Consider the following 144,179-nt stretch of genomic DNA (forward strand, 5'->3'; position numbering starts at 1 on the left):
TGGACGTTAACACCTTGACAGGAGTGCCTTCTGATGAGAAGGGTTGAAGAAAATTGGCATGCAAGTTCACTGCAGTTATCTAAAGAAATGGAAACCCAAACTGGGGTGACTATTTCCCGTGACACAATACGGCGTATGCTGCAGAGGAATGGCATGCATGGATGCCGTCAACAAAAGAAGCCTCTCCTAAAGCCCAGGCACAAAAAAGCCCGCCTAGAGTTTGCCAGGGCCCTTGCTGACAAAGATGAAGACTACTGGGACTCTATACTCTGGAGTGATGAGACCAAGATAAATGTTTTTGGAACTGATGGCTTCAAAACTGTATGGCGTCGCAAAGGTAAGGAATACAAAGAAAAATGCATGGTGCCTACAGTGAAACATGTTGGTGGCAGTGTCCTTATGTGGGGCTGCATGAGTGATGCTGGTGTCGGGGAGCTGCATTTCATTGATGGCATCATGAATTCACAGATGTATTGCTCTATACTGAAAGAGAAGATGCTACCATCACGCCATACTCTTGGTCATTGTGCACTTTTCCAACATGACTAAACACACATCTAAGGCCACTGTTGGATTTCTGAAGAAGAACAGGGTGAAAGTGATTCAGTGGCCAAGTATGTCTCCTGATCTGAACCCAATCGAACACCTATGGGGAATTCTGAAGAGACAAGTTAAGCATCACTCCATCCAGCATCCAGTCACTAAAAGGGGTCATTGTTGAAGAATGGAAAAAGATTGATGTTGCAAAATGTCACCAAGTTGTTCATTCCATGCCTAGAAGTCTTGGTGCTGTCATTAAAAATCATGGAGGCCATACAAAGTACTAGATGTAGGAGTCTTTGTTGTGGGGTGTACTCATATTTTTGCACCACCCTAATTTGAATAAAACTGAAAAGATGTGTAATCTAAGTTATATTATTAACCTTACTTTCACGTTATAAGCTACAGATGTTATATTAAACTTTGTCTTGTCAACATTTTGAAATTGTGTTCATTGAGATATTGTTTAAAATGTTACTTTTCAAAGAGGGTGTACTCATTTACACTGAGCACTGTGTGTGTGTGTGTGTACATGTATACTAGTGCATCTCAAAATTAGAGTACCATGAAAAAGTTCCCTTTTTTCATAATTTAATTCAAAAAGGTAAACTTTCATATATTCTATATTCATTACATGTAAAGTGAAATATTTAAAGCCTTTTTTGTTTTAATTTTGATGATTATGGCTTATAGCTCATGAAAATCAGAAATCCAGTATCTCAAATTATTAGAATATTCCCTAAGATCAATCAAAAAAAGGATTTACAAGACAGAAATGTCCAACTTCTGAAAAGTATACTCATTTATACACTCAATACTTGGTTGGGGCTCCTTTACCATGAATTACTGTATCAATGCGGTGTGGCATGGAGGTGATCAGTCTGTGGCACTGCTGAGGTGTTATTGAAACCCAGGTTGCTTTGATAGTGGCCTTCAGCATATCTGTATTTTTGGGTCGGGTGTTTCTCATCTTCCTCTTGACAATACCCCATAGATTCTCTATGGGGTTCAGGTCAGGCAAGTTGGCTGGCCAATCAAACACAGTAATATCATGGTCAGCAAACCATTTGGTAGTAGTTTTGGTACTGTGGGTAGGTGCTAAGTCCTGCTGGAAAAGGAAATCAGCATCTCCAAAAAGCTCGTCAGCAGATCTAAAATCTCCTGGTAGATGGCTGTGTTGACTTTGGACTTGATAAAATACAGTGGACCAACACCAGCAGATGACATGGCACCCCAAATCATCACAGACTGTGGAAGCTTCACACTGGGCTTCAAACACCTTGGATTCTGTGCCTCTCCACTCTTCCTCCAGACTCTAGAACCGTGATTTCCAAATTAAATGCAAAATGTACTTTCATCTGAAAAGAGGACTTTGGACCACTGAGCAACAGTCCATTTCTTTCTCTCCTTAGCCCAGATAAGACACTTCTGACATTGTCTCTGGCTCAGGAGTAGCTTGATATTAGGAATGCGAAAGTTATATCCCCTTTCTTGAAGATGTCTGTTCGTGATGGGTCTTGATACACTGACACCAGCCTCAGTCCACTCCTTGTGAAGCTCTACCAAGTTCTTGAATCAACTTTTCTTGACAATCCTCTCAAGACTGCAGCCATCCCTGTTGCTTGTGCACCTTTTCCAGCCACCCTTTTCAGCAATGACCTTTTGTGGCTTACCCTCCTTGTGGAGGGCATCAGTGATCATCTTCTGGACAATAGTCAAGTCAGCAGTCTTCCCCATGATTGTGGTTGTGTGTACTGAACTAGAGATACAATGTGTTCATACTGTTTTACTCAAACTCAAAATGAAATATTCTAATATTTTGAGATGGGGTTTTTTTATGTTTTTGTACTGTATGCCATACTGATTAAAATTAAAATAGAAAAATGCTTGAAACATTTTAGTTTATGTGTAATGAGTCTATAATATATAACATTTTCACTTTCTTAAATAACTGATGGAAAATATTTAACTTTTTGATTACGATTGACCGGTCATAAACCGATCTGGTCATAAGTCGGTCTATGTTAAATGAATGTAAGTATATTGTGATGTGTAATGATATTTTAATCATCTTAAAGTCTTATTTTATCAACATTTTCTTATTTCATTACCTTGGCTTATTATTTGGTTTAAGTCAAACACTGCATACAGTACAATTCATTTAATAATGTGCAAAACAAAAAATACAAAATACAGGTGTGAAAAATAGAAAACATTTTAGTTTGAAACATACCAAAATACAAATGTAAAACATAGCAAAATACAAAACTTGGTGACCGCTGGCATCATTGGTGCTTGGCTGTGGGTCGTCTACGTCATCATCAGCTGTTGCAGCGCTCGGGCTGGCAGGAGGATTTGCTCGTTTCATAAACCAGGAGCTGGGGTGGAAACTATGACGGAGTGCGCGAGGGAGCGTGAGAGAGACTGGAGTGTGCCTGGAGCTGGGGCAGAAACTGTTGTACGCGGCGAGAGGCGCTGCCGGGAGCTGGGACGGAAACTGTTTTATGATCAGCTGGGAAACACTTGCCAGTCATAACCAGATGGTCGTAAAGTCAATCGGTCGTAAGTTGCATAGGTCGTAAGTCGACGACTACCTGTATACACACACACACACACATATATACACACACATACACGTGTGTGTGATATATGCACACACACATACATTTTATATATCTCATCTCATTATCTCTAGCCGCTTTATCCTACAGGTCCCAGGCAAGCTGGAGCCTATCCCAGCTGACTACAAGCGAAAGGCGGGGTACACCCTGGACAAGTCGCCAGGTCATCACAGGGCTGACACATAGACACAGACAACCATTCACACTCACATTCACACCTACGGTCAATTTAGAGTCACCAGTTAACCTAACCTGCATGTCTTTGGACTGTGGGGGAAACCGGAGCACCCGGAGGAAACCCACGCGGACACGGGGAGAACATGCAAACTCTGCACAGAAAGGCCCTCGCCGGCCACGGGGCTCGAACCCGGACCTTCTTGTTGTGAGGCGACACCGCTAACCACTACACTATATATATATATATATATATATATATATATATATATATATATATATATAATATTTTAATTACATTGGATGAACCAAATGCATTGCTTGGGTGTGTTAGCATACATGCTAATTTTCAACACTTGTCCATGGGAGGCTTTAAAAGAAAATAATAACAATAAGAACATAATAGTAAAAGAAAAAGTGACAATAGAATATAAAATATTACAAAGAACAGAAAAAAGCAGTGTATTCAGAATTAAATACATATGTAAAGGCGGCACGGTGGTGTAGTGGTTAGCACTGTCGCCTCACAGCAAGAAGGTCTGGGTTCGAGCCCTGTGGCCGGCGAGGGCCTTTCTGTGTGGAGTTTGCATGTTCTCCCCGTGTCCATGTGTGTTTCCTCCGGGTGCTCCGGTTTCCCCCACAGTCCAAAGACATGCAGGTTAGGTTAACTGGTGACTCTAAATTGACTGTAGGTGTGAATGTGAGTGTGAATGGTTGTCTGTGTCTATGTGTCAGCCCTGTGATGACCTGACGACTTGTCCAGGGTGTACCCTGCCTTTCGCCTGTAGTCAGCTGGGATAGGCTCCAGCTTGCCTGCGACCCTGTAGAACAGGATAAAGCAGCTATAGATAATGAGATGAGATACATATGTAAACTATTGACCAAAGGCAACATGACCAGACAATAAACCACTGATAGGCTATTCATGTAAACACTGTTGTTTAGATTTTAGCCATTTCTTTATTCCTCCACTGAAAATATTACTGTTGGTCTCTAGTTTTAAATTAATAGGTTAGGAATTCCAAAGTTTTGCCCCCTTAGCGGAGAAAGCGGTCTGACCGAAAGAGGTCTTGTATATTGGGACGAAACAAATGCCACTACTGTGGGCTCGTGTGATCATCCTCTGAGCACTCTGACGCCTAGTGGCTAATTCAGAAAATAGTGGTGACACATGATTGTTGAGACATTTAAAAACCATTTTAATATTACAAAAATTACGAAATTCTCAAAACTTCAAAGGTTATGTTTTCTTATAATATCACAATGATGCCATCTCCTAGGTTTCTAGTCCATGGCTTTTACTGTCTGCTTATAAACTGAACTAAGAGGTTTTAATGTAGTTGAAGATGCTGGTGACCATGACGTGATACAATATGACAAGTGCAAAAAAAATCATTAAGTGCATGGGAGGTCCCTTCGAAAAAAGTGAAAACAGTTCAGATTTGGTTTGACATTCTTGCAAATGTACTTAACCTGACTATCAAATTTTAAGTTCTTATCCAAAATGATGCCGAGATACTTGACTTCATTTACTTCTTCAATTACTTAATTCTTAATCCGTACCTCAAATACATAATTTACAGGCCTGTTGCGTATGGAGAAGCACATAGAAACTGTTTTCTTAACGTTAAGAGTTAAATGAGACAACTCAAGCCATTTAGAAATGTTTTGTAATGCTTGTGTCAGCTGCTCACCTGCCAAGCTCGGTGTCTTGGAGGACACCTGGATGACACAATCATCAGCATACATCTGACAGTTGACATTCGGGCAACAATTTGGTAGGTCATTTATGTACATTGTAAATAAGAGAGGACCGAGTATAGACCCTTGTGGTACCCCCGTACTGGTGACATGCAGATGGGCCTTCACCCCATTGACCCTGATACATTGCTGTCTCCCCACCAGGTAAGATCTAAACCACTGCAGAGCTTCTGATGACAATTTGAATTGCTTTAACTTGTCCAATAGCAGGCCTGGAATTTCATCATTTTAGGGGCAAGGCCACTTGGCCTTTTGTAGTGTCAATTTTTTGAGGGTACGAAGGCCAAAAGCCAGGGCACCAAGGCCATAAAATAAAACAATGATTTTAAGTTCACATCTATAATGAATTTAATTTAAGGACTAATGACTCTTCTGAGGAAGATTGGAGTCTCCGTCGAAACTATCAAGCAGGTAAAGAAACATCTACACTATTATGTCTGAAGATAAGAACACATCTAAACTTTTCAATCCATCACTCACTTCAAAAATTGTAAAACTTATTAAACCTATATCCTCCCATAATTTTTGTTCGATTGACACCGAATGGGCAAGAGCATCTTCAGACTGTACTACTACGCAGATTTTTGATTGATCAAAATTGAGCCTGGAGTACATCAAAATGTTTGACTGTAAATGGAACATATACTAGCATGCAGGCTACTGAGTAACCCATAAGAGCCGAGACCGATTTCTCAATCAAGGAAAATTATTGAGGAAATAAAATGAACTAAATAGATGACAAAGAAAACATTTCTGACCTTTTATTTTTTAAAAATAGCACTTTCATGTCTCAATATCTGAAATATTAAATTGCAAATTTGCAGAACACTGCAACACTATTACACTGTTAACCCGAAAGTTCATTCTATGCAAACAGTTTGAGTAAATACCACTTTTAAAGATTAGTTTTATTGCATTACTTAAACAGAATGAGTATATGAAGAGTATATGAGACAGTCATTGGGTGTACTCATTTTTGTAATTTAAACAAACTTAAACTATCATGTTTTACCTCGGGCCACAGTGCTGCCCTGTTGTGATTGGCTCAAAACTCAAGACAAGTCTGTACAGACAACAGCACATATCACTTATCATATTACGGCAGGAACAAGCAGTAGTGACATCCATGACCTTACGCTTAAAACTCGACAAAGGAAAAACTTGACAGCAAGCTAATTAGCATTTGTTACCGGCTACAGTCGGTACTCGGCACGTTAAAAGTGGGTCAATGTTGTAAAGACATAACGTTACTGTACAAGCAATGCTTATTTAACGGTCACAAACTTAAGCCCTATCTGTTGAAATTCCTATCTTACTTGTTCATTAATTTATCACACAGTCTTACCTCAGTCAACTTCTTCCCTCCTTCTGTGAAAATTCAACGTCACGGACACAAGTGGGCGGGGGATGCGTTTTATTAAGTCTCCTGGGTGGCTGGTGATAGTTTGGTGTCATTATAGCACTTCGGAGCGGTTCATGCCCAGCTCGAGTCCGATCCACCACTGATAAGTTGCCCAATAAGAATCCAGAATGTCATCAAAAGACATATTTTTTTCTCAATAGACGCAGGTGATGTTAAAGCCTATTGGCAGTCACGAGGCAGACTACAAAACTGCAGGGCATCAAGGCCATTGTGGCCTTACGGCAGATATTTTTTTCCAAGGGCACAAGGCCAAATTGAGAGGGCACGAGGGCCATGGCCCTTGTGAAATTCTTGCCTTGTCCAGTAGGATACTGTGATTAACAGTGTCAAAGGTCTTTTTTATGTACTTTTAAGGCACTTTATTTTAGGGTACTTTTGCTTACTTGTATTTGTTAATCTATTAACATGTTGCCACAGTTTAAAACTGCTACCACTAGTCTCTTCAATAAGTTTGGAGAAATAATTAGTCTTCGCTTTCAACAGCTCAGACACCACTTTGTTCCTCAAGCCAGTGTAGAGATGATCAGTGTTGATTTTCGTCATTAGAGACCTTTTAAGAGCAAGATCTCGCTTTTTAATTATCTGAAGAATATCACTATTTTACCATGGAAGAGAGTATTTCTTGGGCCTACTCTTCCAGGTTTTGGTGTATTTACTTAGTAGATCACATAGGATAGAGGTAAAGTTGTTTGCACTATGGTTTGGATCTGGCTCTTTAGTTACTTTTTCCCAATTAACTTTCTCTAAGTCACGTTCAAAGTCAGCCATGTTTGACTTGGGAATTCCTGTTAGTAAATCGAATTCTATTTTACTGTGGTGAACAAGGCTTTTTTTTTTCTTACAATCAATATAATATTATGATCTGAAAAGCCAGGAATAAAATTATGTTTGTTATTCTCTTTGGCCTATTTGTAAAAATCAGATCTATAAGGGTTTCACTCTTTCAAGTAATTTGAGTTTATCTATCAATTAGCTGTTTGTATTTAAACTTCTCCACACTTGATTTTAATTTAAACTTGACGCTTTTATCCATCAATTTAACATTAAAATCCCCAAACAATATACATTCACAGCAATTATCAACAACAGACAGAAGATTCTTCAGTTTGTTATAAAAATTTACATCATGAGATGGAGGATTATAAAGCACAATGATATTAAATTTCATATTTGGGGAAAGAATTATTTTCAACCACAAGCATTCCAAATTAACATTCAGTTCAAGCTTGGCACATTTAAAATATTCCTTAAAGATCATAGGCAACGGTTTTCAATTTATGCACATTTGAAACTTTATATGTTAAAAAACCCTTTGCAGTGGTCGAAATACTTTTCTCCAGTGTTCTGCAATATCGCAGAATGTCAATTTTGTTCTGCAATTTGGAAATATTTTCTGCAAATACACAAGTCTCTATACTACACCCTTCTCAACCTAATAATGTCTATATTTACATCATATCGAGCTTTACAACTCATAGCATTACTGTAATTCTTTATTCTCTCACTCTATTTTTAATTTCAGTCTTCACAGATCCTTCTCTGCAGCAAAGTTATCATTCCATGATACCTCCACAGGTTTTTCATCCCCCTCACCCTGACACTACGGGCTACTACAACTTGAAGTATACCAACTAATTCATAAATGTACTAGTTCTCACAACTACACATTATCCTTCCACACAACATACTAATAAAGGTATCATCACAATAAAAAATAGAACATAACTGTTCTTCAAGAAACAAAACATTCATTTTCATGTTACACGTCTGTGGCAGCGGGGGCGTGGTCAAGCGCCGGTCTGTGACAGGAGGGCGGAGACAGGGAAGGTAAGTGGCAGAATCACTACACCTGACGGCAATTAACCTGTGTTTGTGTGTCTTCCCAGTGACCGCGCCCTATTTAAGGAGGGAGAGCGAGAGCAGAGGAGCTCATCCCTGGACGAGACGCTGGTGTGCGTGTCTCAGAGTGTTTGAAATATATATTGTTGTACTGTTGTACAGATATTGTAAACACAGAACTGCTCCCAGTCTGTTTGCCTTGAAAGACATCATGACGACTGTCCCCTGGCGGTGAAAGTGCGCATAAGTGAGATGTCAACAAACCTTTAGAAATTGGGCAAAACAGTATATTTTAACCATTTTATTCAATTTTAGGTGCAAATTAACACTAGGAAGATTGAATTCACTTTTTGGGTCATTCTTCTAGACAATAAAGTTGATATTCTAAGTTTCACCTCCGACCATTGCCTATGACCTTTTAATATAAATTAAAAACACCCCCTTCCCTTCCTTTGGCCCTGTCTCTCTTATAACATGTGTAACCTGGTATATTGATTAAGTCAGTAAGTACATTGCAAGTCAACCAACTCTCAGATATACACAGAAAATCCAAATTAGAATTAATGAGTAAATTCTGTGTCTGGTCTATTTTTGGTAAAATGCTTCTGATGTTTATACAGTTGTGTTCACAATTATTCAACCCCCACTGAAATTAAGTGTTTTGGCCAGTTTGACATTGATTTTGATCATTTCAGTCATCTTATTTACAATTAAATCAAAGAGGCACTTGTAAATTAGACAAATATAACATAACATTTATAATAAAATGGCCACAAATGTATTTTCTGTGCTCACATCATTATCAGTTTTATTCAACCCCCAAGTGACATTCATTCTTAGTACAACATCCTTTTCCAGTTATAACATCTTTCAAGCGTGAAGCATAGCTTGACACAAGTGTCTTGCAGCAACCAACGGGTATCTTAGCCCATTCTTCATGGGCAAAAGCCTCTAGTTCAGTCACATTCTTAGGCTTGCGCGCTGCAACTGCCTTCTTTAGGTCCCACCAGAGGTTCTCAATCGGATTTAAGTCTGGTGACTGCGATGGCCACTCCAGAATGTTCCAGCCCTTCATCTTCAACCATGCTCTAGTGGACTTGGATGTGTGCTTAGGATCATTGTCCTGTTGAAAGGTCCAACGTCTCCCAAGCCGCAGGTTTGTGACAGACTCCATCACATTTTCTTCCAAGATTTCCTGGTACTGAAGAGAATTCATGGTACCCTGCACACGATGAAGCTTCCCTGTACCATTAGAAGCAAAACAACCCCAAAGCATAATTGACCCCCCCGCCATGCTTCACAGTAGGCAAGGTGTCCTTTTCTTCATAGGCCTGGTCCAAACATAGTGCTGGTCCATGGGCCCAAACAGTTCTAATTTAGTTTCATCAGTCCACAGAACACTTTTTCCCAAAACTTTTGTGGCTTGTCCACATGACTTTTGGCATACTGCAGTCGACATTTCTTATTCTTTGGAGTCAGCAAGGGGGTGCGCCTGGGAGTTCTGGCATAGAGGCCGTCATTACGCAGTGTGCGCCTTATTGTCTGTGCTGAAACCTCAATGCCCACATCTAACAGATCTTTTTTCAGTTCCTCACCAGTCACACGGGGATTTTTATCCACCTGGCGCTTCAGGTAGCGCACAGCAGTCGCCGTCAGGATCTTCTTTCTGCCACGACCAGGTAACGTTTCCACTGTGCCCTTTTCCTTGAATTTACAGATGATGCTTCCGATAGTATCTCTTGGAATGTTTAACATTTTGGAAATCTTCTTATATCCATTGCTATTCTTGTGAAGAGAAATAACCTCTTCTCTTGTCTTCTGGGACCATTCTCTTGCCTTCACCATGTTTGTCAACACACCAGTAAATGTCTAGAAGGAGCTGAGTATCACAGTCCTTTTAAATCTGCCTAATTGGTGCTTATTATGCTTGATTGATGCTCGTTGACATCCACAGGTGTTTTCAATACCTGATTGAAAACACTTGAATGAACCTCTGTTCTTAAGAGTGGTAGTCTTAAAGAGGTTGAATAATTGTGTCAATGAAGAAATCACAAAAAGGCCATTTAATACTTTATTACAAAAGCAGTTGATGTCATTTTAGTTGCATTTGGTTCTTTAACAAGTCCTTGTAAGATGTCATTATGAACACAATTACAAATGTACACTGAATTCCCTAAAACCCTTTACAGCATTGGGGGGTTGAATAATTTTGAACACAACTGTATGTCCTCCCAGTATTCTTTTGGGTTCGGTATCGGGGTTCCAAATGACTTTGGCCTAATTGACAGTTTGAAAAAGTCTTAACTGCCTCTGTATTAGCATTGCAAAATTGGCTAAAAACTTTTTGGCTCTCCTGAGATTCCATCTTTGTTGACATTCACCTGCTATCGCAGGTGGATCATCGTAAGAATGACAGCTGGTATACTATGTAGATGAGCTCGAGGTGCAAAACTCACCCCAGTATCAAAGCCAGTGGTCTCTGATTGATCAAACACCACTGCCGCCGAAGTTACTTGTACTGGACAACATAATGCCATGTTCCCTTCCGAGCCCAAAGAATGTAGCTGTAGCCGCTGCACGAGCCCTGAGGGCTCCAAAGCACCTGTGGATTCCTGGTGCCTGCAACTCAGCATGCCATAGCTGCTGGGAATGGCATGCTGAGTTGCAGGCACCAGGAATCCACAGGTGCTTTGGAGCCCTCAGGGCTCGTGCAGCGGCTACAGCTACATTCTTTGGGCTCGGAAGGGAACATGGCATCATATGCACGCCAATGTGTGGCGTTACTGGCGTAATTATGAACTTGTATAAAGTTTCTGAATCATTTTAACCTATAAGTGTTGTGAGAATATTTAATGCCATATCGAGAGCTGTGTACTAGGCATGCTAAATCATTATAGGCCTACTGCCGTGCCACAGCCTCTATCTTCCCCAACAAGCAGCACGGGAGAGCACCTCCTTAGCACACGTTTATTAAGGCGCATTTTTAGTTTGTTTACTGTATGTTATCATACTTTATGACTTTATTTGAAGCCATACTGGAAATGTTGTAAAATAAAGCAAGTAAGAGATAATATTACAAATGCAAGAAGAGCCATTAACCACCGTACCTATTGTTTATTTACAGGGTATTTATTTTTAATTATTTATGATGTATGTAATTGCTCAGTTAAAGTAAATAAAGCATGGTCACCTGTAATATCAAAGAACTTGAACTTGTGAATAATTAAAAAAAGACAGAGAACAATATACTGAGGAGACAGGGTTTCAAAGAGGGCAAGACAGGTAGAGAATATTTGTCAGATAACAGGCCCTGACGAATGCTCTATTACTAATAAGAAACATAGATAAGAAATAAATTAATAAGAAATATATTAATATAGCTTATTTAAGTATGACCAAAATTTTTAAGCCCAACTTTGTGTGCACAGTCCCACCTATGGCCAAGGTTCAGCTTTTTGTGTTTCAATACTGTTCAAACTTAATCATTTTAATGTTTCTTGTAGCACATGCACATTTTGCTTACTGTTTAAGCATTTTATTTGTTCTTTTGCTGTTGATATTTTCCCCCATGCCAATCTTCTGCTGAACCCAGTGGTGGGGAAAGCCCTTAAATGCATAATGAATAGTCAGTGAGGGACAATCTTATTTTTTGCAACAGTTATTAAAAACTTAACATTTAGTTTCAATTCAGAAGGTGTTTAGGCTTAGCTGATGAAATATTTTCAAACATGAACTTGCCTTTAAATCTGAAACACAGGTCTATAGGGCTACAGGAACATTGGCAGTCATCTGTAGTTTTCTAGTGTGGGGGCTTTTAAGCCAAGACTTGGTGCTTTTGTTGGCCACAAGCTGAAGGCCTGGCAAGTCAGGGTGTGTAAGAAAGTAGGTATGGCACAACAGGCCACTCCAAAAATCCACCAGAATGCAGGAACATCTACTAAATCCAAAATCGCAAACACCCCCCCCCCCCCCCCCCCCCCCCCCATTGTCCATCTCCAGCTGGATGACCCACAAACAAAACACCAGAATGCAGGGGGACAAGTGAATATCAAACTGAATACAAAATTCCCACTTACTGCATGGTGTGCGGAAACATTTTGCCGTCGACCCCCCCCCCCCCCCCCAAAAAAAAATCTCACTCCAAGGAATTTCGAAAAGTTGGCAGCCCTGCTTCATCTGTACGTGTGTAACAGGAAACAGTCCTGAACCTCTCATATGAAGTCATTGCAATAGGAAGAAGATAAACCATGAACCCTGATCATGTTACTGACAAATCCAAGCTTAGTTCACCACATCCTTTTTACTCTGTATTTCCCAAACCCCAGAAAGACTCCAGATGAGCTTACACTGTGTACTTCAGGGTACTGCAGCTCACCTGGTTTAATTCCTTTTCTCATTACTGAATCCACATTTCAATGTGACAGTGTTTAGCTTCTTTTTCTCTCCTCTCTTCTCTCTGGAAGTCACTCTGAATGAGATCCAGATGAGCTCTGAAAATAGTCACTCATTATATTGTGACGAGGTTAATGTACTAATTAATTTCCAGATTTTCACACAGCTGCACAGTTTATAGCGGTTGTGTTTCAATTAAATGGTCATGCTTAGCTTAGCATAGTTTAGCGTAGCATAGCCTAACTGTGGGGTTCCACTGTAGTGGTTCATCCTGAAGGAGGATGATGAGGCCTGTGGCTCTGTCACTGTTTTCACAGCGCTGTAGTTCAATCACTGACTAAAACCACATTAAAACAAAGGAAATCTCTCCTCTAACTGTGGTGCTGGGAATAATAAGTGTGTGAGTGGGACCTCTGTAGAATCTTCAGATCGACTTTCAGGAGTATGACTGCCGAGTGGGAAGCACCAATTCTCTGTGCAGGGAAGAGTGGAAGCTCAGCACAGCTGACCTTATTATGCACCTGAGACAGCAATGTGGTGTGACCATGGAAGTGTCTGTCAGTGCCCTGGCCTCCCCTGCCTTATTTGGCATAAATAGAGAGATGGGATGTATTTCTCAGTCAGACTCACCTTTGGTTGTTGCAGCAGAAATTTTTTTTTTCGACACCTTGTCAGAGGCTTTTTGTTGGACCCTCTTTAACAACTGTAAACTGCCTGTGTGCTTCACCTCTTGGAGAACTTTTTGCTCATGGACTACTCAGATTCAAGCCAGACCGATGTATCTCATCTCTCAAACATGCATATTTAACATTGGATATTCCTGTATCTGAAGAGAAAACACCAGGCCCTCTCTAGGCTATAGAATTTTTAGGCATCACCTTAAGCTGGGCATACACTGTGCAATTTTTTCAATCGCGGTATTCAGCTGCTGCTCACACTGTACGAGTGAATCGCCGGGGTAAACAGCACGCAGCTTACGATTCCTGTTCTCACACTATACAATCCGATGCTCGGATGCGATACTCGAATGCGATGCTCAGGATTTCAAACGGGTTTGATTTTCATCCAATCGATCGGGAGGAGGTCGTGAGGTGTTAATCGCTTGTCGTTACCCCATGTATACTACATGATCCAAGACACACGATTGAGCCAAAACTCGGCCCGATCTCCAAAATAGTCGCACGAGTGAAAATCGTGTCAAAATCGGGCCAAAAATCACACAGTGTATGCCCAGCATTAGACATCAACCTGAGGCAAGCTCACTGTCTCTTGAAAACCAAATCACATCAGAGAGGTCATAAAAAGTGCAGGAAGCAGTAGCAATTCCAGAAAGAGAATTGCTTCTATGCTTGAGCATCTTAATTTTACAATGCATGTTACTCCCGAGGGGGATAAATGGAATGGTATCTCATTCTTCTATAATGAGAACCGAATCTCCATTAGCAAATAACACGTAGTGGGAACATAGTGGGAGTCCCAAACAACCCAAAAGGAAGTGTGACAAGCTGGTGTAATCCAAACAGTGTGGAAAACCCCATTTTTCTCTCAGGATAGAGGAGTCAAGGGGATCTGCCAATATCCCTTTGTCAAATCCAGTGTCGAATAAAAGCGAGCCTCACCTAACTGATCGAGCAACGCATCAATGGAAGGCATTGGGTATGCGTTAAATTTAGACACTGCGCTGATTTTTCTATAGTCCACACAGAACTGGAGCGACCCATTGGCCTTGGGTACCAGGACCACTGGGCTGCTCCAGTTGCTGTGTGACTCTTCGATTATGCCCATGCCGAGCATGGCCTTGAGTTCATCCCAAACCACCTTTTTTTGTGTGTTTGGGTAAGCAGTAAGGGTGGCTACACACCACCACCCCCTGGGGTGTTTCAGAGTGGTGTTCTATTAGGTGGGTGCAGCCGAGAAGGGGCAAGAACACATCAGAAAATTCATCCTGCAACTTGGCCACCTCTGTGAGTTGGGGCGGTGATAGGTGGTCTCCACAAGGGACCAGAGTGGTTCAGGTTGTGGTTTTGGTTGTTTTTACCTCCGACCCCAGCTCGGTCGTCTCCAGAACTACTGACACGAATGCCACAGGGACCCCCTCATGCCAACATTTTAATAGGTTGAGGTGGTATACTTGTAGAGCCCTGCCCCGATCCATTCGCCTCACCTCATAGTCAACATTGCCGACTTGCTGTGTGACCTCAAAGGGCCCTTGCCACTTGGCGACTAATTTGGAACTCAACGTGGGCAATAACCCGAGTACTTTGTCTCCCAGAGTGAACTCTCTAAGGCGCATGCCCCTATCGTACAGCCGGGCTTGACATTCTTGTGCCTGGCACAAATTCTCCTGGTTTAAGTGTGTGAGGGTGTGGAGCTTTGTGCGCAGATTGAGAACATACTGAATTTCTTTCTTACGAGGTGAAGGTCCCTCCTCCCAGTTTTCCTGCAGCAAGTTCAAAATGCCAAGTGGCTTTCACCCATATAATACAGTGGTGCTTGAAAGTTTGTGAACCCTTTAGAACTTTCTATATTTCTGCATAAATATGACCGAAAACTTCATCAGATTTTCACACAAGTCCTAAAAGTAGATAAAGAGAACCCAGTTAAACAAATGAGACAAAAATATTATTCTTGGTCATTTATTCATTGAGGAAAATGATCCAATATTACATATCTGTGAGTGGCAAAAGTATGTGAACCTTTGCTTTCAGTATCTGGTGTGACCCCCTTGTGCAGCAATAATTGAAACTAAATGTTTCCGGTAACTGTTGATCAGTCCTGCACACTGGCTTGGAGGAATTTTAGCCCATTCCCCCATACAGAACAGCTTCAACTCTGGGATGTTGGTGGGTTTCCTCACATGAACTGCTCACTTCGGGTCCTTCCACAACATTTTGATTGGATTAAGGTCAGGACTTTGACTTGGTCATTCGAAAACATTAACTTTATTCTTCTTTAACCATTCTTTGGTAGAACGACTTGTGTGCTTAGGGTCGTTGTCTTGCTGCATGACCCACCTTCTCTTGAGATTCAGTTCATGGACAGATGTCCTGACATTTTCCTTTAGAATTCGCTGGTATAATTCAGAATTCATTGTTCCATTAATGATGGCAAGCTGTCCTGGCCCAGATGCAGCAAAACAGGCCCAAACCATGATACTATCACCACCATGTTTCACAGATGGGATAAGGTTCTTATGCTGGAATGCAGTGTTTTCCTTTCTCCAAACATAACGCTTCTCATTTAAACCAAAAAGTTCTATTTTGGTCTCATCTGTCCACAAAACATTTTTCCAATAGCCTTCTGGCTTGTCCACATGATCTTTAGCAAACTGCAGACGAGCAGCAATGTTCTTTTTGGAGAGTGGTGGCTTTCTCCTTGCAACCCTGCCAAGCACACCATTGTTGTTCAGTGTTTTCCTGATGGTGGACTCATGAACATTAACATTAGCCAATGTGAGAGAGGCCTTCAGTTGCTTAGAAGTTGCCCTGGGGTCCTTTGTGACCTCGCCGACTATTACATGCCTTGCTCTTAGAGTGATCTTTGTTGGTCAACCACTCCTGGGGAGGGTAACAACGGTCTTGAATTTCCTCCATTTGTACACAATCTGTCTGACTGTGGATTGGTGGAGTCCAAACTCTTTAGAGATGGTTTTGTAACCTTTTCCAGCCTGATCAGCATCAACAACACTTTTTCTGAGGTCCTCAGAAATCTCCTTTGTTCGTGCAATGATACACTTCCACAAACATGTGTTGTGAAGATCAGACTTTGATAGATCCCTGTTCTTTAAATAAAACAGGGTGCCCACTCACACCTGATTGTCATCCCACTGATTGAAAACACCTGACTCTAATTTCACCTTCAAATTAACTGCTAATCCTAGAGGTTCACATACTTTTGCCACTCACAGATATGTAATATTGGATCATTTTCCTCAATAAATAAATGACCAAGTATAATATATTTTGTCTCATTTGCTTAACTGGGTTCTCTTTATCTACTTTTAGGACTTGTGTGAAAATCTGATGATGTTTTCGGTCATATTTATGCAGAAAAATAGAAAATTCTAAAGGGTTCACAAACTTTCAAGCACCACTGTAATTAAAATGGGGAAAATCATGTGGAGGCTCACAGGACCTCTCATACTGCAAATAACAGTGGCTCGAGCCATCTGTCCCAATTACGTGCGTCTTCACTTACAAACTTTCAAATTAAATTTTTAAGTGTTTGATTAAGCCTCTCTACCAAACCATCCGTTTGTGGGTGATAAACGCTGGTGGAGATGGGTTTAATTCCCAACAACTCATACAGTTTGCGCAGTGTGCATGACATAAATGAACTGCCTTTGTCTTTCAGGATTTCTTTTGGAATCCCAACCCAGGAGATAATATGGAAGAGCGCTTCCACAATACTGCATGCTGAGATATTGCGCAGAGGCACCGCTTCCAGATATTGCGCTGCATAGTCCACCAGAACTAAAATAAAGTGATATCCTTGTACTGACCAAACTAATGGCCTGATGAAATCTATACCAATTCTCTCGAAGGGGGTCTCTATTAGAGGGAGAAGGCGCAAAGGCACTTTTGGAGTGCCCATGGGATTTACTAATTGGCATTTGTGGCACGCCACACACCGCTGTGGATGCAATTGGTCTTAAGTGATCAGTCTCATTAAATCTCATCTCATCTCATTATCTCTAGCCGCTTTATCCTTCTACAGGGTCGCAGGCAAGCTGGAGCCTATCCCAGCTGACTACAGGCGAAAGGCAGGGTACACCCTGGACAAGTCGCCAGGTCATCACAGGGCTGACACATAGACACAGACAACCATTCACCCTCACATTCACACCTATGGTCAATTTAGAGTCACCAGTTAACCTAACCTGCATGTCTTTGGACTGTGGGGGAAACCGGAGCACCCGGAGGAAACCCACACGGACACGGGGAGAACATGCAAACTCCGCACAGAAAGGCCCTCGCTGGCCACGGGGCTCGAACCTGGACCTTCTTGCTGTGAGGCGACAGCGCTAACCACTACACCACTGTGCCACCCTCTCATTAAATCAGTCTCATTAAATCAGTCTCATTAATAATACCATTAATTTTGGTGTTTAATAATAAATTACCAAACAGCTAAATTATGGTATATTCCAAATTATTATGATCACTACTGATGCAGCAATAATGTATTACTTACCGTATTACATAGACACTACAGCCAATAGCACTCATATACACTTGGGTGAAGGCAATTTGGAGTTCTTTGAGATTGTGTGACTTCAAGAATACAGCAGCAAGAAACAGACAAGGCAAGGCAAGTTTATTTATATAGCGCATTTCATACACAGTGGCAGTTCAGTGTGCTTTACAGAGGTAAAAGCAAAACAGTAAACAATAGAAAATAAAATTACATAAAATAAAGGGGGAAGAAGATAGAAAGTTCAGTAAAAACAGCAGAATAAAATGGTATAAAAGTTAAGTAAAGTTTAAGACATGCAAAGACTGTAAAAGTTAAGTAAAGTTTAAAACATGTAAAGATGATATTTATCAATTAGCAGAAAGCATCTGAAAACAGCTTGGTCTTTAATCTAGATTTGAAGCTGCCAACAGCAGGAGCATTTTTGATGTCCTCTGGGAGTTGGTTCCATAGCTGTACTGCATAGTAGCTAAAAGCTGCTTCACCACACTTTGTTTTAACAACAGGTTTTACCAGTAAATTTTGCTGCTGCGATCTGATAGATCTGATTGGGTTAGGCTGCTGCAACATATCAGAAAGGTAATTGGGCCCTGTACCATTTAGAGATTTGTACACCAGCAGCAATGCTTTAAAGTCAATTCTGTAGCTTACTGGAAGCCAGTGAAGGGACCTTAGAATTGGAGTAATGTGCTCTGTTCTTTTTGTTCGTGTGAGAACCCTAGCTGCTGCATTTTGAACCAGCTGAAGTCGTTTTTTTTTTTTAAAGATATTTTTTGGGCTTTTTCACCTTTATTGGATAGGACAGTGTAGAGACAGGAAATGAGCGGGAGAGAGAGATGGGAAGGGATCGGGAAATGACCTCAGGTCGGAATCGAACCCAGGTCCCCGGATTTATGGTATGGCGCCTTATCCACCTGAGCCACGACGCCCCCCAGCTGAAGTCATTTGATGGTCTTTTTTGGCAGGCCTGTGAAAAGGCCATTGCAGTAGTCAACCCTACTGGAGATGAAGGCATGTATAAGTTTTTCCAGATCATTTTTTGACATAAGTCCTCTTAGTTTGGAAATGTTTTTTAGGTGATAAAATGACGATTTAGTGATTGCTTTCATGTGCCTGTCAAAGTTTAGCTCTCTGTCAATGAAAACACCAAGATTTTTAACCATATCTTTTGTTTTAATCCCCTTTGTGTCAGGAATAGTGGTAATCCTGAGTCTTTCATTTTTTTTCCCAAATAGAATTACTTCTGTTTTATCTGTGTTCAGCTGGAGAAAATTTTGTGACATCCAGTTGTTGATTTGGTCGATACACTGGTAGAGACATTCAAGGGGGGCATAATCATTAGGTGATAGAGCAAAATAAATTTGGGTGTCATCTGCATAGCAGTGACACAAAATTGAGTTGTTCTTGATAATTTGTCCAAGTGGGAGCGTATAAAGGTTGAATAGTAATGGTCCAAGGATCGACCCCTGGGGGACACCACAGGTCAAGGACATTGATGTTGAGGTTCAATTTCTCATGGTTACAAAGAAGCTTCTATCTTTTAAGTATGATTTTAACCAATTGATAACTTTACCAGTCAACCCAAACCAGTGTTCAAGTCGATATAGCAGTATGTTGTGATCAACAGTATCAAAAGCTGCACTGAGGTCCAGTAACACCAGGAGCGATGTTTTGCCTGCATCATTATTAAGACGTATGTCATTTATAACTTTAATCAGCGCTGTTTCAGTGCTATGATTGGCACGAAATCCTGACTGAAAGTTATCAAAACAGCTGTTTGATATCAAGAAGGCAGTTAATTGATTGAAGACAATTTTTTCAAGGATTTTCCCGATGAATGGTAGATTTGATATTGGCCTGTAGTTGTTCAATACTGAAACATCTAGATTATTCTTTTTAAGTAGGGGCTTTACAACGGCTTTTTTCAGGGACGCAGGAAAAATGGCAGTCTCTAGGGATGTATTTATGATCTGAAGCACATCTGTAATTATAAGGTGAAGAACAGACTTAAAGTTGGTGGGCAGACTGTCCAATTCAGATGTTGAGGAACTGAGATTTTGTACAGTTTTTTCAAGAGTCTCATAATCAAACAAAATTCTGACATTGTGTTGAAATTGTCTGTCTGTGTCACTGGTGATTGCAGCTTTTCAGTTATTTGCAACTGAGATATATTATGAGCAATATTCTGCTGGGGGCGGCACGGTGGTGTAGTGCTTAGCGCTGTCGCCTCACAGCAAGAAGGTCCTGGGTTCGAGCCCCAGGGCCGGCGAGGGCCTTTCTGTGTGGAGTTTGCATGTTCTCCCCGTGTCCGCATGGGTTTCCTCCGGGTGCTCCGGTTTCCCCCACAGTCCAAAGACATGCAGGTTAGGTTAACTGGTGACTCTAAATTGACCGTAGGTGTGAATGTGAGTGTGAATGGTTGTCTGTGTCTATGTGTCAGCCCTGTGATGACCTGGCGACTTGTCCAGGGTGTACCCTGCCTTTCGCCCGTAGTCAGCTGGGATAGGCTCCAGCTTGCCTGCGACCCTGTAGAAGGATAAAGCGGCTAGAGATAATGAATGAATGAATGAATGAATATTCTGCCGTATTTTATCAATTTTACCTTTGAAGAAGGATGCAAACTCATTGCATTTATTAACTGAGAAGTTCAGGTGCTAATTGTGGTGGGGGATTAGTTAGCTTCTCTACTGTTGAAAATAGCACATGGGCATTGTTCGTATCCCTGTTGATGATGTTGGAGAAGAAACACTGTCTTGCTTTACCAATTTCATAATTATATTTACAAAGCGTCTCTTTATGGATTTGATAATGGATGTGAAGTTTAGATTTGCGCCATTTTCTTTCAGTCTTCCTACATTCTCTCTTTAGCAATTTAACAGCTGGGTATTGCTTCCATGGTGCTTTCTGCTTGTCATTGACTCTTTTGATTTTGAATGGAGCAATATCATCCATAATTTGGGTCATATTTAAATTAAAAATTTCCAGTAAGTCATCTACAGAATCTGACATTTTAGTTGAGATCCGAGAGAGAGCTTGCTCAAAGAGAACACGTGTTGTCGTTTATGACTCTCCTACCCATAGTCGTTGAGCTGTTCTGAATGTGAGAGGACATAGAAACATCAGAGAAAACACAGAAATGATCAGATAAGGCCAGGTCAACAACAGTAGTAGAAACAATAAGACCCTTTGTGATAACGAGGTCAAGGGTATGACCACGAGAGTGGGTCGGCCCCTGTACATGTTGTACTAGGTTGAAGTTGTCAATAAGTGCAAGTAGTTCTCTGGCATAAGTGTTTTCAGGATTATCTACATGCAAGTTAAAATCCCCAGATATAATAAGACAGTCAAACTCTAAGCAATTGACTGACAACATTTCACCAAACTCTTCCAGAAAAACTTTGGCTGAATGTCTCGGAGGCCTGTAAATAGTTAATAACAATATGTTAGGAGAGCATGTAACAAGTGCACATAAGTGTTCAAAGGATATAAAATCACCAAGTGAGGACTGTTTACATTGAAAAGAGGCTTTGAATATATTTGCAATCCCTCCACCTTTCCCATGTCGGGTAGCACTCATGAAATTAAAATTTGGGGGGGCTGCTTCAATAAGGGTGGTAGCAGTCTTTGCTTGATCCAGCCATGTTTCAGTTAGAAGCAAAAAATCAAGATTGTGTTTGCAAATAAGATCATTAATTAAAAATGACTTGTTTGAAAGTGATCTAACATTCAGAAGCGCTAGCTTTACAGAAAGTCTAGAAGTAATATCCGCTTGGGCACTCTGATGTTGTTTTAAAACAGGAAGGAGACTAGACTGGTTTACCCCCTGGGTTAAATATGCTCTATGTTTTCTATTTCTTATCAACACAGGAATAGAGAATGGCATAGGCATACTGGGTCCCAGCTTGTTTTCAAAACTACACCCAATGCAGGGACCCACAGCACATCATACAAGACTCTCTGTATGTTCCATGAGGTTGGGAGGGGGAAGGATTGGAGATGTCATGTATTTTTTGGATGGTGAAAAAGATTGGTAGCCAGCTGAAAGTCCTGGGCAAACACAATTCAGTCTGTTGGTTGATTTTCGATGAACTGGGTACACTGCTTGTCGCGAATGATTTGGGCTGGAAAAAGAAAGTGCAGCCATTGGCAGCAATCTCTGCATACTTTTAGGGAAATCCATGCAGGGGAGAGACGGAGATGGTACAACAAAGTCAGAAGAGCGAGACTGAGATTGGGACTTTGGTGAGGTCTCTGTGAATGTCTCCATGACTGTCTCTGTGGTGACTGTCTCCCTGACAGTCTCTGTGATACTTGCATGGGATTGAGATGTGGATGATGCAGCCTTGGCATGATTGTCTTTGGTCAGGTCCTCAATCTGAATGGGCGATGCAGATATCTGTGGCTGCCCATTGTTAACAACATGTTCTCCATGTGATTGTTGATGTCCTTGGCAGTCTGCCCCAGATGGTTCTTGGCAGTCTGCCCCAGATGGTTCTTGGCAGTCTGCCCCAGATGGCTGTGTGTCCTTGTTGAAGCATCTCTGATGTGCTTGTATGGATGGTTGTTTTGACTTTGCAGAGGTATTGTTGGTATCTGTAACTGGGTCAGTCTGTGATATCTTATCAGCAGTTCTGCTCAATGTTGGCTGAGAAAAGAATGCATGCTGGAGAGAGAGGCTGTAGTGATCAGCTAAAACTTTGTTCCCAATCCGGCTGAGTTCAGTGCTATTTGGCTTGAAGCACAGTTTGGGTACTAGCAGTTGAATACATTCAATATGGTCAGCATCTCATCTCATCTCATTATCTCTAGCCGCTTTATCCTTCTACAGGGTCGCAGGCAAGCTGGAGCCTATCCCAGCTGACTACGGGCGAAAGGCGGGGTACACCCTGGACAAGTCGCCAGGTCATCACAGGGATATATATATATACTATCAGCTGGATAGTACAGTGGTAATGCTCACTGACTACGACGCAGGAGATCGGGGTTCGAATCCCGGTCGGGGCAAAACATCATCCAGTAAGGGTCCTTAGGCAAAACCCCTCATGATATATCAGCCTACCTCAGGAATGAGTGAAAACATAACTGATAGAGTCATACCGGCTCAGACGTCGCCCGGGTCAACAAGGTCTGCGTCAGTTGCTAGGGAACCAGGGCAAACTGATGAGAAATGGGCTACTGGAACAAGACATCGATGGACGAGGACAGAAAATACGGATTTGCTGGAATGCTACTATACAAGCAATCCCAGAGAGAGGGGATACATGCAGAGAATGTGGGACCATTGGATACTTCGAAACCCACAATCAAGGCTAACAAAGAAACAGCTATTAGCCCAGTGTTCCAACATCCATAAGATGTCACAACTATCACAACTAGAGATTAATGAAATACAACAACGATGCTACGGCAAGGGGGAGCCAGGAAGACAGGTCAGCGGGGAGATGTCATCATCCCCACAACCAGAGATTGGGTACCAAGCCCCAACAGCTAACAGCCTCAACACAAGAGCTGCTGACCTGAGAAGGAAGATCGTGACCCAACTGGAAACCTGGAGCCCCCGACGAATACCGAAGCTGAGTTGCCAAGTACCTTCAGAAGATCTACTAGTAGATGTGAATGCTGCTCTGAAGACAATCTCCACAAGAACCATCACTGAGACCAACAAGCTGATACACAGTACAGCAACAGTAATCATGGAGATGCTTGGACACAAGGTGGGCTCGGGACATAACAAAAAACAGTATCCACCATGGAAGAGACGATTAGAGGCCAAGATAAAGGCAGCATGGAGAACTACAGAAAGGGAACATGGTGAATAAAGGGGCACCCAGGAAGTACAACTCACTCTCCATACCAGAGGCACTCGAAACTGCCAAACAGCGACTAACAGCTCTGGCCACCCGGTTGAGGAGATACACCAAGGAAGGAGAGGCCAGGAGAATAAACAAGCTGTTCTCCACTGAACCAGCCAAGGTGTACTCTCAATGGCAGGGGAACAACAACCGGTCAGACCCACCAAGAGCTGAGGTGGAAAAATACTGGAAAGACATATGGGAAAGAAAGGCATCACACAACACCGATGCCCAATGGTTAGTGGACCTAAGAGCTGACCACAGCAACCTCCCAGAACAAGAACCAGTAACCATCTCAATGGCAGACATCCAAGAAAGAGTGTCAAAGATGAAGAGCTGGACAGCACCAGGCCCCGATATGATCCATACGTACTGGCTGAAGAAGCTAACTGCACTCCATGAATGCCTAGCAGCACAGATGAACCAGCTGCTGAGGGATGGAACCCACCCAGAATGGCTAACCCAAGGCAGGACAGTCCTAATCATGAAGGACCCCCAGAAGGGACCCATCCCATCCAACTACCGGCCAATTACCTGTCTCTGCACAACATGGAAGGCCCTGTCAGGCATCATTGCGGCAAAAATGAGTAAGCATGTGGCTCAATACATGAGCGAGGCACAGAAAGGAATTGGCAGTAACACCAGAGGAGCCAAGCACCAGCTACTGGCCGATAGAACAGTCGCCCGAGACTGTAAGAAGAGACAGACCAACCTGTGCACTGCCTGGATTGACTACAAGAAAGCCTACGACTCAATGCCACACACATGGATACTGGAATGTCTGGAACTGTATAAGATCAACAGGAACCTAAGGACCTTCATCCAGAACTCAATGGAAATGTGGAAGACAACCCTAGAGGCCAACTCAAAACCCATTGCCCAAGTCAACATCAAGTGCGGCATATACCAAGGAGATGCGCTATCACCACTGCTGTTCTGCATAGGCCTGAACCCCCTCAGTCAGATCATCACGAAGAGCGGCTACGGGTACCGATTCCGTAGTGGGGCAACAATCAGCCACCTGCTCTACATGGATGACATCAAGCTGTATGCCAGGAATGAGCGAGAAATAGACTCGCTGATCCACACCACCCGGATCTACAGCAATGACATAGGGATGTCATTCGGATTGGACAAGTGTGGCCGGATGGTCTCAAAGAGAGGCAAGATGATCCGGACTGAAGGGATTGACCTACCAGAGGGCAACATAGGTGATATCCAAGACAGCTACAAGTACCTTGGCATCCCACAGGCTAATGGAAACCATGAAGAGGCCACAAGGAAGTCAACCACAGCCAAATACCTCCAGAGAGTAAGGCAGGTCCTGAAAAGTCAGCTGAATGGTAAAAACAAGGTCCAAGCCATCAACATGTACGCACTACCAGTCATCAGATACCCCGCTGGTATCATAAACTGGCCAAAGGAGGAGATAGAAGCCACAGATATCAAGACTAGAAAGCTCCTCACCATGCATGGAGGGTTCCACCCCAAGTCCAGCACCCTGAGACTATACACTAAGCGGAAAGAGGGAGGCCGAGGGCTAGTGAGCGTCAAGACCACGGTCCAGGATGAAACATAGAAAATCCGAGAATACATCAGAAAGATGGCCCCAAAGGATGAACTGCTAAGTGAATGTCTCAGGCAGCAGAACCCTGATGAGAGTGCAGAGGAGGAGGAGGAACAGACAACCTGGAGAGACAAACCCCTACATGGCATGTACCACCGTCAGATAGAGGAAGTGGCTGATATCAAGAAATCCTACCAGTGGCTGGATAATGCAGGATTGACAGACAGCACAGAGGCACTAATCATGGCAGCACAAGAACAGGCCATAAGCACAAGAGCCATAGAGGCCAGGATCTACCAGAGTAGATCAGACCCAAGATGCAGACTGTGCAAAGAAGCCCCTGAAACAGTCCAGCACATAGTAGCAGGGTGTAAGATGCTAGCTGGATCAGCGTACATGGAGAGGCACAATCAAGTGGCTGGGATAGTATACAGGAACATCTGCAACCAGTATGGAATAGAAATGCCCAAGTCCCAATGGGCCATACCACAGAAGGTGGCTGAGAACAACAGGGCCAAGATTCTGTGGGACTTCAGCTTCCAGACTGACAAACAGATCCTGGCTAACCAACCGGACATAGTGGTGGTGGACAAAGAGCAGAAGAGGGTGGTGGTGATAGATGTGGCGATCCCAGCTGACGCCAACATCAGGAAGAAGGAACATGAGAAACTTGAGAAGTATCAAGGGTTGAAAGAGCAGCTGGAACGGATGTGGAAGGTCAAGGGTTGCGTGGTCCCCGTGGTAGTGGGGGCACTTGGGGCAGTAACCCCCAAACTGGGAGAGTGGCTCCAGCAAATCCCAGGAACAACATCTGAAGCCTCAGTCCAGAAGAGCGCAGTCCTAGGAACATCGAAGATACTGCGCAGAACCCTCAAACTCCCAGGCCTCTGGTAGAGGACCCGAGCTTGAGGATGACATGGATACCACCCCCCCGCCGGGGGTGAGAAGGAGATTTTATATATATATATATATATATATATATATATATATATATATATCCCTGTGATGACCTGGCGACTTGTCCAGGGTGTACCCCGCCTTTCGCCCGTAGTCAGCTGGGATAGGCTCCAGCTTGCCTGCGACCCTGTAGAAGGATAAAGCGGCTAGAGATAATATATATATATATATATATATATATATATATATATATATATACACACACAAGGCACAGTGAGGTAGTACTCGATGAGCATGTGTGTGAGAGCCTGTGTGTGTGTGTGAGCGAGGGGAGAGAGAGAGGGGGAGGGGTGCGAGAGAGAGAGAGAGGGATGTTTTCTCCTTACTGCTAAGTGAGCGACTGAGCTCTTAGGGTGTGTCCCGTGCGCGGCTGCGCAGTATGAGAAGGGAGGAAACAAAGAGAGTTTGAATGTGCGCGTGGGAAGTGCGCGGTAAATAACTCAGAGATTGGAATGTTATCTAGGGTGTTGGGGGGAGGTGAAAATCACCTCGTGGTCTTCTTGAGACAAAGGAATTCATCGTGGTTGCTAATCCACTCCCTATAACATTACCCAATCCACTGAAATCTTGATGAGGTCAAAATGTGTGTAATAATGAAATTAAAGGATGTTAGTGAGGATAGAGGAGAGCATGCAACAGCCTACCTATAAAAAAACGGAGAGAACAATGTAGAACCACAATGATCAACTCGACACTCGAAGTGTCTATAGTGTGCACAATTAAACAGTTTCTGAGTTTAAATTCACACTACTTCATAAAGCTAATTCCTAAGACTAGTTTGCCCAAATGCCAGCCTTACTTCCAGTATCGATGTCTCTATGCAGGATATGCAGAGATGTCCCGAAGTTTCGCGGAGTTTCACAGAAAGCTTGTGGAGGCTTCTGTAAAGGGCAGAGAATTCTTGATCCAAAGCTTCGTCATTCGTGAAGAAAAGTCTCTGACGATAATGTGCACAGCGATTAAGTCAGAAGGAATCCGGTTGCTTCTAACTTTTACTTAACTGGTTGGGCTGCAGTCATAACGTTACTTATAATAAACAAATAAAACCGGTTGTAACTCAATTGAGTGAGACGGCACAACTTAGGTACTTTTACCGTGGCCAGTGGTATATACGAAAGCGCGCTGAGTCCTTTTTCTTGCAAGGCAGATGTCTTGATTTTGGATGTTCTGATGCGAGGGTTATCGCTTTATGTGTGTATGATGCGGAGATCCCAGACAGAGAGAGACAGTGTTGAGCGTGGCGGGGTTACTTATAGAGTCGGTCACGTGACGTGACATAGGTGATCATGGCCGTCGTGATGTAGGTCATCGCGGTAGTTAGTTGATGGGATTTGTAGTTCTAGACAGGGGACTGTGGCTGTCCCTACACCACTGACTAATGTCCCCGCGAATTTCTGGCCAGTAGAACTGGGCCATTATTCGGGCTAGTGTTTTATCCTAAGTGTTTGGCCATGGGATTAAAGTGAGCCGTAGGGAACTTGTGTTCCCTGAGGCTCTTAGGGATTAACAACTGGGTTATTTTTTCACTGGTTTGAATGTCCTGTGTCACTCGATACAGTCCATCTTTAATAATCACGAACTACGGGAAGACAGGTGCTGCATTTGGCTGGAGAGTTTGACCATCGATTACTCTCACTTGGTCAAAGGCATGTCGCAGAGTCTCATCTCGTGACTGCTCTAAAGGGAAATCTTTGAGGAATCCCCAAAAGTGGGAGGAGGGGCGAACTGCTCCTCACTCCTCGTATCACCGTGACGCAGTAATGATGTGGATGACTCTGTGACAGCTTCTCCTGTCAATGCCACACCAGGATCCCCCCATGACGCTTTACTGCAGGACCCACTCCCTACTACGTATTACATTAAGGTTTGAAATTCCAGCCAATCAGTTCCTAAAATTAGTGAGTGGGTGAGACAAGGATTAACTGCTGCCTTAATTCTATGGTTTTGGCTCCAGAATAGGTGTGAACATCCCTGTGCACCCACAACACCTTCACCACTTGTGCTCTCCCCAATACCTCACCTTGCAACAGGCGTTGGTGAATTGAGGTCCGATTACAACCGGAATCCACCAACGCATGATAAGTATTCCCTTGAACACTTACCAGTATGCGATATGTTCCGGCCTGACTGTTCCGGTCAGGGATCTGGATCACAGCTCCCACCTCCATCACGGCGACCTGACTCTGGAGATGCTCCAGCTCCCTGCTGCGCCAGCACACCGGCCTGGCTTTCCCTCTGCAACAGCGTTATGGGCATCACTCACCTGAGGGGGAGAAGACAGACACGGAAGAGGGAGATGGGAGGACACCACAGGTGCAATGGGCTGGCTGGAGAGGGGCCGGCCGCCACCTCCACAGTGGGGAAATGGGGTGAGGAAGGGAAAGAGAGAGAGGGGGCAAAAAGGAGAGAGAGAAAGGGAACAAGCAGAGACGCCTTGTCCGCCTGCCATCGAAACTGCCTCCAGATGGTCCTCTGCCACCTCGATGGCTCATTTTAGCGATGCCTGGCGATGACACTGGACCCATTCCGCTGTTCCTTCCAGAAGTCGAGAGATGAACTGTTCCAGTGCCACTAGATTGATGATCTTGTCGGCGTTGCGGTCTTCTGCCCTCAGCCACTGCTGGCAGGCATCCAAGAGTTGCAGGCCGAATGTTAATGGCCGGCCGACCTCCTCCAACGTCAGCGTCCAGAAGCGCTGGCAATGATGTTCCAGGGAGCGGCCAACACGCTGCAGGATGGCTTTCTTTAGGTCTGCATACATGAGCTGGCTGTCAGCAGGGAGCTGCTGCGCTGTGAGCTGCACCTCGCCAGTCAGGAGCAGGAGGAGGCGTGCTGTGCACTGCTCAAGAGGCCACCCCCACGTTTCAGCCGCTTGCTCAAAGAGAATGAGGAAAGCTTCCAGATCGTCATGCAGGCCCATCGTCTTGAGGATGGTGTGAGGATAGTTGGCTGTGGTGGCGGTCAAAGCCCCTGCCGACACAAGCAGATCCTGGAACGCCTGCCAATCTTCCTGCTGGGCCAGCATCAAGGCTTCAAAGAGTTGCTCTTGCTCCTTCTGGAGGGTGGTCAGCACTTGATGCTGGTTCTGCTGGGTGGCAGTGAGGGCATAGATGAGCTCCTTGAATGGGGAGGACTCCATGTGGAGGCTCCCTTCAGTACTCCCAGGTTTTGGCACCACTGTAATATGTCCTTGATGTGGGTGGAGTACAGAAGCATAGCAGGCAGGAGCTGATGTTCACACACACACTTTATTTTACTTCTTTCTTTTGCTTTTCAGCTTGATTCAGTTACTGCTCATACACAGTCACACACAACACACACACGTATTCTGGTCGGGAGAGCTTCCCTCTCTCTGCTCTCTCCCTCCTTTTCTATCCTCTGTCACTGCAACACAGACACCCAACATTAATTAACCACAAGTGCATTGACTTTGCCACTCACCTTCACTGGCCCCACCCTCCATTCACAAACTGATGCTAGGCCATGCCCCCACTGCCACATTGGCCAAAAGAACTGCCATCCTTGCCAGCTAATACTTCTCCCACTGCTGTAATGAAATCTACCCAGTCGTTGTAGCTCGTCTTCAGTGGGTTAAAATCTTGTCAAGAAAACAAACCAAGTTTTTGTGACGAGTCAGCTGTAAACATCATTAACAAAGGGTACTCCTCAGTTCCCTTTATTAATAAATTTGTGAGGCGCCTCACATGGTCCTCTGTATTAAGGAATTTCATTGTTTGAGCAGCGCGTATTCCAGGCTTGGATAACAAAATAGCTGATTCTTTGTCCTGCTTGGAATTTCAGAATTTAAATTGCTTTAACCTGCCTACCTTTGCTGCTTCCTCTGCAAGCCATTTTGCAACCCACCCTCCACCCCAGCTCCTCCCCTTTTATGCTATCTGACTTTAATCAATGTCATTTCTGTGTCACTGATGCCTGCTCACAACCCTGCAAACTTATGTGCTCTCTGCTGCTCACTATATGCGATCTGGGTTAGCTAAGTCCACATTAAATATGTATCACTTTGCATGGGCTTACTTCACTTCCTTTTGTGCCACCTTCTCCATAGCTATCCTGCCTGTCAATATTTCCATCATAGTATCTATTCGTAAAACCATTGCATGCATAATTATGCATTATTTAATGTAACCTTTTATGGTGGCACGGTGGTGTAGTGGTTAGCACGGTCACCTCACCACAAGAACGTTCCGGATCTGAGCCCTTTTTGGAGCGGGAAAGGGGGATTGTTGAGTGGACAGTGTCCATACATCAATAATGTTGACCTTGTTTCCCACACAAAGGCTGAGGAAAAAGAAGAAAATGTGTCTCCCTTTTCCAATGCCCAAATGTTTTGAGAGTGTTTCAGGTCTTTTGTGTGGTTTTGAGGTGTAGTTGGGATGGAACCGCTCCTGAAACCTGGCAACCTTGGTTAATGACAGTTGAACAAAAGTACATCTACATCTAAAGTACATGACTGTGTTGTTGACGCTGAACTGCCTATTACAGGATTACTTCAAAAAATGTACTACAACCCCGATTCCAAAAAAGTTGGGACAAAGTACAAATTGTAAATAAAAACGGAATGCAATGATGTGGAAGTTTCAAAATTCCATATTTTATTCAGAATAGAACATAGATGACACATCAAATGTTTAAACTGAGAAAGTGTATCATTTAAACTTTAAATGAAATTAAAGTCATAATTAAGTGTATCATTTAAAGTGTATCATTTAAAATTTAAATGAAATTAAGTCATATTCTTTCGTCTTCTGCTGCAGCTGGGCATATACATTACCCGGTAATGCATATGCCCAGCTGCAGCAGAAGACGAAAGAATATGACTTTTTTTTCATTAGCACTGGATGAGAGCACGGATGTGCAGGACACAGCGCAGCTGCTAATTTTTATTCGTGGAGTTAGCGCAAACTTTGAAATGTGCGAGGATCTGGCAGCCCTCCAAAGTCTCAAAGGGACTACGACGGGGGAGGATATTTTTGGCAAAGTATGCCAAACCATGGAAGACTTGAACCTGGATTGGTCAAAGCTTGTTAGCATCATGACTGACGAAGCTCCTAGTATGGTGGGCGCGTCTCGGGGTCTGATCGGGCTCGTGAACCGGGAGATGGAAGAACGGGGTCTTATCGCCCCACTACAAGTCCACTGCCTAATTCACCAGCAAGCACTGTGCTGCAAAGTGTTGAAGTGGGATTCTGTCATGAAGGTTGTGGCGTCATGCATAAACTTCATCAGGGCAAAGGGACTTAAACACAGGCAGTTCCAACAATTCCTGTCTGAACTGGAGCCTGCGCATGGCGATGTGCTTTACTACACAGAGGTCAGATGGTTGAGCCGCGGCAGAGTTTTGAGGCGTTTTTACGAGCTGCTACCTGAGATAAACGCATTTCTTCATTCAAAAGACAAAACGGTCCCCGAGCTGATCGACCCAGAATGGAAATGGCACCTAGCATTTTTAACAGACGTGACAGAAATACTGAACAGCCTTAACTTGCAGCTACAAGGCCAAGGGAAACTAATCTGCGACATGTATTCCCACATAAAAGCATTTGAGGTGAAACTAGCGCTGCTTTTGGATCAAGTGAAAAACAACAACTTCATCCATCTTCCTGCTACCCAAAACCTCTCTACAGAGAACCCAGCGGTCCCGTTCCCAGCTGAAAAGTGTGTGGAAGCACTGGAAATGCTGAAGGCGGAGTTCGGTGTGCGATTTCGTGAACTACATGTTAATGCAAAAGATATCTGCCTTTTCCAGAACCCCTTTGTTTCTGACATTGACGAAGCCCAGCCTTCTTATCAGTTTGAGTTGGCCGAGTTACAGAACTGTGATGCCCTGAATAGGCCGTAAGGTGAACCCCGAAAAGTCTTTCAGAAACAAGATTCCGCTCCGACGTCTCCGAACTACATAATATCCAATTCTTAAAAATGGACGTATTATGAAATGATGTCATCAAAAAGTTCTCACCTTGTAATGCTGTCAATTTTTCGCACGAAGGCTTGAAAAAGCGAACTAATGTCATCGGCGCGGAATGATATTTTGGCACCGCGGAATAAGATTTCGCTACAGAACAGGTTCCACGGTTGCTGACGTAGCCCCATTTCGTAAACAAGAGACCAACATGGCAGCCGCCACAGCCTCGTCTAGCAGCAGTGGAGGAGAGGAAAGTTTGGAAATAACGGCAAAAAGGAGAAAACTTCTTGCACGTAAGCAGTGCTATATGCATATAGCTTCTGTGAAGCACGGAGTGACCCAGGAATTTACCTTCAAACGGTGGAATACATACCGGGACAGTATCCGACAGTGGCTGCAGTTGAGCGGTGAGAACAGGAGAGTAGCCGAAAACTACAAACACTTTAGAGTTTGACAAGATACCCGAGGATGCTGCCTTCCACCCTGCATGTTACTGCAGGTTTACGGACAAACTTGCTATTGAACGAGCGGGAAAGCGTATGGTGCGCGAGAAAGAAGGGGAAGATGAAACTCAAGACGCCGCAAGACCCTCCGAAGCTGGCCCCTCAAGATCGGGCAGCATTAAGAGTCTTAGATCCAGGTCAGCACTGCCTATGTCCAGCTCAGGTCCCGTCCTTCCTGCCCTGTGTATTATATGTAAAAAAAAAAACTCAAATTCATCTTAAAGGGAGGCAAATGACAAAGGGAAGCTCTTTCAAAAGCTGAGACCTTAACAGCAGGTAAGCAAACCCACCCATCCCCCCCACTCACACAAAGGGTCACAATCACTGATCAACCCCCCTGCCCCCCCCACACACAAAGGGTCACTATCACTGATGACTATCTACAGTGCTATCTCCCTCTGCAAGTGTGTTTGCATGCATGGATGTTATGTTTCAATGTTTGTATGCATGTAACATATGTGTGCCTTTATGTGAATATGCTACTGGCAAACTTAAATTCCTATGTGGTAATAAGCATGTCTTTCTGTCTGGCAAGGCAAGTTGCAGACTGCTGCTGAGACTAAAGATGACCACAGTATTCTGGTACACATTAAGGACAAAGACTGTGTGGCTCTGGAGGTGCAGTACCACAAGAGCTGCTACCAGCAGTACACCAGATTTCTGAATGAGCCTGCTAGACAAGAGAAGGACAAGTAAGCCATGTACTAACTTCTCATACATGACCATAGAATGCTACTTGCTACTGTTCAATGTGAAGACAATTAGTCACAGCACTGTGTATGTGTGTGTGTGTGTGTGTCTCCCCCACCCCCCTTCTCTGTCACTGACACCTAGGTCATTGCCTGGATGCTGACCCCTGCCTTTTTGCACCGTGCCACAGGACTTTTATATATATATATATATATATATATATATATATATATATATATATATTTGTGTGTGTATATATAAATTTGCATTTGTAATGTGTATATATCACTGTTTTGTTGCTTACATTTTCTATTAAAGTTTGCAATTTGCCACATAGTTCTGTTGTATGATGACTCAGTCTTGCATCTTCTTTGTTGCCACTGCTGCAGGTGCATAGTGCTGCCTAGTGCGTTTACCTACCTCTACTGTGCCGCTGCATAGGTAGTGAATAATTGAATCCCTGCCATTGTGCCTCTGAACTGAGCAATAGAACTGCAATATTATATATAGGTTGTATTATTATTATTGTGTATTATTATTCCTATGGACTCTTCTCCTTCCTGCACAATTTCTTAAATCTTGATCTGAAATCACACGCATTGCCTATATATTATATATGCCATTTTATGGCTAATCCATGGTGTGTATAGCCCACAATGATGAGTCAATACTCTATTCCAATACTGCCTGTGTAACATTGTAGGTCTGTTTTTCAAGCAAATTGTTTTATGGTTGATCAGTACTTTATAGTTAATAACCGAAGAGAATGAATACATGAATGGTCCTAGTCATAGACCATTACACCATATTTTGTACTATAATAATGGTGATAATAAAAATTATTTTTATTCTAATAATAATATAAACACTTCAATATACCACATATATGCAATATTGTCTTAGTGATGTATTTAAAGCACTATTTAGGACTTAGAAGACATTTCACCCACTTTGGAGGGTGTTTTGGAGACTTTTTCTACTAATGTGACTGTAATTACGCAAGCTGTCAGCTGATCTGTGGTCAAAAATCGGCAACGCGATTGGTCCAGACCGGTCACGTGATGTCCCAACACGTCATTTTTAGAGGAAAATAGTTCGCCATGCGATCGCTCGGTGCGAGGAATTGACAGGATTATAAGGTGAGAACTTTTTTCGCCACACTTTCTAGTACTCATTCTTAGTTTTAAAATAAATATTTCGTAGTTCGGAGACGTCGGAGCGAGATGAAACGAAAACGGGGTTCACCTTACGGCCTAGAAAGATGCATTCAAGCCCAACAGTCTTAGGCTACGTTCACACTGCAGGCTGAAGTGACTCAAATCCGATCTTTTCGCCCATATGTGACCTGTATCCGATCTTTTATTGACAATATGAACGACACAGGTCCGATTTTTTCAAATCCGACCCAGGCCGTTTGGATATGTGGTGCTAATTCCGATTCCTATCCGCTCTTCTCATATGCGACTTCAGTCTGAACCGCCAGGTCGCATTCATCCGACTTACACGTCATCAACAAGCCACAAACGTCACTATTCTGCGCTGAAGTAGGCGGCGGGTCTCTCAAAAAAGTTACAACAACATGGCGCATAATCACAGGCGCAGATAGAGGGTGGGACGAGTCATATTTAAATTCACCTCGTTCGGTCCCCCCCACTTATAGGGAGGAAAAAACGTCTATGCTGTCTTTCTTTGCATAAGGCAAACCTCACGGAAAAATCAAAAGACTAATTACCATTCGGTTTATTGAGGTGCACAGCAGTGTATACATATAGTTGCAACAACTCACATAAAACAAAACAAAGACTGATATTCGGTTGGTTGAGCTGCGCAGACTGCACAGGTTGCGAGCTCGAGCTTGGTTGCTATGGTTACTAACAACAAGTTTGACAGGCATGTTGGGGTTGGTTTGCTGGCAGCTTTGTCCCCCCCCCACAGTTTTTTGTCCCCCCCCCCAGTTCAAAAAACGTATCTGCGCCCCTGCGCATGACATCAATGCGAGGGACGCTTCGGGCTGTGAAGGTTCTGAATCTTCTCAATGGAAGGACGCAGAGGTTAGGGAGCTGATTTCCATTTGGGGGGATGCAGCTATTCAAGCTAGATTGGATGAGTCATACCGCAACCGGGCGGTTTTACTTCCGTAAACACTGGCCATGCTCACTGCGTGTGACGTCGTCGTATCCTGCAGTGCGCATGCGGAACACTTTTAGGTCGCTTTTCGTTCATACTGAGGATCACATACGCTACGTTCACACTGCAAGGCTTAATGCTCAATTCCGATTTTTTTGTGAAATCCGATTTTTTTGTGAGGTCGTTCACATTAACAAATATATGCGACTTGTATGTGATCCTCAGTATGAACGAAAAGCGACCTAAAAGTGTTCCGCATGCGCACTGCAGGATACGACGACGTCACACGCAGTGAGCATGGCCAGTGTTTACGGAAGTAAAACCGCCCGGTTGCGGTATGACTCATCCAATCTAGCTTGAATAGCTGCATCCCCCCAAATGGAAATCAGCTCCCTAACCTCTGCGTCCTTCCATTGAGAAGATTCAGAACCTTCACAGCCCGAAGCGTCCCTCGCATTGATGTCATGCGCAGGGGCGCAGATACGTTTTTTGAACTGGGGGGGCAAAAAACTGTGGGGGGGGGACAAAGCTGCCAGCAAACCAACCCCAACATGCCTGTCAAACTTGTTAGTAACCATAGCAACCAAGCTCGAGCTCGCAACCTGTGCAGTCTGCGCAGCTCAACCAACCGAATATCAGTCTTTGTTTTGTTTTATGTGAGTTGTTGCAACTATATGTATACACTGCTGTGCACCTCAATAAACCGAATGGTAATTAGTCTTTTGATTTTTCCGTGAGGTTTGCCTTATGCAAAGAAAGACAGCATAGACGTTTTTTCCTCCCTATAAGTGGGGGGGACCGAACGAGGTGAATTTAAATATGACTCGTCCCACCCTCTATCTGCGCCTGTGATTATGCGCCATGTTGTTGTAACTTTTTTGAGAGACCCGCCGCCTACTTCAGCGCAGAATAGTGACGTTTGTGGCTTGTTGATGACGTGTAAGTCGGATGAATGCGACCTGGCGGTTCAGACTGAAGTCGCATATGAGAAGAGCGGATAGGAATCGGAATTAGCACCACATATCCAAACGGCCTGGGTCGGATTTGAAAAAATCGGATCTGTGTCGTTCATATTGTCAATAAAAGATCGGATACAGGTCACATATGGGCGAAAAGATCGGATTTGAGTCACTTCAGCCTGCAGTGTGAACGTAGCCATACAAGTCGCATATATTTGTTAATGTGAACGACCTCACAAAAAAATCGGATTTCACAAAAAAATCGGAATTGAGCATTAAGCCTTGCAGTGTGAACGTAGCGTTATTGACTTCTATGCCGCCCTCCCAAACAACACGTACCCAAACATTAAAAAACACGGTATGAAGATGTCCACAGCTTTTGGCAGCACGTATATCTGTGAGCAAACCTTTTCACGCATGAACCACCTGAAAACTCCGATGAGATCAAGATTGACAGATGAACATCTCCATCAGTGTTTGAGACTTGCTGTGACTAAAATGGAACCTGACATTGAACTTCTCACCAGCCAGATGCAGGCCCACAGTTCACACTGATGAACATATATAGGTAAGCTTACTTTTCTGACTTGAACGAGCCATTCTGAGTACAAACAAATATAATCATAATGAAATCTACTGAGATAAAATCCGTTCTACAACCATACTGGTACTGAAATGTATTGTATTGGTAGGTGTTGGTATCAGTTCGGTTTCATAGCCTGCTTGCTTTCTGGTTTTCAGAGTGAAGATGATGAGAGAGAGCTGCAAACAGTTGTGTCTACAAGAAAATTAATGTTCCATGGTCTTTTTTTTCTGTGAAAAACTTGAAAAGGGTTATTTGGTTATTATTTATTTCATAAATAGTGTTATTTATTTCATTAATAATGTTATTATTTATTTTCTGATTTTTTTTCCTGTCAAGATCCCAGAAAGGGTTAATTTTTGGTTATGTGTGGCTTTCTGGAAAACAATAAATGTTTACATTTAGACACCTCTGCGATCGTCTCACTTTTTGTTTCAAACTGGCCCCGGCCCGCCGTCAGAGAAGGGAAAAGTTATTTGGCCCTCACAGGAAAAAGTTTGGGACCCCTGATTTAAAGAGAAAAATTAGGTGATTTTTAAATTTCATGACAACACCACATCTCAAAAAAGTTGGGACAAGGCCATCTTTACCACCGTGAGACATCCCCTTTTCTCCTTACAACAGTCTGTAAATGTCTGGGGACTGAGGAGACAAGCTGCTCAAGTTTAGGGATAGGAATGTTAACCCAATCTTGTCTAATGTAGGATTCTAGTTGCTCAACTGTCTTGGGTCTTTTTTGTCGTATCTTCCGTTTTATGATGCGACAAATGTTTTCTGTGGGTGAAAGATCTGGACTGCAGGCTGGCCAGTTCAGTACCCGTACCCTTCTTCTACGCAGCCATGATGCTGTAATTGATGCAGTATGTGGTTTGGCATTGTCATGTTGGAAAATGCAAGGTCTTCCCTGAAAGAGACATCGTCTGGATGGGAGCATATGTTGCTCTAGAACCTGGATATACCTTTCAGCATTGATGGTGTCTTTCCAGATGTGTAAGCTGCCCATGCCATACGCACTAATGCAACCCCATACCATACCATCAGAGATGCAGGCTTCTGAACTGAGCGCTGATAACAACTTGAGTCGTCCTTCTCCTATTTAGTCCGAATGACACGGCGTCCCTGATTTCCATAAAGAACTTCAAATTTTGATTCATCTGACCACAGAACAGTTTTCCACTTTGCCACAGTCCATTTTAAATGAGCCTTGTCCCAGAGAAGACGTCTGCGCTTCTGGATCATGTTTAGATACGGCTTCTTCTTTGAACTATAGAGTTTTAGCTGGCAACGGCGGATGGCACGGTGAATTGTGTTCACAGATAATGTTCTCTGGAAATATTCCTGAGCCCATTTTGTGATTTCCAATACAGAAGCATGCCTGTATGTGATGTAGTGCTGTCTAAGGGCCCCAAGATCACGGGCACCCAGTATGGTTTTCCAGCTTTGTCCCTTACGCACAGAGATTCTTCCAGATTCTCTGAATCTTTTGATGATATTATGCACTGTAGATGATGATATGTTCAAAGTCTTTGCAATTTTACACTGTTTACAATTTTACAACTCCTTTCTGATATTGCTCCATTATTTGTTGGCGCAGAATTAGGGGGATTGGTGATCCTCTTCCCATCTTTACTTCTGAGAGCCGCTGCCACTCCAAGATGCTCTTTTTATACCCAGTCATGTTAATGACCTATTGCCAATTGAGCTAATGAGTTGTAATTTGGTCCTCCAGCTGTTCCTTTTTTGTACCTTTTAACTTTTCCAGCCTCTTATTGCCCCTGTCCCAACTTTTTTGAGATGTGTTGCTGTCATGAAATTTCAAATGAGCCAATATTTGGCATGAAATTTTAAAATGTCTCACTTGCGACATTTGATATGTTGTCTATGTTCTATTATGAATACAATATCAGTTTTTGAGATTTGTAAATTATTGCATTCCATTTTTATTTACAGTTTGTACTTTTGTCCCAACTTTTTTGGAATCGGGATTGTAGATAGAAGCATGTAATTCAAATGTGATAGCCACTCAACTTCATTCTGTTAATGGTATTAATGTTATACCACACCAAACCTCACGAACCACTGCTACATGAACCAAATATAAGCTAATGTGTGTATCTACTTTGACATTTTCAAATTTAATGCCATCATGTGATACCACAAAGTGACATTTGTGATATTAACCTGTAGCACTATTTGATATTTTCTGTTCAAACTGTATTCTTTAAGGTCACTGCACAAAGGTATTCTTTAAGGGTTCTTAACTTGGGCCTCTCCTGGATACAATACCAAAGGGTTCTATGTAACTTTCTTTTTTTTTTCCTTCTATGAATGTATTTCAGTTCAGCAGATCAACTACCTCTTAAAAGCAGGAAGGAAGTGACCTTGTTTTGTAAGTGACTGTACTGACCACCCTGACCCCTAGTGATCATATGGTTTCCTACACTGTGGATAATAAACTGTTAAGCTATTTCAGGCAGTGCTGTAGTGTTTGGTTATAGGTGTATAATAATAGCAGTGGAACCCATTCTGCTCCAACTATTTATACATGTATTTTAAAAACAGAAATAAATAACACAAGGAAACAGAGGTTTGCTTCTGCAAATTTTTGTATTTTGCTTCATTCTAACTCTACTTTGGTATAATATAGACAGAAACAGACAGAAGTTTGAAGCACAGAGAGAAACATGCAGCAAGGAAGCAACACAGTGCCAAAGTTAAACATCAGGTCCACAACCCCCAACCAGGCGCATAGTGAATACTGAAGCGCATCAGAAATATAAAAATACATCCTCCATATTTACAGATAGAATTGACCATCAATGTCATATGTACAAAAGGCAACAAAAAGGATGAGGACATAGGTGGTACCAACAATAATTACACTGAAAGTTCTAGGTTTTTAAAGCGTTTCCAACATGTAAGGTATTTTAGACATAATTCCTAGCTTGAATTATGGAAGTCCAAGCCAACTCTTAAATCTGAGCCAAGTTTTAGAGAAATCTTGATCCAGGCTTTAGCCCTGATTGACTCATTTATTTATGGAGACACAAAGCTGCAATTATACTGTAAAATTATACTGTACACTTTGATATTTTCCAATGATTAAACAAGCCAACTCTAAAGACAGGACACAGTTGGAACTATTCAGTAAACTATAGGATAGAAAATACAACATAATTACCTCATGGACAGCAGCTTGATGAGGTTCATGATATCTTTACCAAATACAAAGCCATTTAAAGTTTTCAAATTGGGAATTGTGCGTACATTGGTGAATTACGTGACTTTTTTGCTTTACAAGAATAATCAGATCATATGGATATTATATACATGATGCAAGAATGAAAGCACATAGAATTGCACCATTAGAAACAATTGAAATGAATTTGACATGATATACATTTGATGTGCATGTGTATGAATGTCTTCACTTCCATGGTATTCAGATTCTCAGGTGTATAACAAAGTATATATCTGCATATTTGTATGTAAGATTGCAGTTAAACTTTATTTAAAAAAATATTCTGCATAAAAGAAAGGAGATTTCTAACTATTGTGATGGCATTACTGCTGATTGTCCTGGTTCTATCCACCCTATATACAAAAGTTTCTTTTCTTTATACAGAATAAAGATAACACAAAAACTGTTTAACAGTTATGACAAAAAAAGATCATGTAAATTTTACATCATCCATGGCAATTATTTAAAAAAAAAAAGTTTCACTTTTTTTGTGCATAAAATAAATATGCTCTTTTTGGAATGCTGACAATCGTTGAATATATTATGGATACTTTAAATTCAGTACAAATGCATCTAGATTTTTAAATGTAACAGTAAAAAAAAAAATAAAAATCCATTTAATTCTCAGTAAGCTCAAAAGAATCTAAAAGAGAAGACTGGAGGTTAAGAAAATAGTAAATATTAAATATGAATACATGGAAAAAAAATAACTTGAAGGCACTTAAATCAATTAGTTTTCCTAGTGCAAAACAAGTGCAGTCCAGCTTTAACTCAATGCATCAACTGTTCTTGTGGTGAATATAAAAGAATACACTGCTTTTAACTAAAGTATGGGCTTTAACACTTTTGTGCTAGAAGTATTAAGCATGACATGGTCCACAGGCAAAAGAATCAGTTTCAAAATCAAAATGTAGATGTAATAAACAAAACAGGAAAAAAAAACCCTAAAACAAAACAAAAAATTAAGTAAACTTTTCAATAAGTTGTCCAGTTTCTGTTTCGATTCATGCTTTACGAGTGGGAGGCATTTAGAAGATCTGAAATTGTCTGTCAGTCAACTGGAAATTGAAGCTGGACATTGTAACAGATTTCTCTGAGCATTAGTAACACCCAATCAAGGAAGTTTCCCATCATAAAAGACTGCACAACAGACTGGACCAAGATCGTGTCATTTTGTTTAACACTTTTGGCACATAGACTGAAATCTGTTGTGAAAGTGAAAGCTCAGAACACCAGGCACCTGTTATAACGCCAGTACTTTTTTCTTATTTTTTTTTAGAAAAGGGAACAGAGAGGAAGAGAAATCTTAGAAGGAAGAATACCAATTTGGTGTGATTTTAGAGAGAACAGCAGCTTTTTCACTCGTTCTCTCACTCAGTCACTCTGGGTCATTTTTCTGTTCCCTCTTCTCTCTCTGTCTTCTTTTTGCACATTGGTGTGCTCAGGCTGTGTGCCTGAGAGTGGTGTATGATGTCTTGGTTTTGTAGGATGAAAGAGTGGTAACACTTGGGAGCACCACCAGGAGTAGGGCCTGGATGACATGGGGTCAAAGGTCAGCGGAGGCCTATGTGATGTAGGCAGCTCCGCTCAGAGAGGTTAGAAATATTCAGCCTCTCCATCAGGATCATTCTCTCTATTAAAAAAAAGAAAGCAAGAATAGAAAGATATACATCAGATATACTACATGCATATTCAATTGCATGATACAACAATTTTACATTTTTACTTGAATTAGAACAAAAATTTTGGATCCTTCTTGCTTGGATCAGTTATCCACATTTTGAGATCATATTGATGTTCATACAATACTTTAAAAATTACCAAAAGGATGATGTTAGCTCCTGTCACATCAATCTAATTCTTATGTGAAGGTCATGAAGGTCACCGAATATTTGATGAGGATGAAAATGATATAAATCATCCTATGGCTTTTACAGTCACCAGATTTCAACCCAACTGAACACTAATGGGAGATTTTGGATTGATGTGTTGGATAGCTGTGGTGTATATTTCAGAACACTGAGTGAATGAATATTTTAGGAAAAATAACATTCATGGCTCCTGTACAGGGGGCAGTATGGTGGTGTAGTGGTTAGCACTGTCGCCTCACAGCAAGAAGGTTCTGGGTTCGAGCCTAGTGGCCGACAGGGGCCTTTCTGTGTGGCGTTTGCATGTTCTCCCTGTGTCTGCGTGGGTTTCCTCCGGGTGCTCAGGTTTCCCCTACAGTCTAAAGACATGCAGGTTAGGTTAATTGGTGACTCTAAATTGACTGTAGGTGTGAATGTGAGCATGAATTGTTGTTTGTCTCCATGTGTCAGCCCTGCGATGATTTGGCGACTTGTCCAGGGTGTACCCCGCCTCTCGCCCATAGTCAGCTGGGATAGGCTCCAGCTTGCCCATGACCCTGCACAGGATAAGTGGTTATGGATAATGGATGGATGGCTTCTGTACAGTTCCAGTTTGATCAAAGTACATCAAAGCTGTTCTGGTAGCTTGTGCTGATTTTTATTAATTTTTCATTTAAATTGTCTAAGGCCCACTTTACACGGGGATGGTCTGAAACAAAAACGCAAAAGTCCGTTTTCGTTCTCACTTTTTTCCACGTCTACACGACCGTTTTCAAGGAGGAAATCTGCGTCTATACGGTGATGCATAAATGTGTGGAATTCAATTGGATGTGCATGCCAGGTGGCTAGGTGGTGCTGTGAAAGACCTCCGCTATGTCTGCACGCATGCGCAACATCTTCTGTCTTGTCTGATCTGCACATCTGCGCCGCAAAAACTTTGACTACTCTGGCTATGGTAAGTAAGAAAGTAAGTAAAAAAGTAAGAGCATACTATACCCGCCTCTGTTCATTAACAGTATATGTGCAGATTCGGTATAGATGTTCGAAGGACTCCTGGACGTTTATTAAAGTTGCCAGAGCAGCTTGAAGGTCCGTTGGATCGATGTAATCAGACATGCTCTTACTTTTTTACTTACTTTCTTACTTCCCGGGCTGGCATGTACAGTATATGACATATGTATGACGTAAACGCGTACCCGACGTGAGCAGATCTGAGCAGAGTTTCGCGTATTGGGTAGTTTAGGCGGATATGCAACGGGGGCTGTTTTTAACTTATCCACTCTGGAAGGCGTTTTCAATTTTTTCCGTTTTCAGCCTCGGAAACGCCATCCCCGTGTAGACGAAAGGCACTTCCGATAAAATATTTAGTCGTTTTTACCCGACAGCGTCCTCGTGTAAACGGGCCCTAAGATTTTAGAATCTGGATACAGAGGGAATCCATGATTCACTAGTGAACAGAACACAAGGGTTACATACTTTCATTTACATTCAAGGTGATATAGTAATAATCCTTTTTCACAAGTTGACACAGTTCCCTGAGGACTTAATGAAATCTCTGTGATTATGCTTTGGTCAATATCCCACAAGGATAAAGCACCACAGCTCCTTTCTCAAACTGTCTAAACAGCCCTGTTCAAAATGGCTGATTTGAGTGCCTGTTCCTTTAAATGATAATGAGCCACTGCTCGCCTCACCCCCACCCTCATTCCACTGGCCAATCAGGTAGCACTTTCATTATGAATATTTATTCAGAAAGGCAGTTCTCAAGCCATGATTGGAGATCTCATCTCATCTCATCTCATCTCATCTCATCTCATCTCATCTCATCTCATTATCTCTAGCCACTTTATCCTGTTCTACAGAGTCGCAGGCAAGCTGGAGCCTATCCTAGCTGACTACAGGTGAAAGGCAGGGTACACCCTGGACAAGTCGCCAGGTCATCACAGGGCATGATTGGAGATACTTGGATGAATATTGTCTCATTGAAGCACATGGGCTGAATCTGAAATCTCAGTATGTAGTAACGACAATTAAGTACCTACTACCTGACTGTAACTGTTGTACATTTTATGAGCATGTGAGAGAGTAGTAAGGACACAATTCCAATGTACTCCTCTGCCATCTTACCTGTCCAATGACATGGATGTTCACAGATGACGTATACACTTGTACAACCCCGATTCCAAAAAAGTTGGGACAAAGTACAAATTGTAAATAAAAACAGAATGCAATGATGTGGAAGTTTCAAAATTCCATATTTTATCCAGAATAGAACATAGATGACATATCAAATGTTTAAACTGAGAAAATGTATCATTTAAAGAGAAAAATTAGGTGATTTTAAATTTCATGACAACAACATATCTCAAAAAAGTTGGGACAAGGCCATGTTTACCACTGTGAGACATCCCCTTTTCTCTTTACTACAGTCTGTAAACGTCTGGAGACTGAGGAGACAAGTTGCTCAAGTTTAGGGATAGGAATGTTAACCCATTCTTGTCTAATGTAGGATTCTAGTTGCTCAACTGTCTTAGGTCTTTTTTGTTGTATCTTCCGTTTTATGATGCGACAAATGTTTTCTATGGGTGAAAGATCTGGACTGCAGGCTGGCCAGTTCAGTACCCGGACCCTTCTTCTATGCAGCCATGATGCTGTAATTGATGCAGTATGTGGTTTGGCATTGTCATGTTGGAAAATGCAAGGTCTTCCCTGAAAGGGACGTAGTCTGGATGGGAGCATATGTTGCTCTAGAACCTGGATATACTTTTCAGCATTGATGGTGTCTTTCCAGATGTGTAAGCTGCCCATGCCAAATGCACTAATGCAACCCCATACCATCAGAGATGCAGGCTTCTGAACTGAGCGCTGATAACAACTTGGGTCGTCCTTCTCCTCTTTAGTCCGAATGACACGACGTCCCTGATTTCCATAAAGAACTTCAAATTTTGATTCGTCTGACCACAGAACAGTTTTCCACTTTGCCACAGTCCATTTTAAATGAGCTTTGGCCCAGAGAAGACATCTGTGCTTCTGGATCATGTTTAAATACAGAGGCTTCTTTGAACTATAGAGTTTTAGCTGGCAACGGCGGATGGCACAGTGAATTGTGTTCACAGATAATGTTCTCTGGAAATATTCCTGAGCCCATTTTGTGATTTCCAATACAGAAGCATGCCTGTATGTGATGCAGTGCCATCTAAGGGCCCGAAGATCACAGGCACCCAGTATGGTTTTCCAGCCTTGACCCTTACGCACAGAGATTCTTCCAGATTCTCTGAATCTCTTGATGATATTATGCACTGTAGATGATGATATGTTCAAACTCTTTGCAATTTTACACTGTCGAACTCCTTTCTGATATTGCTCCACTATTTGTTGGCGCAGAATTAGGGGGATTGGTGATCCTCTTCCCATCTTTACTTCTGAGAGCTGCTGCCACTCCAAGATGCTCTTTTTATACCCAGTCATGTTAATTACCTATTGCCAATTGACCTAATGAGTTGCAATTTTGTCCTCCAGCTGTTCCTTTTTTGTACCTTTAACTTTTCCAGCCTCTTATTGCCCCTGTCCCAACTTTTTTGAGATGTGTTGCTGTCATGAAATTTCAAATGAGCCAATATTTGGCATGAAATTTCAAAATGTCTCATTTTCGACATTTGATATGTTGTCTATGTTCTATTGTGAATACAATATCAGTTTTTGAGATTTGTAAATTATTGCATTCCATTTTTGTTTACATTTGTACTTTGTCCCAACTTTTTTGGAATCGGGGTTGTATGCAGCGAAATAAAATAAAAAATATATACTTCTGCATCGGCAGAAATGTTTAAACAAATCCTGATCCATTTGTATACCACTGCAACAACCATTTTCACTTCATACAGCCAACTTTTTTCTATTTTTCCTTGGGGAATTCTTCAGTTATTCATCTGCTTCAGCTGAATTTTGGGATAGTGTGGTGTGGTAAGTTTGCATACTACGGATGGAGTAGGTCATCTGGGGACTGTTCAACTATTATTAAATCCCTAGTGAGTATTCGGACACCCTACGTATTTCTTTTTGCATACTGATACTATGGAAGATTGCGCATTTGGATGCAGCCAAGTTTTCTGAAACAGGCAGCCCAAAAGAAACTGACTGGGTTGTGGTATTTCAGAATTTGTGGGTTGGTAGGCTCCAGATATCCAACTGTATATGCACAAGCACTGAAAAAGTGAGTTTTTCATACTTTGTCCCCTTTAAAATTTCATGTCCATCCATTCTCCTTCGAGTTACAAAAATTAACATGAAATATTCATATGTTATTGTTACCTTTACATTTATGGCACATGTGCACACACACAGGCGTGTGCACACACAGCTTGATTAGTGTCATGTGACTTTCTGTTGTGTAATTATTTACAAACAGGTAAATCTTCAAATTTTTTTATTCAGTATTGTATGGGCTTTGTAACATTTATGCAAGCTGACATTTGTAGCAGCTGCGTGAGCTAGAAAAACAAAAATATCTCATCTCATCTCATTATCTCTAGCCGCTTTATCCTTCTACAGGGTCGCAGGCAAGCTGGAGCCTATCCCAGCTGACTACGGGCGAAAGGCGGGGTACACCCTGGACAAGTCGCCAGGTCTGACACATAGACAGACAACCATTCACACTCACATTCACACCTACGGTCAATTTAGAGTCACCAGTTAACCTAACCTGCATGTCTTTGGACTGTGGGGGAAACCGGAGCACCCGGAGGAAACCCACGCGGACACGGGGAGAACATGCAAACTCCACACAGAAAGGCCCTCGCCGGCCCCGGGGCTCGAACCCAGGACCTTCTTGCTGTGAGGCGACAGCGCTAACCACTACACCACCGTGCCGCCCCAAACAAAAATATATTACTAAATATATATGATGTGTGTGTGTGTTCTTCTCACCGTGTATGGAAGTGTTGCTCTTGGTGGAGGAGGGGGGCGCCACTGCTGTTCTTGTCAGACTGTGCTGGGTTCAGGTACGTGCTGATGTGAGTGTGAGTCTGCTTGTGGGTCTCCTTCAGGTCCTGTGTATATTGGTGTGGCGCCCCCTCCCCCCTCTTTACACTCAGCATGCTCCTGTGGCTGTTCTCCAGCGAGGAACCCTCCTCATAGAAGAGCAGGCTGCGGGACCGGACTGCAAACACACACACACACACACACACAATAATAGCACAGTTACTATGAGTTCTAAACTTAGAACTACAGTGTGTATGACTCGCTTGTGTGTCTTCTTCTTAATATCATCATAATCATCAACAGCAACAACAATAATAATGTTATAAATAAATATTAATGTTGCAAGTTTTCAAAAATATAGTTGCATGATTTATGCTGCTATATGAATTAATGCATAATAATAATAATAATAATAATAATATTTTGTGTGTGTTTAATAAACACTAAAATGCATTGAGTCAGGCCTGAACAGATCTTCAGTTACTATGGCAACACAGCCAGCCTTCCTCAAAATGGAGGAGGCTTTTGAATAATGGAGAGATGATATTCAGAAGCAAGTGTGTATGTATGTAACTGATGAGCAAGAAGGTTGGTGAGGGCTATGGCGTGATATCTCAGCATGAGACTTTCAGCATTAATCAGAGAGTGAGAACAGCCATTCTGCCAGGAAGTCATCAGAGCTCAGTAGAGGGACCATAGAGAGGCACAAAAAGAGACAAAGATAGAGAGAGACAAAGAAAGATAGATAGAGAGAGAGAGAGAGAGAATCAGAGATAGACAAAAACAGAAAGACAGTGAATCAGGCAGGGACAGAGAGAGAGAGAGAGAGCACTCTGTTAGACAGTTGAATGTGTTGTATGTAATGTGCTGTGAAATGACAGTAAAAAGCACTATATCAGTAATCTATCATCCTTATGGGACACGTACCCGGGCTGGTGGTGTAGAGGTGAGTCGCGGGAAGCGGGCCAGATTTCACCGTGTGTGATGGTGAGGATGAGGAGGAGGAAGAAGAGTAGAGTGAGAGCTCAGGCAGGCAGGGAGCCAGCGAGCCCAAAACCAGCACAAAACACAGCGCCACCACCTGGCCGAGAAGAGGAACCACACACACGGTGAGAGCGCCGCTCCGCCGCAACCAGCTAATCTAGAGTCAGTGTGATACTCACTCAGCACACTCTCTATTTACACCACTTCAACAGGCTGTTTTTCTGTTTTCAGATTTATACACAGTTTTCTCCCAATTCAGTCTATGTCAGCTGTGTGGGAAGGCAAACCATGCATCTTTTTAACCTGCTGGTCATGAACCATAAGAGGACGACTGAACACACTCAGAGAAAAGTTCTGTCTTCCCTATTCCATATAAATAATGAACATGATTGGGTAGTCTCACTTCAATGAAAAGAGACGACACTGAGCCCATCCTACCCACACAGAGAGCAGGGTGAATTATGCTCTCTAGGACTTCAGGCCATGAATAGCTGTGACTTCATCATTATGTGTGTAGTGTAATAGAACCCCAATTCCAAAAAGTTGAGATGCTGTGTAAAATGTAAATAAAAAGAGAATGTGACATGGCATTAAAAACAGACATGATTCTGTAGTGGAAATTGCTGCATGGACTCAGGAACACTTCCAAAAACCATCATCTGCGCACACAGTTCATCACTGCATCCACAAATACAAGTTAAAACAGTATATAAACAATATCCAGAAACACCAGCTGCTTCTCTAGACCTAAGCTCATTGACGATGGACTGAGATGAAGTGGAAAACTGTCCTGTAGTCTGATGAATTGAAATTTGAAATTCTTTTTGGAACTCACGGACACCACATCCTCTGGGCTAAAGAGAAGAGGGACCATCTGGCTCATTATCAGCACAAAGTTCAAAAGCCAGCATGTGTGATGTTATGGAGGGCATTAGTGCACATGGCATGGGTAGCTTGCACATCTGGGAAAGCACCATTAGTGCTGAATGATATACATTAAGACATCTTTTTCAGGGAAGGCCTTGCTTATTTCAGCAAAACAATGCCAAACCACATTCTGCAAATATTACAACTGCATGGCACCATAGTAAAAGAGTCCAGGTGCTAAACTGGCCTGCCTGCAGTCCAGAATTACCTTGCACTGAAAACATTACGTGCATTATGAAACACAAAGTATGACAAAGGAGACCCCAAACTGTTGAACAACTGAAACTGTATATCAGACAAGTATGGGACAACATTTCATTTTCAAAACTACAGCAATTGGTCTCCTCAGTTCCCAGACATTTATAGTGTTTTGTTAAAAATAGCAGTACTGCCCACACAGTGGTAAATATGCCATATTATATGTGTGTGTGTGTGTGTGTGTGTGTGTCTCAGTTTCAAAATTGGATATGCTGTCTTTGTACAATTTTCAATGAAATATAGGGTTTCCATGACTTCTGAAATCATAGCATTCTGATTTTATTTACATTTTACACAGCATCTAAACTTTTTTGGAATTAGGGTTGTAAACTGAGTGTACTAAATTTTTGCACTCAAATGAACAATGTCACTTGGCACCTGTCTTTGTCTTGTCATTTATTTTGTTTATTGTACTTGGATAGCTAGATGTTTAGATAGCTAGGCGTTTACTTAGAAAGCTATATAGAGTGTTATTTATATGCCTTGTTTTGTAATCTCTTTTTTCGTTCTATTTCTTTATAAATGCACCATGGGGAGGCTGAAGGAAACGATATTTCAGTGCACTGTATACTTGTATATGGATGTATTGGCAATAAAGCTCTCTTGAATCTATTTTGAGTCTTGAATCTGAAAGCTCCATGGAAGAAATGTGACTCTAGATCAGTCCACAAGACATACACACACACCACAATGCACTAGCACCCTTTTTACAAAGATCAGCTGTGACAGAGTCTCATGCTATCTATCTATCTATCTATCTATCTATCTATCTATCTATCTATCTATCTATCTATCTATCTATAAAATACTAAACATATAATTTATTCAGTATTAACATTCAAGAGTAATATAAGCTATTAATAATTATATGAATTAGAGTGTAAGAGATTAATAATTACAGCCCTTACAGGCTTATGCTTGAGTAATTATACTTGTGTGTGAAAGAACCGGGGGGGGGGGGGGGGGGGGGATTTGCCTGTTTGTGTTTGATGTAAATTTTAAATTTGGGGAATAAAATAAAAAGATAGTTTGATAGCTCAATAGATAGATAGATAGATAGATAGATAGAGATTGAGGTATAACATGCAATGAAGGGTGATTTTTTTTTTTTTTTTGCTTTTGACAGTGGGTGTGTTCCTGTTTGTAACTAGTGGTGTTTGTTGCTACTTCCTCAGGATAGTCCAATATATACAAACAATGTGACATTTTCTTTCCACTTGATGAAATTGCGCCTAAGATCTTAAGAAGAGTGAAAAAGAGTAAGAGAAAGCATACCATGAGACAGGTCCCGGTCTGTGTGGAGGCCATCTTACAGGATCGAGGCACTTTGCCACTGACTAGAGCCTGAAGCTTCTGTAACTGCTGCAGCAAAGACCTGCAGAAAGAAACACAGAATTTTTAGACAGTTCTATTGCATGTCCGTGAGAGTCCATCTGCCTTTAATAACATTCGGTATCCATTTATCCTCATTCCATTCAATTATAGTAGGAGCTGGTGAAAGCACACAGTAATTCACCTCGTACTGAAGGACAGTGTCAAGACACTCACTCTTTCTTCCTATTCCAAAACACATCATACTATTTGAAAAGTACATAATTTAATCTGTACTCTTTATTTTCATGTTCTTCCTCCATGCACAGTCTGTTTACAGATGCAGAGTCCGTGTCATTTTCACCCGAGTCCAAATGACTTCTGTAAAGACTGTATCACAGCTCTCTCTGGTGTACAAACACCGCAACCACTAGGAAAGAGGAACATTACGTGAGATTGCTTCAGAAGTGTGACTCTGCTCAAATTCTGTGAACTGTTCAAAAATCAAAGTGAAATGAACTCCGATAAAACACCATTTGTCCTTCTCTCTTTTTCTTCAATATGATCTGAGGTTATGAGATTTCTTTCTTTTTTCATAATAGGGAGGTTTTCCTTACAGTTCGTGCTAATTAGGACTCGGGACTGTGACTAAAGTCTAGGAATAACACTGAGCTGAAAAGAATGTGTCTGTTTCCATTTAAACCCTATCACTCTCAGTTTCACACTAAAACCCTGAAACTGACTGTATCTTCTCTCAAAACAAGTTCAGTTGCCAACATATATTATTTTCCCCAGAAACACCACCCCCTTTCTGCTGTGTGTGTGTGTGTGTGTGTGTGTGTGTGTATATAGTTTTTTTTTTCTGAACTAAATCTAACTAATGGCCTGTGACATAAAATCTCAAATATATTTGCTTTGGCCACAAAATATACACTTTATCCAAATCTGGGATGTTTGATAAGAAACCTGTATTTGCACAATGAAATATCTGAGAATAAATTCTAATCTGACAAAAAAAACCCTGAAATATTTATCGTAATTATTTAATCATTTTATGCTAAACATTTATTGTTATTTTTTCTGAACTTATTGAATTATTTATTAATCCTGTATAGTGCAAATATCTTTACTATTGTACATATTTTACCATTCATTTATTCTCTTCTTCTTATGCGAATGACAGATTTATTAAGATGATTAAATGTCAGGGACAGACCACACACACACACACACACACACACACACACACACACACACACACACTATAGTGCCTTGCAAAAGTATTCATACCCCTTGAACTTTTTCACATTTTTCCACCTTACAACCACAAACTTAAAATTTTTTTATTGAGATTTTATGTGATAGACCAACACAGAGTAGCACATACGGTAATTGTGAAGTGAAACGAAAATAATAAATGGTCTTCAAAATTTTAAACAAATAAAAATCTGAAAAATGTGGTGTACAATCCAGTGCAATCAATTGCCTTCAGAAGTCATCTAATTAGATAATAGAGTCCTACTGTGTGTAATTTACTCTCAGCATAAATACACTTGTTCTGTGAAGGCCTCAGTGGTTTGTTAGAGAACACTGAAGAACAAACAGCATCATGAAGACCAAAGAACTCACCAGACAGGTCAGGGATAAAGTTCTGGAGAAGTTTAAAGCAGGGTTAGGTTATAAATAATATCCCAAGCTCTGAACATCTCAAGAAGCACTGTTCAATCCATCATTCAAAAATGGAAAAAGTATGGCACAACTGCAAACCTACCAAGATATGGCCGTCCACCTAAACTGACAGAGCGAGCAAGGAGAGCACTAGTCAGAGAAGCAGCCAAGGGGCCCATGATCACTCTGGAGGAGCTGCAGAAATCCACAGCTCAGGTGGGAGAATGTGTGCACAGGACAACTATAAGTCGTACACTCCACAAATCTGGCCTTTTTGGAAGAGTGGCAAGAAGAAAGCCATTGTTGAAAGACAGGCATAAGAAGCCACGTAGGGGACACAGCAAACATGTGAAAGAAGGTGCTTTGGTCAGATGAGACCAAAGTTGAACTTTTTGGCCTAAATGCAAAGCACTATGTGTGGCGGAAAACTAACACTGCTCATCACCCTGCACACACCATCCCCACTGTGAAACATGGTGGTGGCAGCATCATGCTATGGGGATGCTTTTCTTCAGCAGGGACAGGGAAGCTGGTCAGAGTTGATGGGAAGATGGATGGAGCTAAATACAGGGCAATCCTGGAAGAAAACCTGTTGGAGGCTGCAAAAGACTTGAGACTGGGAAGGAGATTCACCTTCCAGCAAGACAATAACACTAAACATACAGCCAGAGCTACAATGGAATGGTTTAGATCAAAGAATATTAATATGTGTTAGAATGGCCCAGTCAAAGTCCAGACCTAAATCCCATTGAGCATCTGTGGCAAGACTTGAAAATTGCTGTTCACAGATGCTCTCCATCCAATCTCGCTGAGCTTGAGCTATTTTGCAAAGAAGAATGGGCAAAAATTTCAGTGTCTAGATGTGCAAAGCTGGTAGAGACATACCACAAAAGACTTGCAGCTGTAATTGCAGCAAAAGGTGGCTCTACAAAGTATTGACGCAGGGGGGCTGAATACTAATGGACATCAGATTTTTCAGATTTTTATTTGTTTAAAATTTTGAAGACCATTTATCATTTTTGTTTCACTTCACAATTATGTGCTACTCTGTGTTGGTCTATCACATAAAATCTCAATAAAAAAAAATTTTAAGTTTGTGGTTGTAAGGTGGAAAAATGTGAAAAAGTTCAAGGGGTATGAATACTTTTGCAAGGCACTGTATATATATGGTGCCTTGCAAAAGCATCCATCCCCTTGGTGTTTGTCCTGTTTTGTTGCATTACAAGACGGATTTAAAATGGATTTTTTGGGGGTTAGCAGCATTTGATTTACACAACATGCCTACCACTTTAAAGCTCATAGGCAACGGTTTTAATTTTATGCACATTTGAAACTTTATGTTAAAAAACCCTCTGTAATTTTCTTCTGATCCCAAGAAGTATTGTTAATAAGTAATAATTAAAATAAGTTAGCGTGGATTGCGGCAAATTTCTGTTCGGCTATTTTCGTGACCACTCGGCACGTGACGTCATTTAAGCCAAACAAACTGCTTGAGCTGAGTCCACTTCTGTTTACTTACATTGCCATTCGGCTTGAGTGCAGACGTGCATTCAGGAATTTCCAAAGAAAAACCATGCCTTATTGTTGTGCAGTGAACTGTAACAACGGGACCAGTTCAGGAAGAAGTTTTTACCTTTTTCCGAGAGAGGAGAAGAGGCAGAGAGAGTGGATTGGCTTTTTCTGGAAGAGGAGAAGAGGTGGAGCGAGAGGATTGGCTTTTTCCAAAAAAGGAGAAGAGGCGGAGCGAGTGGGTTGGCTTTTTCCGAAAGAGGAGAAGAGGCAGAGCAAGAGGGTTGGCTTTTTCTGGAAGAGGAGACAAGGCGGAGAGAGTGGATTGTGTGCGTGCAGCCAGAGGGTTGTTTTTTTCCGGAAGAGGAGATGAGGCAGAGAGAGTGGATTGTATGCGTGAAGCCAGAGGGTTGTTTTTTTTCCAGAAGAGGCGGAGAGAGTGGATTGTGTGCGTGAAACAAAATCAAGCAGTCAAAGAAGAAATGGACCAGCAACGCTCAAGCAAAAAGGAGAAGATTGGAGGTAAACATTTTTACTTTTGCTTGCAATTGACAAGTCAAGAATCCTGAGGGATCCTGTACAATCATTGTGGAAATGAGACAAAGGGATATTTCTTTGCTTAGAGTAGGCTATAAATAGTATAATGCCATGGATGGCAGGCTAATGTGGCCTAACAGCGCACTGTCAAATAATCGTTACCTATATCCACTAGGGAGGGTGGTTTAATTATTCTTCAAAAGGGCTCTTATTTAGTATTATGACGAAAGTAGGAATTTATCATAATTACCAGGATAATTAGTTTGGGCATGAGTCTTGTTGAGGTCCGGGGTCACCGTGATCAGAGTCGGCAGAGTCGCTGTCTGATTCCGACGCTGTCTGGTCAAACCAGTGGGCCACATTCACCGATTGCTTCGCAACGGCCATACGTTCATACATATATGGTTTCACCTCTCGATATTCAATTTGGAGTGTTCCTACTTCAAAATCGCTATCAGACATTTTACACAACCTCTCATGACCAAAGTCTATACACGTGTGCTTGGTTCGCAGGTAAACACAGAACTGCTCCCAGTCTGTTTGGCTTAAATGACGTCACGACGACTGTCCCCTGGCGGTGAAAGTGCGCATAAGTGAGATGTCAACAAACCTTCGGAAATTGGGCAAAACAGTATATTTTAACCATTTTATTCAATTTTAGGGTGCAAATTAAAACACTAGGAAAATTGAATTCGCTTTTTGGGTTGTTCTTCTAGACAATAAAGTTGATATGCTATGTTTCCCCTCAGACTATTGCCAATGACCTTTAAAGGTGCACACTGTTTTTTTTTTATTGTGACACAAACAATAATTAAGATGAAATAAGTATTCACCCCCTTTCGTATGAAACCCCTAAATAAGAGCTGGTCCAACCAATTCACTTCATAAGTCACATAATTAGTTGATTAAGATCCATCTGTGTACAATCAAAGTGCCACATGATCTGTCACATGTTGTCTCTATAAATCAACCTGTTCTGGAAGGACCATGACTCTGCAACACTATGAAGCAAGCAACATGAAAACCAAGGGAGCACTCCAAACAGGTCAGAGACAAAGTTGTAGAGAAGTATAGATCAGGGTTGTGTCATAAAAAATATCCCAAACTTTGAATATCCCAGGGAATGCCATTAAATCCATTATAGCAAAATGGAAAGAATATGGCACCACTACAGACCTGATAAGAGAAGGCTGCCCACCAAAACTCACAGACCGGGCAAAGAGGGCATTAATCAGAGAATCAACAAAGACACCAATGATAATGCTGAGGGAGCTGCAAACATCCACAGTGGAGATGGGAGTATCTGTCCATAGGACCACTTTAAGCCATACACTCCACAGAGTGGGGCTTTATGGAAGAGTGGCCAGAAAAAAGTCATTGCTTAAAAAAAAAAAGGTTTGGTGTTTGCCCAACAACATGTGGCAGACCCTCCAAACACATGGAAGAAGATTCTCTGGTCAAATGAGACAAAAATTGAACTTTTTGGCCATCATGGGAAATGCCATGTGTGGCGCAAACCCAACACCCTGAGAACACCATCCCTACAATGAAGCATGGTGGTGGCAGCATCATGCTGTGGGGATGTTTTTCATCTGCAGGGACAGGAAAGCTGGTCAGGACTGAAGGAAAGGATGGATGGCACTAAATACAGGGCAATTCTGGAGGAAAACCTGTTTGAGTCAGCCAGAAGTTTGAGACTGGAATGAAGGTTCACAGTCTAGCAGGACAATGACCCTAAACATACTGCTAAAACCACACTGGAGTGATTTAAAGGGAAACATTTAAATGCCTTGGAATGGCCAAGTCAAAGCCCAGACCTCAATCCAATTAAGAATCTGTGGTAGAGCTTGAAGATTGCTGTACACCAGGGGTTCCCAAAGTGTGGTGCGCGCACCCCCGGGGGTGCGCGAGCTGCCACTAGGGGGTGCGCAAGATAAAAAAATGTAATGGCAATTTTTAACTCTTCTTCTACGCCCTAACGGTTCTGCAGTAGTTTGTGGCTTCATTAATTCATTCGCGATGCTCAACTGGTTGAAATCGGCAAAACTAAATGCCGATTGGCAACTAAACATCGGCAAAGACTGGGAGATGTTGAGAAAGATTTGAGGCTGAGACTGTCTTCAATTACCCCAAATATCAGAGAACTCTGTGCCAAGATGCAGGCCCATCCGTCGCATTAACATTGGTATGTATTTGGCCAAATGGCATTGATCTTGCTAAAAATATATACTGCTACTGAAAATAGGACCTATATAGCCTACTGACCCACCCACCGTCTGTCTGTCTGTCTCTCTCTCGCTGCAGACTGAGCCGCCAGCGCTGCACTTCACAATCAGATGGATCCTCTTCTTTATCTGTTCCTGATATGCTCCTTAATTGTTGTATCTCTTTAAAATGCATATGTTCATAATTATCATTGCTATTTTTACTGTTATTATATGTTAACTTTTTTGCAAATTAAATTCATTCTCAATTCATTTTCATAACCTTGTAATGACAGGGTTGTGTTGCTAGTGTTTTAAACACGGATGAAAATCATATATTTTCCCCATATCTGGCTGGTAAACTACATGCCTCGATGTGATCTCCCTTTGTAATGAATTTGCACATTTACCGTGTTGCAACGTTTTAAAACTGTTACATTTCAATCAAATTCTATCTAATTCAAATACGAGAGCGCATAATATGTTAATGTGATTCGATGTTCTCATTCGAGCATGACGTGCTGCCTTTGTAAGAAAGTTTTGGTGGTTTTTTTTTTCCACTTTTGTGGTTTCCTGCAGGTGTGGCAAATGATGTTTGTTATCATTTAGCACGATTAAAGATGCTTCCCTTATAAGAAAGCGTGTGGTTTTTTGAAACTGGGGAACTGGGGGTGCGTCAACCTGGTTGGAGTATAGAAGGGGGTGCGTGGCCAAAAAAGTTTGGGAACCGCTGCTGTACACCAACACAACCCATCTAACTTGAAGGAGTTGGAGCAGTTTTACCTTGAGGAATGGGCAAAAATCCCAGTGGCTAGATGTGCTAAGCTAATAGAGACATACCCCAAGAGACTTGCAGCTGTAATTGTCGCAAAAGGTGACTCTATAAAGTATTGACTTTTTTGGGGGGTGGGGTGGAGTGAGTACTTATGTACACTCCAGATTTCTGTTTTTTCATCTTAATTATTGTTTGTGTCACAATAAAAAAAACAATGTGCACCTTTAAAGTGGTAGGCATGTTGTGTAAATCAAATGGCGCTAACACCCCCCCAAATCCATTTTAATTCGAGCTTGTAATGCAACAAAACAAAAAATGTAACATACACACACACCTCCATTATCTGTAGCTGCTTATCGTTTACAGGGTTGCAGGCAAGTTGCAGCCTATCCCAGCTGACTATGGGCAAGAGGTGGGGTACACCCTGGACAAGTCACCAGGTCATTGCAGGACTGACACATAGAGACAAACAACCATTCACACTCATACTTACGGTCAATTTTGAGCCACCAATCAGCCTAACCTCCATGTCTTTGGGGGAAACCCACGTAGAGAACATGCAAACTCCACACAGAAAGGTCCTCATTGGCTGCTGGGCTTGAACCCAGGACCTTCTTGCTGTGAGGCAACAATGCTCTACCACTACACCACTGTGCCCCATGGTTATGCTGTATAAAATTAGTATATTTTACAGTTTAAGTTTATGTTAAAATGCCATTGTGTAATAACATGGACAGAAATTAAATCCTCACTACACTTAACTTTACACATTTAATGCATTTAATGTGCTTATTTTCACTGGTGGAGTGATTTTAGACTTTTTGTTTTGTAAAAAGAGCTACATTGAGGCCCTCTGCAATGTGCAATGCAGTACCACCATAGCCCACTGGGGGGCTGCAGCTGCCCTGAACCTGATTTTGTACACTTCATCACAGAGACACTCAAACTGGCCAGCTAAATCCAAATCCATCCATCCATTATCTGTAGCTGCTTATCCTGTACAGGGTCCCAGGCAAGCTGGAGCCTATCCCAGCTGACTATGGGTGAGAGGCAGGGTACACCCTGGACAAGTTATCGCAGGGCTGACACAGAGACAAACAACCATTCACACTCACATTCACACCTATGATCAATTTAGAGCCACAAATGAACCTAACCTGCATGTATTTGGACTATGAGGGAAACCGGAGCACCTGGAGGAAACCCACACAGACACAGGAAGAACATGAAAACTCCACGCAGAAAGGCCCTCACCGGCCGCTGGGCTTGAACCCAGAACCTTCTTGCTGTGAAGTGACAGTGCTAACCACCGTACCACCCTAAATCCAAATCATCTCATCTCATCTCTAGACGCTTTATCCTGTCCTACAGGGTCGCAGGCAAGCTGGAGCCTATCCCAGCTGACTATGGGCGAAAGGTGGGGTACACCCTGGACAAGTCGCCAGGTCATCACAGGGCTGACACATAGACACAGACAACCATTCACACTCACACCTATGGTCAATTTAGAGCCACCATTTAGCCTAACCTGCATGTATTTGGATTGTGGGGGAAACCAGAGCACCTGGAGGAAACCCACACAGACACAGGAAGAACATGCAAACTCCACACAGAAAGGCCCTCACCGGCCGCTGGGCTTGAACCCAGAACCTTCTTGCTGTGAAGTGACAGTGCTAACCACCGTACCACCCTAAATCCAAATCATTTCCTCTAAATATACATATACTTTTAATACCCCAATTAATCAGTATATTAACACATTAGTCTCTAGAGTGTACACAGAAAAGTGTAAAAAGTAAAAACATCCAGTGAGTGATAGTCCGATGGGAAGAAACGCCTTGTTAGTGAGAGAGGTCTGAGGAGAATAGTCAGGCTGTATTGAGCTGACAGGAAGGCTATACAGTAACTCAAATAAGCACTCTGTACAACCGTGATGAGAAGAAAAGCATTTCAGAATGCATGACATGTTAAGCCTCGAGGTGGATGGGCTACAACAGCAGAAGACCAGATCAGGTTCCTCTCCATTCAGCTAAGAAGAGGAATCTGAGGTGTCCAAAATGGACAGCTGAAGATTGGACAAAGTCTAGGTGCCATAGTTTGTCCTTAATTTATTATTTCCTTTGCCCATTCCAGTCTTCTCGTCATTCTCTCAGGCATTCACTACCTCACATTAGCCATGCTTCCATTAACCTGCTTAAAATGCTTAACCAGGAAATTTTGAAATTACAGGGTTATGAAATGTGAAATGCACGATGTTATAGATGAAAAATTAAGTGGACTTTAGGTGTAAAAACATGTTAAAGTTGTAACATCAGTCCGTTAGGCCATTTCCCTGGGCGCAGCCATGCCGGATTAGCCAGATACATGGATGTATTAGGAGATGAAAACGAGGGTGGTGCTGCATGAAGTAGGATATCGCATGTCTTCTTCATTCTGTCCTGGATCCAAGACATTTGGCTGAGTGGCTTCATCAAGTAAAGTGAGAAAACTTTACTCCTGGAAAAAGCAGCAAATTGTGCCGTAAGCATTTTGTGTTTTGTGGAGGACTTGTATGAAAAAAAATCACTGGGAAGAAGCAAGATGCAATCTTGACTTTGTTTCACCACAAAGACACTGTATGCTGTCATGTTGCAGCATGACAGCATACAGTGTCATGTGTCAAACAGATGGAAGATAAGCAGGTAAATATATATTTTTAAATAAACAGGAATAAACTAGCCACTACTTTATCTTGTTTCCTTTTCTAATACTGCATTGCCATAAGTTTTGTGGAGAAATGCAAACAAACTGACTGAGAAGTCACGCTAGACCATAATATTATACTATAGTCAAGTCACACCTGTGCGCACAACAGGAGGACTCTCAGGTGCACTCCGAACTGACTCACAAATGACGCCTGCACGGGATTAAGGAGCAATCAGTGCACCTAAATAAGGGCTCAGAATGCAGACTTGCTTTGCGAAGTATTGTGTTTTTGTGAGACGTTACCGAGGCTTGTTTCCTGACTGATTTCCTGGTTTCTGTTTCCTGTTCCTCATTTTTGACCCTGCTTCTGTCTACGATATTCTGTTTGTGCCTCACTCGACCTTTTGCCTGTTTTACTGTTCACAATATATGCCTGCCGATTTGGACTGTTTGCACTTTTCTTTATAATAAAGATCTTCTGCACTTACATCTGTCTCCAGCCATCCCTGACAGAATACTTTGCCTCGCTAACAGAATACTTTGTCCTGCTGACACGAATATAACATGCACTTGTACACCTCCGCTGTGCTCACCGAAAATTACATAATGCACGATGGAGTTATGGTGGCCTCCCTGACAAAAAAAATAGTCCAGTCTATTTTCATCACTATAGTAGTTATATCTCATATCATCTCGAGCCGTTTTATCCTTCTACAGGGTCGCAGGCAAGCTGGAGCCTATCCCAGCTGACTATAGGCAAAAGGCAGGGTACACCCTGGACAAGTCACCAGGTCATCACAGGGCTGACACAGACAACCATTCACACCTACGGTCAATTGAGAGCGACCAGTTAACCTAACCTGCATATCTTTGGGGAAAACTGTAGCATCTGGAGGAAACCCACATGGACAACATGCAAACTCCACACAGAAAGGCCCTCGCTGGCATGGGGCTCGAACCTGGACCTTCTTGCTGTGAGGCAACAGCGCTAACCACTACACCACCATGCCGCCCCGGTAGTTATATTGTTAAGAACAAATTCAGCATGCAGCTTTTTTTAATTTTATTTTATAAAGGACAGACATAAAGACCAACTTTTCGCTCAATTTGTTTATTTGCAAGATATTTTCTTGAATGGTTTATTTGAAATTGCAAACTAAAAAAATGAATAATGGAAACGTGAATTTCAAAAAAACTCAAATATTGCAAAAATGTTTTTATGCTCGCATGAGGTGGTTTTTCAGATGATTCGAGAAAGCAATATTTTGCAAAATTGAAATGGAAACACATTTTTCGTATGACATGAAATGAAGAGTAAAATGAAATGCTACCTTTCTGAAAAAAGCACACTCTGTAAGAGCTATCATGAGAAGAGAAATGTTCACGAGAGGAGAAAACCCAGCCCTCAGTAGAAACCTGGCTACTTCTTCACTCTAACTCCTGAAGTGGTTGGTAATTTCATCTCATCTCATTATCTCTAGCCGCTTTATCCTGTTCTACAGGGTCGCAGGCAAGCTGGAGCCTATCCCAGCTGACTACGGGCGAAAGGCGGGGTACACCCTGGACAAGTCGCCAGGTCATCACAGGGCTGACACATACACTGCGTTTACATGCACATAGAGAAAGTCGAATTTCTGCCGTAGCTCGTCTGAAATCGAAGCTCTAAATGGCATGTAAACACCTTAGCTAGGCTGAAATTGAATCGAACTTGATTTCTCACAATCGAGCTACACGACCTAGATTATGTGATTTTTGCCGAGCTACTTAGTGCATGTAAACCCTATCGAGCCACGCAGTCCAGCTACTTACTTCAGCACTGCCCCTTCCGGAAGTGACAAGTGACGAGACCACAAGTGGGAAACACAACACCCTCGGTCGAAAAAAAAAAAAAACCAGCCTCGGTCGGCATGACACTTCACCTTAGCCGCCCACTTTATTAGGAACACTTCTGTTCATACATACAAACTACAAACACTCTTCTTAGAGTTTAGAGTTTATTTTATTTTTAAAAGGGACAGTGTACAAATTAAACATTATCCTTGCGGTAAGGACAGATGTCTGTACCAGGTTATAGCAGTACATGCTAATTTCCGCCTGTAGTCCCTTTGTTTATACTCTTGAATAGATCTTCTTCATGACAACAACCGGAAGTGTACCAACACGATGGGGCGTGTAGCGCCACCTGTGGCTCGGGTGCACAATGCACCTCATAACAATAGCTCGATTTAAACACTGTGCATGTAGGATTGGATTTCTCTGGCACCCCTGCTGGGACCCTTTGCTCGATTACTGACAGTAGCTCGATTTGGATGTGCATGTAAACGTAGTGATAGACACAGACAACTATTCACTCACATTCACACCTACGGTCAATTTAGAGTCACCAGTTAACCTAACTTGCATGTCTTTGGACTGTGGGGGAAACCGGAGCACCTGGAGGAAACCCACACGGAGACGGGGAGAACATGCAAACTCTGCACAGAAAAGCCCTCGCTGACCACGGGGCTCAAACCCGGACCTTCTTGCTGTGAGGCGACAGCGCTAACCACTACACCACCGTGCCGCCCCTGTTGGTAATTTTAATTTATTTATTTTTAATTTGCAACATCTAAGAAACAGTTTATGCCCAAGTCTCACTCTTGCTTCAGTGTGCGATGTCACTTGGATACTGTAGACTTGTACCTTCTAACTGCTGCTGTCATCATACAGTGGTGTTTGAAAGTTTGTGAACCCTTTAGAATTTTCTATATTTCTGCATAAATATGATCTAAAATATCATCAAATTTTCACACAAGTCCTAAAAGTAGATAAAGAGAACCCGGTTAAACAAATGAGACAAAAATATTATACTTGGTCATTTATTTATTGAGGAAAATGAGCCAATATTACATATCTGTGAGTGGCAAAAATATGTGAACCTCAAGGATTAACAGTTAACTTGAAGGTGAAATTAGAGTCAGGTGTTTTCAATCAATGGGATGACAATCAGGTGTGAGTGGGCACCGTGTTTTATTTAAAGAAGAGGGATCTATCAAAATCTGATCTTCACAACACGTTTGTGGAAGTATATCATGGCATGAGCAAAGGAGATTTCTGAGGACCTGAGAAAAAGCGCTGCTGATGTTCATCAGGCTGGAAAAGGTTAAAAAACCATCTCTAAAGAGTTTGAACTCCACCAATCCACAGTCAGACAGATTGTGTACAGATGGAGGAAATTCAAAACCATTGTTAGTCTCCCCAGGAGTGGTCAACCAACAAAGATCACTCCAAGAGCAAGGCGTGTAATAGTCGGCAAGGTCACAAAGGACCCCAGGGTAACTTCTAAGCAGCTGAAGGCCACTCTCACATTGGCTAATGTTCATGAGTCGACCATCAGGAGAACACTGAACAACAATGGTGTGCATAGCAGGGTTGCAAGGAGAAAGCCACTGTTCTCCAAAAAGAACATTGTTGCTCGTTTGCAGTTTGCTAAATACCACATGGACAAGCCAGAAGGCAATTGGAAAAATGTTTTGTGGATGGATGAGACCAAAATAGAACTTTTTGATTTAAATAAGAAGCGTTATGTTTGGAGAAAGGAAAACACTGCATTCCGGCATAAGAACCTTATTCCATCTGTGAAACTTGATGGTGGTAGTATCATGGTTTGGGGCTGTTTTGCTGCATCTGGGCCAGGACGGCTTGCCATCATTGATGGAACAATGAATTCTGAATTATACCAGTGAATTCTAATGGAAAATGTCAGGACATCCATCCATGAACTAAATCTCAAGAGAAAGTGGGTCATGCAGCAAGACAACGCCCCTAAGCACACAAGTCGTTCTACAACCCCGATTCCAAAAAAGTTGGGACAAAGTACAAATTGTAAATAAAAACGGAATGCAATGATGTGGAAGTTTCAAAATTCCATATTTTATTCAAAATAGAACATAGATGACATATCAAATGTTTAAACTGAGAAAATGTATCATTAAAAGAGAAAATTAGGTGATTTTAAATTTCATGACAACAACACATCCCAAAAAAGTTGGGGGGGGGCATTGTGGCTCAGGTGGATAAGGCGCCATACCATAAATCTGGGGACCCAGGTTCGATTCCAGCCCGAGGTCATTTCCTGATCTGTCTCTCCTGCTCATTTCCTGTCTCTACACTGTCCTATCCAATAATAAAAGGTGAAAAAAGCCCAAAAAAACTATCTTTAAAAAAAAAAAGTTGGGACAAGGCCATGTTTACCACTGTGAGACATCCCCCTTTCTCCTTACAACAGTCTGTAAATGTCTGGGGACTGAGGAGACAAGCTGCTCAAGTTTAGGGATAGGAATGTTAACCCATTCTTGTCTAATGTAGGATTCTAGTTGCTCAACTGTCTTAGGTCTTTTTTGTCGTATCTTCCGTTTTATGATGCGACAAATGTTTTCTGTGGGTGAAAGATCTGGACTGCAGGCTGGCCAGTTCAGTACCCGGACCCTTCTTCTACGCAGCCATGATGCTGTAATTGATGCAGTATGTGGTTTGGTATTGTCATGTTGGAAAATGCAAGGTCGTCCCTGAAAGAGACGTCGTCTGGATGGGAGCATATGTTGCTCTAGAACCTGGATATACCTTTCAGCATTGATGGTGTTTTTCAAGATGTGTAAGCTGCCCATGCCACATGCACTAATGCAACCCCATACCATCAGAGATGCAGGCTTCTGAACTGAGTGCTGATAACAACTTGGGTCGTCCTTCTCCTCTTTAGTCCGAATGACACGGCGTCCGTGATTTCCATAAAGAACTTCAAATTTTGATTCGTCTGACCACAGAACAGTTTTCCACTTTGCCACAGTCCATTTTAAATGAGCCTTGTCCCAGAGAAGACGTCTGCGCTTCTGGATCATGCTTAGATACGGCTTCTTCTTTGAACTATAGAGTTTTAGCTGGCAACGGCGGATGGCATGGTGAATTGTGTTCACAGATAATGTTCTCTGGAAATATTCCTGAGCCCATTTTGTGATTTCCAATACAGAAGCATGCCTGTATGTGATGCAGTGCCGTCTAAGGGCCCGAAGATCACGGGCACCCAGTATGGTTTTCCAGCCTTGACCCTTACGCACAGAGATTCTTCCAGATTCTCTGAATCTTTTGATGATATAATGCTCTGTAGATGATGATATGTTCAAACTCTTTGCAATTTTACACTGTTGAACTCCTTTCTGATATTGCTCCACTATTTGTCGGTGCAGAATTAGGGGGATTGGTGATCCTCTTCCCATCTTTACTTCTGAGAGCCGCTGCCACTCCAAGATGCTCTTTTTATACCCAGTCATGTTAATGACCTATTGCCAATTGACCTAATGAGTTGCAATTTGGTCCTCCAGCTGTTCCTTTTTTGTATCTTTAACTTTTCCAGCCTCTTATTGCCCCTGTCCCAACTTTTTTGAGATGTGTTGCTGTCATGAAATTTCAAATGAGTCAATATTTGGCATGAAATTTCAAAATGTCTCACTTTCGACATTTGATATGTTGTCTATGTTCTATTGTGAATACAATATCAGTTTTTGAGATTTGTAAATTATTGCATTCTGTTTTTATTTACAATTTGTACTTTGTCCCAACTTTTTTGGAATTGGGGTTGTACCAAAGAATGGTTAAAGAAGAATAAAGTTAATGTTTTGGAATGGCCAAGTCAAAGTCCTGACCTTAATCCAATCGAAATGTTGTGGAAGGACCTGAACTGAGCAGTTCATGTGAGGAAACCCACCAACATCCTAGAATTGAAGCTGTTCTGTACGGAGGAATGGGCTAAAATTCCTCCTGTTGATCAGTTCAGGACTGATCAACAGTTCCCGGAAACGTTTAGGTGCAGTTATTGCTGCACAAGGGGGTCAGACCAGATACTGAAAGCAAAGGTTCACATACTTTTGCCACTCACAGATATGTAATATTGGATCATTTTCCTCAATAAATAAATAACCAAGAACAATATTTTTGTTTCATTTGTTTATCTACTTTTAGGACTTGTGTGAAAATCTGATGATGTTTTAAGTCATATTTATGCAGAAATATAGAACATTCTAAAGGGTTCACAAACTTTCAAGCACCACTGTAAAAACAGATCTGTGATCAGCTAAAGTGACCATAGTGAACATCCTTTTAATCCAGTTATTACAGTTTAAGTTTGAGGTAGTGGTGGCTCAGTGGATTAAGACTCTAGCTTACTGATTTGGTGGTTTGAGCCCCAGTGCTGTCACTCAAGGCCTTTAGCCCTATCACCTCAATGACCCCACATACAAGTTGGGGGGAAAGATAGAAGTACTTTTTGAATTTGCTCTACTGTACTGATGATTTATTTTCTCACTATCAGTCTAACCCAGAAGAGGATGGAAGGCTTTCAAGTCTAGTTCTTCTCAAGGTTTCTTCTTCAAGTCATCTCCAGGAAAGTTTGCTTTCCACTGTCATCTCTGGTTTGCTCATGAAGGATCTCAGTCTCTATCCATATTTCTGTAAAATTGCTTTGTGACCATGTCTATTGGTAAAAGATCTATACAAATAAAACACAAATTGAATTTAATGAAACTTTATGAATGCATTCATCTTAATCAGTTATGTAATTTATAAAAACTCTGTAAGTCACTTATAAAAATGAAACATCAGAGCCAGAGCCAGTTAAGAGCTGTGACTGCAGAGGTCAAGTTCACTGAGGTGAACAGAAGAATTCCGAAATTTTCATTTTTGGGTGTGAAGTAACACTCCTTCACTTTCTCTCCTCTCTTCACTTCCTCTCACTCCCTAACCCTTTCCATCACTTATCCCTCACGCCCTTACTCTCTCCCTCTCACTCATACACAAAGCAGATCTCCTGCTCCAAGTGTCCGATCCAAACAGGATCACAGATCTGGGTGTTTGTAACTCCGTGTGATCCAGGGACTCCAGATGAGTAGAAATGTGTGTGTTCACATGTATGTGTGTGTACGAGGTTAGAAGGTAAAGGAACAAGTGCGCAATATAAAAAACTTTGAAAAGCAGTGTACAAAGGACGAATAAAAACCTTCTGTCGCAAAACGACATGGGTCACGGGAGCTTCCAGGGCGTCCAGGAATAACAAATCTGCTCAGCTCTTATACCAAGAACACTATTAATGGTCTGTGATCCAAGCCCCCCCCATGCGCGCACACACACACACACACATTAGCTCTAAACCCCCCTATTGGTGCAGCTTGAACTTTGGTAGCTGAGTCAGATCTGTACTTGTGCAAAGCAGCTCAGAGCCAACATACTTACTCTCTCTCTCTCTCTCTCTCTCTCTCACACACACACACACACACACACACACACACACACACACACACACACACACACACACACACACACTTTATCCTATAATGAGCAGTAAGAAGGCCCCATGCTGTGTGTGGCAGTAGGAGTGAACTATTATAATAGCAGAATGATGCTATAGCACTTACCATAATTAAACACATGCTAAAATCCACATATTACGCATACACACTCACACACACACACACACACACACACACACACACACACACACACACACACACACACCCTCCCTGCTCCTGTCTCACCTGTTTGCACTTTCGAGCGTCTCCACCTTCTTCCACAGTTCATTGTTCTCGGAAGTGTAGTTCTCCACCCTGCGCACACACGCACACGTTAAACCTTGATTAAACAAATGCACACTATACACATCCTACTGCATCCTTTAATCACACTACATCTTAACATCTGCCTTAAACATCAGAAGAGGCATATTCTGCTGTTGCAATGGAACAGAAATCATTTTACGTTTAAGATTGAAAGGTTTTTTTTATTTGCTCTACTTTATTTGGAACAGTGTGCATGTCATTAACAGTAAAGAAAAAAGAGTAAAGAGTAAAATGAAAGTGTGTGTGTATACGCATGTGTATGTGTGTATTCAGTGTGACTCCTGTCTCTCCAGTGCGCTCTTTAAACCATGAGAGCCTAAAAAGCAGCACGGGTTGGAATCTCTCGCTCTCTCACACACACACACACACACACACACACACTGACCAAGACGTTTATGGACCACTGCCACTGGCCTTAATATAGGAAAAGTCATCCAAAATTCACACATATGGAGCAGGAGATGTGAGAAGTGTGTGTGTGTGTGTGTGTGTGTGTGTGTGTGTGTGTGAGAGAGTGTGTGAGAGACAGACAGAAAAGAGAGAGAGAGAGAGAGAGAAAGAGAGAGAGAGAGATGTGCCAAGCTGGAAGAAGAGGAAGTAAATGGAGATGGATAGAAGACAGAATGATGAGCAGAAGATAAAGACAAAGAGGATGAACTGCAGAATAATAAGAACGAGAGTGAGAGAGAAATAGACAGAGTGACAGAAGCTGAGAGCTCAGCTCATACTTTTTCTCCAGACACTCCACATACTCCTTCTTCTTGCGCCGGCTCTCCTGTGCTGAGATCTGAACAAAGCCAGAGAAACGGATGAGTAAGGACAGAAAGAATGACTCTTAATTAAATGTCTGTGTTTCTCTGCTATAAGCCAGAGCTGCTTCCAATCTTCCACTTCAGAAAAGTTTAATTGAACATAAACATCATGTGGTCATTTAAAACCTTGCCAGCAAACCTTGTTTTTGATTTTTCTGCGAACTCGTTTGAGGGCTTTCTCCTCTGTCTTGGTCAACGGGAGTTTGTTCGGGATGGGGTAACCTTCAGCCATCAGCGTCCGCTTCTCCTCTTCTGTCAGCATCAGTGGACCTGACGTGCCCTGTAACTTCTGTACAGGAAAATAAATAAATAAATAAATAAAAGCAATTGCAGAAAGACCAAAAGCATCAAGGGCTATAAATAAGCAAAACAGAAATCACTAATTTTACAAAAAAAAAAAAAATCAACCTATAATTGTGAATTAAAGCATCCTTAAATGTCTTATTTTAACTGATAAAAATGGTTGAAAAATAGTAATTAGATTAATATGTTTTATGACAAGTAACTATTATAAATAGGCTCGGAACATTCCCTCATAAGAAATGTCAAGCTATATTAATTGAAATACCTATGTGTTTATGCAATCCAAACCCCACCTTTTCCCAAACACCCTGCTCATACAAACTTATTGGAGAAATGCAATTCTTGGGGCGGCACGGTGGTGTAGTGGTTAGCACTGTTACCTCACAGGCCAATGGGGCCTTTCTGTGTGGAGTTTGCATGTTCTCCGTGTCTGCATGGGTTTCTTCTGGGTGCTCCGCGTTTCCCCACAGTTCAAAGACACGCGGTTAGGTTAACATGGGGCAACCTTAGGCTGAGGTGCCCTTGAGCAAGGCACCTACCCCCCGACTGCTCACCGGGTGCAGTTAGCATGGCTGCCCACTGCTCTGAGTATGTGTGTGTGCTCATTGCTCATGTGTGTGTTCACTGCTTCAGATGGGTTAAATTCAGAGAGGAATTTCACAAGCGTACATGTGATGAATAAAGTTGTTGTTGTTCTTCTTCTACTAAAGTGATAAAGAAATAAAAAATTCTGTAATTAACTTCTGGAAACTGCTGCAAAAGGCTAACTGGCTGCTTGAACCCTAACTTGCACATAAATATGATTCAACCCTGAACAACTTGCATATTAATCTTTAGCATTAAACCTAGGGTATGTAATTTATTGTAGAAGCATGTTTTATTATATTTCTTGAAATTCTCTTTACATCCCAACAGCAATGAATAAATCAAATGCTTTGACAAAAAAAACCCCAAAAAACAAAACATCAACTGTGGCAGTTGCATGGCTGTAAAAAGCCTGTCCAATCAGATCATTCAGTCCTCATGAAATAATTGGATAGCCCACCTGGCTGTACTCTGGATTGCTACTCCAGTCATTACGTGTGATTGGAATTTTCCATAAGAGTCGGCAGACATATTGCTCAAGCCAGTGAACTAGTTAACAGCTGTGAGTATGATCAATAGCTATGTTTGTTGTTTATATTCATTATACTAATGATCAGGAAGGGAGGGGTTTGGTTTTTTTGATTGGATAATCTTAAAATCTAGCTTCCTCTTGCTGGTTTCTCCAAAATTACATACCCTAGCTTCAGTGGTGTCCAAAATGTATTTAATAATGAAATTTTCAGTTGGTTAATTTTTTTTTAATTTAAACTTCCATAATTGATATATTAGTTTATTTTCACTTTCATGAAAGGTTTCCGACATTATGCAAAATACCAATCAACAACACACTGGTACTGACATTTGAACTCTCACTTCCCTTCTGTCTAAGCAAGCGATATAGCAGTGCTTTAGTCCTTTAGTCTGTCCAGCTTGCTCTTCCTTAGCATTCTCATCTCTACAAAGCTTCACCTTTCTCTTGCAGAAGTTAAGTCACTCACTAACTGTGGCAGTGTTGTCTATAGTAGCTGCATTGACTTTTGGAACTTTGAGTCAGTTTGGAACATTGTGGAATGTTTGCTGTCTCCATTATTTCTACACTGAACATCGTTGTAAACTGGTGAGTGAAAAGAAGCTTGTTTGTTTTTAGGAGCTAACAGAGAATCATGACCATTTTCCTTAATGTTTGAGAATTTTTCCCCCTCAGAATAAATGCCTTTGTAACTGTGATAGCAACACCCCCCTGCGATGTGAGCATCAGACAGCTGCAAAAGTCTAAAAAATAATGAACATACAGCAACAACTAATAAATTAGCACCAGAATCACTAATCACATCATATATATTTGAATATAAACATATTCAGTGCATTTTAGGGTGGAGGTTTCCTTTACCAGTAGCCAAACCTGTCAATCTATATAAATGTAATGTATTTAACACTGTTAACACAGTGTTTTGTTCTGGTACTCTTTTTTATTTATTTATTTATTTATTTTTTAATTGTGCTGTTGTGCAGTTCAAACTGGAGTTATGAAGTGATGAATGCACATGTTCTGCATCTATATCTTACATGTGGAGCAGTGAGTAGTGGAGAGGATGAGATAGCTGTGGACGAGCGAGCCGGATGGCGGGCGGGGCTGGAGGGTGCTAGCGAATGAGGACTCTGTAGGCGGGTGGGGCTGGAGGGCGCCAGCAAATGAGGACTCTGCATGTGAGCTGGGCTGGATGGAGGCAGCGAATGAGGACTCTGTGATCCATCGCTGTCACTGCCGTGGCTGCTGGGAGGGGTCGGTGGGAGCTGCAGGTGCTCCTCTGAACAAAAACATGACTGTGTTACTATTGATAAGAATAACAAGCTGGAAATGGATTTCATACTAAACAGTTTGGCATGCCACATTAGCGTCTATTCATGTATCCACAGGCCGCAGCTGGCTGGAATAGGTCTGTTCTGAGCTCATTATGCTGGATTCAGCTGAATAACTTCAGCTACTGGAAATTAAGCCTCACAGAATGAACAAATACACAGTGCTGATCTTAAGCCATTTTCTGGCTAGTAAATTAAAAAACTTCATTTGGACTAGGATTAGGAGTCAGTGAGGTGTTTTTTTTTTTTTCCACTTGACACTGCGTATGAATCCTTATATTCATGATAAATGCTGAATACACAGCATCTAGCTTAGTGGTCTTAGAGTCTACCTAGTACTCCATGTGCTCAATAATATCCTATTCAGCCAAAGAATGAGTGACTCCAAGTGCCTGATAATATTACCTAGATATCATAGCACTTTTAGGACAGATAGGTTTTTTTAAATATTAAATTCAAAAAAATACAGTGGTGCTTGAAAGTTTGTGAATCCTTTAGAATTTTCGATATTTCTGCATAAATATGACCTAAAATATAATCAGATTTTCACACAAGTCCTAAAAGTAGATAAAGAAAACCCAGTGAAACAAATGAGACAAAAATATTATACTTGGTCATTTATTTACTGAGGAAAATGATCCAATATTACATATCTGTGAGTGGCAAAAGTATGTGAACCTCTAGGATTAGCAGTTAATCTCATCTCATTATCTCTAGCCGCTTTATCCTTCTACAGGGTCGCAGGCAAGCTGGAGCCTATCCTAGCTGACTACGGGCGAAAGGCGGGGTACACCCTGGACAAGTCGCCAGGTCATCACAGGGCTGACACATAGACACAGACAACCATTCACATTCACACCTACGGTCAATTTAGAGTCACCAGTTAACCTAACCTGCATGTCTTTGGACTGTGGGGGAAACCGGAGCACCCAGAGGAAACCCACATGGACACGGGGAGAACATGCAAACTCTGCACAGAAAGGCCCTCGCCGGCCACGGGGCTCGAAGCTGGACCTTCTTGCTGTGAGGCGACAGCGCTAACCACTACACCACCGTGCCGCCCATTAGCAGTTAATTTAAAGGTGAAATTAGAGTCAGCTGTTTTCAATCAATGAGATGAGAATCAGGCGGCACGGTGGTGTAGTGGTTAGCGCTGTCGCCTCACAGCAAGAAGGTCCGGGTTTGAGCCCCGTGGCCGGTGAGGTCCTTTATGTGCGGAGTTTGCATGTTCTCCCTGTGTCTACGTGGGTTTCCTCCGGGTGCTCCGGTTTCCCCCACAGTCCAAAGACATGCAGGTTAGGTTAACTGGTGACTCTAAATTGACCGTAGGTGTGAATGGTTGTCTGTGTCTATGTGTCAGCCCTGTGATGACCTGGCGACTTGTCCAGGGTGTACCTCGCCTTTCGCCCGTAGTCAGCTGGGATAGGCTCCAGCTTGCATGCGACCCTGTAGAACAGGATAAAACGGCTAGAGATAATGAGATGAGATGACAATCAGGTGTGAGTGGGCACCTTGTTTTATTTAAAGAACAGGGATCTATCAAAGTCTGATCTTCACAACACATGTTTGTGGAAGTGTATCATGGCACAAACAAAGGAGATTTCTGAGGACCTCAGAAGAAGCGTTGTTGATACTCATCAGGCTGGAAAAGGTTAAAAAAACATTTCTAAAGAGTTTTGACTCCACCAATCCACAGTCAGACAGACTGTGTACAAATGGAGGAAATTCAAGACCATTGTTACCCTCCCCAGGAGTGGTCGACCAACAAAAATTACTCCAAGAGCAAGGCGTGTAATAGTCGGCGAGGTCACAAAGGACCCCAGGGTAACTTCTAAGCAACTGAAAGCCTCTCTCACATTGGCTAATGTTAAATGTTCATGAGTTCACCATCAGGAGAACACTGAACAAAAGTGGTGTGCATGGCAGAATTGCAAGGAGAAAGCCATTGCTCTCCAGCAAGAACATTACTGCTCGTCTGCAGTTTGCTAAAGATCACGTGGACAAGCCAGTAGACTATTGGAAAAATGTTTTTTTGGATGGATGAGACCAAAATAGAACTTTTTGGTTGAAATGAGAAGCGTTATGTTTGGAGAAAGGAAAACACTGCATTCCAGCATAAGAACCTTATCCCATCTGTGAAACATGGTGGTGGTAGTATCATGGTTTGGGCCTGTTTTGCTGCATCTGGGCCAGGATGGCTTGCCATCATTGAGGGAACAATCAATTCTGAATTATACCAGTGAATTCTAAAGGAAAATGTCAGGACATCTGTCCATGAACTGAATCTCAAGAGAAGGTGGGTCATGCAGCAAAACAATGACCCTAAGCACACAAGTCGTTCTACCAAATAATGGCTAAAGAAGAATAAAGTTAATGTTTTGGAACGGACAAGTCAAAGTCCTGACCTTAATCCAATCGAAATATTGTGGAAGGACCTGAAGCGAGCAGTTCATGTGAGGAAACCCACCAGAATCCCAGAGTTGAAGCTGTTCTGTACGGAGGAATGGGCCCAAATTCCTCCAAACCAGTGTACAAGACTGATCAACAGTTACTGGAAACGTTTAGTTGCAGTTATTACTGCACAAACGGGTCACACCGGATACTGAAAGCAAAGATTCACATACTTTTGCCACTCACAGATATGTAATATTGGCTCATTTTCCTCAATAAATAAATGACCAAGTATAATATTTTTGTCTCATTTGTTTAACTGGGTTCTCTTTATCTACTTTAGGACTTGTGTGAAAATCTGATGATGTTTTAGGTCCTGTTTATGCAGAAATATAGAAAATTCTAAAGGGTTCACAAACTTTCAAGCACCACTGTGCTAGATGTCCTATATCTCAGTTTCAAAATTTAAAGAAAGATGATATGCAATGTCACACTTTTAAAATGAAATAAACTGTTAGCCTTGATGAGCCGTTCACTATAAACTGACAGGTGTGAGATTGGAGGGCTTCTGTAAGCAGTCACTACTGTATGTACCCAGCACATTTAATCTCTGAGGCCTTCACACACAACAGGAAGACTTCACTGCAAAAAAAAAAAAAAAGTTATGCCAACTTAAAAATTCAAGGCAACTTACTGCACAGGATTTTTGAGTTTATGTGACAACTAAGATTTTTAAGTTTTGAAGAAAGTTGTGCCAATTATACTTTTGGTCTCAGATAACTTCGCCTTCATATTCACACAAACTTATTTTTTTCAGTTTTACATGATAAGAATTCAACTTTAAGGCCACTAATCTTTCATCCAAGTAAAAACTAATTTGACAAATGAAATGTGCAAATAATTCAGTATACTGAATTGTTTGCACATTTCGTTTGTCAAATTAGCTTCAGGCTTAAAATAAGTGAATGTGTGACTTAACAAAAAAAGCACTGGAACTACAGTTTTATAGCAGTTTTGCTACCATCATGTTAACATAAACATGCTATTTGAACTGGATTGTTTGTTTTATTGTGGGATAAAAAGAAAATTGAACTCAAATTTTGAAGTTTTTACTTGGATGAAAGATTAGTGGCCTTAAAGTTGAATTCTTATCATGTAAAACTGAAAAAATTAAGTTTGTGTGAATATGAAGACCAAAAGTATAAGTTGGCACAACTTTCTTCAAAACTTAAAAATCTTAGTTGTCACATAAACTCAAAAATCCTGTGCAGTAAGTTGCCTTGAATTTTTAAGTTGGCATAACTTTTTTTTTTTTTTTTGCAGTGAAGTCTTCCTGTTGTGTGTGAAGGCCTCAGAGATTAAATGTGCTGGGTACATACAGTAGTGACTGCTTACAGAAGCCCTCCAATCTCACACCTGTCAGTTTATAGTGAACGGCTCATCAAGGCTAACAGTTTATTTCATTTTAAAAGTGTGACATTGCATATCATCTTTCTTTAAATTTTGAAACTGAGATATAGGACATCTAGCACAGTGGTGCTTGAAAGTTTGTGAACCCTTTAGAATTTTCTATATTTCTGCATAAACAGGACCTAAAACATCATCAGATTTTCACACAAGTCCTAAAGTAGATAAAGAGAACCCAGTTAAACAAATGAGACAAAAATATTATACTTGGTCATTTATTTATTGAGGAAAATGAGCCAATATTACATATCTGTGAGTGGCAAAAGTATGTGAATCTTTGCTTTCAGTATCTGGTGTGACCCGTTTGTGCAGTAATAACTGCAACTAAACGTTTCCAGTAACTGTTGATCAGTCTTGTACACTGGTTTGGAGGAATTTGGGCCCATTCCTCCGTACAGAACAGCTTCAACTCTGGGATTCTGGTGGGTTTCCTCACATGAACTGCTCGCATCAGGTCCTTCCACAATATTTCGATTGGATTAAGGTCAGGACTTTGACTTGCCCGTTCCAAAACATTAACTTTATTCTTCTTTAGCCATTATTTGGTAGAACGACTTGTGTGCTTAGGGTCATTGTTTTGCTGCATGACCCACCTTCTCTTGAGATTCAGTTCATGGACAGATGTCCTGACATTTTCCTTTAGAATTCACTGGTATAATTCAGAATTGATTGTTCCCTCAATGATGGCAAGCCATCCTGGCCCAGATGCAGCAAAACAGGCCCAAACCATGATACTACCACCACCATGTTTCACAGCTGGGATAAGGTTCTTATGCTGGAATGCAGTGTTTTCCTTTCTCCAAACATAACGCTTCTCATTTCAACCAAAAAGTTCTATTTTGGTCTCATCCATCCAAAAAAACATTTTTCCAATAGTCTACTGGCTTGTCCACGTGATCTTTAGCAAACTGCAGACGAGCAGCAATGTTCTTGCTGGAGAGCAGTGGCTTTCTCCTTGCAATTCTGCCATGCACACCACTGTTGTTGAGTGTTCTCCTGATGGTGAACTCATGAACATTTAACATTAGCCAATGTGAGAGAGGCTTTCAGTTGCTTAGAAGTTACCCTGGGGTCCTTTGTGACCTCACCGACTATTACACGCCTTGCTCTTGGAGTAATTTTTGTTGGTCGACCACTCCTGGGGAGGGTAACAATGGTCTTGAATTTCCTCCATTTGTACACAGTCTGTCTGACTGTGGATTGGTGGAGTCAAAACTCTTTAGAAATGTTTTTTTAACCTTTTCCAGCCTGATGAGTATCAACAACGCTTTTTCTGAGGTCCTCAGAAATCTCCTTTGTTTGTGCCATGATACACTTCCACAAACATGTGTTGTGAAGATCAGACTTTGATAGATCCCTGTTCTTTAAATAAAACAAGGTGCCCACTCACACCTGATTCTCATCTCATTATCTCTAGCTGTTTTATCCTGTTCTACAGGGTCGCAGGCAAGCTGGAGCCTATCCCAGCTGACTACGGGCGAGAGGCAGGGTACACCCTGGACAAGTCATCAGGTCATCATAGGGCTGACACATAGACACAGACAACCACTCACACTCACACCTACGGTCAATTTAGAGTCACCAGTTAACCTAACCTGCATGTCTTTGGACTGTGGGGGAAACCGGAGCACCCGGAGGAAACCCACGCGGACACGGGGAGAACATGCAAACTCCGCACAGAAAGGCCCTCGCCGGCCCCGGGGCTCGAACCCAGGACCTTCTTGCTGTGAGGCGACAGCGCTAACCACTACACCACCGTGTATATATATATATATATTTTTTTCATTCTCGCTCTCTCTGTGTGTGTGTGTGTGTAAAATCACCTGTGGGGACACTGAGGAACTGGTTGACCTCTCTGGGCTCTGCTTTGATAGTAGGTACTGCGTTTGAGTTCTGTTCTTGGCCCACCTGAAACACCCAGCAACATAAAACAAAATGCTTTCATATGTATTCATATTTATACAGATTCTGTATGGTTACAACACAGACGACAGCAACTTAAATAACCACTCTTTCCAAGCAGGAGTGGAACCCGATTTAGTCTGCTGCTATTGTAGTCCATCTACCTGAGATGGTTTTCTGCTCACCACAGTTGTAAAGAGTGATGTAATGGACGTACTGTATGTATGTACGTACATATGTAAATTTGTACTGTATGTACTTACGTACATACTCTATGTACAGTGGTGCTTGAAAGTTTGTGCACTCTTTAGAATTTTCTATATTTCTGCATATATATATATATATGACCTAAAATATCATCAGATTTTCACACGAGTCCTAAAAGTAGATAAAGAGAACCCAATTAAACAAATGAGACAAAAATATTATACTTGGTCATTTATTTCTTGAGAAAAATGATCCAATATTACATATCTGTGAGTGGCAAAAGTATGTGAACCTCTAGGATTAGCAGTTAATTTGAAGGTGAAATTAGAGTCAGATGTTTGTCATCCCATTGATTGAAATCAGGTGTGAGTTGGCACCCTCATCTCATTATCTCTAGCCGCTTTATCCTGTTCTACAGGGTCGCAGGCAAGCTGGAGCCTATCCCAGCTGATTACGGGCGAAAGGCGGGGTACACCCTGGACAAGTCACCAGGTCATCACAGGGCTGACACATAGAGACAAACAACCATTCACACTCACATTCACACCTACGGTCAATTTAGAGTCACCAGTTAACCTAACCTGCATGTCTTTGGACTGTGGGGGAAACTGGAGCACCCGGAGGAAACCCATGCGGACACAGGGAGAACATGCAAACTCCACACAGAAAGGCCCTCGCTGGCCACGGGGCTCGAACCCGGATCTTCTTGCTGTGAGGCGACAGCGCTAACCACTACACCACCGTGCCGCCCGAGTTGGCACCCTGTTTTATTTAAAGAACAGGGATCTATGAAAGTCTGATCTTCACAGCACATGTTTGTGGAAGTGTATCATGGCACGAACAAAGGAGATTTCTGAGGACCTTAGAAAAAGCGCTGTTGATGCTCATCAGGCTGGAAAAGGTTACAAAACCATCCCTAAAGAGTTTGGACTCCACCAATCCACAGTCAGACAGATTGTGTACAAATGGAGGAAATTCAAGACCATTGTTACCCTCCCCAGGAGTGGTCGACCAACAAAGATCTCTCCAAGAGCAAGGCGTGTAATAGTTGGCGAGGTCACAAAGGACCCCAGGGTAACTTCTAAGCAACTGAAGGCCGCTCTCACATTGGCTAATGTTCATGAGTCCATCATCAGGAGAACACTGAACAACAATAGTGTGCATGGCAGGGTAGCAAGGAGAAAGCCACTGCTCTCCAGCAAGAACATTGCAGCTCGTCTGCAGTTTGCTAAAGATCAGATGGACAAGCCAGAAGGCTATTGGAAAAATGTTTTGTGGACGGATGAGACCAAAATAGAACTTTTTGGTTGAAATGAGAAGCGTTATGTTTGGAGAAAGGAAAACACTGCATTCCAGCATAAGAACCTTATCCCATCTGTGAAACATGGTGGTGGTAGTATCATGGTTTGGACCTGTTTTGCTGCATCTGGGCCAGGACAACTTGCTGTTATTGATGGAACAATGAATTCTGAATTATACCAGCAAATTCTAAAGGAAAATGTCAGGACATCTGTCCATGAACTGAATCTCAAGAGAAGGTGGGTCATGCAGCAAGACAACGACCCTAAGCACACAAGTCGTTCTACCAAAGAATGGTTAAAGAAGAATAAAGTTAATATTTTCGAATGGCCAAGTCAAAGTCCTGACCTTAATCCAATCGAAATGTTGTGGAAGGACCTGAAGCGAGCAGTTCATGTGAGGAAACCCACCAACATCCCAGAGTTGAAGCTGTTCTGTACAGAGGAATGTGCTATAATTCCTCCAAGCCGGTGTGCAGGACTGATCAACAGTTACTGGAAACATTTAGTTGCAGTTATTGCTGCACAAGGGGGTCACACCAGATACTGAAAGCAAAGGTTCACATACTTTTGCCAGTCACAGATATGTAATATTGGCTCATTTTCCTCAATAAATAAATGACCAAGTATAATATTTTGTCTCATTTGTTTAACTGGGTTCTCTTTATCTACTTTTAGGACTTTTGTGAAAATCTGATGATGTTTTAGGTCATATTTATGCAGAAATATAGAAAATTCTAAAGGGTTCACAAACTTTCAAGCACCACTGTATGTATGTATGTATGTATGTATGTATGTGAGATCCTTGGATTTTGGTTTAGAACATTATAAGCATGTCCATTTCATGAAAGGAACTGTAGGCATGTGTCCACCAGAGAAACCAGGGACTGTTTCAGTTCTCAGGGTGCAGGGTGTTTATTTAATTTATTATTTCTATTTTATTTCCTCAGTTCTCAGTAAGGTCTGCTTTTCCCTTCTCTGCACTCCAGAAGAGAAATGCATGATGCATGTGGTATATTTGATGGTATTTGATGGCATTTATTTAAAAGGGCTTCGATGACTCAGACAGTAAACACAGCTGAAGACAGAGACATCCTCCAATCCAGTACATGCAAGCCTATCCTCATAGCACATACAGAGAGAGCACAGGGGGCTTCTGAGATAAATCAGTCTTGCTCTATAGAGCGGCTCTGTATAAAGCCCAAAATGAACCCCACCACCTTCTCCCAGTTGACATAGATATTTATAGCATCTGTGAAAATCATTGAGTAGATATGAAAGACTTTATTAGAAACAGTAAAATGATTTGAACTGTGAAAACACCCCTCAAATCTCCAGTTTTAAACATATGTAATGAAAACTTATTTTATACCAATAACACTTTTATTACAAACTATAAAACAGTACAAGATGTGCTTTGATTGACATGAGCTCTGCAGCCACACTTCCCAGAGAACTTCCCAGGGAACTCTCTCCCCCCAGAAAGCAGGTTTCCTTCCACGGGTCTAAAATTATACAATACACACTTTGAATGACTAATTACTGGATGTCATATTATCATGCCATATCATTTAGATTGGGTGCTGTACCATTCACTTCATAAAACCGTCTTTGTTTTTGTCTCTGTCTCTTTTTCATTCTCTCTTTATGTGACTGCAGTACTCTCTCTGGACTTGACAGCATTGTTTACTCTAAGCATGTCCTACTTTCTAATGACTCACTACTTGAATTGTCTTTTCTTAGATTTCGCTAAAGTACCTTATTAACCGCACCTTCTAACTCAACTTGAAGCTGTGCTTTGCTGTGGTGTTGAAGAAGCCAGTGCTTTTGTTCTGTGTTTGTGTATAAATTGGCAGGCAAGCAGCAAACACCTCTAGAGAGACAGATAGTGAGCTTTAAAGAGTGTGTAAGGGGGTGAGGAAAAAAAACAGCAGGCTTTTTTTTTTTTTGTCATAGAGGCAAACTTTTTGGTTTAGGAAATTATAGGCACATTTCTACCCGAGGAATCAGAGACCATTTCAGCTCCTGGTCTGTCAGGGCTTTTCTGTGAACCTGGATCTATTATGGTGGAGTTTGCAATTCTCAACTTCACCGGTTGCTCAAACACAAGCCATTTGTCTCACCTGCCATTTTTAAGAACCTGTATTTAACTAATCTGTGATTGTAAAGACTAAGCAGGAATGTGTAAAATTCCTGTTATGTTTTATGTAACAAGTCTGTTTTTTGAAAGTATAAAGTACGCTTCCTGCACGCAGCTGGTTAAAGAAGCAGCAGCATGAATTTGCTGCATCCTGAAATGTACCCATCATTCTGTTTGAGTCAATTTTATATAATGATAATGTGAAGACTTGAACTTGAACCAGAAGCTGTCACGCCTTGAGTTCCAACACAATGTCTGGTTACCTAAAAACTCTACAGTGGTATTAAATATGACAGTATACTATTGGTTATGATGGTTTCAATGACCTCCATCACTTGGGTTTCTCAGCAGAAAGCCCAGCCTAAATATGTATGAGTGCCCAGATAATTTGTTGCCCCCAAAAAGCTCCTGTAATGTTAGATACCGATCCAATTATTTAGCAGGAATGTAGCAAAGCATTGTTTTCCATCTTTACCACTGAAGCCCAGCTTCATTAAGTCATATGAGTAAATGGTATCCAGTGTTGTTGATTTGCAAACCAACAGGTCTGATCAATTGCTTTGTCCCAGTGTTGTGTAGTGAGGAACTCCTGGTTACTCAATGCACACAAATCCCTGTTTGAATCCCCAACCTATGTGGAAGTAACATTCTATAAAAATAGAAAACCAGTGATCCTCAGGAATACTAGTGATATTGTACTGAAAATGTGTGTTAATAAAGCTCACACACAGCCAGAGCCAATAAGGCCTTACAACTGCAGCAGCTGCAGTTCAGGCCTAGAGTTCACTGAGGGTGTTTGACACACGAGAGAGAGAGAGAGAGAGAGAGAGAGAGAGAACATGCTGCCTGGGTGGAGCTACAGTAGAAGCTGCCAGCTGACTACAAGAACACTTCAGGATATGTGTGTGTGTTTCATTCTCTTCCAAATGCAGCAGCGGTCCCTCTGGTTCTCAGTGTGTGTGAGGTTTATGTCATTTTCAGTTTTCATCCAGTACATCTTACTGTAAACTCTTATATGAGGTTATTTGCATCTTACTGCAAACTCTTATGAGGTTATTTGCATTATTCTTTACACACACACACACACACACACACACACACACACACACGCGGTCTAAAACCCAGAGATCAGATGGACCACTGCAGCTATATCGTCCCTACTGCACTAGTTGGTAGAGTAGCTTCCCCAAGAGCGCTATAACCAAACCACGAAAAGCATTCATTCAGTCTCTATTAGTGTTTGGTGTTTCCCCAGTCCTTGCACTTCAGTGGAGTGTCTTTGTGAGTGTGTAAAACTGAGAGTGCAAGCTTTTTGTCACACAGTAGTACTATTTTGAGGAAGATATGCAAGCATTTGTTTACTTTGATTTTGAAACTTAAACTAGTGGTATCTATTTGGAAGTTTGTTTGTACTGTTTGGTACCCCACTCTCCCAACTACATTACATTTCATTCTGGTGAGTTAGAAGTGTACTGAATGCTCCTTCATTAGCTACTTTGAAGTTATAGTGGTGCTTATAAGTTTGTGAACCCTTTAGAATGTTCTATATTTCTGCATAAATATGATCTAAAACATTATCAAATTTTCACACAAGTCCTAGAAGTAGATAAAGAGAACCCAGTTAAACAAATGAGACAAAAATATTATACTTGGTCATTTATTTATTGAGGAAAATGATCCAATATTACATATCTGTGAGTGGCAAAAGTATGTGAATCTTTGCTTTCAGTATCTGGCGTGACCCGCTTGTGCAGTAATAACTGCAACTAAACGTTTTCAGTAACTGTTGATCAGTCCTGCACACTGGTTTGGAGGAATTTTAGCCCATTCCTCCATACAAAACAACTTCAACTCGGGGATGTTGGTGGGTTTCCTCACATGAACTGTTCGCTTCAGGTCCTTCCACAACATTTCGATTGGATTAAGGTCAGGACTTTGACTTGGCCATTCCAAAACATTAACTTTATTCTTCTTTAGCCATTCTTTGGTAGAATGACTTGTGTTGGCCGTTGTTTTGCTGCATGACCCACCTTCTCTTGAGATTCAGTTCATGGACAGATGTCCTAACATTTTCCTTTAGAATTTGCTGGTATAATTCAGAATTGATTGTTCCATCAATGATGGCAAGCCATCCTGGCCCAGATGCAGCAAAACAGGCCCAAACCATGATACTACCACCACCATGTTTCACAGATGGGATAAGGTTCTTATGCTGGAATGCAGTGTTTTCCTTTCTCCAAACATAACGCTTCTCACTTCAACCAAAAAGTTCTATTTTGGTCTCATCCATCCAAAAAAAACATTTTTCCAATAGCCTTCTGGCTTGTCCATGTGATCTTTAGCAAACTGCAGATGAGCAGCAAGGTTCTATTTGGAGAGCAGTGGCTCTCTCCTTGCAACCCTGCCATGCACACCATTGTTGTTCAGTGTTCTCCTGATGGTAGACTCATGAACATTAGCCAATGTGAGAGAGGCCTTCAGTTGCTTAGAAGTTACCCTGGGGTCCTTTGTGACCTCGCTGACTATTACACGCCTTGCTCTTGGAGTCATCTTTGTTGGTCGACCTCTCCTGGGGAGGGTAACAGTGGTCTTGAATTTCCTTCATTTGTACACAATCTGTCTGACTGTGGATTGGTGGAGTCCAAACTCTTTAGGGATGGTTATGTAACCTTTTCCAGCCTGATGAGCATCAACAATGCTTTTTCTGAGGTCCTCAGAAATCTCCTTTGTTCGTGCCATGATACACTTCCACAAACGTGTTGTGAAGATCAGACTTTGATAGATCCCTGTTCTTTAAATAAAACAGGGTGCCCACTCACACCTGATTGTCATCCCATTGATTGAAAACACCTGACTCTAATTTCGCCTTCAAATTGACTGCTAATACTAAAGGTTCACATACTTTTGCCACTCACAGATATGTAATATTGGCTCATTTTCCTCAATAAATAAATGACCAAGTATAATATTTTGTCTCATTTGTTTAACTGGGTTCTCTTTATCTACTTTTAGGACTTGTGTGAAAATCTGATCATGTTTTAGGTCATATTTATGCAGAAATATAGAAAATTCTGAAGGGTTCACAAACTTTCAAGCACTACTGTATGAATGAAGTTAGACTTACATCCTCTCTTTCTCTATTGACCTAACCGCATAGTCATATTTACATAGCCCAAGATGGTGATAAACTCTAACAGATAAGGAACTACTGGTGTGTTCCTTAAGAGTTATGATTTTGCAGTGATGAAGGCAGAAGTTCAGACAAAGGAAAGGAGAGGTTTCTCAACTCTGAAGTTTTGTTTCTGTTTGTAAATGATTTTAATATCAATTAAACCCTCTTTCTGTGTGACTATGGATCAAAAGAAGGCCTGAAAAGAATATTTTATTTAGTTCCATTTGCAAATTCAATCAAATTAAATTTATATTGAATTGCACATGCGTATCAAAAGACTTTGTATTCTAATGTTTCAGTTGCTTGAGAGATGACTCAACAGCACTTAAGTTCAAGCAAAGCTGTTTTTTGGTGTACCCTAGAGATCACTAACATTAATTAGATGCTTTTCTTCAAAATGAAAATTTCTCTGTGAAGTCTTTTCTTTTTTTGAACCTTCCTTAAGCATGCCACGTAGCATTATCTGTCACAACCAAACCAAAAGACACTGTTTGCATGATCTTGTGCAGAAAATACAGTATGTTGATTCCCATAATGAGCCACTGCACAACATACTAACTCTACAGCCCTCAGTCTGTGTGAAAGCTCTAGTATGAAGACTTCAGTACAATGTTTTAGCTCTTACCTTGTCATGATTGTGGCGTTTCTGTGGTGGTGGATTGAGGGTGATTGGCTGGGTGGCACTGCTAGAAGTAGGCATCGTGGGTGCTGGTCCAGGGGATGGCTCAGACAGGAGGTTGGGTTCCTGTTTTACTAAGATGGCAGTCAAGTCCTGACTGAATGCCCACATGCCCTCTGTACCAGGAGAAACACATGCACTATTGATTAGCATACGGGAAACAAAAGATAGCTCTTCTATCAGGAAATAATTGCCCAGAAAATCTCCACTGATAAAATGGAGCCATAAACAACCTTCTGATGAGTTATGAATGGAAAAGCATCATATGGTAGTATCAGGATCCCAAATTCAGTGCTTTGGGATAAAATCAGGTTTTAGTGGTTTTAGTTTACAACTTCATCTATTTAAAATCCAGTCAAGTAGAACACAATTATTCATTATAATTCCATCAAATTCTTAATTGACTCATACTACATGCTGTTTGTAAGAAACTTGAGTCTCTATATTTGACATATTTGATTTCCCTTCATTCAGCAAAAATACTCAAGCAGGTATTCATTTAGAAATGTTTTGCTTTTATACTAAAAATCTGTTTTTATTCTAAGAATAGACATTTATGCATGCATACATCAACATCTACAGTTATGACACACAGAGTACCGTATATAATCAGTCACAAAGGTATACACCTAGTAAGCATGTCAGCAAGTTATACATCACGATGCAGTAGTAGCTGGTTTGGTCATTAATGATCGGCATGACGCATGTGTAGTGTGCTGTTTGTGTTTATGAGCCAAAGTCTAACACAAAACAGCTTTCCATTATTCTCCCCAAATGAGTCCCAGGCAAAAAGACTGTGATCTGAGTGGACATTTTCCCCTCATAAGCAGAAAGGAGCAAGCAGGGGGTGTGAGGGAAGTGCTGCCTCCAATAAGCTCTTAGAGCAGAAAAAATGTATCCTCCAATCCAGGGGTCCTCGTTACCTCCACTGCGTTTTGTTTGTACCCTCAATGGAGGGATCGATAAAACATTATGCGCCCTTGTAAAAGCAGGACAGCTGGTTTTGATGTATGGGAAAGAGAGCAGCAGGAATCTGATTACAGCAGGAGAGGAAAGGTTCTCTTGGCTTTCTCCCATTTGAAGGAGAGGTCTAAGGACCAGGTTCTTGCTGAGAGAGTCATTTTATAAAAAAAAAAAAAAAAAAAGATTAATTCCTTTGAGGCTCTCTAATCTTCCACAATCCAAAGAAAACAGGCAGGTAGTCAGCTTGATGTTAGCTACTACTGTGCATCAGGGGTTGATCCTAAGGATAGCTCAGTTTCTCAAAGCTAATCTGATGAATCTGGATGAAACTGATAATGCCCTTTGAGTGGCCACTTAAATCACAAGTTCTGTAATGTATTTCTAATTGTCTCTTCTCAGTGCCCGTGCTCTGAAATGTAAAGGGGAAAAATGTGTGGAAAAAAAACCTCTCTTTTACATCCTTATACCACAAGCCATGCTGGGTGTATCTTATAGGCCTCCACCACAATAGTTTTATTAAAACTGCCTATAATTCTTTCAATTTAGCATGCAAAAATCTCAAACTCCTGTCGGACATCTCACTGGAGGCTTTCCTCCCAACAGCCGTGTGCCACTCTGCAAGGGCATTACCACCTGGGGCATGAGTGGGATCTGGTTGGCTTTGAAGTTTAAGCTACAGCAGCTCTTATAGTCAGGAGCTACAGTATATCCAGCAGTAAGGGGGTGAGATGCTCATTAGTTTTGTGGAAACAAGTAAAAGGAGAGCAATAAAACCTCAAGCATCCACTTTAACAGCTGCTATTATGTACATTTTAAAAGCAGAAGCAAGAAGTGATGGGACAGGCTGACTTGAATTTTAAAGGAATAAGTTACACAGCTTTCTGTTTACCCAAAACATAATTGATCGGTAAAGACATTTGGTATAGGATTTGGGATGAGATAGGCTTCCATTATTTGTAGGAACCAACTACAAAGCACAGCAAATTTTTTGTTAATTTGTGTTAATTTCTTTTGGCCAAACTATGACATTGCACCATCTGAAATGGCATGACACCTTTATCTCACACAAACCAAACAGCGAGAGTAAACAGGAATAATAATAATGACTTTTAAATTTCCACACATTATTCCTGTAATAATATGAACCAAGGCATAAATTAATTTGCCATAAATATCCATTGAGACTCTGAACTGGATAAAAAGATGATGAATGAATGAATGAATGAATGAAGTACTGGTCCTTGGCCTCCCTGAGGCCCTGTAGCTTTACTATAGACCAGGACCCTGTTTGCGCCACACACACAGAGAGAGAGAGAGAGAGAGCAAATTTAAGATGATGCAACACTTCAGGCCAACCAGAACATATTTCCACAGGTCTCACCACTCCTCAGACTTGCCCCTGGCACACTTTCACCTTTCTCTTTTTCCAGCCAAAGTTAAAAAAAAATTTGGAAAGCAGATACTGTCTTTATTTTATTGATGCCTGCATTCTTCTCTGGTCTTAGAGAGAGAGAGAGAGAGAGTGTATGTGTGTTTTGGCCCTCTGCCTGGAATCCCCAGTTTTTTCTGGAAAGCTGAGCTGCAGCTTCGTCAGGGAACCCTGTGTTGCACTGGAGCTCCAGGAGAAAGAGAGAGAGAGAGAGGAATGCAACCACACTTATGCAATCTAGAAGATGAATCTTACTGATTCCATCTGCTTTACGTTGATAGGAAATTTGATCTGCCAAAAAAAAAAAAAAGCTGAGTCGTACATTTGTCTAACCTGTCTGTGTACATACCTAACTGTCTGGCTTTCTGTGTGTGCAGGTTTGTCAGTGTGTAGATATGTGTGTGTGTGTGGCTGTTCATTTGTGCTTCATTTGAGTTTTCTTTGTATGCATGAGTGTGTATGTACATGTCTGACTGTCTCTCTGTATACAATCATGTGTGTGCCAACATTGGTCCTGCAGTCATGTCACTTACCTTCGAATTCAAGTCATTCTTTAGTGGCAGCTCAGTGTAATTTTAGAAAGTTTTTGGTTCATCTTTGGTTCTTGAAATGATTAAAGGCTTTCTAGCAAAGCTCCATTTGGAACATATAGAGGTAAACCTTTGAAAAGAACTGTAGAACTTTGAAAAGGATGCCCCAGAGGGACAAACTAAAGAATGTTTTAGCCGAGTAGATGGAACTGGTTTTCTCAGAGTGTATACTAAGGCTCTGAGATAAAGATTAGCTTATGAGATCAAAAGCCAGGATTTCCAGAGAGCAAAGCCCATAGCAACTGACTGTTCAGGCTGTGCCCTCCTCTTTCAAGTGTAAGTCACGCTGGATAAAGAAGTGTGTGCCAAAAGAATTACTGCAAAATATACAGTACCAGTCAAAATTTGGACACCACCTTCTAATTCAATGTTTTTTTTCTTTATTTTTATTAATTAAAAGACACTTCATATCTTAAAGTAATGATGGATGTTATTTCTCTTTACTTAGTTGAGCGGTTCTTGACATAATATGGATGGTGGATGGAATAGGGCTATTTACTGTATTTTTATTATTTACTATTTACTGTTTGATCTCAAACACATTAAGAAGGCAAGAAATTGCACTAATTAACTTTTGATGAGGCACACCTGTTAATTGAAAAGCATTCCAGGTGACTACCTCATGAAGCTAGTTAAGATAATGCCAGTAGTGTGCAAAGTGTCAAAGTAAACGGTGACTACTTTGAAGAAACAAAAATATGAAATACGTTTTTTTAAACACTTTTCTTGACTACATAATTTCATATACGTCCCATATGTTAGTTCATAATTTTGATGTCTTCAGTATTATTCTACAATGTAGAAAATAGTCAAAATACAGAAAAACCTATGAATGAGTAGGTGTGTCCAAACTTTTGACTGGTACTGCAAGTTGAGCAAAGAGTTCTCGTGTCCTAGAAAAGTCCAAAAGTAATCTCACTTTTACATGTAAGTCATGTCCAAGTCATTACGATGCTACTCAAGTCAAGTCAAAATCAAGTCATTAAAAGAGTAATGTGATGGTGGAGTAGACTCTACATTTCTGTGGTATTAGAGTACAAGTATGTAATCACACTTCAAACCCAGTATTACTGACATCCACCGTGTCCTTGGCCAGGATAAAGTGTTTGTGAAGATGAATGCATGAGTACAACCTAAGTAGCATTATTTACAGTGGAAGAAAAGTCATAAGCTCAAGTCCTATTAATCTCATGTCACATGTAGGTGAATAAAAACTTTGAATTAAGAAAGGCTTAAGTCTAATTCTAAGACTTCAGGAATACATCACCAATTTAGGTGTGAGTATCGAACCTGCATCGTCGTCTGATTTGATGGGCATGGAAGGGCTCTGAGGAGCTGAGTCACCACTAAGGGAGTAGCTGTGCTCCTGCTGGATGTCAGGGTTCGGTGGCTCGAGCTCCATGTCAAGCAGCGGTGTCCTCTCAGCTAGCAGATGATCATCAAAAAAACTGCTGAAGAGCTCATTTGAGAAATCCTCCATCTGCTCTGAGAAGTGCTGAAAGTGCAGAAGAGCTTGTTAAAACTAACAAAGCCTCAAATATAGTTATATAAAATTAAATGCTGATTTTTACTGGAAGGTCAGAACGAATAGAAACAAAATCATATAGTGGGATATATGTCAATCATTGCATTAATATTTGTGTATGATATGGAGCTACTGTGGCTTCTAATTATGACAAACGTGCGATATATTTTTGCATTCTATTTTTAAATATGGATAACTCCATAGATTCAATCCAAATGTTTTTCTCCCACTTCTCAAAAAACATGACATCAGGTGGACTGGTGACTCTAAACACAAACAAGCACTAGGTGTGTGTGTGTGAGAGAGAGAGAGAGAGAGAGAGCACTCTGTTATATTTCTGCCTTTAGTGATTTTTATTTCCTCAATTTATAAATCTTTATGATTCAGTAGACTCCAGAAAACGTTTTTTTCTTCCTTGGAAGCATATGTTACATTTTTGGAACCCACTCTCTGAGCTGGTTTCATATTCAACCCCATTATCAAAAAATGTTACCTTGTATTCAAACTACTATATATTCTACAGTTTGTGTGTATGTGTGTGTGTAAGCGCGCACGCATGTCAAGGTTGTGTATAATAACAAGGCGTTTATGTGAAAATGTGTTTGCTGAGCAGCAGTGTAACAAAGGTGTGTGAGGACCTGATGATGTTTACATCCTGGTATGTGTGAGTGATGCACCTGTGGAGTACACGTAATAGCAGCAGGTGACGTTAACACTTACACACACACACACACACACACACACAAGTAATATATTTTTACCAGGATATGAGGCACATTTTCCAGCTGTGCGTTCCCACAGAAACCCTTGACCGTTTGGTGATATGCGTATAAGCAAAGATAGGAATAGTTTTGCTGTTCTATACAACTCAAGCAGTTTAAGTATAACACAAACAGTACTTTTAACGTTTAACATTTCATTTACTGAATTTGGGAAATTAAGCTTAAAAATTTACTCAGAGTCTTCTCAGTCTAACAGATGACTGTGAGGACCATGGTGCTGTGAAATACTTGAAAACTGCACTTCACTACAGTGGTGTCTTGTCCATAGGGGCAGATGGGACAGAACCCCACCACATATATCAGCGAATGACCTCTTTTGAGTGATTAATATAAAAATATGTTAAAATAAATGCTATACTGTATGTTAAAATATGTTGCTGTTTGACAGATATAAGCTGATGTTCCATTGATTTATTTGGCTTTTTAGATCTTGCTTAATATTGAATCAACATGCTCACTGAGCTCACCCATTTAGCTCCACAGAGTTATTGTTGCACCTAGTGGTCAAAATGGGAACTGCAACAAGTGCTAATCGAGGCAATTTGGGCAAGAATCACACTGCACCATACATCATGGCTGCCAAGATCTTGTTTTATAGCAAATGAAAGTAATTAAATCTAAAGAATTTTCACAAAACAGTGACAAAGTGTAAGTGCAGACCATATGCGCATGATGTACAGACCCATTTCTATTGTAAGACATATTGCAAAGACTGGGAGAAGGAAAGGGGGATTATGGAGTGGATAATGTCCATAAATCAGAAATGTCCATACATCAGAAATACTTAGGCACCATGATGATCTTCAATCCCAAAACCTGGCAACCCTGGTTAGTGATATTAGTTCAACTGTGTGCACCTTACATGCTGTAACAATGGTGATTGAAACCAACCTGCTCTATTGAACATAATCGTAAAAAGTTATGACTAAAACCATGAAAAACAAGATGGACTAGACAAAACTAGACTGAACTCTAGATAACTCTATCTTGTCTAATGTACATGAGATAAAAGACGAAGTCAAGTGTGATAGCCTCTCAACTTCATTTTGACTGAAGCTATGTTACTATTAATACTATCCTGCCCCACCAAAATCTATGATCATAAGTCACTGCTTTCCATTGAGCAGATACAGTGGATTCTGCATCCCCTTTACACGGATAAAGCTGAGGGTTTATCTATACTTCCTGTAAAATTGGAGCAGATAATCAGAAACCAAGCTCTCATAATTCAGTTGGATTTAAGTAATGGCATCTTGTGAACATCATGGCTATGGCGTGCATTTATTGATGTAACCCTCCTGTTGTCAGAAGCAGTCTAATCACTATAGCTGAGTGCAGAAGCATAAACAGTCCCACCCTGAACCTTTGATGTGTAACAGGAGGTTCCTGTTGCTGATCTGTGTGGCGGATATGGCGACGGACTTCAGTAATCCAGACTCAACCAGAAGAGCGCATACGTGCATTTTATGAACAGAACTGCAGTGTTTTATCAGAATGAGCATGTGGACATTGTAATTAGCTGATACTGCACCAATCAATGTTTTTTTTTTTTTTCCTGTCTAGGCTGTAGAAGAAGCAGAAAATCTGATGCCATTAAATATTCTATCCATAACTGCTTATCCTGTGCAGGGTCGTGGGCTAGCTGGAGCCTATCCCAGCTGACTATGGGCAAGAGGCAGGGTACACCCTGGACAAGTCACCAGGTCATCACAGGGCTGACACAAAGAGAAAAACAACCGCTTACACTCACACCTACAGTCACCAATTAGCCTAACCTGCATGTCTTTGGACTGTGGGGGAAACCACAGCACCCAGAGGAAACCCATGCAGACACGGGGAGAACATGTAAACTCCACACAGAAAGGCACCCGTTGGCTGCTGGGCTTGAACCCAGGACCTTCTTGCTGTGAAGCAGCAATGCTAACCATGACACCACCGTGATTAAAATTTAAAATTGTAATAGTCTTAGTCAAGGTACACAGGGAAGACAGAAATGTCACAAATGCAGCACCACAAGCTTTTGTGTCATCAGATTAAATAAAATGTACAATAAGTGTCGGTACTAGGGAGCCCTTTCCATTGTAGGTTCCCCAGAGGTACAACCTAAAGAACCGTTAAGAGTTCTACATTAAAATGTTGCTTTCTTTGACATAACCCAGAACCTGTAACCATCTGCACAACACTCAAATAAAATAAAGTTGTTGTTTTAGAAAATTAACGCCCAGCTCACTGCTTGACACATAATTTGGTAATCAAGTTTTTGGAAATATTTTATCATTGACAATTTGTGCATACTCAGTAAACAGGTATAAAAAAACAACAACTCTCAATGCAGATTTGGTTGTTCCTCTGGGGAACCATGAAAGGTGCTTTATAGAACCTGACAACAAAGTATTTAACTACCAGAGCTGGCTCCTAGTAGAACAATTTAGGATCCTCAACTATCAGAAGAACCCTTGAAAAAATTCTAAATATGTAAATTGGTAACATTAATAACAAGCACACTAGCTAGTTCAAAAAAAATAAAATGTGTAATACATACACAGTGGTGCTTGAAGGTTTGTGAACCCTTTAGAGTTTTCTATATTTCTGCATAAACATGACCTATAACATCATCAGATTTTCACACAAGTCCTAAAAGTAGATAAAGAAGACCCAGTTAAAAAAATGAGACAAAAATATTATACTTGGTCATTTATTTATTGAGGAAAATGATCCAATATTACATATCTGTGAGTGGCAAAAGTATGTGAACCTCTAGGATTAGCAGTTAATTTGAAGGTGAAATTAGAGTCAGATGTTTTCAATCAATGGCATGACAATCAGGTGTGAATGGGCACCCTCATCTCATTATCTCTAGCTGCTTTATCCTGTTCTACAGGGTCGCAGGCAAGCTGGAGCCTATCCCAGCTGACTACGGGCGAAAGGCAGGGTACACCCTGGACAAGTCGCCAGGTCATCACAGGGCTGACACATAGACACAGACAACCATTCACACTCATATTTCACACCTACGGTCAAGTTAGAGTCACCAGTTGACCTAACCTGCATGTCTTGGGACTGTGGAGGAAACCCACGTGGACACGGGGAGAGCATGCAAACTCTGCACAGAAAGGCCCTCGCCGGCCATGGGGCTTGAACCTGGACCTTCTTGCTGTGAGGGGACAGTGCTAACCACTACACCACCAGAATGGGCACACTGTTTTATTTAAAGAACAGGGATCTATCAAAGTCTGATCTTCACAACACATGTTTGTGGAAGTGTATCATGGCACGAACAAAGGAGATATCTGAGGACCTCAGAAAAAGTGTTGTTGATGCTCATCAGGCTGGAAAAGGTTACAAAACCATCTCTAAAGAATTTGGACTCCACCAATCCACAGTCAGACAGACTGTGTACAAATGAAGGAAATTCAAGACCATTGTTACCCTCCCCAGGAGTGGTTGACCAACAAAGATCACTCCAAGAGCAAGGCATGTAATAATCGGCGAGGTCACAAAGGATCTGAGGGTAACTTCTAAGCAACTGAAGGCCTCTCTCACATTAGCTAATGTTAATGTTCATGAGTCCACCATCAGGAGAACACTGAACAACAATGGTGTGCATGGCAAGGTTGCAAGGAGAAAGCCACTGCTCTCCAAAAAGAACATTGCAGCTCATCTGCAGTTTGCTAAAGATCACGTGGACAAGCCAGAAAGCTATTGGAAAAATGTTTTTTGGATGGATGAGACCAAAATAGAACTTTTTGGATGAAATGAGAAGCATTATGTTTGGAGAAAGGAAAACACTGCATTTCAGCATTATCCCTTATCCTTATCCCATCTGTGAATCATGGTGGTGGTAGTATCATGGTTTGGGGCTGTTTTGCTGCATCTGGGCCAGGATAGCTTGCCATCATTGATGGAACAATGAATTCTGAATTATACCAGCAAATTCTAAAGGAAAATGTCAGGACATCTGTCCATGAACTGAATCTCAAGAGAAGGTGGGTCATGCAGCAAGACAACAACCCTAAGCAGACAAGTCATTTTACCAAAGAATGGTTAAAGAAGAATAAAGTTAATGTTTTGGAATGGCCAAGTCAAAGTCCTGACCTTAATCCAGTCGAAATGTTGTGGAAGGACCTGAGGTGAGCAGTTCATGTGAGGAAACCCACCAGCATTCCAGAGTTGAAGCTGTTCTGTATGGAGGAATAGGCTAAAATTCCTCTAAGCTGGTGTGCAGGACTGATCAACAGTTATTGGAAACATTTAGTTGCAGTTATTACTGCACAAGGGGGTCAAACCAGATACTGAAAGCAAAGGTTCACATACTTTTGCCACTCAGAGATATGCAATATTGGATCATTTTCCTCAGTAAATAAATGACCAAGTATAATATTTTTGTCTCATTTGTTTAACTGGGTTCTCTTTATCTACTTTTAGGACTTGTGTGAAAATCTGATGATGTTTTAGGTCATATTTATGCAAAAATATAGAAAATTCTAAAGGGTTCACAAACTTTCAAGCACCGCTGTATTCACGCCCTTGAGGAAGCATTACCTGGTCCCCCTGACGCAGACATCAGCAAGAGATGGGAACACCTGCAGGACACTATTTACAACACTGTGATGTCAACATTTGGGAAGAAGACTATCATGTCTGCTGACTGGTTCGAAGCACACTCTGTGGAGTTGCTACCTCTGTTCGAGGAGAAGAGACATGCACTGGCAGCATACAAGTCCACCCTCAGTGAGAAGACCTTGCAGTCACTCCGGACAGCTTAGAGTAAAATTCAGCAGGCTGCCAGGAGGTGTGCCAGTGAATACTGGCTCCATCTTTGCTCCGAGATCCAGACAGCAACAGACACTGCCAACATCAGAGGGATGTATAACGGGATCAAGCAGGCCATTGGCCCAATGCAGAATAAAACAGCCCCACTCAAGTCATCCACAGGAGAGGTAATCAGGGACTGGACTCAACAGATAGAACGCTGGGTCAAACACTACTCAGAGTTGTATGCTGGAGAGACTGTTGTTACAGAGGCAGCCCTCAACTGCATTGATTCATTGCCTGTTATGGAGGAACTGGATGCTGAACCCACCCGTGAGGAACTCTGTGAAGCACTGGAAGCACTTGCATCTGGCAAAGCACCAGTAAAAGATGGCATTCCTCCAGAGGTCCTCAAGTGTGCCAAGGGCACCCTCATCAAAGAACTACATAATCTTCTCTTCCACTGCTGGTGAGAAGGCATGAGGGATTCAAATATAATCATTCTATACAAGAACAAGGGAGACAGGAGCAATTGTAACAACTATTGTGGAATTTTGCTTCTCAGCATCATGGGGAAGCTCTTTGCTAGAGTCGTTCTGAAGAGGCTGCAGGTCCTTACCAACAGAGTCTACCCTGAATCTCAGTGTGGGTTCAGAGCTGAGCGGTCCACCATCGACATGGTCTTCTCCATCAAGCAACTACAAGAAAAGTGCAGCGAACAGAAGAAACCTCTGTATCTGGCTTTCATCAACCTGACCAAGGCATTTGACCTTGTGAGCAGAAAAGGTCTGTTCGTCATCCTGGCCAAGATCATCTGCTCTCCAACCCTGCTCAGTATTGTCAAGTCCTTCCACAATGACACGTGGGGGCCATCATCTACGACAGCTCCACAGCTGAGCCATTTGACATCTGCAGCAGAGTGAAGCAGGGTTGTGTACTTGCACCGACGCTGTTCTGCATTTTCTTTGCAGTCCTGCACACTTTGGAAACAGCCATAGAAGGCATCCATCTCCACACAAGATCTGATGGAAACCTCTTCAATGTCTTCAGGCTCAAAACGAAGACCAAAGTGCAGACCAGATGTCTCGGAGACTTTTTGTTTGCTGATGGTGCTTCACAGGTGCCATTGTAATTTAGATAATCAAAGTTATTCACTTCACCTGTCAATAGTCATAATGTTATAGGTGGTTATTTATATACATACATACATACATACATACATACATACATACATACATACATACAGGGCGGCAGAGTGGTGTAGTGGTTAGCACTGTCGCCTCACAGCAAGAAGGTCTGGGTTCGAGCCCCGTGGCCGGCAAGGGCCTTTCTGTGCGGAGTTTGCATGTTCTCCCCGTGTCTGCGTGGGTTTCCTCCGGGTGCTCCGGTTTCCCCCACAGTCCAAAGACATGCAGGTTAGGTTAACTGGTGACTCTAAATTGACCATAGGTGTGAATGTGAGTGTGAATGGTTTTCTGTGTCTATGTGTCAGCCCTGTGATGTCCAGGGTGTACCCTGCCTTCCGCCCGTAGTCAGCTGGGATAGGCTCCAGCTTGCCTGCGACCCTGTAGAACAGGATAAAGCGGCTAGAGATAATGAGATGAGATACATACATATACACACACATATACAGTGCCTTGAAAAAGTATTCATACCCCTTGAACTTTTTCACATTTTTCCACCTTACAACCACAAACTTAAAATTTTTTTATTGAGATTTTATGTGATAGACCAACACAGAGTAGCACATAATTGTGAAGTGAAACAAAAATGATAAATGGTCTTCAAAATTTTAAACAAATAAAAATCTGAAAAATCTGATGTCCATTAGTATTCAGCCCCCTGTACTCTGATACCTCTAAATTTCAATCCAGTGCAATCAATTGCCTTCAGAAGTCATCTAATTAGTTAATAGAGTCCTACTATGTGTAATTTACTCTCAGCATAAATACACTTGTTTTGTGAAGGTCTCAGTGGTTTGTTAGAGAACACTGAAGAACAAACAGCATCATGAAGACCAAAGAACTCACCAGACAGGTCAGGGATAAAGTTCTGGAGAAGTTTAAAGCAGGGTTAGGTTATAAAAAAATATCCCAAGCTCTGAACATCTCAAGAAGCACTGTTCAATCCATCATTCAAAAATGGAAAAAGTATGGCACAACTGCAAACCTACCAAGACATGGCCATCCACCTAAACTGACAGAGCGAGCAAGGAGAGCACTGGTCAGAGAAGCAGCCAAGAGGACCATGGTCATTCTGGAGGAGCTGCAGAAATCCACAGCTCAGGTGGGAGAATGTGTGCACAGGACAACTATAATTCATACACTCCATAAATCGGGCCTTTTTGGAAGAGTGGCAAGAAGAAAGCCATTGTTGAAAGACAGGCATAAGAAGTCCCGTTTGCAGTTTGCCAGAAGCCATATAGGGGACACAGCAAACATGTGGAAGAAGGTGCTTTGGTCAGATGAGACCAAAGTTGAACTTTTTGGCCTAAATGCAAAGTGCTATGTGTGGTGGAAAACTACCACTGCTCATCACCCTGCACACACCATCCCCACTGTGAAACATGGTGGTGGCAGCATCATGCTATGGGGATGCTTTTCTTCAGCAGGGACAGGGAAGCTGGTCAGAGTTGATGGGAAGATGGATGGAGCTAAATACAGGGCAATCCTGGAAGAAAACCTGTTGGAGGCTGCAAAAGACTTGAGACTGAGAAGGAGATTCACCTTCCAGCAAGACAATGACCCTAAACATACAGCCAGAGCTACAATGGAATGGTTTAGATCAAAGAATATTCATGTGTTAGAATGGCCCAGTCAAAGTCCAGACCTAAATCCCATTGAGCATCTGTGGCAAGACTTGAAAATTGCTGTTCACAGACGCTCTCCATCCAATCTGGCTGAGCTTGAGCTATTTTGCAAAGAAGAATGGGCAAAATTTTCAGTGTCTAGATGTGCAAAGCTGGTAGAGACATACCACAAAAGACTTGCAGCTGTAATTGCAGCAAAAGGTGGCTCTACAAAGTATTGACGCAGGGGGGCTGAATACTAATGCACACCACATTTTTCAGATTTTTATTTCTTTAAAAATTTTGAAGACCATTTATCATTTTCGTTTCACGTCACAATTATGTGCTACTCTGTGTTGGTCTATCACATAAAATCTCAATAAAAAACTTTTAAGTTCGTGGTTGTAAGGTGGAAAAATGTGAAAAAGTTCAAGGGGTATGAATACTTTTTCAAGGCACTGTATATAAGATGAGATGGCCTTAATCTGTTTCCCCAGCTGAGATGGTCTGAGATGCTCTACAAATGATCTCCATAAAAAAGCTGCATGTAGCATTAATGATTTTCAGTTTGTCCTTCTGGAGAAAGATTCTACTTATAGCCTAAAAAATTGAAGTTTCCTTGTCACAAAAAGGAAAGCCTGGACCATTAAGAACACATAAGGAACCTTTTTTTTTTTTAAACATGAGAATACTCCACTGCATGGTGTATGGATACTGATAGGGCTGTAACGATACACCCAACTCACGATTCGATTCGTATCGCGATTTTTGACCCACGATTCGATACGCCCACGATTTTTTTAAAAATGTTTTTTTAAAGTAGTAAATTTGACTTATTAACATTTACTTACTTACATTAACTATTTAATAACAAATAATTCAGACCACTGCTGAGAATGAGTAATATGTATGCAAAAATGAACAAATGTATATCCAAAGACTGTTTTATTTCTCAAAATAATACTGTTGAGCCGGAAGCTCTGTTTTTTTCGGTTCTGAAAAAGTCATTTTCCCAAATCGTGTAAATCCGTTAAGATTTTTTTTTGGGGGGTGGCTCTCTCACTGTCTCACTCTCATAGGGCCAATGATTTTCTGTGATCGCGGAAAACAGATGGAAATTACAGAATTTTTATGGTGAAACATTGCTCTCGTGTCAAAATGTAACTGCCGCAGAAGGCTTCCGCCCAAGCAGACATGCCTTCAGTGTTGCCAGATATTGCTAACGTTTTCCACCCCAAAATATGTTCAAAACCAGCCAAAAAGCACCTAAACCTGCCCAATCTGGCAACACTGCATGCCTTTCCGGTCAAGTGATTGTGATTGGCTTGTGGCACACCTAGCCAGCCAATGAGCTGCTTGTTTGCAGATTCGCTCCCCGCGTCGCAACCAGAATGGCGACCGCTTAAAAGAAATGAATGCTCTGCCGGTGGTGAGTGTGGACATTGCGTGACTCGCAGAAGATTGTCGCAGGTCGGCGAAAAAACGACTTACTAATAGATATAAAAAAATAAAAGTAATTTAAGTAAGTTTAAAATGTAATTTAAATAAAAAGTAAAGTATTCATAAATTGAAGTTTGGAAGTGCCTCTGTTTTTGGGCTGAGGAGAAGTTTGAAAGGGTGTACCGCGATTCTGCCTTCTTGTATCGCGATACGGATCGTGGCTCTGCGTATCGCGATTTCGATTTGCATATCGTTACAGCCCTAGATACTGAGTATGAAATCTTCTGGATAAAGCAGTTTCCAATTTCAGACTGGGCAAGATGATGCAAGAGCACACTACTGATGCAAGAGCTCTGAAATTCCACATCTGGAATTCAGACAGATGGAAAGAGCGACAGAGCAAAAGTGAGGGAGGGAAGTAAATTCCAGACTGGCACATGGACAACCGGGTCTCCAAGGGGTGCTAGATGAGCGAGATTGTGCGTAACCTCTTGATGGCCTCGGCACAGTCTCAGCTCCCTTCATTCCAGTCAGGACCTGGAGGAGTAAAAACAGGGCTTTTCTTTTCCCTCCCTCCCTCCTCTCCTCCTGCCTGACTCTCTCCACCTGATCCATTCAACATTCCATCACAGATAAAAAAAAGTGTTAATTTTACTGATTATGGTGAGACAGCTGACTGCATCTGATACATACAGGCATCATAAGAGCGAGTATTTAGGAAGAAAGAAAAGTTTAAATTTTGCTAAATTACATGGTAAATGAGAGCGACTGGCTGTCTGAGAATGTTGATTGTATGGAGACTAGGATTTACAGGTGAGATCGGATCAAAAGAGAGAGACAGAAAGAGAGGGGGCCAAGAATTGTAGTATTATCTGCATTAAATGCTTTAGGGAAATAAGTAGATGTTCCACCAGAGTGAGATGCTCCACACATGGCAGTAAAGTGGGTGTGTTCGTGAGTTTGTGCTCCAGCTGGATCCATTGTGAGAATGTTCAGTGTGTTCAGATGGTGCAGATGGCTCACACATACACACTCCAAACACTGCTCGTCTAACAAAAGCAATACTCAGAAAACTTTCATTGACCCACAAAAATCTACTTTATTATGACTAAATGTCCAACTTATTAAAAGTGCAAGACAAATAAAACTGAATTGACTTACACTCTACTGTTTCAAATACACTGCAAAGCAGCCAATTCAGCCTTTCACTGCACTACACCTAACTATTTTATATGTTACTATTTTTATTTGTAACTTCATATTACAAATTAGATTATACAGAGTAAATAGATAATATTAAATTGTAATTTAGAGCCACACTCTATAACAGTTCTCTGTTCGTAACATGCACAGAAATTGCAGCTGGTGCTTTCTCACTCCCCCCTCCCAGGGCTATAGTTGTGGTTTTAGCTTTGTGTAACCTTTGATTTTATCTAAACTGTTATGTGATGAATAAAGAGAGACATTTGTGCAGAAGAGTGAGAGGCTTCTTTTCAAAAATCCATTTCAAAGAGATTATTTTGTCTTGGCATGCTTTACAATAAAGGAAACTCATTAACTTGGCTTTGCAATAACACTCCAGCTTAGGTGCTTGAAAGATGAAAGACAGAAATAAATATTTTCATTGGTTTTAGTGTGAAGATTCTCAAAGGGGGATCCAGGAACTCCCAACGGATCTGGGACTTTTAGTCAGGGGGTCCAGCATTATTATTATTATTATTATTATGTGGTGATGATATATATTATTATAGATAACTACTATTAATTACTATTGTTATGGAGTTAGAGTTAAGTAAATCTCATCTCATTATCTCTAGCCGCTTTATCCTTCTACAGGGTCGCAGGCAAGCTGGAGCCTATCCCAGCTGACTACGGGCGAAAGGCGGGGTACACCCTGGACAAGTCGCCAAGTCATCACAGGGCTGACACATAGACACAGACAGCCATTCACACCTACGGTCAATTTAGAGTCGCCAGTTAACCTAACCTGCATGTCTTTGGACTGTGGGGGAAACCGGAGCACCCGGAGGAAACCCACGCGGACACGGGGAGAACATGCAAACTCCACACAGAAAGGCCCTCGCCAGCCCCGGGGCTCGAACCCAGGACCTTCTTGCTGTGAGGCGACAGCGCTAACCACTACACCACCGTGCCGCCCACGAGTTAAGTAAATATAAAACCTATTTAACGTAAGCTAAAAATCAAGGGGCGGCACTGTGGTGCAATTGTTAGCTCTGTTGCTTCACAGCAAAAAGATTCCAGGTTCAAACCTCCTGGTTGACTGGGGCCTTTCTGTGTGAAGTTTGCATGTTCTCCTCATGCCTTTGTGGGTTTCCTCTGTGTGCTCCGGTTTCCTCCCACAGTCCAAAGATATATGGATTAGGTCAACTGGCTACTCTAAATTGCCCATAGTTGTTAATGTGAGTGTGAATGGCTATATGTCTCTCTATTGGCCCTTTTCCACTACCCTTTTTCAGCTCACTTCAGCTCGCTTCAGCTCACTTCAGCCCGACACGGCTCGCGTTTCGACTACCTCAGAGCAGCACGACTCAGCTCGCTTCAGCCCTGCTTAGCACCCAAAACTCGCACGGTTTTGGAGTAGGGCTGAAGCAAGCCAAACCGAGCCAAGTGGGGCTAGGGGCGTGAAGAGACACTCCCCTGTGCACTGATTGGTGAGGAGGAGTGTCCTCACATGCCCACACACGCCCCGTGAGCACGCTGGGATCTGTAAACACCGTAAACCCGGAAGAATAATAATTACGAATTATGAGAATTTCTGAAGCCTTATGCGCCTCGCCTCATCTATACGCTCTTGCCAGTATCTGTTGGCGTTGTCGGTGACAACAAGCCACAGCACCAAGACCAGCAACACTAACGACTCCATGTTTATTGTTTACTATCCGGGTCGTGAGACTACCGCTTAAAAGATCACTGATGTCACTGTTTGCGCCGCCTAACATCACGTGACGTCCACCCACTTTCGCTAACTCCACCCAATGTGTCCACCCACTTCCAGCCAGCACGGTTCAGCGTGGTTGTAGTCGAAATGCAACTCCAACAGCCCCACTCAGCTCGACTCAGCCCAACTCAGCACGGCACAGCTCAGCCCAACTCAGCTGCGTTTGTAGTGGAAAAGCGGCATATGTTAGTCCTGTGATAGTTTGGTGACCTGCCCAGGGTGAACCTGGCCAAGCATAAAATATCAATCTATGTATTATTCAATAATTACACTGAAACTAATAGCATGCACAGAATGCAAGTCTGAACCTGAAGGATTCTGAGAGTTTAGTTAGGAAGGGAGTAGTTAGAAAAAGTGATATTTATACAAGCTGTAATTGGTTTGGGTTCTGTAGGTAGAAAGTTCAAGAACAAAAACACAATATATCAATATGACTGCATCCATTTGCCTAAAGGGCTTAATATTTGAACTGTTGAATTGTTATACTCCAATTAATATGTGCTTTAATCATAAGGAGAGCTGTGATTTTTTTTAAGTCTGAAAAAGTCTGGTTATAAAACGTTTGAGGGGAAAAAGTTTCAGAACAAACTATTATAACTAATTATAAACTGACACTTTATTTTCCTTCTAAATTTCCAAGCTGTTAATGGCATTTAATTCCATTCTGTGGATATTTTATTCACTCAGTGGAAAAGGAGAGCAGGATCAGGCTGGATTGCACATGCACAACGTCCTTTCTTTCCTGCACTGGACCCAAAATCGCAGCAGCATTCCAGGTGCCGGCGAATCTTTACTTGGCCACACCCCCGACACGCACCGCGTTTCATTGGCCAGTTTCTACCCCTGGCGGCGCTCCAACCAATCGGAAAGCGGTATGCAAATAAGGCAGCCGTCCGTGCGTCTTTTGGAGCAGGGGTGCAGGGCGCGCATGGAGGAGCACGATGTAAGGGGGGAAAAACAAAAGCGCCGATAACAGCATGGAACCGTGAGTGGAGTGAGTGAGACAGCCAAGTCCAGCAGTGTATGGAAAAAAACTACACTTTATACTGCAGGCATGACTCCGTCCTGAGTTAATGAGTCACACAAGAGTGGAAACTCATTTCACTGGGAGGAGAGAGAATTTCTTCAGGAGCTAAACCTGGAATTAAATGATCTCCTTGTGTCGAAAATGAATATGCTGTAACTTTGGCTTGTATTCATTTATCTAGAGATGAATTAACACACATACAATCTTTTTTTTAGGAATGCTATCACAATGCATTACTTGCTCTCTGAAATTCACACTGTTCATTCCAGACTCTCACATCTGTTCTTTTAATAGCAGCTCATATTCTACAAGTGATATTACTGCTGGCAGAGAAGCAATCCCAGCTGAGAAGGATCAGACTTGCTGTCAGAGCCTCAGCTCACCAAGGGTAATATCTGATCATCATGGAGTCACGCTCATTAATTGCGTGATTAATGAGACAGACACAAGGGAAAAATGCAGAGGTGCAAAGTGTACACAGAATAAACAGGTGAGCACAGCTTTATTCTACTATTTATATTCAGTCACAGTCAAACCCCCATTTATTCTCAAGTCCTGGCTCTCCCTTCTGAAGTAGTGCTGTACCTCCCAGTCCCCCCATACCTCTTCCTCCTCCTTGTCCTGCTGCTGGTTTTCTAATTCCAAGTTTAGATCGTTCTAAGTTCTGCCATCAGGCACAGAGGCTAGGGAACCACAACCACAGCAGACAGTTAGTCAGAGGAACAGGCAGACGTCATGGACTACTGTTTCCCTTCCCCCATCCAGCAACCACCAAAGGCCGACAGCATCAGCTTATGTCTAGATTTTCACTGCTCTATACAGACTTGTAGGGGTGTAACGATGCATTGTCACATGATGCATCACTATGCAAAAAATATGACAATGTGCATTGTGGGAATGTGTGATTCATCAGCATTTCATTAATTATGCATCTAATGCACTTCCACGGTTTGAAATGCAGAGGTCCAAATCTGTACAATCCAGACAGCTTGTTGACCGATAGCTCCAGATCACAATGTTCAACATGCATTATAGACAATGTGGTTACATAACCATGTTACAACATTAAAAATGCTTTGGGATCAAAAGGTCACTGGTTTGATTCCCTGGACAAGCAGGAATGGCTGAAGTGCCCTTGAGCAAGGCACCTAACCCCTAACTGCTCCCCAGACTGCTCTGGGTATGTTGTATGTCACTCTGGATAAGAGCATCTGCTAAATGCCTGTAATATAATGTAAATGGCTCTTCACTAGCTTTCAAATGACACCAGCCCCACACCACTGCGATCTACCTTGTCTGAGAATGAGATGGCAGAAATTGAGCGGTTTAGCCGAATTTGGAGCTCTATTTCTTTTTTTAGATATTTTTTTGGGCTTTTTGCACCTTTATTGGATAGGACGGTGTAGAGACAGGAAATGAGCGGGAGAGAGAAACGGGAAGGGATCGGGAAATGACCTCGGGCCGGAATCGAACCCGGGTCGCCCGCATTCATGGTATGGCGCCTTAACCACCTGAGCCACGACGCCCCCTGGAGCTCTATTTCTGGTTAAAATGATGCCTCAGATGCTACTACAGAGCTCAGTGTGTTTCAATCAATAATTTTCCCCAAATCAGAGACTTTGTTTATTCAATCAATTTTTTGGGGGAGGGACTATCTATCTATCTATCTATCTATCTATCTATCTATCTATCTATCTATCTATCTATCTATCTATCTAAAGATATGGTGACCCTGCAGTACATTTAGTTTGCAGTATTAAACTTTTTTTTTTTTTTTAAGTTTGATACAAACACCAGAGTTTATCATTTCACCCCTGCAGATTTGCATTAATGTTAAGCCTGGGCAATAAAATGACAGAGGTATGTATCATCAATCGACATTGTATCAATAGCAATAAGAAAATTGTTTAATAGAATGTCTGATAATTTCACTTAAATATATTAAATGCGGGGCGGCACGGTGGTGTAATGGTTAGCACTGTCGCCTCACAGCAAGAAGGTCCTGGATTCGAGCCCAGTGGCTCACGAGGGCCTTTCTGTGTGGAGTTTGCATGTCCTCCCCGTGTCTGTGTGGGTTTCCTCCAGGTGCTCTGGTTTCCCCCACAATCCAAAGACATGTAGGTTAGGCTAATTGGTGGCTCTAAATTGACTGTAGGTGTGAATGTGAGTGTGAATGGTTGTTTGTTTCTATGTGTTGGCCCTGCGACGACCTGGCGACTTGTCCAGGGTGTACCCTGCCTCTCTCCCATAGTCAGCCGGGACAGGCTCCAGCTTGCCTGCGACCCTGTGCAGGATAAGCGGCTACAGATGATGGATGGATGGATGTATTAAATGCAAACCACCAGAAAAGCACATCATAAATATTCAAAGTTCGGTTGCATGAACAACCCCCAAGCATGCGCCCATCCCTCACTCATAAACAGTCAATCATGTCCCTTGACAGTGGAGCGTGCACGCAAACAGCCACGTATTTAATAGGTGCATTGTTTAGCTGCACCATCAAACATGTGACAACAGAAACAGTGTGGAGTGAGACAACGAGCCGTGTTTTCCATGGGTCTGAAATATACTTGTGGTAGCTGGTGGAAAGGGTCATATAACCATCAGCCCAAACGTTCTACCTCATATGATTTCACATCACATTGCAGTCTGTTCCACTCGTGCTGCTTAATAAATCACTCTTGTTATCTATCAGCAACAAGCACAGGCTGCTTTTAAATTTTTTATCTGAGATTTCTGATCATAAAAACAATGGACTGTTAATGTCTTTTTAATAATCAGCTAAATAGGCCAGAAAAAAAAGCACTATTAAAAAGCTGAACGCACTGACTGGACTCAGGTGCTCCATGTTGTCATGGAAACATATGTTTATAGAGTGAAAGCTCTCCGTTCATGTGGTTGGCTATTTGGCCAACCATTCCAGCATAACACAGTTCCTTTTAGCGATACAGTACAATATGTTTATCATTATTTATCTATCACTCACCGAACATTCTCGTTCTTTAGACTCATTTGCTAAAATGAGTCGCCAAATATACTTTGGGTGGCTGTTAATATTCCTGGGCGGCCCACCCAAGTAAACTCTGTGTGAAACACTATGCAGATGATGAGGAAACTGTGGATAAAAGTAAGGTGTTTCAATTGAAAATAAAGTGGCTAAATTCAACCTTTATTTCCTGGTAATTAGCCTATTGAAAATGTTATTAAAATGATCAATAATTATCAATAGCAACTTAAATTAAACATTTTATTGTGATACATTTTTCAGCTATATCACCCAGCCCTAATTAATGTGTTTTTTTTTACTCTGCAATCACAGATCACACATTAAATGCGATTTCCTGTGGGTTTCTGAATCCCCAGATTTTCTTCTGTTGCCCACACTGTTAGTGTTACCCCTTCCCTCTGTATTTTAGTTGCACAGAAGCCAAATAAATACCCGACACAAACCCAACTGGGCAGTGTAGTCCCTGAAACATAATTTATCTATTGAGAAATTTGTTCATAATGCCATACAAGTGTCAAAATATAGTTAGTATTTTTTTTTTTTTTTTTTTTTTTTTTCTTTTTTAACAGACATCTAATTTTTTAGGTTTGTTTACCTGACATGTTTCGACGTATAACTTCCGTCTTCCTCAGAGTGTCTCCGGATGTTGTTGGTGACGCATCTTTTATCAGCTGATGTTTCTGAAGGCGTGGCCTTCCTGTCTGGATTGACAGGTCGGTCACGCCTTAAACTGTCTGTTCGTCCCCTGCAAGATGGCACTCCAGGTATGGGAGAGCATGTATGCTCCCTCATCCCGGTTGATGGTCCTCGGGCTTCGCTTACGGATCTCCATGGCCTCCCTGATCCAGCGCTGATGTTTGTTATCTTCTGTGCGGATGACTCTGGCATTCCCCCAGTCCATAATGTGATTTTCCCTTTTGCAATGATCTGTTATAGCTGACTTATAATTTTCCTGTTGTGCCTTTTCTTTTATTGTTCGGGTTTGTCTTGTAGCTGTCTCCTTTTCGCACTCTTTCTTATGTTCATTTTTTCTTGTATTGAAACTCCTTCCTGTTTCCCCAATGTAAGTTTTATTGCATAATTGGCATGGAATCTCATATATGGTGTTGCATCTGTTGTCCGGATGTATTCTGTCTTTGGGATGAACCAGGATCTGACGGAGTGTTGTGTGTGGTTTGACAGGTGTGTTAATGTTGTGTTTCCTCATTACTCTTTGAATGCGTTCAGTTATTCCCCTGATGTATGGTTTAAGGCGTCAATCCAGACAGGAAGGCCACGCCTTCAGAAACATCAGCTGATAAAAGATGCGTCACCAACAACATCCGGAGACACTCTGAGGAAGACGGAAGTTATACGTCGAAACATGTCAGGTAAACAAACCTAAAAAATTAGATGTCTGTTAAAAAAGAAAAAAAAAAAAAATACTAACTATATTTAATATAAGACATAATGAACGTAATCGAAATATTAAGAATTAGTTACGGAGACGAAAGCATCAAGGAGTTTCGCCGCCTAGAGAGACTGACACAGAAACGGGCACGCTACAGGAATCACCTGAGGTTCAATCTGCGCTGCCGGGATGAAGAAGTGGTACCGGCCAGCCTGAACATCAAGAACCCGATTCCAACCAGAAACGCGGAAAAGATGATCAGGAAAGTGCGGATGACTCTGGTAAAAGAACGGATACGGTGCACAACGGATAAACTAAACAATATCAACAGCGAACTACACAGGGAGACGGAAACTTTCAAACGCCGGTTTCCCCAAAGCAAGGAAATGGAAATGGCAATACACGGACACTTGGCAGACATACACGAACAGGAATTCACCATGACAAAAACCCGACAAATACGAAAACTGGACAAACTCATCGCATGGAAAAAGAAGGCAGAACCGGAGCACGCGCACATCAACGAAAAATGGATTCATAATATATCAAGGTACAAACTCTCACAAGCAGAACGCAGTATACTGGCAAAAGGACTCAACTACGCTGTCACACCGAACAATATACCTCACGATGAATTCATTCTGGCAACTGAATTAGCATGTGAGAAAATACAGGATCAGGGACAAAAAGCAGCACTAAGAAACGCAATAGCTGGTATATTGAAAACGGCCAAACCACCACCCAGTAACATCACAAAACAGGAAGCCAAAGCCATGAGAACGTTATCAAAAAATAAAGATATCACAATCCTCCCAGCAGATAAAGGCAGGACAACAGTCATTATGGACACGGATGAATATGAACGAAAAATGAATGAATTACTCAGTGACAACGCATTTGAAATATTAAAAAAAGACCCAACAGAAGACAAGAAAAAGAAACTTAAAGCACTACTCAAACCACTACTCAAAGAAAACAAAATAGACAAGCAGGCTTACAATCATTTAGTACCCACAGCCAATGTCATCCCCAGGATTTACGGCACACCAAAAATACACAAACCAGGAACACCATTACGCCCCATAGTAGACAGCATTGGTTCAGTCACATACAACTTATCAAAAGCACTCACCGAAATAATTAAACCATTACTAGGACTCACAGACCAACATTGCAAGAACTCAAAACAACTGGCAGAAGAACTAAAAAACATCAAAATGCAGCAAGATGAAGTTTTCATATCACACGACGTCATATCTCTTTTCACCAGAACACCCACGGAAGCCACCATACAGGTAGTACAAGACAAATTAAAAACAGACAGGACGCTCAAGAAACGCACAAACCTCACTGTACAAGACATCACTCAGCTCCTTCAATTCATCGCCACATCCACATACTTTCAGTTCAGGAATACAATTTACAGACAGAAGGAAGGTTTTGCCATGGGAGACCCACTATCAGCCATCATGTGCGGCTTTTTCATGGAAGATCTGGAGCAGAAAGCACTCACTACAATACCATCGGAATACAGACCAACACTCTGGAAACGGTATGTGGACGACATATTGGAAAAAGTGAAGAGGGGACACACTCAACAGCTCACCGACCATCTCAACACCATAGACAATACCGGCAATATAAAATTCACACATGAAGAAGAGACAGAGCAGTCAATAGCATTTTTGGATTTGAAAATACAACACACGGAAGATGGGGACATCAAAATAAAAGTACACAGGAAACCCACACACACCGACCAATATTTAAACTGGACTTCCGAACACCCCATAATGCACAAAATATCAGTAGTTAGAACATTACATGAACGCACAGCAATAATTACAGATTCACAGGACAAAGAACAGGAGGAACAACATATACAACACGCACTGAAGGCATGTCAATATCCACAATGGGCAATATCCAAAGGGGCGGAACAGGTTAAGAACAACAAAACACAGAAGAAAGGGAAAAAACAAACTAACAAACAAGAACACAGGGGAGTAGTTACATTACCATACATCAGGGGAATAACTGAACGCATTCAAAGAGTAATGAGGAAACACAACATTAACACACCTGTCAAACCACACACAACACTCCGTCAGATCCTGGTTCATCCCAAAGACAGAATACATCCGGACAACAGATGCAACACCATATATGAGATTCCATGCCAATTATGCAATAAAACTTACATTGGGGAAACAGGAAGGAGTTTCAATACAAGAAAAAATGAACATAAGAAAGAGTGCGAAAAGGAGACAGCTACAAGACAAACCCGAACAATAAAAGAAAAGGCACAACAGGAAAATTATAAGTCAGCTATAACAGATCATTGCAAAAGGGAAAATCACATTATGGACTGGGGGAATGCCAGAGTCATCCGCACAGAAGATAACAAACATCAGCGCTGGATCAGGGAGGCCATGGAGATCCGTAAGCGAAGCCCGAGGACCATCAACCGGGATGAGGGAGCATACATGCTCTCCCATACCTGGAGTGCCATCTTGCAGGGGACGAACAGACAGTTTAAGGCGTGACCGACCTGTCAATCCAGACAGGAAGGCCACGCCTTCAGAAACATCAGCTGATAAAAGATGCGTCACCAACAACATCCGGAGACACTCTGAGGAAGACGGAAGTTATACGTCGAAACATGTCAGGTAAACAAACCTAAAAAATTAGATGTCTGTTAAAAAAGAAAAAAAAAAAAAAAAAAAAAAAAAAAAAAAAAAAATACTAACTATATTTAATATAAGACATAATGAACGTAATCGAAATAAGTGTCAAAATACATTCACCCCAGTGACTGTAATGAATATTTCAAAATAGATATTTTGTATTAAAAGTACAGTTATTTCCAAGGTTGAAAACACTACTAGACAAACAGAAAACAGAGAGTATCCATATGTAAATGACCTCAAGGACTTTTGCAAACATTGGCACTTGTCTCAGCTTCAGAGGAACGGGTTCTTTGAAACACTGAAGAAGAAGAAAGAAACCTTTATTTGTCAGAGGCACACTTCAAGCACAGTGAAATTCATCCTCTGCATTTAACCCATCTGAAGCAGTGAACACATGCACACATACTCAGAGCAGTGGGCAGCCACACTACAGCGCCCAGGGAGCAGTCAGGGGTTAGGTACCTTGCTCAAGGGCACCTCAGCCCATGTCAACCTAACTGCATATCTTTGGACTGTGGGGGAAACTGGAGCACCTGGAGGAAACCCACGCAGACACGGGGAGAACATGCAAACTCCACACAGAAAGGCCCTCACTGGCCGCTGGGTTCGAACCCGGAACCTTCTTGCTGTGAGGCAATCATGCTAACCACTACACCACCATGCCGCCCCATTAAGATCCCATTAATTCCAGTGGTGTGTGGAATTAATGGGATCTTTGATACAAACAAACAAACAAACAAACAAACAAAACTAAGGGCAGAAATGGGGGAAGTTCAAGAGCTCAGTGTGATGGCAAAAAATACAAAATGAAAAACTACTATGCACATTCCTAAACCAAACATGATTAAGTGCTTGGGATGCTATTTGACTGAATTCAAATCCTCAACCCAGTCTACTGTAAGCCTGCACCATCCTACCAGTGTGCTCCAGTTACATCTTCTCCCCTGAAGTGTTTGGGCAAGAATAAAGTCTGAACGAGAGGGATGGTATTTGTGTGTGTGTCTGGTATATATTTGTAGCTGATTTAACCAAACCATACATCAGTGTCACATCTTGCAGTGTATGTCTCTAATTCAAGTGGCATGTGGAACAGCTAAAATCTAACAATATCTATAAGTCAGTAAAATTACACTGCTATTAACACTAGAAACAGGAAATGTCTCTGTGATTTAGTATACGGTTAGGAGGCACTGTTAGTGCTACTAGGTCTATGATTGGGTGATTCCATAATTGTGGTGCCATTTAGTCCTTCTCTCAAAATGAAAATGTTCATCATTTTTGAACACTAAATCTAAGAGAACATGTAAGAACTTCATTTTCTATAATATTTCCTTCCTGACAGTTGAAACAGTTTGCTCTTAAATATGTGACAGATTTGAGAGTATCAGGGCTGAGGGTTTTATTTAATAATCGAATTAGCAAATGCACAAAATGGGGTTAAATAGCATCCATGCTAACATCATGAGGACAATATGGACATTTTAAATGGTCCATATTAAAATAGTTATTTTCTTAAAATTAATAATTTACTGGGGTGGTGCAGTGGTTAGTGCTGTCGTCTGACAGCAAGAAGATTCTGGGTTCAAATCTTGCAGCTGACTGGGGCTTTTCTGTGTAGAGTTTGCATGTTCTCCCCGTGTTTGCTCCAGGTGCTCTGGTTTCCTCCAACAGTCCAAAGACATGCAGATTAATTCAGCTAGCCACTAGAAATTACCCATAGGTGTATTTGTCTGTGTGTTAGTGACCTGCCCAGGGTGAACCCTGCCTCTCATCTGAAGTCAGTTGAGATTGGCTCCAGCTTCCCTTGTGACCCTGGTATGGATGGATGGATAAATTTTACTTTTAGTCTATAATTTGGGTAAATGTTCAAAGTGAGCTAGTCAGTATCACTATATCATTGAAAAAATAAGAATGAGAAGAAAACTTGACTTTCTTTTGCTCATGATCTTCAGGGAGTTTGAATGATGCAGTTTCCTATTGAACACGTGACTTGTAGAATATTTAAAATATTTCAGAGGGGTGAATGTGTTCAGGTAAAAGGGCTGAGTGAATGTTGTGATGTGAGAAACTAAAATGTTGATTTTTATTATAATCTATAATGGGTGACTCATGGAAAAAGATGTTTCAAGTATGTGATTCACAAAATGGGGCAGCACGGTAGTGTAGTGGTTAGTACTGTTGCTTCACAGCAAAAAGGTCCTGGGTTCAAGCCCAGTGGCCGATGAGGGCCTTTCTGTGTGGAGTTTGCATGTTCTCCCCGTGTCTGCGTGGGTTTCCTCTGGATGCCCATGCAGACATTGCGTATTTGGACTGCGTGGGTTTCCTCTCGGTTTCCCCCACAGTCCAAAGACATGCAGGTTAGGTTAATTGGTGGCTCTAAATTGACCGTGAGCGTGAATGATTGTTTGTGTCTCTGTGTCAGCCCTGCGATGACCTGGCGATTTGTCCAGGGTGTACCCCGCCTCTCACCCATAGTCAGTTGGGATAGGCTCCAGCTTGCCTGCAACCCTGCACAGGATAAGCAGTTACAGATGATGGATGGATTCACAAAATGCTGTTTTAAGAGCTGTAGATATGTTTTAATTAATGTTTAAATTATTTTCCTTAAACTTATGTTTAAAACATCTTTTGCCTTTCTTATTTTGTTTGTTTCAAGGACCATAAATAAAATGCCTTAAAGGAATTTGATGAGAATTAGAGGTATTACATGATTTTATTTTGTTAGTTTCAAGGACCACAAATACAATGCCTTAAAGGAATTTGATTAGAATTAGAGGTATTACATGATTTTATCTTTATTTATAAATCTTTATTTTTTCTGTAGCTCTTGCAGCAATTGGACACCAATGGACTGGAATTTCAACCTGAAAACCCTTTGATTTGAAAAGTAACTTATAAGGAAGGCAGTTGTTAGGTCAGCCAATAAACCACATGAACTTTCATGAACTTCTTGGGTCAAAGATATTTGTAAATTTAGCTGTAAATCTTTGTAATTAGTTCTTCGTGGGATGGTGTTCCTTTTTCAGAGCAAATAATTTATAGTTATACATAACCAATGGAGCCATCTTAGCTCAAAATAAACATGGCGTTAAGTGCCTCATTGCACATACCACAAAACCTTCAGGAAAATGGCAGGAACCAGACTAACTTTTCATTGTATTTCTCCAGTACTTAAAAGTTTAATACGCTGTTATAAGAACAGCTTTGGGGAGACCTTTTGATGTGTTTCATTGTAAGACTTCTACTGTAAGAGTGTAATGGGTGTAGTAATGAATTACTATACCGTGAGGTTTCGATTTTAAGTAAACTGGTTTTCTGTTCTTTTCTCTGCACATGAAAAGCTGTAAAATTCTCACTTGTAATCTTTACAGATACATGAGATAGAGATTAGGATTAGGCTGAGAGCATTTCAAGAATGTGAAGTATTGCAGTTGCATTGAATTGCAGTGAGCTATGGCATCTTCATCTACACCACATGGTCTCTAGCTCCTTTGAGCCTTGGGAGCAAGAGCAGTCCAGACATGACAGCGATCTTTCCTCTTTCAGCTGGAGAAACTGCAGATGCTGCAGAAGAATGAATAGAAAAAAGTGCACTGAGTGACAGGTAACTGAGACCGTATTTACCCAAACCAGCTGGGATAACATAGAACTGATCTATCTGATTTGACATCTACCTGCAAGCATTGTGTTGCACACTCCTCCCAATCCCAGAAAAAAAGCCATCATCAGGCTACATTACGTAATAGGAAATAGGAGACTTGAATAAAGGGTGAATGTGTGATTGGGCTTTTCCCATCAAACCAGTGGACACTAACTATTCAAAGAACTTTTGACTCAAAGCAGCTCAAGACAACTTCATCATTTTTCTAAAACTTTCCAGCCAGACAGAGATGTATGGCTTTCAAGAAAGTGCAAAACCTTCATGCACACACCTTGAGAAACAAGCTAAGCATCCAAAACATTAGAAAAGGTCTAGATGAACTGCTTCTTATGCGTATGTGCATGTGAGAGAGAGAGAGAGAGAGAGAGAGAGAGAGAGAGAGAGATTACATTTCACTTTGCCCAATTGTCCTCATCAGTAATGTAGTCAAGAGATATGCATATTTAACCTTTTGCCAGTGAAATCCATCGCATCATCATGCAGGAACACTGTTAGTGAAATGACTGACTCCACTGCTGAGCTTACACTGCTAATTCTATCAACAACAGGACCACATGGTGAGGTCACTAATTATCACCATTTTATGCACTATTGTTATGTTCAGCTGTAAGGAGGAAGACCCCAGATGATCAGCAGTTTCTGAAATACTCAAACCAGTCCATCTGGTACCAACACCCATGTCACAGTGAAAGTCATAGAGATCACAATTTTTCCCATTCTGCTATTTGAAGTGAACATTAACTGAAGCTCTTGATTTGCATCTGCATGATTTTATGCATTGTGCTGCTGTCAAGGGATTGGCTGATTAGATAATGCCAAAAAACAGCAGGTGTATGGGTGTACCTAATAAAGTGGCAGGTGAGTGTAGAGCAGTGAAATTGAAAATAAATCTGGACACCTGGCCAAAGCAAGAAAGTGATAAAGAAGTAAACCACTGTTCAATTTCAATCTATTTGCAGGGGAAAAACGTGAAGGTAAAATGTTTGGCACAGAGTAAAATGTATTTAAGAGTAATGCAGATGGCTCTCTCCATCCTTCCTTCTCAATTTCTTTGTATATACTGGAAATTATCTAACTATTCTAAGCCCTCATTGTAGTGTGGTGTGCAGGAATGCATCTCTTCTTACCCACTTTCACCTCTCTCCTCCCTTTAAGATGATCCTCTCTTCCTCAATCCCAGTTTTCCTTCTTCCTTCTCTCTGTCACTCCTGCTCTCCCTAAATCCCCAAAGCAGGAGTGGCTCCCAAAATTCCAGTGACAAGGACTGAAAATCTATATCTAATCATCATCAGTACTAAAAATACTTTAATCAGATAAATCTGTTGAATAAAGTCATTCAAATTGGAGCTATATGTAGGTGCAGAGAGTTATTTAACCTTACTTGACCTATGACATTTGTACAGTTTATAAGGATCAGTGAATGAGCAATTCAAAACAAATACTAAAATGCATCCAGTGTAGTGACAGCTAAATGATAAAATTTGATAGTATCAAAAGATTATCATACTTTTCATGATTGTATAATCACAGAACATTACAAACACACCTCATGGCTCTCTGTTCAGGACAGGTGAGACTCGCCTGACCTGTAATTGCCATGACTATTATTTATCAAAGGGATGCAGTGTAAGGAGTCTCCAGTGTCAGTGCTTTGTAACGTCCAAATGAAAGAAAAGAAAGAGACTGGTGAGGGAACAACTGTTTGCTGTATAGATGCTGATATGATGCAAGTGATAATAGGAACTAACTTGTTTCGAGGACATTCCACAAAATGAAAATGTCAATCTTTAGAAATTAGTTGTTGTAAAATAGACTGTGGTATAAAAGGTATAAAAAACACTTCAGTATCTGTTGTTATAGGAAAAGATAATCAACTACTGATTGAATTGATTGATTAAATGTTTTGTTAAGAAAGCTAGCTGATTAGTAGTTACAAGCCAGCTAGCTATCTACGAGAGCAGGAGGTCATTGGGATGTTGCCAAATATATCTGAGATATAATCGTGCATCCTATACATCCTAGATCCTAGTGGTAGACATGTTTTCTGATTTCTCATCTCTCCCCATATAAATAGATATGTCTCTCTGAACACACACACACACACACACACACAAATACAGACAGACCGGAAGTGAGACAATGATTAATTTTTTGTTTCTACTTCAGGATAATGCAAGAACCGAACAAATATTATTAGTGAAATATAATCTGTGAATCTCAAAATTCCGATAAATTAAACGTGAATAGAAAAAGAGGTCGGTACTTCAATAAAAGCAACGTCTTTCTGCTCAACTTTAACAAAGTCCTGTGGGATCTTAAACAAACAGTAGAATGTGACTTCCACCCATAAACATGAGCCTTGCAATTACCCTAAAGTTAGAGTCCACACACACACACACAACCACAGTGTGGAGGAATTTCTGGTTATAAATAAATCTCCGAAATGACCCACCTACACTTATACCCCATAATGGCAGAGTAAAACAAATGCACTCTATTATCTATGCCTGAGGGTGTGCGTGTGTGTATGTATAGACTGGGGGTACTGAATGTTGCTTCTTCCCTGAAGGAACAAAGTGAACCATTCATTGAACCTGTCAGGGCAAGAATCTCACATACTCACCTCAGAGCAGAGCGACACACAGAGCACTCATACATACATAACTCTATTGCTTTCTGCCTCTCTCTAGCTTAGGCATAAATACACAGAGTCATCAGTTCATTTACTACTATCATTTGATCTCATCTCTCTTATTCTTGCTGTCTTCCTTTCCTCTCTCAGCATTATTTCAAAAAAGACTTGACTGCACAGTTGCTGCTAAACGCCAGACATCTGGACCGAATCCTTTGTAGACATAATCACACACACACACACACACACACACACACACACACACACACACACCTCCAGCCAAGTCAACTCTAACACAGTAAATTAGTGAGCTCTTATGGTAGCTCGTACTAAAGACCTTCATTTAGAAATCGTAGCACTCAGACAACAGTAAACTGCTTGCCTTTGGACATCATACAGCGGTGCTTGAAAGTTTGTGAACCCTTTAGAATTTTCTATATTTCTGCATAAATATGACCTAAAACATTATCAGATTTTCACACAAGTCCTAAAAGTAGACAAAGAGAACCCAGTTAAACAAATGAGACAAAAAATATTATACTTGGTCATTTATTTATTGAGGAAAATGATCCAACATTACATATCTGTGAGTGGCAAAAGTATGAACCTCTAGGATTAGCAGTTAATTTGAAGGTGAAATTAGAGTCAGGTGTTTTCAATCAATAGGATGACAATCAGGTGTGAGTGGGCACCCTGTTTTATTTAAAGAACAGGGATCTATCAAAGTCTGATCTTCACAACACATTTGTGGAAGTGTATCATGGCACGAACAAAGGAGATTTCTGAGGACCTCAGAACAAGCATTGTTGATGCTCATCAGGCTGGAAAAGCTTACAAAACCATCTCTAAAGAGTTTGAACTCCACCAATACACAGTCAGACACATTGTGTACAAATGGAGGAAATTCAAGACCATTGTTACCCTCCCCAGGAGTGGTCGACCAACAAAAATCACTCCAAGAGCAAGGCGTGTAATAGTCGGCAAGGTCACAAAGGACCCCAGGGTAACTTCTAAGCAACTGAAAGCCTCTCTCATATTGGCTAATGTTAATGTTCATGAGTCCACCATCAGGAGAACACTGAACAACAATGGTGTGCATGGCAGGGTTGCAAGGAGAAAGCCACTGCTCTCCAAAAAGAATATTGCTGCTTGTCTACAGTTCGCTAAAGATCATGTGGACAAGCCAGAAGGCTATTGGAAAAATGTTTTGTGGACGGATGAGACCAAAATAGAACTTTTTAGTTTCAATGAGAAGTGTTATGTTTGGAGAAAGGAAAACACTGCATTCCAGCATAAGAGCCTTATCCCATCTGTGAAACATGGTGGTGGTAGTCTCATGGTTTGGGCCTGTTTTGCTGCATCTGGGCCAGGATGGCTTGCCATCGTTGATGGAACAATGAATCCTGAATTATACCAGCAAATTCTAAAGGAAAATGTCAGGACATCTATCCATGAACTGAATCTCAAGAGAAGGTGGGTCATGCAGCAAGACAATGACCCTAAGCACACAAGTCGTTCTACCAAAGAATAGTTAAAGAAGAATAAAGTTAATATTTTGGAATGGCCAAGTCAAAGTCCTGGCCTTAATCCAATCGAAATGTTGTGGAAGGACCTGAAGCGAGCAGTTCATGTGAGGAAACCCACCGACATCCTAGAGTTGAAGCTGTTCTGTATGGCAGAATGGGCTAAAATTCCTCCAAGTTGGTGTGTAGGACTGATCAACAGTTACCGGAAACATTTAGTTGCAGTTATTGCTGCACAAGGGGGTCACACCAGATACTGAAAGCAAAAGTTCACATACTTTTGCCACTCACGAATATGTAATATTGGATCATTTTCCTCAATAAATAAATGACCAAGTATAATATTTTTGTCTCATTTGTTTAACTGGGTTCCTCTTTATCTACTTTTAGAACTTGTGTGAAAATCTGGTGATGTTTTAGGTCATATTTATGCAGAAATATAGAAAACTCTAAAGGGTTCACAAACTTTCAAGCACTATTGTATGCAATTTCATTTTAGTGACATATCAGCTTCTATGAAGAAAAAAGGTCAAAGCCTAAATAAAGTCTGTCTGGTCTTGCCTTTATGCCTATACTCGAGCATGCACTGTTTATGTCTCAGGCCTCAGTGGGGGCTAGTTTGCGCCTGGCATGAGTGCGTCATGGACCAAATCAGGTGATGGGGGAGGGGGTGTCCTAATGAATCACATACGGATGCTACTCTCCTCCACTAGTCAAATACTCTGATTCCTTAGCACCTCTGTGCTACTTTATTGCCTGGATTTAGCCTGACAGCAGAACAGAGATAATTTCTGCACTTATGACTCACTTTCTGCTGCTGTAGATAGTCCTGTATAGCTATGTCAAGATTTGCACTTTGATTTGCACAGCAAGTAGGTTCTGAGTTCGAACCTGCTAGTCCATCAGGGATCTTTGTGTGGAGCTTGAATGTTCTCCTCATGCCTTTGTGAGTTTTCTCCGGGTGCTCCGGTTTCCTCCCATAGTGCAAAGACATGCAGTTTAGGTAAACTGGATACTCTAAATTCCCCATAGATGTGAACGTGAGTGTGAATGACTGTCTGTCTGTCTGTCCCGTGATAGATCAGTGATCTGTCCAGGGTGTACCCCACCTCTCACCCAGTGTCAGCTGGAATTAACTCCATCTTAGCCTCAACCCTCAGTGGATAAGCAGCACAGAAAATGAACGAACGAACGAATGAACAGGGGTGATTCTTTGTTGAAACGACTGTGCTCAGAAAGTAACATTTGCAAATGTGCAAGAATTTGCACAACTGAAGCTTTCTTGAAAAGTTTCAAGGGGTAGGGTTAAGGTAAGAGTTAGTACTTTTCTTACAATTCCTTGCAATGAAAATGCACAAAAATATCTTCTGTTTGTTTGTGTTTATATGATCAAGAGTTTAGTCTGGACTGAGAATGATAGAGACAGATAGAGACACACAGAGAGAAACAGACAAAAACAGAGTATGAAAAACAAGCTGAGATAAGAGTGTGAGACATGTCCTAGCCTGCTGCTGGGAGTGATAGTAAGCTAATGGTTTAACATTTAATGTTTGATATATTTCTAATGAAAATGCCACTGTAAATGCAGTCTTTGTGTGTGTGATTTCTGACCCCAGTACAGGAACTCAGCCATCTATCCGACCCTAGTTTAATAAGAGCTTCACTACCAGCCGGATGCAACAACCAGAATATAGGCTTCCTGGGGGCGCGGCCTGGTAAGCACACAAACTTCCAGTCACTGCCCACTCTCTCTAGAGGGCCCGCCCACTCGTGTTGGAGGAAAGCGCTTCCGCTCTCCCAGCTGTGCAAACTTCACAGCTGGCTAACTCCAGGCGTCTTGTTTAAACTTAATTTGCAAGACAAATGCGCGAAAAAAAACATACAAGTAAACAAATGTGTACGGCGTGCTAAATCAGGCAAATAAACCAGTGCACTGTGTCGTTATATTGAGTGGAAAGTGCAGTGATATGTTGTGATCGGGATCCGATTTTATACCATTGGATTATAAATAAAGACAGCTGCTCACGAGTTTACCTTATGAAAGTCTTCCTTTTTTATATAAAATCAGAAGAATCAAATGATTCTGGTCTTTCTGTCATGAGTGATCAATCTGAAATGAATAAACACTTACCACATTAGTGAGAAAGTCGGACTCGTTCAGGTCCTCCAGATCCAACAGGTTGGGATTTGGGAAAAGTTTGTCCGAGGCGAAACTGTCCAATATGGTGTCCATACTGGTGATGAACAGAACTTGATCTGATAAATAACGTCTCAATTGGGTAAGGATGCACACCAGAATCTACAATCTAAATAAAATCAGACAGAAAATTGCAGCCCTTCTGCAGCTAAGCCACTCGCACTCGTGTGATCTGTGATGTCTCGTTCATCCGAGGCGGAATAACTGCTGCCTGAGTCACTCTGTCCAGGTCAGTCTGAGTGAATTAAAGCGAGCCGTATGCTCGTGTCTCTGCTAAATGTCTCATTCATCAGCGCTATCCCCAAGGAGCAACAGAGGTCATGAATATTATAATAAGCCCCACCTCACTTTCTCTTTTTAAACACGCTCCGTTCACGCCCACTATGCTTAAAGCGACAGTACTCATTTACTGAGGGCTTCGATATCTGGGAGATTCGATTAACTGCAAGAAAGATCATCTAAAGCGTATAAAGCACATGAAATGTTTTCCTTTTTAGTATTTCGTTCATGGTGTACCTTTCATAGGTACCCCTTTTCGATCAACAGGGAACAGGTTCTTGAACCGGTTCTGTTCAGGATTCTTTGAACCTTGGTGCCAGCTAGTGAACCAGCTCACATTGTTCACCAGTTTTGAACAGAACTGTTGTAATCAAGGATGTGTCATGAGCAGAAGGTGTTGAAAAATTCACAAGGGAGTAAACAGTAGTAGCAAGATGGCAGTGCATTGACTACCTGCGAGCTTTTGTTCTGTTATTGCAGATATTTGTTTCTGGTCCATTTTTTCTGAAGATGTATCCATTTCCCTTGCATTCTCCATCACCGCGTTCTGCTTCCTCTCCAAACTAATGACATGCCCACTGATATCACAGTTCGCGCTGGAAAAACCAGCTATATTTTAGTTCCAGCTGGGAACCAACTTTTCAGGTTCTGAACCTATTTATTTTTGTTTGAAATGCTCTGAATGGTTCAAAATTTGCTGCGTGAATCAGAAGGAAACCTGTTCCCTGTCGGTCAAAAAGGGGTATTAGTCATCTTCAGTAACTGTTTCATCCTGGTGGATCTGGATCCAGATCCACTGGGTGCAGGGCAGGAAAATTCACTCTAAAAGGGATGGAGTTCATCACAGAGTACCATGCAGACACAGTTTCACACTTAAGAGCAATATAACATATCCAATCCAATCCTACCCAATCTCTGTGTTTTTGAACAGTAAGAGGAAACTGGAGAACCCAGAGGAAACCCATATAACCAGTGGGATCAAACCAGGGGCCTTGGAGCTGTGAGTCTACCATGAAACCACATGGTGCATCTTGACTTAAGAAATTTGCAACAAAAACCATAAGGTTACAGAGAAACTCCTTGGACGTAACAGTAACAGAGAAGTGACCTGTCATCTTGTATAAAAGAGTGAGCAACACTGAGTCTAAAGAAGCATGCATTTAACCATTGAAAAGATTTCAGGCACCAACAACTAACTGTGTTTTAAATAAATAACAGGGTTGAAAATAACGGGGTTGAGTTTTTCTGCATGGAATTAGCAAACACATAAAATGTCATAAATTAGCATGTTTATTATGCTTATTATCTCATCTCATTATCTCTAGCCGCTTTATCCTGTTCTACAGGATCGCAGGCAAGCTGGAGCCTATCCCAGCTGACTATGGGCGAAAGGCAGGGTACACCCTGGACAAGTTGCCAGGTCATCACAGGGCTGACACATAGACACAGACAACCATTCACACCTACAGTCAATTTAGAGTCACCAGTTAACCTAACCTGCATGTCTTTGGACTGTGGAGGAAACCGGAGCACCCGGAGGAAACCCATGCAGACACAGGGAGGACATGCAAACTCTGCACAGAAAGGCCCTCGCCAGCCACGGGGCTCGAACCCAGACCTTCTTGCTGTGAGGTGACAATGCTAACCACTACACCGCCCATTCAGTCACCCAAAGCGCTTTTTTTTTCCGATCACACATCTATGCACATTGTACAACCCTGATTCCAAAAAAGTTGGGACAAAGTACAAATTGTAAATAAAAACGTAATGAAATAATTTACAAATCTCAGAAACTGATATTGTATTCACAATAGAACATAGACAACATATCAAATGTTGAAAGTGAGACATTTTGAAATTTTATGCCAAATATTGGCTCATTTGAAATTTCATGATAGCAACACATCTCAAAAAAGTTTGGACAGGGGCAATAAGAGGCTGGAAAAGTTAAAGGTACAAAAAAGGAACAGCTGGAGGACCAAATTGCAACTCATTAGGTCAATTGGCAATAGGTCATTAACGTGACTGGATATAGACCCTTTTCACGTGACGTCACGACAAACGTGGCCGCCATTTTGGACATGTACTACCAGTAGTTTACCACAGCCAGCATTGAGGAACGGCAGCAAAGAAAGTGTTTATTTTCAGCAAGACTTCCATCATGCCACTATATTGTTGTGCACCTGGATGTAGTAACCATCAACAAACAAGGCAAGGGTTATCATTTTATCGGATCCCGGTAGATGCTGACTGACGGAGAAGATGGATAGCGGCACACCAACGCTTGTGTAGTGACCACTTTGTTTGAGGTAAGACGAATAAAATTAGCCAGAAAAGGCATTACATTGCTGTTGACATTCTGTGGCGGCGAGTGTGTAACCAAATAGGCTAAAATAACCCATTGTAACCTCTTTGTTCTTCTGTAGTAGCTATTAGCTAACGACATTAGCTAGCGTTGTGTTCCTTTGCTGTTGGTCGACTGTAGGACAGATCAGAGGTAGTGTCCTACAAACAGCGCTTAATTTGAGGGGGAGCAAGCCGGAGCACGCTCCGGAACCTCGGGCATTGGCTCCGGCAGCTATTTACACTGGATCCGGTGATCCGACACCTCTTTTGACTATGTAACAAAAAAAAACAACAACAAATAATTAAATAAAAAAATGCAAGTTTATTTAGTGTTAATGTCTGATTTTGATATCTGTCTTGTTGGTGATTTCTCTCATGAAACGACATCCACAAAATATCTGCAGATGAACTTAATTTGCAGTGTTATTACAAAACATGCCCAGAAGCGCAGCGCCGCGCCCCCCTCTTTTTTTCCGCACCGGAGCCGCTCATCCTCTGCGCTCCGGGACCTCCCACTTTACAAATTAAGCACTGCCTACAAATAAGTGTTCAAAATAAGAGGAACATGTATTTGTCTCTTAAATCCAGGCCGTTCCCTGTAATCTGTAACAACGGTTGGAGAAAGTAATGGCAAATAGTGAGTGCACAAACCATAGAAGGGAAACTGTACACAGCGCCAGGGCAGTGTGATGGTATGTCTACTTTTAGATTGTGTTAGCTTATCAATGAACACACTCGTCACTCGATGAGTTTCACGTCTTTACGACGGATACTTAAATGTGTGTTAGGTATTATTGTTGCAGTCTAAGCAGTCATTGTAGCAGCTAGATGAGCAAGAACCGAAAGGGTCTGTGCCATAAACCGTTATTTCTGTACGGTGTTGCTAATGTGTCATTACAGTTGTTATTTCTCCCTCTGCTCGCCCTGTAAATGCCCTATGTCGCTGGATAGCGAAGGTATTTTCTGCATCTCGCTCCTTTTTCTTGTATGTTCTCCGTTTGTCGCCTTCCTCGCATTCAAACCAATTCGAGCCGAAGTCCGCTACATGTCCAAAATGGTGGTCACGTTTACGAAGGTCACATGACTGAAAAGGGTCTATAAAAAGAGCATCTTGGAGTGGTAGTGGCTCTCAGAAGTAAAGATGGGAAGAGGATCACCAATCCCCCTAATTCTGCACCGACAAATAGTGGAGCAATATCAGAAAGGAGTTCGACAGTGTAAAATTGCAAAGAGTTTGAACATATCATCATCTACAGTGCATAATATCATCAAAAGATTCAGAGAATCTGGAAGAATCCCTGTGCGTAAGGGTCAAGGCCAGAAAACCATACTGGGTGCCCGTGATCTTCAGGCCCTTAGACGGCACTGCATCACATACAGGCATGCTTCTGTATTGGAAATCACAAAATGGGCTCAGGAATATTTCCAGAGAACATTATCTGTGAACACAATTAACTGTGCCATCCGCCGTTGCCAGCTAAAACTCTATAGTTCAAAGAAGAAGCCGTATCTAAACGTGATCCAGAAGCGCAGACGTCTTCTCTGGGCCAAGGCTCATTTAAAATGGACTGTGGCAAAGTGGAAAACTGTTCTGTGGTCAGACGAATCAAAATTTGAAGTTCTTTATGGAAATCAGGGACGCCGTGTCATTCGGACTAAAGAGGAGAAGGACGACCCAAGTTGTTATCAGCGCTCAGTTCAGAAGCCTGTGTCTCTGATGGTATGGGGTTGCATTAGTGCATGTGGCATGGGCAGCTTACACATCTGGAAAGACACCATCAATGCTGAAAGGTATATCCAGGTTCTAGAGCAACATATGCTCCCATCCAGACGACGTCTCTTTCAGGGAAGACCTTGCATTTTCCAACATGACAATGCCAAACCACATACTGCATCAATTACAGCATCATGGCTGTGTAGAAGAAGGGTCTGGGTACTGAACTGGCCAGCCTGCAGTCCAGATCTTTCACCCATAGAAAACATTTGGCGCATCATAAAACGGAAGATACGACAAAAAAGACCTAAGACAGTTGAGCAACTAGAATCCTACATTAGACAAGAATGGGTTAACATTCCTATCCCTAAACTTGAGCAACTTGTCTCCTCAGTCCCCAGACATTTACAGACTGTTGTAAAGAGAAAAGGGGATGTCTCACAGTGGTAAACATGGCCTTGTCCCAACTTTTTTGAGATGTGTTGTTGTCATGAAATTTAAAATCACCTAATTTTTCTCTTTAAATGATACATTTTCTCAGTTTAAACATTTGATATGTCATCTATGTTCTATTCTGAATAAAATATGTAATTTTGAAACTTCCATATCATTGCATTCCATTTTTATTTACAATTTGTACTTTGTCCCAACTTTTTTGGAATCGGGGTTGTACTAACACTTGTGTCCGTACACTATAGCTGTTAAATATAGCTTGTTAAATAACTCTCTGACATGAGAGAAAGTTAGTAAATTAATTCTGTTATTTAGTAAAATTCTGTTTGTTAGTTAGTTAGTTAGTTAGTGATTCTGACATTTTGCTATTGATTATATTTCACATAAGGACAATGTCCAGTCATGATTATGAACATATTTGAAGATAACAGTGAAAAACAGAAGATGGTGGTGTATACCATGCCAGCACTGGTATAAACTAGATAGAACTCGACGCCAACGGCGTCAATGGGGATGCCTCCGCCTGGTAGACTACATGCCTTATTAAGTTGTGATTTGGGGATGGATATTTGACCTCACAGTAATCATGACCTGGTGAAATTACTTGAATTAGCCTTGGAGATATTGTGTTCATAAGGTTTTCGGACAGACATTTGACATCACAGTGACCTTGGCCTTAGACCTTTTGATCTCAAAATCTAATCAGTTTATCTTTGTCCCCAAATGCACAAATGGTGAAAGTTTGGTGAAATTCCTTTCATTAGCCTTTGAGATACTGCGTTCACAAGGTTTCGGGACTGACGCATGCACGGATGCACGAATGCACAGATGGACGGACGGAAGGTTTCCGGACGGACGGACGCACGGACAGATGGACAATCTGAAAACATAATGCCTCCTGCACCTCACGGTGGCGGAGGCATAAAAATGAAGGAAGGTTCTTCCTTGATCTGCCATCATGCTAGTTTTCAAACTGCATGCTCTGTATGAGGGTGGTATGATGGTGTAGTGGCTAGCATTGTTGCCTCACAATGCAATAGTCCTTGGGTCAGTCTTGAACTTGGGTCAAGTTTTGTATGTTGCCTCATGTCCATCTGGGTTCTCTGTTTTTTATCTACCTTCTAAAAATAAAACAGTAGCTTGACTAAATTGGTGTGTGTGTTTGTGCGTGCGTGTGCATGGTGCACTGCAATCTGTGATGGAATGAAAAAAGAAGAAAAAAACCCATGAAATCCAATTTAGCTGGTCAAATTAGTCAAGTCTCTAGTCCAAAAATTGAGATTTGAGTTGAAACCACATACAAAATGTGTCTTGAATTCTGTTGGGAGAAATAAGGTTTCATGTTCTTTTGTGTATTTATTTCTTTATTTACTGTTCAGACTGCAGAAAATATTTTTATTAAAATCAAGTATATCAAGAAACATTAGGTTTGCAGAACATTGCTAACTCATCATATTCTGCATGAACTGGATACACATGTGTGCTATGTTTGTCAGGATTAAATTAATTAGCTTGTCGAATAAGGCAAAATACAATACATGACACAACACATGAATTACTATCTACAATCTTAATACAATCTTATGGCACTACTTTGAAATGTCCTGTTGGTTCAGGTCTCTTTCCCACTCAGTGGTCCAGATTACAGGGACCCAGACTGCATCCGATGACACTCTGACATTAACATAGCTAGGATCCAGGTGTGACCCTGTTGCTGTGTTTTTTAAAACCTATATTAACTGCAACCTTAACACAGTGTTCACATACTTCCCACATACTGGGGTATGGGAAAACTTCTCAGAATATCTAGCCACTGTCATGCGCTCCTGGTCAAATGTTTGTGGACAGATGACTTTTAAAAATATTTTCAATGAATAATAATCATGTTAAAGTCAACTTATCATAAAGACTAACCGTGTCAATTTGAAATTTTGAGAATTTTGTGTACGCCAAAAGTATAATTTTGTGACAACAAAACAACGGAAGAATACATTGATTAAAAAATAACTATTTGAGCAGCTACTGTACACAACTCCTGCACACACTTTCTTTATATGAACAGTCAGCTTTACCAGAGCTTTGAGATTTGTGGAGATGGTTAGAGCTCTCTTTTGATCCAACGTTGCTCAGAGCAGCTAGACTGGGTTAAGGTTAATCATTATATTATTGACACTACTTTTCCTCTTTCTCTTTCCTTTTCAAATGTATCTTACACCGCTTTCAGGTTGTTAAGTGAGAAATAAAACACAACATGATGTGCTGTTTTCAACACCCCAGAGTTGATTATTTGCCCAAAACAGCACACACAACAGCTTATGTCCTAAAGACTCTATGGTGTTGGAAAACCTACAGACAATGGAGAATATTTCCATAAATTCTAAATGAACATCTCCATACAGAAATTGATTAAACACATTTTTAAATCTGTTTATGTTTGCCAAACAAGTCCTTGTGTATGTTGTTATTATACACTGCCCTGCCAAAAAAAAAAAAAAGCTGCACACTTTAATATTTGGTTGGACCACCTTTAGCTTTGATTACAGCATGCATTCACCATGACATTGTTTCGATCAACTTATGCAATGTCACAACATTTATTTCGGTCCAGAGTTGTGTTAATTTTTCAGTGAGATCTTGTGTTGAGGATGGGAGAGTCAAACCACTGCATAAAGTCTTCTCCAAGCACATCCCAAAGATTCTCAATGGGGTAAAGTTCGGGACTCTGTGGTGGCCAATTCATGTGTGAAAATGATTCCTCATGCTTCCTGAACCACTCTTTCACAATCTGAGCCGTAATTTTATGCTTGTGCCATCAGGGAAGAAAAAAAATCCACTGATGTGATAACCTGGTCATTCAGTACATTCAGGTCGTCAGCTGACTTCAATTTATTGCCACATAATGTTGCTGACCCTCAACCTGACCAAATGAAGCAACCACAGATCATAACACTGCCTCCAGAGGCTTGTACAGTGGCCACTATGTATGATGGATGCATTGCTTCATGTACTTCCCTTCTGACCCTGTTATGCCCATCACTCAGGAATAGGGCAAATTTGGACTTATCAAACCACATGACCTTTTCCCATTGCTCCAGAGTTCAATCTTTATACTCCCTAGCAAATTGAAGCCTTTTCTCCTGATTCATCTCACTAACAAGTGGCTTTCATATGGACACACAGCTGTTTAGTACCAATCCTGTGAGTTCTCATTAGATTGTGAGTGTGGAAATGCTCTTAATTTCACTATTAATCCGAGCCTTGAGTTCTACTGTTGATTTCTTTTTTTAACAATTTGACTTCACCAAGGGGTGGCATGGTGGTGTAGTGGTTAGCGCTGTTGCCACACAGCAAGAAGGTCTGGGTTCAAGCCCCGTGGCCGGTGAGGGCTTTTCTGTGCAGAGTTTGCATGTTCTCCCTGTGTCCACGTGGGTTTCCTCCGGGTGCTCCGGTTTCTCCCACAGTCCAAAGACATGCAGGTTAGGTTAACTGGTGACTCTAAATTGACTGTAGGTGTGAATGGTTGTCTGTGTCTATGTGTCAGCCCTGTGATGACCTGGTGACTTGTCCAGGGTGTACCCTGCCTTTCGCCCGTAGTCAGCTGGGATAGGCTCCAGCTTGCCTGCGACCCTGTAGAACTAGAGGCTAGAGATAATGAGATGAGACTTCACCAAGCATTTAAGTGATCTCTGATCATATCAGCAAGCATGTAAGTGATCTCCAGTCATTTCATCAATCTCCTTAGTTGTTTTCTTTGCTTGACACAGGCCAATAATTTGACTCTTCTGAAACACAGTAATATCTTTTCCATGAGCATGGGATACATCTTCTGACATGTTTGTTTAAGAAATGCGAAACTACTCACTGCGTCAGTCAGGGTTAAAAGAATTGTTGCCAGCTGAAACACATTAATCACTGTAGTAAGTATCCAATCAAAGGCTCTTATGTATTTGCTTATTTAACCCTCTGGGGTTGAGAGCTTCACCGGCAAAGCTTGGCAGGTTTAGAATGAGTAGGCCATGTATTTAGCTAAATATCTTTGCGAGTTTTTATCATACAGGCATGATAAACATAGTGACAGAAACTTTATACGTTACACTTTCCTATATGCCCACTGCAAAATAATATTATATTTTTAAAATTGCCTAAATTAGATGAAACATAAAACTTGTCACCCTCCTCAGTCACACTGAAGTTGGATCGCTGAGTGCCCACTTACACATTCCTAAAAGACTATTCACATAGTAACGGCAGGATAATCACTTTCACTCTTTCTATTTCGATTGGTTTGTCTTTAGCAGTGGGAATGCCCACTGTAAACAGGATAAAATTTGTCAGCCATAGTTCAGGCTATTTGGAGGTAAAACTTGTTTCAAGAAGGCACACAGATTTTATGCGCTTTGGATGATTCAGGACAGCAATTCAATTTCAGGACAGCGAATCAATTCATGATTCAATTAATGATTCAGGACAGCGATTCAACTCAATCTTGAGAACTGCGATACTGATGATGAACAGTGCGTTTTTTTTTTACTTCAACTTGATCCAGCTGAAGATCAACTCGAGTAAGTGTAAATATTTCTTCTATTTCTGATGAGCAGATTGGTTGATATGTGTGTGCATATTGTGCATACAAAAGAAAAATGACTGAGCAATTGTTCCAGAGTTTAAAGTGTTTTCTTTAAAAATAGCTAATTTTGCTCTAGTTTACAAATTTTATTCTCTAGTTTAGAGAGTAAAATTTGGAGTTGGAGTGGGAGCAAAATTACAGTGTAATTGTGTAACAGAATAACAAAGTTGGTTGTGGCTCTGAACTGAGTAAAATAGTACAATAATTATGTGCTCTGGTTGGGAGAGATCCTCTCTTGGCACTCTCTCCCTCCTTTTCTACCTTCCATCCTCACTGCAAAACACACAGACACAACATTAATTGCCAACAGGTGTACTAACTTTGCCACTCACCTTCCCTGGCCCCACCATCCATTCATAAACTGACGCTTGGCCATGCCCCCGCTGCCACATACCCCCACCGCCCGACTCAAGCCGGGGAGCGGTCCAGCCTGCAGCAGACTCCCCCCGATGGGACAGGAAGTCTGCCACCACCATCTGCACCCCCGGCTTGTGGACCACCTCTAATTTAAAAGGCTGGAGGGTGAGATACCAATGGATGATCCACGCATTGTCATCCTTCATGTGGTGGAGCCACTGGAGGCGTGCATGGCCTGAACAGGGGGTGAAAGGGCACCTCAGCAGGTAGTATTGGAGGGTGAGGACCATCCACTTGATGGCCAGGCACTCCTTCTCAATGGTGCTGCACTTACTTTCATGCATCGAGAGCTTGCAACTGATGTACAGTGCTGGACGTTCCTCGCCCTCTGCCTTCTGGGACAAAATGGCCCCCAGCCCTCTGTCAGATGCATCCATCTTCAAAAAATAAAAGGGAAAGAGAAGTCAGGGGGTAAAAGTGGCCCCCCACACAGTGCAGCTTTTACCTTGGTGAAGGCCTGTTGGCATTGCTCCATCCACTGGACCAGATCTGGTGTTCCCTTTTTAGTGAGATCAATCAGTGGGCTGGTGACATCTGAATAATTAGGTATGAACCTGTGATAGTAGCCAGCCAGCCCCAGGAACTGTCTCACCCCCTTTTTGGTCTTGGGCCTCCGGCAGGCCGCAATTGCTTCAGTCTTGTCAATTTGGGGACACACCTGCCTGTGACTCAAGTGGAAACCCAGATACCATACTTCCACCTGCCCAATCACACGCTTTTTTGGCTTAGTTGTGAGACCTGCCTGCCTCAGTGACTCTAGGACAGCTCTAAGGTGTTCTAGGTGCTGCGGCCAATCATTGCTATATATAATAATGTCATCGAGGTAGGCCGCTGCATAGGCAGCGTGGGGACAGAGGATCTTGTCGATGAGCCGCTGGAACATAGTGGGAGCCCCAAATAACCCAAAAGGAAGTGTGACAAATTGATGTAATCCAAATGGTGTGGAAAAGGCCATTTTCTCTTGGGATAGAGGAGTCAAGGGGATCTGCCAATATCCCTTTGACAAATCCAGTGTCGAATAAAAGCGAGCAGCACCTAATTGAGCAAGTATCAATGCAAGGCATTGGGTACGCGTCAAATTTAGACTCCGCGTTGACTTTTCTGTAGTCCATGCAGAACCAGACTGACCTGTCAGTCTTGGGAACCAGGACCACCGGGCTGCTCCAGTCACTGTGGGACTCCTCGATTATGCCCATTTTGAGCATGGCCTTGAGTTCGTCCCGAACCACATTTTTTTGTGTGTTTGGGTAAGTGGTATGGGTGGCTATGCACCACCACCCCAGGGATGTTTCAATGTAGTGTTCTATGAAGTGGGTGTGGCCAGGAAGGGGTGAGAACATATCGGAAAATTCCTTTTTTGCAACTTGGTAACCTCCGTGAGTTGGGTCGGTGAGAGGTGGTCTCCACGGGGGACTGGAGTGGTTTGAGTAGTTACTTTTGTTTTTACCTCCGGCCCCAGCTCCGCCTTCTCTGGAACTACCAATGCCAATGCCATGGGGACCCTCTCATTCCAATGTTTTAACAGGTTGAGTTGGTATATTTGTAGTGTCCTGCCCCTATCTATTCGCCTCACCTCATAGTCGACGTCCCCAATTTGCCATGTGACCTCGAAGGGTCCTTGCCACTTGGTGACTAATTTGGAGCTTGAAGTGGGCAATAACATGAGTACTTCATCTCCCAGAGTGAACTCTCTAAGGTGCGTGCACCTGTTGTACAGCCCGGCTTGACATTCTTGTGCCTGCTGTAAGTTTTCCTTGGTTAAGTGTGTGAGGGTGTGGAGCTTTCTGTGCAGGTCAAGATTGTATTGAATTTCATTTTGATTAGTTGAAGGTCCCTCCTCCCAATTTTCCTGCAACACGTCCAAAATGCTGTGAGACTTGCGTCCATATAACAATTAAAATGGGGAAATTCCCATGGAAGCTTGTGGGACCTCTCGTACTGTGAATAACAGGGGCTCGAGCCATTTATCCCAATTACCTGCATCTTTGCTTACAAATTTCCGAATTAAATTTTTAAGTGCCTGATTGAATCTTTCTACCAAGCCATCTGTTTGTGGGTGATAGACGCTGGTGCTGATTGACTTAATCCCCAATAATCCATACAGTTCGGGCAGTGTGTGTGACATAAACATAGTGCTCAAGTTATGTTATGTCATAGTGGTCAAAAAGTTGACTTGGGCCAAGAGTAATGGATGGAGGATGAAAAGCATTTTCAGTGAGCAGGGCAAGTTACTGACAAACCCAGAGGTTGTAATGAAAAGATGGGCTAATTACATTGAAGAGCTTTACAACAAAGAGGAGAAGCCTCAAGAAATCCCAATGGAGGAGGAAGGTGAGGTGGAAGATGAGAAACTTGGCCCAGACCTACTCAACAACGAAATACTTAGAGCTATTGAGGACTTGAAAGCTGGGAAAGCAGAAGGAGTCGATGGTATCACTGCAGAGATGCTGAAAGCGCTGTGCCTTGAAATTACACAAGTCTTGATAGACCTATGCAGAGAAATATACAACACTGGAACATGGCCACAAGATTTCTTAGAAAGCATCATCGTAACTCTCCAAAAGAAACCAAATGCCCAGAAATGTGAGGACCACCGTACAATTTGCCTCATATCCCATGCATCAAAAATCATGCTGAAAGTGCTCAACAACAGATTGAGGTCCAAAGTATCTGACTACATTGGAAGAGATCAATTTGGTTTCAGGAAAGTAATGGGAACTAGGGAGGCTATTGCTGTCATGAAGATCTTATGTGAATGCAGTATTGAGCAGGACCGGGACATCTACATCTGCTTTGTAGATTATGAAAAAGCATTTGATTGGGTTGACTGGATCAAGTTGATGATTATCTTGAGAGAACTGAATGTAGATTGGAGAGTGTGGCAGCGGGGGCGTGGTCAAGCGCCGGTCTGTGACAGGAGGGCGGAGTCAGGGAAGGTAAGTGGCAGAATCACTACACCTGACTGCAATTAACCTGTTTGTGTGTCTTCCCAGTGACCGCGCCCTATTTAAGGAGGGAGAGTGGAGAGCAGAGGAGTTCATCCCTGAACAAGATGCCAGTCATGTGTGTGTGTGTCTGTTTGAGAAAAATTGTTCACTGAAAAGTGTGGCAATAAAAGCCTCTATTCCAAAACCTGATCTCTGTCCTGCCGTCCTTTGTGCTCCACCCACCCATACGAACTGCTACAGAGAGATAGATGCCTGATTATGTCATTGTATATGGGCCTAACAGCAACAGTGCGAACTGACTATGGAATGGCAGGGCCATGCACCATCGGAAGAGGAGTAAGACAAGGCTGTCTGCTCTCACCCTTACTCTTCAACATCTATGCAGAGGCTATGATGAAGGAGGCAATGGAAGATCTTGATGTAGGAGTTAAAGTTGGAGGACACTTGATCCAAGCTGTTAGATTTGCCGATGATCAGGCAATGATAGCAAGCTCAGAAGAAGGTCTGCAGACCATCATGACAAGACTGAATGAAGTGGTTGAGAGATATATGATGAAGATAAACCAGAAAAAGACCAAAGTAATGAAAATTGGAAGGAACAACCAAGACAGACTCCATATTGCCATCAATGGAGCTGAATTGGAACAAGTCTACCAATTTAAGTACCTGGGAAGCCTAATAACGGATGATGGAAAAAGTGAAAAAGAAATAAGAACAAGAATTGCCATGGCAAAAGATGCTTTCAACAAACACAAAATGCTGCTCACAAAAGGATTGAACAGGAGATTGAAGAAGAAACTACTCAAGAGTCTGGTTTGGAGTGTGCTCCTGTATGGCTCAGAAACTTGGACAATGAAGAAGACTGACATGAAGAGACTGGAAAGTTGTGAGATGTGGTTTTGGAGATGTATGGCGAAGATCAGATGGACAGAGAAGATCAGTAATGAAGAGGTGCTTAGAAGAGTTGGAAAGAAGAGGATGCTAATGAATACCATCTGGAAGAGAACAGCAAAATGGATTGGACATGTTATGAGAGGAGAAGGGTTGTTAATTGATGCAATTGAAGGTAAAATGGAGGGGAAGCAACCGAGAGGGAGACGAAGAATCACGATGCTGGATGATATCAGGAAAGGGAGGAGCTTACACTCAGTAAAGAGGATGGTCCAGAATAGGCAACAATGGTGACTATACTCATGTACAGGACCTGCCAAAGGGCAGACCACTTGAAACATAGTGCCTTGGTCAGTCAGGATTTCTTTGGGAATCCCTACTTGGGAAATAACATGGAAGAGTGCCTCAGGAATACTGCATGCTGAAATATTGCGGAGAGGCACTGCTTCCGGATATCGTGTTGCATAGTCCACCAGGACTAAAATAAAGCGATATCTCCATGCTGACCGATCTAATTGCCCGACAAGATCCATGCCAATTCTCTCAAAGGGGGTCTTGATTAGAGTGAAAGGGTGTAAAGGTGCTTTTGGGGTGGCTGCTGGATTTACTAGTTGGCATTCGCGGCATGCCACACACCACCGACGGACATCCCTGCGAATACCTGGACAATAGAACCGGGCCACTATTCAGGCTAGTGTTTTACCCTGTCTTAAATGTCCAGTCATTGGATTAAAGTGAGCTGTGTGGAATACGAGTTCTTTATGGCTCTTCGGGATTAACAACTGGATTATCTGTTCACTGGGTTCAGTGTCCTGCATCACTCATTACAGCCTATCTTTAACAATAACAAAGTACAGGAAGGAGGGTGTCACATTTGGCTGGAGGGGTTGACTATCGATTACTCTCACTTGGTCAAACGCATGATGCAGAGTCTCGTCTTGCATCTGTTCTAATGGGAACTTCTCAAGGGAATCCCCAAGAAAGGGAGGAGGGGCAAGCTGCTCCCCACTCCTTGTATCCCCCTGACGTGGTGCTGATGTAAACAGCTCTGAGACAGCTTCCCCAGTCAATGCCATACCAATTTAAGTACCTGGGAAGCCTAATAATGGATGATATCAGGAAAGGGAGGAGAGAAGAGGACGCTAATGAATACCATCTGGAAGAGAAAAGCAAAATGGATTGGACGTTATGAGAGGAGTAATACATCCCCCCGTGATGTATTACTTCAGGACCCTCCCACTACTACATGCTCCAATAAGCTTTTAATCCCCGGGCAATCAGTTCCCAGAATCAGCGGGTGGATAAGACGTGGGTTAACTGCTGCCTTTACTCTATGCTTTTCCCCTCAAAATAGAATGTGGATGGACATTAGTGGATATTTGTGAACATCCCTGTGCACACACAAAACCTTCACCACTTGTGCTCTCCCTAATGCCTCACCTTGCACCAGGCTTTGGTGGATTGAGGTCTGATTACAGCCAGAAACCACCAATGTGTGATACATATCCCCTTGAACACTCTCTGATATACAATATGCTCCGGCCCAATTGAGGGCGGTCTCTGGCGCATCACAGATCCAGACCACAGCTCCCACCTCCATCGCAGATGCCCGGGTTCCCTTGTAGGGGGGCTGCCATGCCGTAGCCATAGTACCCACAATTCCCTGCTTCACTTTATGGCCCATCTTCTCCCCTTCCACTGTTATAGCATTGAACACAACAATCCCTGTACTCAATGCCAAGTTCTATCTCCGCCCATTCTTCTGACTCCCTGTAATGGTATTGGATACAGAGATGATACTGGATACCAAATACAGTGAAGTCACGACTGTGCTTTAAAACCCGTGGCGAAATCAAAATTCCTTCTCTCTGGCGGTGGATCCCCACGCGTGAAAGAGACGTCGTTGCATCTGTGCTACAGAAGAACAAAGGACAAAGAATGAGCTATTGATACCGGACCTTTAGCCAAAGTTCAATGTATTTGATCTTCGCATATTTGCAATAATAACTGAACCGGTTAGTTACTGCAGCCCACACAGTATTTTAAAGAGAAAAGGCGACCAGATCCCTTTTCCCTTTCGCAATGTCGACGAACTACAAACAAGATTCCTTCCAGATCATCAGACGACCGATGGGACACCAAAGATCTTCGGCTGACGAGCCGTAAAAGCAAAAGGAACAGAACTGTTTTCTCCCTGGACCTGCGCTCCGCGCTGTCTTCGGATAACCAAGCAAAAGCGATCTCAAGTAAGGTTGGCATCTGGGCAATTGTTAGTCTTAGCTGTGGCTAGTTAATGTGAAGAGTGTTGTTTATTTGAATTCATTCATGGTTTAAATGTATGCATTTTGATTCACATGAAAGTGACCGCGTGTTGTTTGATTTGCTTTGTTTACTATCTGTATTAAGTAGATTGGGCATGCTCTCTCTTTCTCTTTTTAACTCCCTCCGTTGCACTACACCCCTCAACATTGGGATTTCAGGAGTAGCTAAGGGTTGAGTAGAAGTTTGGGTTTAAGGCCTAGCTGGGACTAGTTTTTAAGCTACAGATCCTTTGTCTCACTCCCTCGTGTGCTCTCCTTGTTGCCCATCCCCTTTTAGGCAGAGCCTAGCACAAAGGCTCGCACACTACATTTTACATACCATGCCTATCTCTCGCCCATGCGCCACGCGCGCCACCTCGCTCCCTCACTCCCCTCCTCCTTGTCGTGCACCTGCACATGCTCTCTCTCTCCTTAGCTCCTCCTCATCTCATTAGTGTGCAGCTGCACACATGCATGCACATGCCTACACTCACACACACACTCTCACACACAGACACACATAAACACGTGATTTCCCTCTCGCATTTTAACATTCACTCGCCCCTACACTGTGACACTTGCATATAGCCCATTACTTCTGATCACCATTAGTGCCTTAGTTATCATATTCACTGCTGATTTCTTACTCTGTTTACTGCTGGTTATTATTCTACTTACTACTGACTATTGCTTTATACACTACTGATTATTACTTGTATACATTGTATCACCATTTATATTGAATTATTCCTTGGCTGCTATTGTTGCTATATCTGATCAGTATTAGTTTGCTAATTCATGTCAGCTATTTCAATAAATGGTACCTTTGGAGTAAACTGTGTCCTGTCTATTGCTACAACAGTCAATGAGTGCCAACCTCTGCCAAGCAAGTATTCTAATTGCCTTCGCCCATTGGGTTGTTACAACCCTGATTCCAAAAAAGTTGGGACAAAGTACAAATTGTAAATAAAAATGGAATGGAATAATTTACAAATCTCAAAAACTGATATTGTATTCACAATAGAACATAGACAACATATCAAATGTCGAAAGTGAGACATTTTGAAATTTCATGCCAAATATCGGCTCATTTGAAATTTCATGACAGCAACACATCTCAAAAAAGTTGGGACAGGGGCAATAAGAGGCTGGAAAAGTTAAAGGTACAAAAAAGGAACAGCTGGAGGACTAAATTGCAACTCATTAGGTCAATTGGCAATAGGTCATTAACATGACTGGGTATAAAAAGAGTATCTTGGAGTGGCAGCGGCTCTCAGAAGTAAAGATGGAAAGAGGATCACCAATCCCCCTAATTCTGCTCCGACAAATAGTGGAGCAATATCAGAAAGGAGTTCAACAGTGTAAAATTGCAAAGAGTTTGAACATATCATCATCTACAGTGCATAATATCATCAAAAGATTCAGAGAATCTGGAAAAATCTCTGTGTGTAAGGGTCAAGACCGGAAAACCATACTGGGTGCCAGTGATCTTTGGGCCCTTAGACGGCACTGCATCACAGGCATGCTTCTGTATTGGAAATCACAAAATGGGCTCAGGAATATTTCCAGAGAACATTATCTGTGAACACAATTCACCGTGCCATCCGCCATTGCCAGCTATAGTTCAAAGAAGAAGCCATATCTAAACATGATCCAGAAGCGCAGACGTCTTCTCTGGGCCAAGGCTCATTTAAAATGGACTGTGGCAAAGTGGAAAACTGTTCTGTGGTCAGATGAATCAAAATTTGAAGTTCTTTATGGAAATCAGGGACGCCGTGTCATTCGGACTAAAGAGGAGAAGGACGATCCAAGTTGTTATCAGCGCTCAGTTCAGAAGCCTGCATCTCTGATGGTATGGGATTGCATTAGTGTGTGTGGCATGGGCAGCTTACACATCTGGAAAGACACCATCAATGCTGAAAGGTTCTAGAGCAACATATGCTCCCATCCAGATGACATCTCTTTCAGGGAAGACCTTGCATTTTCCAACATGTCAATGCCAAACCACATTCTGCATCAATTACAGCATCATGGCTGCGTAGAAGAAGGGTCCGGGTACTGAACTGGCCAGCCTGCAGTCCAGATCTTTCACCCATAGAAAACATTTGGCACATCATAAAACGGAAGATACGACAAAAAAGACCTAAGACAGTTGAGCAACTAGAATCCTACATTAGAAAAGAATGGGTTAACATTCCTATCCCTAAACTTGAGCAACTTGTCTCCTCAGTCCCCAGACGTTTACAGACTGTTGTAAAGAGAAAAGGGGATGTCTCACAGTGGTAAACATGGCCTTGTCCCAACTTTTTTGAGATGTGTTGTTGTCATGACATTTAAAATCACCTAATTTTTCTCTTTAAATGATACATTTTCTCAGTTTAAACATTTGATATGTCATCTGTGTTCTATTCTGAATAAAATGTGGAATTTTTAAACGTCCACATCATTGCATTCCATTTTTATTTACAATTTGTACTTTGTCCCAACTTTTTTGGAATCAGGGTTGTATATGAATGTTATCGGTCTAGAGTAAACATATTACATTAGCGCTACAATACTCACTAAAACTATAGCAACATCACCACTAAGTTATTCCATTGATTTTAATAGTTTAGCTATAAACTATTAGACACTTGAATGAATGATTAATGAATTTATGAGACTGATCCCTTTTTGCATGAGACTGATTCGATAAGTCTATTGCACCTACATCCTGCAGCACCAGCATACCAGTCCAGGCTTCACATCTGCACCAGTGACATGGGAGTCACTCACCTGGGGGGGGAGAAGACACAGACACAGAAGGGGATGATGGGAGAGAGAGAGAGAGAGAAGATGGGCTGGCTGGGGTGGAGCCGGTCCCTGCCTGTGCAGTGGGGAAACAGGGCAGGAACAGGAAGAGGAGAGAGTTGAGGAAGGAGAAGGGGAGAGAGAGAGAGAGAGAGAGAGAGAGAGGAAAAGAGAAGAGGTGAAACATCCGCCTGCCACCGGAACCACCGTCAAATGGTCCTCTGCCAACTTGATGGCTTGATCCAGCAATGCTGGGCAGTGGCACTGGACCCACTCTGCTGTTCCTTCCGGAAGCTGGGTGATGAACTGTTCCAGTGTCACCAGGTCAATGATTGCCTTGTTGTCGTGGTCCTCCGCCTTCAGCCACTGCCGGCAGGTGTCCCATAGCTGTTAGCCGAACGTGAACAGCCGACTGACTTCCTCCAACGTCAGTGTGTGGAAGCATTGGCAGTGTTGCTCTGGAGAGTGTCTGACATGCTGTAGGATGGCTTACCTCAAGTTGGCATAGACAAGCTGACTGTTGGCAGGGAGCTGTTGTGCAGTGAGCTACGCCTCCCCAGTCAGCAGCGGTAGTAAATGCGCCACACATTGGTTGACCAGCCACCCCAATGCTTCGGCTGCTTGCTCAAAGAGAGTGATGAACACCTCTGGATCGTCGTGTGGCCCTATCTTTGTTAGCGTGACGTGGGGTGGGTCTGCTGTGGTGGCACCACCCATGCACCCCACTGATGCGAGCAGGTGCTGAAACGCTTGCAGATCTTCCTGCTGGGCCAACAGCAAGGCTTTGAATCATTGCTCCTGCTCCTTCCATAGGGCAATCAACACTTGGTGCTGGCTCTGTTTAGGCAGCTGCAAGGGCATGAATCAGGTCTTTCAGTGGGGAGGACTCCATGGGGTGGTTCCTTTCAGTATCCTGGGTTTTGGTATTACTGTAGCAAATCCATGATGTGGGTGGAACACTGAAGGGTGGTCCTTCAGGTGGGGAAATGATGTTAACACAAACTGTATTTTCTATTTTGTGCTTACTTTTCAGCTTTACTAATCTCGTTCATTTGCTCACACACACACACACACACACACACACACACGTGTTCTGGTCAGGAGAGCTCCTCTCTTGTTGCTCTCTCCCTCCATTTTTACACACAGACACAACATTAATTGCCAACAGGTGTACTGACTTTGCCACTCACCTTCCCTGGCCCCACCCTCCATTCACAAACCAATGCTTGGCTATGCTGCCGCTGCCACAAAGTTGTCAGGAAACAGGAAAGAGCTGATATTTTAGTGCATGACTAGAGACACGTAACTGGCAAATATTCTTTTAATGTATAACAATAACATCATAAATATATCCTGGATCTGTAACTGAGTGAACACCATCAAGCCATTTCCCAATAGAAAGTGAAACTATATGTTTCTTTTGTTCAACATACTAAAACTAAAACCACTATAATTAAAACCAGTAACCAGCATTTAAACTCCCTGAATTTATTCCATAGAAAATAAAGTGTTCTAGACAGTAAATCTGAATCTAATGAATGACATTTACCATTGGTAAACAAAAAAAAGAACTTGAATTCTGTTAGTAATGTCATGGTCCTACCTGTGGTTTCCTCTCTTCAGGTAACATTCCACTCCTCTCCACTCTGTATTACCTGCCACGCCCGCATGCTCCTTCCCTATCAGGCTCACCTGCTGTCAATTACCATCATTAACCCTCATTTGACTTTCAGTGGCTGGTTCCTATCACCTGCTCCGTTCCCTGTGTATATTTAAACTGCAGTCCTCCCAAGCTTCAGTGTCAGATTGTCTTTCAAGGCATCAACTCCATCTACTCTTCAGCCCTGGTAACCTGACCCTGCATTTCTGTCCCCTTTCTTGCTACCTGACCTGTGACTCTGTGTTTCAGCCTGTTCCCAAACTTCTGTCTATTGTGCTGTCCTGTCTGTCTGCTGAGAGCCTGCTCGCTGGGAGACCACCTGAATACCAAGTGCTGTCAGTTTGCTACCTAACTACTCTGTCTATGCCTGATCCTGTCTGATCTTAGAAGCTAAGTAGGCTCTGGTCTGGTTAGTACTTGGATGGGAGACCTCAGACATTGCCACCACCAGCCATCCCTGTCTCTTAGTCCTCCTGCCACTGAACTACTCCCTTTCCCCTGTTATCAATAAATTCAACATTTAACTTGCGCTCTTGGGTCCTCGTCTCTTTGTCCTGACAAGTAAGATGTTGGGCCACTGCAAACTTCACTACTCATTCTATAAATCTGTGGAAATTTACTGGATCAATAAACATGTTTACACGATGTTACAAAAGATATTCCCTCAGTTGGTGTTTTGAGCACTATGTAATACACCACTCCAAAATCTCCCATAAGTGTTCAATTGGGTTGTGATGTGGTGACTGTGATGGCCATAAGACATGATTTACATTATTTTCATCCTCATAAAAATCATTCAGTGAGTCCTTATGCCTTGTTGATGGGGGGGGTCTCATTTTGGAAGAGACCACTCCCATCAAGAAAGAAATATTTCATCATAAGATAAAGGTGATCCGTAAGAATAACTCTGTGTGGCAGCGGGGGTGTGGTCGAGCATTGGCTGTGAATGGCAAGGAGGCAGGTTGAACCAGCAGATAATGTGATGAGGTGCACCTGTGTCAAATTACTGGCTGTCTATTAACCTGTGTCTCTGTGTGTCTTTCAGACAGTCAGGAATGTGAGAGAGAGCTGTGACACCCTGTCGTGGGTGTGTGTTTTGTGAATAGTCACTGAAAAGTGCATAAATGGTCACTGAAAAGTATGTTAAAATTAAATAACTCACCTGTTCTCAAGCCTGCTTCCTGTTCCTCTGTTTCCCAAAGTCTGAGAACTGTTACACTGGTGCCGAAACCCAGGACTGATGAACAAACGCTGCTATGGGATCCAAACCAGTCCAAGACCTCCTCCAAATGCTCGCCGATGACCTCCAGCGCCAGCAGCATGCCTTCGCCGCGCTGTCCATTGACTTGGGCTAGTGCTTCCAGGCTCTGCTTGAAGCCCAGGCAGAGGATTGGCAGGTGATACGGAGCTGGGTCCAGTCTGCGGGTGCTCCAGCAGTCATTCCTGCAGCCAGAGTGCCCATCCAGCTCGTGAAGATGGGGCCGCAGGATGACCCCAACGCCTTCATCAAGCTGTTCAAGCATGTTGTGGAGGCGAGCTCATGGCCAACCTCACAGTGGACGGCTTGCCTACTGCCGCTCCTGTCAGGGGAAGCCCAGCTCACAGCTCGACAGCTCCTGGCCACCAACATGCTGGAGTACCACCCCCTGAAGCAAGCCATGTTACAGCAGGTTGGACGTGGCCCAGAAGAGCAGCGCCAGTGCTTCCGCACGCTGGTTTACGATAAAGTGGGCAAATCATTCTCGTTTGCCCAACAGCTCCAGGATGCCTGCTGACAGTGGCTTCTGGCTGGCGAGTGTGATGTCAAAGCCATCATCAAGCAAGTGACACTGGAGCAGTTCGTTGCTCAGCTGCCGGGCAGGACGTTAGCGTGGGTTTGGTGTCACCGAACGATGTTGGTGGAGGAGGCAGTCTGAGTGGCTGAGGATCATCTGACGGCATATCCAAAAGCAGGCTCTGTTACAACTCCCTCTCTCACTCAATCACTTTCGCTTTCTCCCTCTCCTCACCCCTCCCCTATCCCAACCCCAAGGAAACGGGGGCCAACTCACCCGAAACTTGCTCTTCGCATCTGTCTATCCTTGTGTTTCCACTCTCCCTTCTCCTTTTGTGTCTGTGCCACCATTAACTCCCTCTCTCTCTCTACAGATGAACTCATCCATGCCCACCAGAACCGGGAGCAAGCCTAGGCAGGTCTGTAAGTGTGGAGGGAAGGCGGAGAATCAGCGCTTCCACAAGGAAGTGGGGTTACTGATTCACATCCCCAATGCACCTCAGGCTTCCCCTGATCGAGCGGGAGTGTACAGGATAGCTGTGAGTATTCAAGGAGGTACACATCAGGCTTTGGTGGATTCAGGTTGTAATCAGACCTCCATACATCAAAGCCTGACTCAATGTGGGGCACTGGGAAATGCATGTTTGATGAAGGTTAAGTGTGTGCACAGTGATATATACAGTTAGGTCCATAAATATTTGGACAGAGACAACATTTTTCTAATTTTGGTTCTGTACATTACCACAATGAATTTTGAACAAAACAATTCAGACGCAGTTGAAGTTCAGAGTTTCAGCTTTAATTCAGTGGGTTGAACAAAATGATTGCATAAAAATGTGATGAACTAAAGCATTTTTTAAACACAATCCCTTCATTTCAGGGGCTCAAAAGTAATTGGACAAATTAAATAATTGTAAATAAAATGTTCATTTCTAATACTCGGTTGAAAACCCTTTGTTGGCAATGACTGCCTGAAGTCTTGAACTCATGGACATCACCAGATGCTGTGTTTCCTCCTTTTTAATGCTGTGCCAGGCCTTTACTGCAGTGGTTTTCAGTTGCTGTTTGTTTGTGGGCCTTTCTGTCTGAAGTTTAGTCTTTAACAAGTGAAATGCATGCTCAATTGGGTTGAGATCAGGTGACTGACTTGGCCATTCAAGAATATTCCACTTCTTTGCTTTAATAAACTCCTGGGTTGCTTTGGCTTCATGTTTTGGGTCATTGTCCATTTGTATTATGAAATGCCGACCAATCAGTTTGGCTGCATTTGGCTGGATTTGAGCACACAGTATGTCTCTGAATACCTCAGAATTCATCCGGCTGCTTCTGTCCTGTGTCACATCATCAATAAACACTAGTGACCCAGTGCCACTGGCAGCCATGCATGCCCAAGCCATCACACTGCCTCCGCCGTGTTTTACATATGATGTGGTATGCTTTGGATCATGAGCTGTACCATGACTTCGCCATACTTTTTTCTTTCCATCATTCTGGTAGAGGTTGATCTTGGTTTCATCTGTCCAAAGAATGTTCTTGCAGATCTGTGCTGGCTTTTTTAGATGTTTTTTAGCAAAGTCCAATCTAGCCTTTTTATTCCTGAGGCTTATGAGTGGCTTGCACCGTGCAGTGAACCCTCTGTATTTACTTTCATGCAGTCTTCTCTTTATGGTAGATTTGGATATTGATACGCCTACCTCCTGGAGAGTGTTGTTCACTTGGTTGGCTGTTGTGAAGGGGTTTCTCTTCACCATGGAAATTATTCTGTGATCATCCACCACTGTTGTCTTCTGTGGGTGTCCAGGTCTTTTTGCATTGATGAGTTCACCAGTGCTTTCTTTCTTTCTCAGGATGTACCAAACTGTAGATTTTGCCACTCCTAATATTGTAGCAATTTCTCGGATGGGTTTTTTCTGTTTTCGCAGCTTAAGGATGGCTTGTTTCACCTGCATGGAGAGCTCCTTTGACCGCATGTTTTCTTCACAGCAAAATCTTCCAAATGCAAGCACCACACCTCAAATAAACTCCAGGCCTTTTATCTGCTTAATTGAGAATGACATAATAAAGGAATTGCCCACACCTGCCCATGAAATAGCCTTTGAGTCAATTGTCCAATTACTTTTGGTCCCTTTAAAAACA

General features: G+C 42.0%; 1 protein-coding gene and 1 long non-coding RNA gene across 4 annotated transcripts; one reads left to right on the forward strand and one right to left on the reverse strand.

Moving 5' to 3' along the window:
• Positions 1 to 32,978: 32,978 nt before the first annotated feature.
• On the forward strand, positions 32,979 to 33,641 carry LOC132875270 (uncharacterized). Its single transcript, XR_009651779.1, has 3 exons — positions 32,979 to 33,021; positions 33,281 to 33,437; positions 33,580 to 33,641. It is a non-coding gene; the product is annotated as an uncharacterized LOC132875270 (long non-coding RNA).
• A 7,267-nt stretch (positions 33,642 to 40,908) lies between these two features.
• Positions 40,909 to 120,135, reverse strand: creb3l1 (cAMP responsive element binding protein 3-like 1). 3 transcript variants are annotated; one of them, XM_060912093.1, is made up of 12 exons: positions 119,779 to 120,135; positions 88,762 to 88,966; positions 84,436 to 84,605; positions 76,915 to 76,999; positions 70,940 to 71,181; positions 68,625 to 68,774; positions 68,402 to 68,460; positions 67,593 to 67,661; positions 50,617 to 50,716; positions 48,100 to 48,253; positions 47,119 to 47,350; positions 40,909 to 41,978 (listed from the first exon to the last, which is right to left on the reverse strand). In XM_060912093.1, exons 1-12 carry the CDS (start codon positions 119,878 to 119,880, stop codon positions 41,942 to 41,944), a joined length of 1,605 nt encoding a protein of 534 aa, XP_060768076.1. In that variant the 5' UTR covers positions 119,881 to 120,135; the 3' UTR covers positions 40,909 to 41,941. The 3 variants fall into 3 exon arrangements, with proteins under 3 accessions (XP_060768076.1, XP_060768078.1, XP_060768077.1); XM_060912095.1 differs by lacking the exon at positions 119,779 to 120,135 and adding an exon at positions 119,259 to 119,271; XM_060912094.1 differs by lacking the exon at positions 119,779 to 120,135 and adding an exon at positions 107,306 to 109,475.
• Positions 120,136 to 144,179: the final 24,044 nt, after the last annotated feature.

This window comes from Neoarius graeffei, chromosome 27 (genome assembly GCF_027579695.1).
Source record: "Neoarius graeffei isolate fNeoGra1 chromosome 27, fNeoGra1.pri, whole genome shotgun sequence".
Classification (NCBI taxonomy): domain Eukaryota; kingdom Metazoa; phylum Chordata; class Actinopteri; order Siluriformes; family Ariidae; genus Neoarius; species Neoarius graeffei.

Coding starts and splice junctions, on each gene's coding strand:
- creb3l1 (XM_060912093.1), bottom strand. CDS start 119,880: ATGGACACCATATTGGACAGTTTCGCCTCGGACAAACTTTTCCCAAAT. Junction 71,182..76,914: donor GTTCCTCAGTGTCCCCACAG/GTGATTTTACAC, acceptor GTTTTTGTTCAG/AGGAGCACCTGCAGCTCCCA. Junction 47,351..48,099: donor CCTCTACACCACCAGCCCGG/GTACGTGTCCCA, acceptor GTGTGTTTGCAG/TCCGGTCCCGCAGCCTGCTC.